Consider the following 131758-nt stretch of genomic DNA (forward strand, 5'->3'; position numbering starts at 1 on the left):
GTTGTATTTATTTTGTTTTTAATAACTTCTGATTTCAGTGAGTGCTGCAGTACCCTTAGCACTGCTACTTTTCGCGGCTATGTACACAGTAGGAAAGCCCCGACACGTAAAGGCCATGCTATTGCAAAATAGACTCTATAAACAGGATCATATAAACCATGCAACGTCCAGAGTTGGAGCTCATTTTCTTTTCTCTCACAGTGGTGTTTCTGCTGACTAGATGTGCCAGCTTCCTGTCCATGCACTGTAACTGTTCTCAAGCTCCCAATGGTACAACAACCTATCACCTCTCAGAGCCCCCGCCTTCAATGAATTGTGAAACAGAGTGGGCATATCCAAATGTGAGTGACAGCAGAAATAACCCAATCATTCAGAAGCAGGGTTAGGGTCCATTTCAATTGAAGTCAGTCAAATGCATTTTTTCCAAAAATTGAAAAGCTTTTTACATAACTTCTCCTTTTTGAACTTATTGAGAAGTCATCAACTTATTGAGAAGTCATCAACTTATTGAGAAGTCATCAACTTATTGAGAAGTCATCAACTTATTGAGAAGTCATCAACTTATTGAGAAGTCATCAACTTATTGAGAAGTCATCAACTTATTGAGAAGTCATCAACTTATTGAGAAGTCATCAACTTATTGAGAAGTCATCAACTTATTGAGAAGTCATTGAAAATAGATGCCCTTTTTAAATTATTGAATTGGAATTTCAGTTTACTTCCTGAATTGGCTGACTTCAATTTGATTTAAACCCCAACCCTGTTCAGAAGACTAGTGCATCTGTCATCATTAGGGAACAAGTTGTTACTGCCCAGGAGAAACTCTGTCTGTTTTTGTTTAGGGATCCTCGCTGACCTTTAAAGGTGAAACAAATGCAAATCAGGTTCTGGGTCTGACCAGACAGTCCATCACTACCACAGTCTGTCTGGGCAGCCTGAAGTATACGGTGGACTGTGTAAAGCCTCAGGTACTATATTAAGTACTAAAATTGCCTTTGAATTTGGTTGTCACCTCTTCTCTGTGTATGTGAGAAGTAAGGTCAGACATTCAGAACGATAGAGGGGAGCATATCACATGAAAGTGCTGGCAATGGATCAATGCTTGGCTGGAGTTGTAAATGTCACCATTACATCAGTGGATCAATGCATGGCTGGACTTGTAAAGGTCTAGACTACATCAATGGGTCAATGCATGGCTGGACTTGTAAAGGTCTAGAGTCTAGACTACATCACTTCATGGTCTCTTATTGTCACCTCTCTGTTGTCTTTCAGGTGGTGAATAAAGTAGAATGTGAGTATAACCCCCCCTCCAACTGAAAACAACTAGATTATACACACCGACACACACAGAGACTCCGAGACACGCAAATGCACACAAACACACTGTGGTTTCCATTCATCAGTGTACTAACTAATTTGTATAGTAACTGAATAAAAATCACACAGGAACTGAAGAGTCATACGGTGTTGGAGCATGTGAGGGTGGAGTATGAGTCCAAATCAAAGCATGTTAAATGAGCACGTAGGGCACTTCTCGAATGCGTACTCCGTTTGAACATATTTTGAAGCAAGCTTCAACAAAGTATCCATTGAAATCAATGGCAGACATTATTATTTTTTTAACCTGGAAAGTCAGTTAAGAACAAATTCTTATTTACAATGACTGCCTACTGGGGAGCAGTCGGTTAACTGCCTTGTTCAGGGGAAGAATGGCAGATTTGTACTTTGTCAGCTCAGGGATTCAATCCAGCAACCTTTCGGTAACTGTCCCAATGCTCTAACCACTAGGCTACCTGCCACCCCAGGTAGCCTTGTTATGTGAGCTGAAGCTATAGAAAATAAATTCAGACTAATTAAATGTTTCCCATTCACATGTCATATATTGCCTGACTGCAATATATTGATACGTTAATAAATACGGTGAACTCAAAGTATTGGGACAGTGACAATTTTTGTCTGTACTTTAACCGCATAGTCATTGTATCGTTTCAAATCCTAAGTGCTGGAGTACAGAGCCAAAACACATGTCACTGTTCCAATACGTTTAGAGCTCACTGTACATGCTGGGTTAATTTTGTCATGTTTACCTGCCTACAATGCCCACTGTAGTGTGTAGATCACAAGCCCATAATAAGTCGATATGGCTAGCTACTACTCTTACTGCTAACTAGCTAGCTACACACGATGAATTGACATCTACTTTGCATACCATTACTTTTAGGACATGTTTACCTTTTAAACTATCTGGTTAGCTAGATTATTACAATTTACACATAGCTAACAGAGTTATGAAGTAAACTCTTTGTTTGCTTTGTGTCTATCTTGTTTCGTCTCTATTGTTTCCATTGTCTTTGCTGGAAGATGGTTCATTGAATGGGGAGGTGCAGCGTGCGATAATACAGTAGGGGGAGTGCTGCTGAAATGTAATGTTTTATGCCTTCTCCACACTCGTCCTCACAAGACGTACTCAAGAGAACATCCTCGGAGAATGCACTTGAAGAATGAGTGTGGAGCACGGTAGTATGCATATTGAGAAACACCCAGAGACTTAGCAGACAGACCCTGCAGCTGAGTTAACAGTTAATCAGTGATTATTGGACTAACCTGGACTCAATCACCTCTGTCATTACCTCCCCTATATCTGTCTGTTCCTCCGCTCTGTTCCCCGTCTGCTGCATTGATTGTCGTCTGTCTTTGTTACCCAGTTCTGACGCTGTTCCTGTCCTGTTGCCTGTCCGTTCCAAATTTTAAATGTCAACTCCCCGTACCTGCTTCTCTTCTCCAGTGTCATTCCTTACAGTAGTAGGCCTACTGTAGCTTAAGGATTTTTTTTACCCTATAATAAATTATTTTTAAGTACCTGCATTGAGCCTGTTTACTATATCATACCAAAGTTGCTGAACAAGTTACAAGTTACTGATCATCCCCTTGTGTTTCTTAGGTAACTGCACCATGGAACCTAGCAGCCACTCTAATCCTGACCACATCAAGGATGTCAGACCAGGTGACAGTGTTAAGTCATAGTTGGAATCAGGATGTGTTTTAGGCACCCAGTCCTGAGAATCAATGTGTACAATGAGTGTACAAAACATTAATGACACCTGCTCTTTCCATGACATGAATTGAAAGCTATGATCCCTTATTGATGCCACTTGTTAAATCCACTTCAATCAGAGTAGATGAAGTGTTTTCATGCTCAACAGTTTCCCATGTGTCTCAAGAATGGTTCATCAACCAAAGGACATCCAGCCAACTTGACACAACCAATGGGAAGCATTGGAGTCAACATGGGCCAGCATCCCTGTGGAACGCTTTCGCCCGTGCCCCGACGAATTGATGCTGTTCTGAGAGCAATATTACTAATGTTTTGTACTCCATGTATATGTCTACCACCATGAGTCAAGACAGAAAGACGGAGACCTCTATATGACTTCTGAATTACTGCCATTTTGGATTTCAGTGTTTCTGTCAACTTACCCCTCCTACTATTTACCCTAGCTATGTCTCCATGTTCATTCGCTCACTCAATTCAATCTAATTTCAATTTAAGGGCTCTATTGGCATGGGAAACCTACGTTTACATTGTCAAAGCAAGTGAAATAGATAATAAACAAAAGTGAAATTAACAATCCAAAAATGAACAGTAAACATTACACACAAGTTCTGAAAGAATAATGACATTTCAAATGTATATACAGTGTTGTAACGATGTGCAAATATCTCCATCCCCCGACTCTTCTCATCACGGTAAAACAATTGTCTTTATAATGGCTTGTAGGTCTTCCTGTTATGGCTGGTTGATTCCTTTGGTAGTTCATCAGGTGTGTTTATCTACTGTAAAAGGATCATATTTAATCTCAGACTCAGCTAGGCTCTGAAGGAGTGTTTATTTTGAATTATTTTACCCTTTATTTAACTAGGCAATTCAGTTAAGAACACATCCTTTATTTAACCAGGCAAGTCAGTTCAGAACACATCCTTTATTTAACCAGGCAAGTCAGTTCAGAACACATCCTTTATTTAACCAGGCAAGTCAGTTCAGAACACATCCTTTATTTAACTAGGCAAGTCAGTTAAGAACACATCCTTTATTTAACCAGGCAAGTCAGTTCAGAACACATCCTTTATTTAACCAGGCAAGTCAGTTAAGAACACATCCTTTATTTAACCAGCCAAGTCAGTTAAGAACACATCCTTTATTTAACTAGGCAAGTCAGTTAAGAACACATCCTTTATTTAACTAGGCAAGTCAGTTAAGAACACATCCTTTATTTAACCAGGCAAGTCAGTTCAGAACACATCCTTTATTTAACTAGGCAAGTCAGTTCAGAACACATCCTTTATTTAACTAGGCAAGTCAGTTAACACATCCTTTATTTAACTAGGCAAGTCAGTTAAGAACACATCCTTTATTTAACTAGGCAAGTCAGTTAAGAACACATCCTTTATTTAACCAGGCAAGTCAGTTCAGAACACATCCTTTATTTAACCAGGCAAGTCAGTTCAGAACACATCCTTTATTTAACCAGGCAAGTCAGTTAAGAACACATCCTTTATTTAACCAGGCAAGTCAGTTAAGAACACATCCTTTATTTAACCAGGCAAGTCAGTTAAGAACACATCCTTTATTTAACCAGGCAAGTCAGTTAAGAACACATCCTTTATTTAACCAGGCAAGTCAGTTAAGAACACATCCTTTATTTAACCAGGCAAGTCAGTTAAGAACACATCCTTTATTTAACCAGGCAAGTCAGTTAAGAACACATCCTTTATTTAACCAGGCAAGTCAGTTCAGAACACATCCTTTATTTAACCAGGCAAGTCAGTTCAGAACACATCCTTTATTTAACCAGGCAAGTCAGTTCAGAACACATCCTTTATTTAACCAGGCAAGTCAGTTAAGAACACATCCTTTATTTAACCAGGCAAGTCAGTTAAGAACACATCCTTTATTTAACCAGGCAATTCAGTTAAGAACACATCCTTTATTTAACTAGGCAAGTCAGTTCAGAACACATCCTTTATTTAACCAGGCAAGTCAGTTCAGAACACATCCTTTATTTAACCAGGCAAGTCAGTTCAGAACACATCCTTTATTTAACCAGGCAAGTCAGTTCAGAACACATCCTTTATTTAACCAGGCAAGTAAGTTCAGAACACATCCTTTATTTAACCAGGCAAGTCAGTTAAGAACACATCCTTTATTTAACCAGGCAAGTCAGTTAAGAACACATCCTTTATTTAACCAGGCAAGTCAGTTAAGAACACATCCTTTATTTAACCAGGCAATTCAGTTAAGAACACATCCTTTATTTAACTAGGCAAGTCAGTTAAGAACACATCCTTTATTTAACTAGGCAAGTCAGTTAAGAACACATCCTTTATTTAACCAGGCAAGTCAGTTAAGAACACATCCTTTATTTAACCAGGCAAGTCAGTTAAGAACACATCCTTTATTTAACTAGGCAAGTCAGTTAAGAACACATCCTTTATTTAACCAGGCAAGTCAGTTCAGAACACATCCTTTATTTAAACAGGCAAGTCAGTTCAGAACACATCCTTTATTTAACTAGGCAAGTCAGTTAAGAACACATCCTTTATTTAACCAGGCAAGTCAGTTAAGAACACATCCTTTATTTAACTAGGCAAGTCAGTTAAGAACACATCCTTTATTTAACTAGGCAAGTCAGTTAAGAACACATCCTTTATTTAACCAGGCAAGTCAGTTAAGAACACATCCTTTATTTAACCAGGCAAGTCAGTTAAGAACACATCCTTTATTTAACTAGGCAAGTCAGTTAAGAACACATCCTTTATTTAACCAGACAAGTCAGTTCAGAACACATCCTTTATTTAACCAGGCAAGTCAGTTAAGAACACATCCTTTATTTAACCAGGCAAGTCAGTTAAGAACACATCCTTTATTTAACCAGGCAAGTCAGTTAAGAACACATCCTTTATTTAACCAGGCAATTCAGTTAAGAACACATCCTTTATTTAACTAGGCAAGTCAGTTCAGAACACATCCTTTATTTAACCAGGCAAGTCAGTTCAGAACACATCCTTTATTTAACCAGGCAAGTCAGTTCAGAACACATCCTTTATTTAACCAGGCAAGTCAGTTAAGAACACATCCTTTATTTAACCAGGCAAGTCAGTTAAGAACACATCCTTTATTTAACCAGGCAAGTCAGTTAAGAACACATCTTTATTTAACCAGACAATTCAGTTAAGAACACATCCTTTATTTAACTAGGCAAGTCAGTTAAGAACACATCCTTTATTTAACCAGGCAAGTCAGTTCAGAACACATCCTTTATTTAACTAGGCAAGTCAGTTCAGAACACATCCTTTATTTAACCAGGCAAGTCAGTTCAGAACACATCCTTTATTTAACTAGGCAAGTCAGTTAAGAACACATCCTTTATTTAACCAGGCAAGTCAGTTCAGAACACATCCTTTATTTAACCAGGCAAGTCAGTTCAGAACACATCCTTTATTTAACTAGGCAAGTCAGTTCAGAACACATCCTTTATTTAACCAGGCAAGTCAGTTCAGAACACATCCTTTATTTAACCAGGCAAGTCAGTTCAGAACACATCCTTTATTTAACCAGACAAGTCAGTTAAGAACACATCCTTTATTTAACTAGGCAATTCAGTTAAGAACACATCCTTTATTTAACTAGGCAATTCAGTTAAGAACACATCCTTTATTTAACTAGGCAATTCAGTTAAGAACACATCCTTTATTTAACCAGACAAGTCAGTTAAGAACACATCCTTTATTTAACTAGGCAATTCAGTTAAGAACACATCCTTTATTTGACTAGGCAATTCAGTTAAGAACACATCCTTTATTTAACTAGGCAATTCAGTTAAGAACACATCCTTTATTTAACCAGGCAAGTCAGTTAAGAACACATCCTTTATTTAACTAGGCAATTCAGTTAAGAACACATCCTTTATTTAACTAGACAAGTCAGTTAAGAACACATCCTTTATTTAACCAGACAATTCAGTTAAGAACACATCCTTTATTTAACCAGGCAAGTCAGTTAAGAACACATCCTTTATTTAACTAGGCAAGTCAGTTAAGAACACATCCTTTATTTAACCAGACAAGTCAGTTAAGAACACATCCTTTATTTAACTAGGCAAGTCAGTTAAGAACACATCCTTTATTTAACTAGACAAGTCAGTTAAGAACACATCCTTTATTTAACTAGACAAGTCAGTTAAGAACACATCCTTTATTTAACTAGGCAAGTCAGTTAAGAACACATCCTTTATTTAACTAGGCAAGTCAGTTCAGAACACATCCTTTATTTAACTAGGAAAGTCAGTTAAGAACACATCCTTTATTTAACTAGGCAAGTCAGTTAAGAACACATCCTTTATTTAACTAGGCAAGTCAGTTCAGAACACATCCTTTATTTAACTAGGCAAGTCAGTTAAGAACACATCCTTTATTTAACCGGGCAAGTCAGTTAAGAACACATCCTTTATTTAACCAGACAAGTCAGTTCAGAACACATCCTTTATTTAACCAGGCAAGTCAGTTAAGAACACATCCTTTATTTAACCAGGCAAGTCAGTTAAGAACACATCCTTTATTTAACTAGGCAATTCAGTTAAGAACACATCCTTTATTTAACTAGGCAATTCAGTTAAGAACACATCCTTTATTTAACCAGACAAGTCAGTTAAGAACACATCCTTTATTTAACTAGGCAATTCAGTTAAGAACACATCCTTTATTTAACTAGGCAATTCAGTTAAGAACACATCCTTTATTTAACTAGGCAATTCAGTTAAGAACACATCCTTTATTTAACCAGGCAAGTCAGTTAAGAACACATCCTTTATTTAACTAGGCAATTCAGTTAAGAACACATCCTTTATTTAACTAGACAAGTCAGTTAAGAACACATCCTTTATTTAACCAGACAATTCAGTTAAGAACACATCCTTTATTTAACTAGGCAATTCAGTTAAGAACACATCCTTTATTTAACTGGGCAATTCAGTTAAGAACACATCCTTTATTTAACCAGACAAGTCAGTTAAGAACACATCCTTTATTTAACTAGGCAATTCAGTTAAGAACACATCCTTTATTTAACTAGGCAATTCAGTTAAGAACACATCCTTTATTTAACTAGGCAATTCAGTTAAGAACACATCCTTTATTTAACCAGGCAAGTCAGTTAAGAACACATCCTTTATTTAACTAGGCAATTCAGTTAAGAACACATCCTTTATTTAACTAGACAAGTCAGTTAAGAACACATCCATTATTTAACCAGACAATTCAGTTAAGAACACATCCTTTATTTAACCAGGCAAGTCAGTTAAGAACACATCCTTTATTTAACCAGGCAATTCAGTTAAGAACACATCCTTTATTTAACCAGACAAGTCAGTTAAGAACACATCCTTTATTTAACTAGGCAAGTCAGTTAAGAACACATCCTTTATTTAACTAGACAAGTCAGTTAAGAACACATCCTTTATTTAACCAGGCAATTCAGTTAAGAACACATCCTTTATTTAACTAGGCAAGTCAGTTAAGAACACATCCTTTATTTAACCAGGCAAGTCAGTTCAGAACACATCCTTTATTTAACTAGGCAAGTCAGTTCAGAACACATCCTTTATTTAACCAGGCAAGTCAGTTCAGAACACATCCTTTATTTAACTAGGCAAGTCAGTTAAGAACACATCCTTTATTTAACCAGGCAAGTCAGTTCAGAACACATCCTTTATTTAACCAGGCAAGTCAGTTCAGAACACATCCTTTATTTAACCAGGCAAGTCAGTTCAGAACACATCCTTTATTTAACCAGGCAAGTCAGTTAAGAACACATCCTTTATTTAACCAGGCAAGTCAGTTAAGAACACATCCTTTATTTAACTAGGCAAGTCAGTTCAGAACACATCCTTTATTTATCCAGGCAAGTCAGTTCAGAACACATCCTTTATTTAACCAGGCAAGTCAGTTCAGAACACATCCTTTATTTAACCAGGCAAGTCAGTTCAGAACACATCCTTTATTTAACCAGGCAAGTCAGTTAAGAACACATCCTTTATTTAACCAGGCAAGTCAGTTAAGAACACATCCTTTATTTAACCAGGCAAGTCAGTTAAGAACACATCCTTTATTTAACCAGGCAAGTCAGTTAAGAACACATCCTTTATTTAACCAGGCAAGTCAGTTAAGAACACATCCTTTATTTAACCAGGCAAGTCAGTTAAGAACACATCCTTTATTTAACCAGGCAAGTCAGTTAAGAACACATCCTTTATTTAACTAGGCAATTCAGTTAAGAACACATCCTTTATTTAACTAGGCAAGTCAGTTAAGAACACATCCTTTATTTAACCAGACAAGTCAGTTAAGAACACATCCTTTATTTAACTAGGCAATTCAGTTAAGAACACATCCTTTATTTAACCAGGCAATTCAGTTAAGAACACATCCTTTATTTAACCAGACAATTCAGTTAAGAACACATCCTTTATTTAACTAGGCAATTCAGTTATGAACACATCCTTTATTTAACCAGGCAATTCAGTTAAGAACACATCCTTTATTTAACCAGACAAGTCAGTTAAGAACACATCCTTTATTTAACTAGGCAAGTCAGTTAAGAACACATCCTTTATTTAACTAGGCAATTCAGTTAAGAACACATCCTTTATTTAACCAGGCAAGTCAGTTAAGAACACATCCTTTATTTAACCAGGCAAGTCAGTTAAGAACACATCCTTTATTTAACCAGGCAAGTCAGTTAAGAACACATCCTTTATTTAACTAGGCAAGTCAGTTCAGAACACATCCTTTATTTAACTAGGAAAGTCAGTTAAGAACACATCCTTTATTTAACTAGGCAAGTCAGTTCAGAACACATCCTTTATTTAACTAGGCAAGTCAGTTAAGAACACATCCTTTATTTAACTAGACAAGTCAGTTAAGAACACATCCTTTATTTAACTAGGCAAGTCAGTTAAGAACACATCCTTTATTTAACCAGGCAAGTCAGTTCAGAACACATCCTTTATTTAACCAGGCAAGTCAGTTCAGAACACATCCTTTATTTAACCAGGCAAGTCAGTTAAGAACACATCCTTTATTTAACCAGGCAAGTCAGTTCAGAACACATCCTTTATTTAACCAGGCAAGTCAGTTAAGAACACATCCTTTATTTAACCAGGCAAGTCAGTTAAGAACACATCCTTTATTTAACCAGGCAAGTCAGTTAAGAACACATCCTTTATTTAACCAGGCAAGTCAGTTAAGAACACATCCTTTATTTAACCAGGCAAGTCAGTTAAGAACACATCCTTTATTTAACTAGGCAAGTCAGTTAAGAACACATCCTTTATTTAACCAGGCAATTCAGTTAAGAACACATCCTTTATTTAACCAGGCAAGTCAGTTCAGAACACATCCTTTATTTAACCAGGCAAGTCAGTTCAGAACACATCCTTTATTTAACCAGGCAAGTCAGTTCAGAACACATCCTTTATTTAACCAGGCAAGTCAGTTCAGAACACATCCTTTATTTAACCAGGCAAGTCAGTTAAGAACACATCCTTTATTTAACTAGGCAAGTCAGTTAAGAACACATCCTTTATTTAACTAGGCAATTCAGTTAAGAACACATCCTTTATTTAACCAGGCAATTCAGTTAAGAACACATCCTTTATTTAACCAGACAAGTCAGTTAAGAACACATCATTTATTTAACTAGGCAATTCAGTTAAGAACACATCCTTTATTTAACTAGGCAATTCAGTTAAGAACACATCCTTTATTTAACTAGGCAATTCAGTTAAGAACACATCCTTTATTTAACCAGACAAGTCAGTTAAGAACACATCCTTTATTTAACTAGGCAATTCAGTTAAGAACACATCCTTTATTTAACTAGGCAATTCAGTTAAGAACACATCCTTTATTTAACTAGGCAATTCAGTTAAGAACACATCCTTTATTTAACCAGGCAAGTCAGTTAAGAACACATCCTTTATTTAACTAGACAAGTCAGTTAAGAACACATCCTTTATTTATCTAGGCACGTCAGTGAAGAACACATCCTTTATTTAACCAGACAAGTCAGTTAAGAACACATCCTTTATTTAACTAGGCAATTCAGTTAAGAACACATCCTTTATTTAACTAGGCAATTCAGTTAAGAACACATCCTTTATTTAACTAGGCAATTCAGTTAAGAACACATCCTTTATTTAACCAGGCAAGTCAGTTAAGAACACATCCTTTATTTAACTAGACAAGTCAGTTAAGAACACATCCTTTATTTATCTAGGCACGTCAGTGAAGAACACATCCTTTATTTAACTAGGCAAGTCAGTTCAGAACACATCCTTTATTTAACTAGGCAATTCAGTTAAGAGCACATCCTTTATTTAACTAGGCAATTCAGTTAAGAACACATCCTTTATTTAACCAGGCAATTCAGTTAAGAACACATCCTTTATTTAACCAGACAATTCAGTTAAGAACACATCCTTTATTTAACTAGGCAATTCAGTTAAGAACACATCCTTTATTTAACCAGGCAATTCAGTTAAGAACACATCCTTTATTTAACCAGACAAGTCAGTTAAGAACACATGCTTTATTTAACTAGGCAATTCAGTTAAGAACACATCCTTTATTTAACTAGGCAATTCAGTTAAGAACACATCCTTTATTTAACTAGGCAATTCAGTTAAGAACACATCCTTTATTTAACTAGGCAATTCAGTTAAGAACACATCCTTTATTTAACCAGGCAAGTCAGTTCAGAACACATCCTTTATTTAACCAGGCAAGTCAGTTCAGAACACATCCTTTATTTAACCAGGCAAGTCAGTTCAGAACACATCCTTTATTTAACCAGGCAAGTCAGTTAAGAACACATCCTTTATTTAACCAGGCAAGTCAGTTCAGAACACATCCTTTATTTAACCAGGCAAGTCAGTTCAGAACACATCCTTTATTTAACCAGACAAGTCAGTTAAGAACACATCCTTTATTTAACTAGACAAGTCAGTTCAGAACACATCCTTTATTTAACTAGACAAGTCAGTTAAGAACACATTCTTTATTTAACCAGGCAAGTCAGTTAAGAACACATCCTTTATTTAACCAGGCAAGTCAGTTCAGAACACATCCTTTATTTAACCAGGCAAGTCAGTTCAGAACACATCCTTTATTTAACCAGACAAGTCAGTTAAGAACACATCCTTTATTTAACTAGACAAGTCAGTTCAGAACACATCCTTTATTTAACTAGACAAGTCAGTTAAGAACACATCCTTTATTTAACCAGACAAGTCAGTTAAGAACAAATTCTTATTTTCAATGACAGCCTAGGAACAGTGGGTTAACTGCCTGTTCAGGGGCAGAACGACAGATTTGTACCTTGTCAGCTCGGGGGTTTGAACTTGCAACCTTCCGGTTACTAGTCCAACGCTCTAACCACTAGGCTACCCTGCCGCCCCAAGTGTTCCCTAAGTGTTAGTTACTGTAACGGCAGATTAAAAATCAAATCAAATGTTATTTGTCACATGAGCCGAATACAACAGGTGGAATTATTACTTACAAGCCCTTAACCAACAATGCAATTTTAACACTTATTTTACTTAAGTAAAAAATAGTTCAGTTTAAAAATAAATAATTAATTAAAGAGCAGCAGTAAAATAACAGTAGCGAGGCTACATACAAGTTGTTACGATAATAATCAATGTGGAGGCCATATACAGAGTGTTGCGGTACAGAGTCAATGTGGAGGCTATGTAGCGGGGGCACCAGTTAGTCGAGGTGATTGAAGTAATATGTACATGTAGTTAGAGTTAAAAGTGACTATGCATAGATAATAAGAGTAGGGGGGTTAACCGCGGTGTCCTGGCTAAATTCCCAATCCGGCTCTCAAACCATCACTGTCACCTAATAATCCCCAGTTTACAATTGGCTCATTCATCCCCCTCGCCCCTGTAACTATTCCCCAGGTCGTTGCTGTAAATGAGAACGTGTTTTCAGTCAATTTACCTGGTAAAATAACGGATAAATTAAAATAATAATAAACAGAGTAGCAGCAGTGTAAAAGAAGAGGGGGGCAATGCAATTAGTCTGGGTAGCCATTTGATTAGCTGTTCAGGAGTCTTGTGGCTTGGGGGTAGAAGCTGTTAAGAAGCTTTTTGAACTTGGTGCACCGGTACCACTTGCTGTGCGACAATCTGTCAAAGTGGTTTAGTGAAATAGTACAATGAAGATGAATTGTATAAACTTGACTTGAATGGACTGACATGCTCCACTGCTGCCCTGCCCAACAGTCCTGTGGAGTAGCTGAATGTGGAGAGGCACTCAGGCTAAATCAACTCAGATCGTACAGTGCATTCGGAACGTATTCCAACCCCTTCACATTTAGTTAAATTACAGCCTTATTCTAAAATGGATTAAATAATTTTTTCTCCTCATCAATCTACACTCAATAGCCCATAATGACAAAGCAAAAACAGGTTTGTAGATTTCTTAGCAAATTTCTCACAAAAATATTCAGACCATTTACTCAGAACTTTTTTGGCAGTCTTCTTTGGTATGATGCTACAAGCTTGGCACACCATTTGAGGAGTTTCTCCCATTCTTCTCTGCTGATACTCTCAAGCTCTGTCAGATTGGATGGGGAGTGTCGCTTTTATTTTTAATAAATTAGCTAAAATGTTCTAATAAAACTGTTTTCGCTTTGTCATTTTGGGGTATTGTGTGTAGGATGATGAGGAAAGCATCAATCGTCAGGGCTCCCGAGTGGCGCATCAGTCTATAAGGCACTGCATCTTAGTGCTAGAGCTGTCACTACAGACCCCGAATCGATTCCAGGCTGTATCACCACCGGCTGCTATTGGGAGTCCCATAGGGCGGCGCACAACTGGCCCAGCTCCGTCCGGGTTTGGCCAGGGTAGGCTTGCCTAGTTAAAAAATATATATACAGTGGGGCACAAAAGTATTTAGTCAGCCACCAATTGTGCAAGTTCTCCCACTTAAAAAGATGAGAGAGGCCTGTAATTTTCATCATAAGTACACTTCAACTATGACAGACAAAATTAGGGGAAAAATCCAGAAAATCACATTGTAGGATTTTTTATGAATTTATTTGCAAATTATGGTGGAAAATAAGTATTTGGTCACATACAAAAAGCAAGATTTCTGGCTCTCACAGACCTGTAACTTCTTCTATAAGAGGCTCCTCTGTCCTCCACTCGTTACCTGTATTAATGGCACCTGTTTGAACTTGTTATCAGTATAAAAGACACCTGTCCACAACCTCAAACAGTCACACTCCAAACTCCACTATGGCCAAGACCAAAGAGCTGTCAAAGGACACCAGAAACAAAATTGTAGACCTGCACCAGGCTGGGAAGACTGAATCTGTAATGGGTAAGCAGCTTGGTTTGAAGAAATCAACTGTGGGAGCAATTATTAGGAAATGGAAGACATACAAGACCACTGATAACCTCCCTCGATCTGGGGCTCCACGCAAGATCTCACCCCGTGGGGTCAAAATGATCACAAGAACGGTGTGCAAAAATCCCAGAACCACACGGGGGGACGTAGTGAATGACCTGCAGAGAGCTGAGACCAAAGTAACAAAGCCTACCATCAGTAACACACTACGCCTCCAGGGACTCAAATCCCGCAGTGCCAGACTTGTCCCCCTTCTTAAGCCAGTACATGTTCAGGCCCGTCTGACGTTTGCTAGAGAGCATTTGGATAATCCAGAAGAAGATTGGGAGAATGTCATATGGTCAGATGAAACCAAAATATAACTTTTTTGGTAAAAACTCAACTCGTCGTGTTTGGAGGACAAAGAATGCTGAGTTGCATCCAAAGAGCACCATACCTACTGTGAAGCATGGGGGTGGAAACATCATGCTTTGGGGCTGTTTTTCTGCAAAGGGACCAGGACGTCTGATCCATGTCAAGAAATTAATGAATGGGGCCATGTATCGTGAGATTTTGAGTGAAAACCTCCTTTCCTTTCAGCATGACAATGATCCCAAACACACCGCCCGGGCAAACGAAGGAGTGGCTTCATAAGAAGCATTTCAAGGTCCTGGAGTGGCCTAGCCAGTCTCCAGATCTCAACCCCATAGAAAATCTTTGGAGGGAGTTGAAAGTTCGAGTTGCCCAGCAACAGTCCCAAAACATCACAGCTCTAGAGGAGATCTGCATGGAGGAATGGGCCAAAATACCAGCAACCGTGTGTGAAAACCTCGTGAAGACTTACAGAAAACGTTTGACCTCTGTCATTGCCAACAAAGGGTATATAACAAAGTATTGAGATAAACTTCTGTTATTGACCAAATACTTATTTTCCACCAGGGGTCTCAATACTTTCCGAATGCACTTTATATCAACACTGATAGTCAAATCTCTCATTCTGAAATGGATTTGGGTGTTATCTGAATGCTCATGTTGAAGACTGGGTTTGTAACAGGGTCATCTGTGAGCCACAAGACTTTGTTAGTCTACTGATCTCAAGCCTATCATTAGCTTCTTCCTTTACTCAGCCTCTCTCTCTTTCCCACACAGATGAAAGGTACCACACACTGGCCTGGGTTCCTGTGGGATGTTTTGCTGTAGTCATCATACTGTTATTTGCTGGAGAGAGGTGTGTATGGGGGGGGGGGGGGGGGGGGTCCAAAGTTTTTTAGTTTAGTCAAGGTTACTGAGACATTGTAAGTCACTGAATGCATATAAATGATTATTTTGTGAATTTGTACGTATTGCTAAAGACATCTGTTTGGTATTTCAGTTACAGATGTGTTGACAGGAGCAAGAATAGGACCCAACGAACCTCAGTTAATGTGGACAACGCAGAAGAAACCAAAGTGTGAATGTGTGTACGTGGGTCTGGGGGTATGTTTTGTGCCTGTGTGTGTGTTTTGTGGTGCGTGGGTGGGTGCGCGCGCGCGCGCGGGTGTGTGTGTGTGGGTGGGTGGGTGGGTGGGTGTGTGGGTGTGTGTGTGTGTGTGTGTGTGTGTGTGTGTGTGTGTGTGTGTGTGTGTGTGTGTGTGTGTGTGTGTGTGTGTGTGTGTGTGTGTGTGTGGTGCCTGTGTGTGTGTTTTGTGGTACGTGGGTGGGTGGGCGGGTGCGCGCGGGGGTGTGTGTTGTGTTGTGCCTGTGTGTGTGTTTTGTGGTGCGTGGGTGTGTGCGCGCGGGTGTGTGTGTGTGTGTTGTGCCTGTGTGTGTGTTTTGTGGTACGTGGGTGGGTGCGCGCGGGGGTGTGTGTGTGTTGTGCCTGTGTGTGTGTTTTGTGGTGCGTGCGTGCGGGTGTGTGTGTGTGTGTGTGTGTGTGTGTGTGTGTTGTGCCTGTGTGTGTGTTTTGTGGTACGTGGGTGGGTGCGCGCGGGGGTGTGTGTGTTGTGCCCGTGTGTGTGTGTGTGTGTGTTGTGGTGCGTGGGTGGGTGGGTGCGCGCGGGTGTGTGTGTGTTGTGCCCGGGTGTGTGTGTGTGTGTGTGTTGTGCCCGTGTGTGTGTTTTGTGGTGCGTGGGTGGGTGCACGCGGGGGTGGGTGTGTGTGTTGTGTTTTGTGGTACGTGGGTGGGTGCGCGCGAAATGTGTGTGTGTGTGTGTGTGTTGTGCCCGTGTGTGTTGTGCCCGTGTGTGTTGTGCCCGTGTGTGTGTTTTTGTGGTGAGTGGGTGGGTGCACGCGGGGGTGTGTGTGTTTTGTGGTACGTGGGTGGGTGCTCGCGAAATGTGTGTGTGCGTGTGTGTTGTGCCCGTGTGTGTGTTTTGTGGTGCGTGGGTGGGTGCACGCGGGGGTGTGAGTGTGTGTGTGTGTGTGTGTGTGTGTGTGTTGTGCCCGTGTGTGTGTTTTGTGGTGCGTGGGTGGGTGCACGCGGGGGTGTGTGTGTGTATGTGTGTTTTGTGGTGCGTGGGTGGGTGCACGCGGGGGTGTGTGTGTGGTTGTTCTTAGTGTTTTTAGCTGCCCAACTGTTTTTAAAAGTGTATTTTAATTTTTAAAGCATTGTAATGGGCAAGTGGCTTGAGCTTGTCTTGTATTACATTCTGAGACAGTTTTAGTGCAGCAGTGGATCTCTTGCTGTGGAAGCTAGATTCCCATAGCTGCACTTTTAGTCTATGTTAAGTGACCAGGCATATTAACACACATACATACAAATGTACAGTATACAAACTCATATTACTATGTTGGGGGTAAATGAATCTGTGGTCTGTTGAGTAATAGTGTCACCTGGTAGTGGAGACGGTGTGATACTATTTGTGTTTCTAGTTACTGTAAAGATGGGTGGTGAAAGATTTCTGTATCAGACAGCACACGAACATGACATTCCTTTCCCCCTCTCTTTCACTAGTTCCTAACAGTTCATACCAGTTCACTGTGACATCAGTTCCCAGCCACACCTACTCACACCACTCAGCCTAGACATTGTCTGTTAAACAAGTATTATTATAATACTTCATTATATATCTAGTAATATAAACATAATATACATGTTGTACATAGTAGAACATGAAATCTGATTATGATATGTATTACCGTTTTCCTGTTAGTCACTGAGGAAGTGACTCATGGATCCAATGTCATGCTTTTAGTAGATTCAATTGACCCATAGACACGGATTTAAAGTTTCCCCCTAATGAAGTAGTGTTCGGGAAGCTGATCCTAGATCTGTGCCTATGGGCTCGTCTGACCCAGATCAGATTTGAGTGTTGTCTTTAGGTCAGCTAATGCTTATAGTGAGGGATGTAGGACTGGCATCTTTCCACATCTTATATTGGTTTATATTCTATGTGAGCGCAAAACAAATAGCCAGATTCCAAACTGCTACCTTGCTGCTATCCTTAGGAGCTTGTTGACTTCCCTTTGTGGATCTGAAAGGACAACTACAAGTGGAAGGTTAAGGGTGTGTTAGACCTGCAGGAGAAGTTAAAATGGGGCTAGAGAATCATAACTGCTGTTGTAGAAATACGGACAGGATATATAACACATTATTAGGCTTCTAATAATTTTTTAAAGAAAATTACTTATTTTTGTTACATTACATAATGAATGATACTGACTGTATTTGTTAATATGATTTGATTTGTATTGAATCATTACTCATGTGTTTAACACTCATTTATGTTTGCTTTGCTAACCTTCTCAACAACTTGTGTTAAAACATCCTGCTATTCATCTCTGTGTGTCTTGTTGGTTTAATCTGTTTTCCCTTGATTGAATTCATTTGTAACAGTACTGTACTCTACTCAGACTGTGTTATTTAGATATAATTTAAGAGCCATTCTTTAAATGTATCCCCTGGTGTATTAACTTGGTTTCTGTGTATTATCTGACCCCGGTATGTACTGGCTTACTGCCAAAGCTGGGTGTAAGACAACGATAGAGATGTAGGGAAATTCTGGGGACAGCCATGGCTTTCCCTCTCTATCTGTCTCTGTCTCTCGCTCTCTCTGTCTCTGTCTGTCTCTCTCTCTTGCTCTCTCTCTGTCTCTCTCTCTCTCTCTCTGTGTGTGTTTGATTGATGTTGACACCATACAGTATTACATTTGTCTAACAAGTCAATCTTTCCTTAACACTCCAACTACTTCACAGTGATATAATGTAGTCTAGTGATTGACTTCAGGAAACACATTTACTGCTGTATAACCTCTCTTCCTCCTGGCTCTTAGCTGTTGATAAGCAAATGCTTGTGTAGGTTGTGGTTAGGTTTAGAATAAGGGTTAGGGTTATGGCTGGGATGAGGGTTAAGGCTAGGGTTAGTGGATAGTTGGTTTAAATGTTGTTGACAGTTATTGAACATCTACAAGCCATCTACTTGAGACTATCCCAATAAAGTGTAAACCAAATAATTGGGGTAATTGTTGAATAACCTGTGGTTAACCTAAAGTGGGTCACGGGGCTGAAGTGGTGCCACCTTTCAATCCAGTCAGCCTAGATGAGTTGTCTTCATCTGTATTTCAATACAGTTACATGATTTCTCAGAATTCCTGATGATTCTAAAGACAGACCTGATCATATCACCTCTACCTTACCTGACACCCTAGACCCACTTCAATTTGCTTACCGCCCCAATAGAGGCACAGACGATGCAATCGCCACTGCACTGCACACTGCCTCCTCCCATCTGGACAAGAGGAATACCTATGTAAGAATGCTGTTCCCTCACTATAGCTTAGCATTCAACATCATAGTACCCTCCAAGCTCATCATTAAGCTTGGGGCACTGGGTCTGAACCCCGCCCTGTGCAACTGGGTCTGAACCCCGCCCTGTGCAACTGGGTCTTTCACGTGGTGAAGGTAGGATACAACACCGCCACTTCGCTGATCCTCAACACAGGGGCCCCACAAGGGTGCATGCTCAGCCCCCTCCTGTACTCCCTGTTCACCCGTGACTGCATGGCCACGCACGCCTCAAACTCAATCAGCAAGTTTGCAGATGACACAACAGTAGTAGGCCTGATTACCAACAATGACGAGACAGCTTGCAGGGAGGTGATGGCCCTGGGAGAGTGGTGCCAGGAAAATAACCTCTCACTCAACGTGAACAAAACAAAGGAGCTGATCGTGGACTTCAGGAAACAGCAGAGGGCCACGCCCCTAACCACATCGACGGGACCGCAGTGGAGCAGGTGGAAAGATGCAAGTTCCTCAGTGTACACATCACGGACAATCTGAAATGGTCCACCCACACAGACAGTGGTGAAGAAGGGGCAACAGCGCCTCTTCAACCTCAGGAGGCTGAAGAAATTTGGCTTGGCCCCAAAAACCTTCACAAACTTTTACAGATGGACAATTGAGAGCATTCTGTCGGGCTGTATCACCGCCTGGTACAGCAACTGCACCGCCCGCAATCACAGGGCTCTCCAGAGGTTGGTGCGGTCTGCCCAACGCATCACCGGGGGCAAACTACTTGTTCTCCAGGACACCAACAGCACCTGATGTCACAGGAAGGCGAAAAAGATCATCAAGAACATCAACCACAGGTTGAGTACATGTGCATCAAAGCTGGGACAGAGAGACAGAAGCGTTTTTTCAATCTCAAGGCCATCAGAATCTTAAATAGCCAACACTAGCCGGACACTCCAACATTGCTCATCCTAATATTTATATATTTCTTAATTCCATTCTTTTACTTTTAGATTTGTGTGTAATGTTGTGTATTGTTAGATACTACTGCACTGTTGGAGCTAGAAACACAGGCATTTTCCAAACGCCCGCAATAACATCTGCTAAATATGTGTATGTGACCCATAATATTTTATTTGATGTCCCCACTGAGTCATAGAAATATGATGGTAAGTGTTTGATACAGGTCCCAGCTGAGGAAGAACAATGTTCTCTCTGTGGTATATACTGAGCCTACACTCCTTCAATGAAGACCAGACAGAGGCCGTAGACTGAAGGGTTTTTACTATTGAGACCATGTCAAGGCAAGGCCAACAACAATTGCTTCATCATAATTCCATGACATCATATTCCTGCATGCAGACCACATTTGATGATGATCCTCACACAGTTGTGATTGGTTGAGCTGGTATTGGGTGATGTGGTGCTGTGGTCTCTAGTTACTATTCTTTAGAGAGTTAAACTGAACACTGCTGGATAACAGATAAACACAACCTACCATCTATAAACGGCAATCATAAACTCACTTTCCACTTCCAGCAAAACAAGTGGGAAAAAATGGTGAAGGAGGAGCTAATGGGGAATCCCCTGAAGCACAGATGTAATTGGTCGAGTTGGTGTGAGGTGATTTGATCCTTTAAGTTTGTCAGGAGCTGCTTGTGAAACTGACACACAGACTAGAACAACATACTCCAAACAAAACAGACATACAAGCAAAATATTTATATAAAACTGTCTGGAAATTAATTGGGGTAGTTGCTGAATAACCTAGATTTTGTATGACATTTTGTGATTTATAAAGTTAAGATTTGTGATTGGGTGTAGATACACTATATAAACACCTTTTCTCATATTTTAATAAACTTGCCAGCTTGTTGATGTGGTTTCTGCTTATCCAACTTCCTGTTCAGCTTAGCTAGCGGACTAGGAAACGTAGCAGTGCATGGAACACAAGTAGTGACTTGGCGCTTTTTACTCATATTTACGGCCACATGCTCTGCCACAGTTACACAAACACAAACACACATACCACACACACACACATTCACACACACAGTGGTAGGCACAGAAGGAGCACAGCATACCAGGGCGGTGTGTCACTACACTCCACATTAAAGAAACACAGGCCCCCTCTGATACACAGTTGTGATTGGTTAAGCTGGTATATGGTGATCACCAATACAGTCCTGAGGTCACTATATTTGATCTTCCCCAGTGAGCTAAACAACCTGGAAAGGAGAGCAGATAAACACATTCAAACATCATAGCTAAAATAACGTGACGGTGAGTCATTGTCAAACTCATTTTTGGTCAAACAAGACTCCCTATGCCCAAATGTTACAAGTGTGATCAGTGGGTTAATATTTCATTTTTCTTGGTGTACCTCACGTACTATAGTGTCCCTGTTTTTGCATTCCTCCTCTTCTCTCCCTTCCGTGTCCATGGTAACCTGCTGAATAACATACACATTTCAATACCCCCCCAACCCTCCTTAAAGGCTGCACATTCAGTCTATAACCCTGGTTATTTGTCCTGATAGCTCACACAAGTCTGTTATCCACAGCTATATGCTCACTGTTTCCAAAGTCTCTGGTAATGTGAAAGTTGTGAGTATAATGTTTTATATCAGGGATTTCCAACCCTGTTCATGGAGAGCTACTGTCTGGTAGGTTTTCACTCCAAATCTAATCTAGCACACCTGATTCTAATAATTATCTGCTTGATGAACTGAATCAGTTTTTTATGAACCTTTATTTATTTAACTAGGCAAGTCATTTAAGAACAAATTCTGATTTACAATGACGGCCTACACCGGCCAAACCTGGACGACACTGGGCCAATTGTGCGCTGTCCTATGGGACTCCCAATCACAGCCGGTTGTGATACAGCCTGGAATCAAACCAGGGTGTCTGTAGTGACGCCTCAATCAATGAGATGCAGTGCCTTAGACAGCTGCGCCACTCAGGAGCCCACTGAGGTTGGAGTGAAAAGGAAAACTGTTTATTTTGTTTGGTTAATAGAGTGTCAGAAATGTTTATGTGCCACAGAGGGTGGTTTTGCTTTGGACATATTTGTGTTGTCAGAGCTTATTTGCTTGACATGCTTGAAGATGCTTCTCTTAATATGCAGTAGTAGAAATATGTTATCCCAAGGGGGAACCGGTTCAGTTGCATTGCTGTTTATTTAATCATTCCCTGGAGGTTTAGTTAATATTTTATTACAACTTGTCAGACACTCCTAACCCTCCTCATAGGCTACCCTGTCAGGCTATAACCTGTTTATTTGCCCTGATATCTAACAGTAGTCTGTTGTCCACAGCTATCTGCTCATTGTTTTCCAAGGTCTCTGGAAAAAGTTAAAGTTATGAATCTAATGTTTTAGATTATACTAGTGGAGAGTGTTTATTCTTCTTTAGTAGTTCTTATGCATTTAGATCAGACTGTAGGTGAGGTGTCATGTTTCAGACTGGTGTCAGAGAGGGGCAGCATTGTGATCCAGAGGTCTGGTGTGGGGTGGGGTTCTTAATCATAATGTACACGCTCATTGTATTTCATTATTTATGGTGTTTCTGGTTGCTGTTGCGGAGTATCTTCAACACTTATTGGTTATCTAAAGCAGGGCAGGACACTTTTGTTACAGTCCAGCTTTATGGTAAAACACTGATTCAAACTAATCATGGTCTAAATTAAAGCCCATTAACAGTCAGTTGATTAGTTTAATCAGTTGTGTTATAGATCGTTTACCTAAACAGCCCATATATGCTACAGCTCAGCGTTCAACACCATAGTGCCCACAAATCTCATCACTAAGCTAAGGACCCTGGGACTGAACACCTCCCTCTGCAACTGGATCCTGGACTTCCTGATGGGCCAACCTCAGGTGGTAAGGGTAGGTAACAACACATTTGCCACCCTGATCCTCAACACGGGGGCCCTTCAGGGGTGCGTGTTTAGTCCCCTCCTGTACTCCCTGTTCACCCACGACTGCGTGGCCAAGCACGACTCCAACACCATCATTAAGTTTGCTGACAACACAACAGTGGTAGGCCTGATCACTGACATCGATGAGACAGCCTATAGGGAGGAGGTCAGAGACCTTGCAGAATGGTGCCAGGACAACAACCTCTCCCTCAACGTGAGCAAGACAAAGGAGATGATCGTGGACTACAGGAAAATTAGGGTTGAACATGCCCCCATTCACATCGACAAGGCTGTAGTGGAGCAGGTCGAGAGTTTCATGTTCCTTGGTGTCTACATCACCAACAAGCTATCATGGTCCAAACACACCAAGAAAGTTGTGAAGATGGCACCCCTTTCCCCCTCAGGAGACTGAAAAGATTTGGCATGGGTCCCCAGATCCTCAATATATCCACATAATGTTCCTTCCTCATGAAGCTATCTATTTTGTGAAGTGCACCCATCTCTCCTGCAGCAAAGCACCCCCACAGCATGATGCTGCCACCCGTGCTTCACGGTTGGGATGGTGTTCTTTGGCTTGCAAGCCTCCCCCTTTTTCCTCCAAACATAACGATGGTCATTATGGCTAGTTCAATTTCTGTTTCATCAGACCAGAGGACATTTCCCCAAAAAGTACGATCTTTGTCACCCATGTGCAGTTGCAAACCGTAGTCGGACATTTTTATGTCGGTTTTGAAGCAGTGTCTTCTTCCTTGCTGAGCAGTCTTTCAGTTTATGTCGATATAGGACTCGTTTTTACTGTGGATACAGATTATTTTGTACCTGTTTCCTTCAGCATCTTCACAAGGTCCTTTGCTGTTGTTCTGGGATCGATTTTCACTTTTCGCACCAAAGTATGTTCATCTCTAGGAGACAGAACGTGTCTCCTTCCTGAGCGGTATGACGGCTGCGTGGTCCCATGGTATTTGTACTTGCGTACTATTGTTTGTACAGATGAACATGGTACCTTCAGGCATTTGGAAATTGATGAACCAGACTTGTGGAGGTCTACAATTTATTTTCTGATTTCTTTTGATTTTCCCATGATGTCAAGCAAAGAGGCACTGCGTTTGAAGGTAGGCCTTGAAATACATCCACAGGTAGACCTCCAATTGACTCAAATGATGTCAATTAACCGATCAGAAGCTTCTAAAGCCATGACATCATTTTCTGGAATTTTCAAAAAAAGCACAACCTAAGTGTCCTGGATGGCAGGAAGCTTGGCCCCAGTGATGTACATCTCATGACATCAGTCTGGAACTTAAAGCTTGGTCGCAAATGGGTCTTCCAAATGGACAATGACCCCAAGCATACATCCAAAGTTGTGGCAAAATGGCTTAAGGACAACAAGGTCAAGGTATTGGAGTGGCCATCACAAAGCCCCGACCTCAATCCCATAGACAATTTGTGGGCAGAACTGAAAAAGCGTGACTCAGTTACACCAGCTCTGTCAGGAGGAATGGGCCAAAATTCACCAAAACTTGTGGAAGGCTACCTGAAACATTTGACCCAAGTTAAACAATTTAAAGGCAATGCTACCAAATACTAATTGAGTATATGTAAACTTCTGACCCACTGGGAATGTGATGAAAGAAATAAAAGCTGAAATAAATAATTCTCTCTACTATTATTCTGAAATTTCACATTCTTAAAATAAAGTGGTGATCCTAACTGACCTTAAACAGGGAATTTTTACTAGGATTAAATGTCAGGAATTGTGGAAAAACTGAGTTTAAATGAATTTGGCTAAGGTGTATGTAAACTTCCAAATTCAACTGAATATACTAGGCAGTGTCAGAGGAAGACCCAAAAAATTGTCAAAGACTCTAGTCACCCAAGTCATAGACTGTTCTCTCTGCTACCGCACGGCAAGTGGTCCCGGAGCGCCAAGTCTCGGTCCAAAAGGCTCCTTAACAGCTTCTACCCCCGAATCATAAGACTGCTGAACAATTCATCAAATGGCCGACCAGACTATTTTCTAAACTGTATTGTTGGTTGGGGGCTTGTATTCGGCGCATGTGACAAATACAATTTGATTTGGAGTCAGGAAGGTAAACAGGAAAGGTAGTTGGTTGAGAGGGTAGGAGAACTAGCCTAAGGTACCTTAGCAGTTACACCGGCAGCCCCCGGTGACAACAAATTAATAAAACCAAAAGCTTACCTTGACTTGGAAGAGTTCCAGTGTTGGATAGCCATAGCCACCTAGCTAACATAGCATTGCTCTCTGTTTAAGCTGGGTTGCTAGCTCTTTCTCTCTCTCTCTCTCTCTCTATCGTTTCTCCATTTTAGAGTAATGTCATTCTCTTTTTGAGTCAAGACGGGTCACTCAACCGAGACTGCTCTTCTCTGGGTCACGGAGGCTCTCCACACTGCCATAGCGGACTCTCTCTCCTCTGTTCTCATCCTCTTAGATCTGTATGCTGCCTTTGACACCGTGAATCATCAGATCCTCCTCTCCACCCTCTCAGGGCTGGACGTCTCAGGCTCTGCACACTCTTGGATTGCATCCTACCTGGTAGGCCGCTCCTACCAGGTGACATGGAGAGGATCTGTGTCTGCACCACGTACTCTCACTACTGGTGTCCCCCAGGGCTCGGTTCTTGGCCATCTCCTTTTCTCTTTATACACCAAGTCACTTGTCTCCGTCATATCCTCATATGGTCTCTCCTATCATTGCTATACGGATGACACTCAACTACTTTTCTCCTTACCCCTTTTGACACCCAGGTGGCGACACTCATCTCTGTGCGCCTGGCAGATATCTCAACTTTAATGTCGGCCCACCACCTTAACCTCGAAAAGACGGGAGTACTCTTCCTCCAAGGAAGACCTGCCTGCTCAAAGACCTATCCATCACGGTTGACAACTCCACAGTGTTGCCCTTCCAGAGTGCAAACAACCTTGGCGTGACCCTGGACAACACCCGGTTGTCCTCTGAAAACATCAAAGCAGTGACTGCATCCACTCCAAGACCATGGTGCTTACCTACGGAAGAGCGACAGGAACTATCTCTCCCTACCTTCAGGCTATGCTCAAACCCTACACCCCAACCCGAGCACTCCGTTCTGCCACCTCAGGTCTCTTGGCCTTCCCATCCCTACTGGAGGGCAGCTCCCGCTCAGCCCAGTCCGAGCTCTTCTCTGTCCTGGCCACCGATTGGTGAAACAAGCTTCCCCCAGAAGCTAGGACAGCAGAGCCCTGTCCATCTTCATAAAACATCTAAAACACTACCTATTCAGTGTCTTAAATAATCCTCCTCCCCACCTCGACACCCTACCCCCAAAAATGTAATAAGTTAAATAACTAGTAAAAAAATGACCAGCACTTGCACTTAACCAGCACAGGGAGGTTAGAACTATGAGCCTCCTGGGTTTTGTATTGAAGTCAATGTACCCAGAGGAGGACAGAAGCTAGCTGTCCTCTGGCTACACCATGGTGCTACCCTACAGAGTGCTGCAGAGGCTACTGTAGACCCTTCATTGCAAAACAATGTGTTTTAATCAATTATTTGGTGACACATGAAAATATTTATTATAGTTTGATCTTTGATGTTTCACAATTTTCTTTGTTTCTGAAATTCACTGGTCCTCCCCTTCCCCTTCCTCTGAGAAGCCTCGACTGGATCACAGAAGGCGAAGGCTGTGGCTTACCTTCCCTGACATTTGTGGTTTGTTGAAAATAAAAGAGAGCCACACACTCTAGGAGCTCAGATGCAATCATTTAATTACTAACGTTTCGACAGCCAAGCTGTCTTCATCAGGGTATAATCACAAACACTGCGGGATGACTTGTTTATATAGTGTCAAAAGACACAGGTGTCTGTAATCATGGCCAAGAGTGGCCTAATATCATTGGTTAATAATCAAATATTAAAATGTCATACATTTTAACAGCATACAATGTTAACAGCATACAAACAAATGGATAACATTTGTGGTCTGTTGGCCTGGTAAACTGCTCTTAGTGGCTTATGTCGTATTTCAATCCTGAGTTGAAGTTGGAGTCACTTAGTTAATACTACAGAATGTGGTATTAATGTTCAAATCAAATGTTATTGGTCACATACACATGGTTAGCAGATGTTATTGGTCACATACACATGGTTAGCAGATGCTATTGGTCACATACACATGGTTAGCAGATGTTATTGGTCACATACACATGGTTAGCAGATGTTAATGGTCACACACACATGGTTAGCAGATGTTATTGGTCACATACACATGGTTAGCAGATGTTAATGGTCACATACACATGGTTAGCAGATGTTATTGGTCACATACACATGGTTAGCAGATGTTATTGGTCACATACACATGGTTAGCAGATGTTAATGGTCACATACACATGGTTAGCAGATGTTATTGGTCACATACACATGGTTAGCAGATGTTATTGGTCACATACACATGGTTAGCAGATGTTAATGGTCACATACACATGGTTAGCAGATGTTATTGCTCACATACACATGGTTAGCAGATGTTATTGGTCACATACACATGGTTAGCAGATGTTATTGGTCACATACAGATGGTTAGCAGATGTTATTGGTCACATACACATGGCTAGCAGATGTTATTGGTCACATACACATGGTTAGCAGATGTTATTGGTCAAATACACATGGTTAGCAGATGTTATTGGTCACATACACATGGTTAGCAGATGTTATTGGTCACATACAGATGGTTAGCAGATGTTATTGGTCACATACACATGGCTAGCATATGTTATTGGTCACATACACATGGTTAGCAGATGTTATTGGTCACATACACATGGTTAGCAGATGTTATTGGTCACATACACATGGTTAGCAGATGTTATTGGTCACATACACATGGTTAGCGGATGTTATTGGTCACATACACATGGTTAGCAGATGTTAATGGTCACATACACATGGTTAGCAGATGTTATTGGTCACATACACATGGTTAGCAGATGTTATTGGTCACATACACATGGTTAGCAGATGTTATTGGTCACATACACATGGTTAGCAGATGTTATTGGTCACATACACATGGCTAGCAGATGTTATTGGTCACATACACATGGCTAGCAGATGTTATTGGTCACATACACATGGTTGGCAGATGTTATTGGTCACATACACATGGTTAGCAGATGTTATTGGTCACATACACATGGTTAGCAGATGTTATTGGTCACATACACATGGCTAGCAGATGTTATTGGTCACATACACATGGTTGGCAGATGTTATTGGTCACATACACATGGTTAGCAGATGTTATTGGTCACATACACATGGTTGGCAGATGTTATTGGTCACATACACATGGTTAGCAGATGTTATTGGTCACATACACATGGTTGGCAGATGTTATTGGTCACATACACATGGTTGGCAGATGTTAATGCAAGTGCTTGTAAACCGTGTCACCTTTGTTACTGTAACTGCTGAAAAGGCAAGTTTACCAGGCCAATAGACCAGGATTTATATTATTCAGACAGCTGGAAAGGCAAGTTTACCAGGCCAATAGACCTGGATTTATATTATTCAGACAGCTGGAAAGGCAAGTTTACCAGGCCAACAGACCAGGATTTATATTATTCAGACAGCTGGAAAGGCAAGTTTACCAGGCCAACAGACCAGGATTTATATTATTCAGACAGCTGGAAAGGCAAGTTTACCAGGCCAACAGACCAGGATTTATATTATTCAGACAGCTGGAAAGGCAAGTTTACCAGGCCAACAGACCAGGATTTATATTATTCAGACAGCTGGAAAGGCAAGTTTACCAGGCCAACAGACCAGGATTTATATTATTCAGACAGCTGGAAAGGCAAGTTTACCAGGCCAACAGACCTGGATTTATATTATTCAGACAGCTGGAAAGGCAAGTTTACCAGGCCAACAGACCAGGATTTATATTATTCAGACAGCTGGAAAGGCAAGTTTACCAGGCCAACAGACCTGGATTTATATTATTCAGACAGCTGGAAAGGCAAGTTTACCAGGCCAATAGACCAGGATTTATATTATTCAGACAGCTGGAAAGGCAAGTTTACCAGGCCAACAGACCTGGATTTATATTATTCAGACAGCTGGAAAGGCAAGTTTACCAGGCCAACAGACCAGGATTTATATTATTCAGACAGCTGGAAAGGCAAGTTTACCAGGCCAACAGACCAGGATTTATATTATTCAGACAGCTGGAAAGGCAAGTTTACCAGGCCAATAGACCAGGATTTATATTATTCAGACAGCTGGAAAGGCAAGTTTACCAGGCCAACAGACCAGGATTTATATTATTCAGACAGCTGGAAAGGCAAGTTTACCAGGCCAACAGACCAGGATTTATATTATTCAGACAGCTGGAAAGGCAAGTTTACCAGGCCAACAGACCAGGATTTATATTATTCAGACAGCTGGAAAGGCAAGTTTACCAGGCCAACAGACAAGGATTTATATTATTCAGACAGCTGGAAAGGCAAGTTTACCAGGCCAACAGACCAGGATTTATATTATTCAGACAGCTGGAAAGGCAAGTTTACCAGGCCAACAGACCAGGATTTATATTATTCAGACAGCTGGAAAGGCAAGTTTACCAGGCCAACAGACCTGGATTTATATTATTCAGACAGCTGGAAAGGCAAGTTTACCAGGCCAACAGACCAGGATTTATATTATTCAGACAGCTGGAAAGGCAAGTTTACCAGGCCAACAGACCAGGATTTATATTATTCAGACAGCTGGAAAGGCAAGTTTACCAGGCCAACAGACCTGGATTTATATTATTCAGACAGCTGAATAAAGTACATCCATGCCGTCACACAGGTCTATGTAGGAGAAATGTAATTATTTAGGGCAGTGGTTCAACCTTTTTTGGTTTTACTGTTCCACCAACTGAATTTTGCTCTGCCAGGAGTGAGCCTGAAGTACTCCCTCATTTTACCAGTAGGCCTATAGCCTCACTGTTCTAGGAAATGTTTAAAAACTATTTCACTGGTGCGCATAGAAACTCTACTTCCAATAAAACAATGAGTATCAAACATGAGCGATAGACGCAGCTGAAACATGTGTATACCCAGATATATTATGTGTGACACCAGAACGGTGGCAGTAAATGCAACACATTAAAAATTTCAATTTATTTGAGAAAGTTAAAAAAAGAGAAGTTAATATTTCATGATCCTTTTCTGACACACTGCATCTCCAACACTTTAGTAGAGTACTATAATAATACACTATCATTCAACTCCCTTGGATTTCTTTACATAATATGGGATTCAAATGAAATTCATTGTCATTTTTTTGTCAATGATCCACACAAAATACTCTTGTCATGCCAAAATAAAACATTTTTTTAAATAAAACATTTGTAAAAATATAAAACACTAATATACCTTGATTACATAAGTATTCACCTGAGCCAATACATGTTAGAAACACCTTTGGCAGGGATTACAGCTGTTAGTCTTCTTGGGTACATGTGCAATATTTTCCCCATCATTCTTTTCAAAATTCTTCAAGCTCTGTCAAGGTGTTGGGGATCATGGCTAGACAGCAATTATTCAGTCTTGCCCTACATTTTCAAGCAGATTTAAATCAAAACTGTAACTTGGCCACTCAGGAACATTCACTGTCTTCTTGGTAAGCAACTGCAAAGTCGATTTCGCCTTGTGTTATAGGTTATTGAAGGGTGAATTCCTCTCCTAGTGTCTGATGTAAAGCAGACTGAAGCATGTTTTACACTAGGATTTTGCCTGGGCTTAGCTCCATCCCATTTATTTTTATCCTGAACAACTCCCCAGTCTTTGCCGATGTCAAGCATATCCAGAATACTTGTGATACTCACGGTACAGTACGTAGTGAATTAGACCATTTTCTTTGCGTGGCATGACATTTTCCTAAACCTGATTTATTCCCATTAGCACTCCTAAGACTTCGCTTCAGCCAGCTGATGTTAGTACAATTAGAGTAAAAATTATGCAAGGCATTGGTTTACAGGTACTGTTATACAGGAATCTGAATATGAAAATGTATAAAAAGATTACAACTGTAAGAAGAGTTAAAGAGATGGAATGAAGGCAGAGACAATCCAGCAGCATCCTGATCTGGGGGTTTGGGTAGTCCTGAGGGTTGTCCCTGTCTCTGGTGGTTTGGTCCAAACAGCTTGGTTAAGGGATGGGTAGTCCTGAGTGCTGTCCCTGTCTCTGGTGGTTGGGTCCAAATAGCTTGGTTAAGGGATGGGTAGTCCTGAGGGTTGTCCCTGTCTCTGGTGGTTGGGTCCAAACAGCTTGGTTAAGGGATGGGTAGTCCTGAGGGTTGTCCCTGTCGGTTTGGTCCAAACAGCTTGGTTAAGGGATGGGTAGTCCTGAGGGTTGTCTGTGTCTCTGGTGGTTGGGTCCAAACAGCTTGGTTAAGGGATGGGTAGTCCTGAGTGCTGTCCCTGTCTCTGGTGGTTTGGTCCAAACAGCTTGGTTTAGGGATGGGTAGTCCTGAGTGCTGTCCCTGTCTCTGGTGGTTGGGTCCAAATAGCTTGGTTTAGGGATGGGTAGTCCTGAGGGTTGTCTGTGTCTCTGGTGGTTGGGTCCAAACAGCTTGGTTAAGGGATGGGTAGTCCTGAGTGCTGTCCCTGTCTCTGGTGGTTGGGTCCAAATAGCTTGGTTTAGGGATGGGTAGTCCTGAGGGTTGTCCGTGTCTCTGGTGGTTTGGTCCAAACAGCTTGGTTAAGGGATGGGTAGTCCTGAGGGTTGTCCGTGTCTCTGGTGGTTTGGTCCAAACAGCTTGGTTAAGGGATGGGTAGTCCTGAGTGCTGTCCCTGTCACTTTCTCCTGCAGAAAAAAAGAAAGAGAGAGGGAAGAGAGAATGAAAAGGTTGTAGGAAGCAGTACCTAGGAATGTGGTGGTCAGGTCCTCAGTGACATAATCACAGTATTTATGAGGTGTCTGTTGGTCAGGTCCTCAGTGACATTATAATCATAAGCTACAGTGGGGCAAAAAAGTATTTAGTCAGCCACCAATTGTGCAAGTTCTCCCACTTAAAAATATGAGAGAGGCCTGTAATTTTCATCATAGGTACACTTCAACTATGACAGACAAAATGAGAAAAAAAATCCAGAAAATCACATTGTAGGATTTTTTATGAATTTATTTGCAAATTATGGTGGAAAATAAGTATTTGGTCAATAACAAAAGTTTATCTCAATACTTTGTTATATACCCTTTGTTGGCAATGACAGAGGTCAAACGTTTTCTGTAAGTCTTCACAAGGTTTTCACACACGGTTGCTGGTATTTTGGCCCATTCCTCCATGCAGATCTCCTCTAGAGCAGTGATGTTTTGGTACTGTTGCTGGGCAACACGGACTTTCAACTCCCTCCAAAGATTTTCTATGGGGTTGAGATCTGGAGACTGGCTAGGCCACTCCAGGACCTTGAAATGCTTCTTACGAAGCCACTCCTTCGTTGCCTGGGCGGTGTGTTTGGGATCATTGTCATGCTGAAAGACCCAGCCACGTTTCATCTTCAATGCCCTTGCTGATGGAGGATGTTTTCACTCAAAATCTCACGATACATGGCCCCATTCATTCTTTCCTTTACACGGATCAGTCGTCCTGGTCCCTTTGCAGAAAAACAGCCCCAAAGCATGATGTTTCCACCCCCATGCTTCACAGTAGGTATGGTGTTCTTTGGATGCAACTCAGCATTCTTTGTCCTCCAAACACAACGAGTTGAGTTTTTACCAAAAAGTTATATTTTGGTTTCATCTGGCCATATGACATTCTCCCAATCTTCTTCTGGATCATCCAAATGCTCTCTAGCAAAATTCAGACGGGCCTGGACATGTACTGGCTTAAGCAGGGGGACACGTCTGGCACTGCAGGATTTGAGTCCCTGGCGGCGTAGTGTGTTACTGATGGTAGGCTTTGTTACTTTGGTCCCAGCTCTCTGCAGGTCATTCACTAGGTCCCCCCGTGTGGTTCTGGGATTTTTGCTCACTGTTCTTGTGATCATTTTGACCCCACGGGGTGAGATCTTGCGTGGAGCCCCAGATCGAGGGAGATTATCAGTGGTCTTGTATGTCTTCCATTTCCTAATAATTGCTCCCACAGTTGATTTCTTCAAACCAAGCTGCTTACCTATTGCAGATTCAGTCTTCCCAGCCTGGTGCAGGTCTACAATTTTGTTTCTGGTGTCCTTTGACAGCTCTTTGGTCTTGGCCAAAGTAGAGTTTGGAGTGTGACTGTTTGAGGTTGTGGACAGGTGTCTTTTATACTGATAACAAATTCAAACAGGTGCCATTAATACAGGTAACGAGTGGAGGACAGAGGAGCCTCTTAAAGAAGAAGTTACAGGTCTGTGAGAGACAGAAATCTTGCTTGTTTGTAGGTGACCAAATACTTATTTTCCACCATAATTTGCAAATAAATTAATTTAAAATCCTACAATGTGATTTTCTGGATTTTGTTTTCTAATTTTGTCTGTCATAGTTGAAGTGCACCTATGATGAAAATTACAGGCCTCTCTCATCTTTTTAAGTGGGAGAACTTGCACAATTGGTGGCTGACTAAATACTTTTTTGCCCCACTGTATATCTTTACAGTCAGAACACACTCACCCTCATACGACATGGTTTCTATTTATTTTGCGCTTCTTGATACACCAGTAAGCAATGCCAATGCAAATGCAAATGACGACCAGGACAAGGATCAGTAAACACCACCACAGTTCACCCCCTTAAGAACAACAGATAAAGGAACACAAAATGATGGAATAAGTATGTATCATATTACATTTGGAGGACTAATTATTTACAATGAGGAGGAATAATAAAGCATGAAGCATTAATCAAATCAACGGATTAATAAAATTACAAAAGACAGACAGTACAATTTGCAAAGCCACTGAGGAGTAGATTTGTCTGTCAGAGGGAAATTGTCAGAACAGCCAGACTTGTTTTCACTGAACTATATACAGAATAATTAAGGCTCGCTGTCAAAGTTAGGATGGGATTCAATCCAATTGCGAATTTGGACAATGTGCCATTTTATGGTCATTTTCAATTCAGCCCCCATGATTGTGGTCTCCGTGAACACAGGAACAATACATTTAAAACACGTATTGTGGGCAAAGCTCAATCAGACTGACTCCTGACCTTAGTGTTCAACTCAGCAAGGGACACTGCATAAAAGTGCTGTGTAAAATTAACATAAGATTCTCTACAGCCAGTTTGTGAAAATAATACAGAATGTTTGAATCAATGACTCACCATTCACAGTAGTTGACGCGATGCCAATGGCAGAGCAATCTGAAAAACAGGGTTGATTAGCCTAAATGCAACAACTGACAGACAGATCACATACATTATAGAAATTCGTTTTTGGTTTGGTTAACAGAGTTCTCATGCTCTATAATAAAGCCTACTTCCTATAGCCCCCTGGGATTATTGACATCCAGGACCATCGATTTATTCACTCTACCCACTAGCATTTCTTCCACATTGTATTATCTTGGGCCTTCAGAGACACTCACTGGTTTGTTTATAGTTGGTAACAGCTGTGCTGTTGGCCTCCAGGGCAGGCTGGAGGCTCTCTGACACACTTCTGCACAAAGCATAAGAATAATCATCCTGGAGACACATGGTGCACTTCCCAGATGGAGGATAGGGAGTGGAGGTGCATTTCTGGAAAGGGCCTGGCACCAGCAGATTCTTGTTCAGATCACCATTAAGATCATAAAATATGGCCACCTCTGGGCATTTTGTGTGATAACACTGGAAACACACGTCCTTCATTGCAACTGAGAGAGAGAGAGAGAGAGAGAGAGAGAGAGAGAGAGAGAGAGAGAGAGAGAGAGAGGAGGAAAAGAGTACTGTAGAAAGGCAAATATAACCAAGAGAAAGATCGAGAGATGAGAGAGAGAGAGAGAGAGACACACAGAGAGCGAGAGAGAGAGAGAGAGAGAGAGAGAGAGAGAGAGAGAGAGATTCACACAAACAGGCAGAGGAGGATTACACCGGATTACACAGACTCATCACAATGACCATCCAGTGGAATAGAGACAAAGAATTACCAGTACCATGTTAACTTTGGTGTTAATCTTGGGTTGAAATAATTTATAGTGTTAATATATGTATAGATCAACAAACTGCATAACGGTCTCTCAGTTTGTTGGCAACGTGGGATCTGGAGCCTCTATCGTCCGGGAATAGGTGGTTCGAATCATTCCTTTCCCAATCCGCAGGTTGGCATTTATTGTCATGAATCTTACCCTGGAGGCAGCTCTGCAGAGTGATCACTAGCTGGCACAGCCACAAAGTCATAAAATCGGATTTGAAAACCTAACCTTAACCACACTGCTAACCCTAATGTAACGTTAAATGAAGACCAAAAAGCAAGAAAAAATGTTGACATTGCAGCTGACATGTCTCAGTTCTGCCTCCAGGGCAAGATTCATGACAAACGTCAACCTGTTCCTTATCTGGGCGCGTAGCTTCTGAAACTCCCGACAGGGTTATAGAGATGGGTCAGAAAATCGTCTGGCCAAAAACAATCTAGGGTCTATCAGAACAGTAGGATATATCCAAATAAATAGGCTATATAGGCTAAATATGGCTCTGATATTTCGGTTATATTCCATACAAAAAAAAGATGCTATAGCCTACAACCGCTTGACCATGTGATGCAATTCCATACCAAAGACTAGGAACGTTATGAAAGCGGAATTATACGTTCCACAACCCAACCGACAGGCTACAATGAAAATAAACTTACGTGGTGGGTGTATCCTTTGGTACCGGGCCCGGTATGTGCTCTAGTCCCACTGCTATCTACCGACGCGTGCAGTCCTATACCCTCTCCGCCTCTAGTCTACTTCAAATTTGACACGCGCATCCCACTCCACTTGCTGGAGGGGTGGCGTTTCTCCGGCTGTTCCTCCTGAGAGTCTGGAAAGTTCTCGACTGCGCATCTCGAAGTGCATTTCGGCCAATTTATGTTAATAATATTTCTAAATAAAATGAAAATAGAGCAGTCACCGTGTCAAATTTACCAGAGGATGTTATGTAGCATTTTAAACTATCATGTGTAAAACTTTAAAAGAACAGTGCTGCACTTGGTTGAGAGCTCACTGTAGAACACATGGGCTCAGTAGGCTTACCTTATCTATAGGGGACAGTCTGTAGGCTTACCTTATCTATAGGGGACAGTCTGTAGGCTTACCTTATCTATAGGGGACAGTCTGTAGGCTTACCTTATCTATAGGGGTCAGTCTGTAGGCTTACCTTATCTATAGGGGACAGTCTGTAGGCTTACCTTATCTATAGGGGACAGTCTGTAGGCTTACCTTATCTATAGGGGTCAGTCTGTAGGCTTACCTTATCTATAGGGGACAGTCTGTAGGCTTACCTTATCTATAGGGGTCAGTCTGTAGGCTTATCTTATCTATTAATAACCTCTAACACCAAACATGTGGACATATATATATATATGTATAGCCTACTACTACTAAAGCTGGTCCATGATTCGTTTCAGCCAGTGTTCGTTTGCGTATCACACGTGCTTTATTAGCGCGGATTACGGTATCTATCGCTCCACGATCTGGATCATAACCGGACATGCGAAAGCGCGGTAGCTGCATAGGTGGTTTTAGCTTTCTTGATTCTGCTGCCACCCTCTGGTCATTTGAAAAATAAACAGATGTTTTGGCTCTGGCTCTGCGTGCAGGTGGTGGTTTGCCCCGTAACGCCATTTCTCTTTAGAATGCACCCCTTATTTAGCTACATTGGATGGATACTCAACTATTGTTGTTCATGTTCAGAAGCATGCCACTGCACCATGCATGTACCTTGGTAGCCTTTCTGTTTCTGCTTTAGCCAGCAACCCCTCATGCATGACAATGCCAAATAAGTCTTTAAAGCAGGAACAAGCAGGTAACTGTACTGCTACATGTACTGTTCCTTTTCCTAATGAGTGTCATCATTACTGCTCATTAGAGATGAATCCTGGGGGATTGCAGTGAGCTGGCTTGTTGTTTATCAGTCAGCCTGCTCCATGGGGAGGGTAGGCCACTGTATCTGCTGCTAGGTTTAGGAACAGAACCTTACAACTGGCCTCTCTGTGTGGTAACCTACAGTACCATAGTCTGCTGTGTGTGTAGCCATATGTAACTGTGAGGTAGGGAAAGTACGTTTGGTGTGTCAATGTTGTTGGTACACCTAATGTCCAGTCATGATGATTATATTTATGGGATCCTGAGTGGCGCAGCGGTCTAAGGCACTGCATCCCAGTGCAAGAGGCGTCACTGTAGTCCCTGGTTTGAATCCAGGCTGCATCACACTGGCTGTGATTGGAAGTCCCATGGGGCGGTGCACAATTGGCCCAGCATCGTCCAGGTTTGGCCGGGGTATGCCGTCATTGTAAATAAGAATTTGTTCTTAACTGACATGCCTAGTTAAATAACGGTTACATTTAAATGTACTCATGTTGGAGTAGGTACAAGTTGCAACTAATCACTTGTTCAGGGTTTGATGTTTTCATGTTAATGTGTATTTGAAAGTTCACCTGTGTTTGAGTCAGTTGAAAAGATTACGTAATAGAGATTTTAAGCCTTTTTCCAAGACACAAAACATTTATTCTCTGAGAATGTATTTCTCTCTGATATAGTATGATAATGATTGTCTTTGACATGAAATGACTGTGAACTAAGGCCTGATTACTGTAACATGGCCAACATATCATTCCCACACACAATACTCGGGCTTGTATGAGACACACACACACAGAGCGTAGGCACCTGGTCTGACACCTGTACAGGTAACCTCCCAGGAGGGAGGGAGGGAGAGAGAGAAGGAGGGAGGGAGGGAGAGAGGACACATACACTCTTCTCCTGCTGAACATACTGCGGTTACATATTCTACTCTACATCCAAAAAGAAAACACCATTCAGTAAGTACATTTATATTTGGTTTGGTTGTGGCCTCCATAAATGGTTAGAACTGTGTTGGTTGTGGCCTCCATAAATGGTTAGAACTGTGTTGGTTGTGGCCTCCATAAATGGTTAGAACTGTGTTGGTTGTGGCCTCCATAAATGGTTAGAACTGTGTTGGTTGTGGCCTCCATAAATGGTTAGAACTGTGTTGGTTGTGGCCTCCATAAATGGTTAGAACTGTGTTGGTTGTGGCCTCCATAAATGGTTAGAACTGTGTTGGTTGTGGCCTCCATAAATGGTTAGAACTGTGTTGGTTGTGGCCTCCATAAATGGTTAGAACTGTGTTGGTTGTGGCCTCCATAAATGGTTAGAACTGTGTTGGTTGTGGCCTCCATAAATGGTTAGAACTGTGTTGGTTGTGGCCTCCATAAATGGTTAGAACTGTTTTGGTTGTGGCCTCCATAATGGTTAGAACTATGTTGGTTGTGGCCTCCATAATGGTTAGAACTGTGTTGGTTGTGCCCTCGATAATGGTTAGAACTGTGTTGGTTGTGCCCTCGATAATGGCTAGAACTGTGTTGGTTGTGCCCTCGATAATGGTTAGAACTGTGTTGGTTGTGCCCTCGATAATGGTTAGAACTCTGTTGGTTGTGCCCTCGATAATGGTTAGAACTGTGTTGGTTGTGCCCTCTATAATGGTTAGAACTGTGTTGGTTGTGGCCTCCATAAATGGTTAGAACTGTGTTGGTTGTGGCCTCCATAAATGGTTAGAACTGTGTTGGTTGTGGCCTCCATAAATGGTTAGAACTGTGTTGGTTGTGGCCTCCATAAATGGTTAGAACTGTGTTGGTTGTGGCCTCCATAAATGGTTAGAACTGTGTTGGTTGTGGCCTCCATAAATGGTTAGAACTGTGTTGGTTGTGGCCTCCATAAATGGTTAGAACTGTGTTGGTTGTGGCCTCCATAAATGGTTAGAACTGTGTTGGTTGTGGCCTCCATAAATGGTTAGAACTGTTTTGGTTGTGGCCTCCATAATGGTTAGAACTATGTTGGTTGTGGCCTCCATAATGGTTAGAACTGTGTTGGTTGTGCCCTCGATAATGGTTAGAACTGTGTTGGTTGTGCCCTCGATAATGGCTAGAACTGTGTTGGTTGTGCCCTCGATAATGGTTAGAACTGTGTTGGTTGTGCCCTCGATAATGGTTAGAACTGTGTTGGTTGTGCCCTCGATAATGGTTAGAACTGTGTTGGTTGTGCCCTCTATAATGGTTAGAACTGTGTTGGTTGTGCCCTCTATAATGGTTAGAACTGTGTTGGTTGTGCCCTCGATAATGGTTAGAACTGTGTTGGTTGTGTCCTCTATAATGGTTAGAACTGTGTTGGTTGTGCCCTCTATAATGGTTAGAACTGTGTTGGTTGTGTCCTCTATAATGGTTAGAACTGTGTTGGTTGTGTGTTGTTGCTCTGTCAATTATCTGTCTCACAGAAGAAGTATATTTATAATACTTTAAAAAAGCCACCATTTTCAATCTATGAATAGTTCATCTATGAAAAATGCATCACTAATGTGCAAGGACAGATTATTAACAATGGACTAATGAACTAATTCAAATGAATAAGATATTCAGAATAGACAGGACTGTATTTAGAGGAGACAGTCTCAGGAATTTGTAACCAATGTATATTCATATAGTCAAATAATTATGTGATTGATAATTATGACCATAAACCCCAGAATCACCACGCTCAGACAGACAGATTGCATGACACACCTCAAGGCCAAACCCAAATGAGAAGTCAAATCTTCAGAAGCCATGCAAATGACTTAGAGAGGAAAGTCTTTTACAGAAGCGATGAAAGGAAAGTAGTGGTTTTGAAAGAGAGACATGGAAAGAGAGGAGGAGAGAGAGAGAGAGAGAGAGAGAGAGAGAGAGAGGAGGAAAAGAGTACTGTAGAAAGGCAAATATAACCAAGAGAAAGATCGAGAGATGAGAGAGAGAGAGAGAGAGACACACAGAGAGCGAGAGATGAGAGAGAGAGAGAGAGAGACACACAGAGAGCGAGAGAGAGAGAGCGAGAGAGAGCGAGAGAGAGCGAGAGAGAGAGAGCGAGAGAGAGCGAGAGAGAGCGAGAGAGAGGGAGAGAGAGAGAGAGAGAGCGAGAGAGAGAGAGAGAGAGAGAGAGAGAGAGAGAGAGATTCACACAAACAGGCAGAGGAGGATTACACCGGATTACACAGACTCATCACAATGACCATCCAGTGGAATAGAGACAAAGAATTACCAGTACCATGTTAACTTTGGTGTTAATCTTGGGTTGAAATAATTTATAGTGTTAATATATGTATAGATCAACAAACTGCATAACGGTCTCTCAGTTTGTTGGCAACGTGGGATCTGGAGCCTCTATCGTCCGGGAATAGGTGGTTCGAATCATTCCTTTCCCAATCCGCAGGTTGGCATTTATTGTCATGAATCTTACCCTGGAGGCAGCTCTGCAGAGTGATCACTAGCTGGCACAGCCACAAAGTCATAAAATCGGATTTGAAAACCTAACCTTAACCACACTGCTAACCCTAATGTAACGTTAAATGAAGACCAAAAAGCAAGAAAAAATGTTGACATTGCAGCTGACATGTCTCAGTTCTGCCTCCAGGGCAAGATTCATGACAAACGTCAACCTGTTCCTTATCTGGGCGCGTAGCTTCTGAAACTCCCGACAGGGTTATAGAGATGGGTCAGAAAATCGTCTGGCCAAAAACAATCTAGGGTCTATCAGAACAGTAGGATATATCCAAATAAATAGGCTATATAGGCTAAATATGGCTCTGATATTTCGGTTATATTCCATACAAAAAAAGATGCTATAGCCTACAACCGCTTGACCATGTGATGCAATTCCATACCAAAGACTAGGAACGTTATGAAAGCGGAATTATACGTTCCACAACCCAACCGACAGGCTACAATGAAAATAAACTTACGTGGTGGGTGTATCCTTTGGTACCGGGCCCGGTATGTGCTCTAGTCCCACTGCTATCTACCGACGCGTGCAGTCCTATACCCTCTCCGCCTCTAGTCTACTTCAAATTTGACACGCGCATCCCACTCCACTTGCTGGAGGGGTGGCGTTTCTCCGGCTGTTCCTCCTGAGAGTCTGGAAAGTTCTCGACTGCGCATCTCGAAGTGCATTTCGGCCAATTTATGTTAATAATATTTCTAAATAAAATGAAAATAGAGCAGTCACCGTGTCAAATTTACCAGAGGATGTTATGTAGCATTTTAAACTATCATGTGTAAAACTTTAAAAGAACAGTGCTGCACTTGGTTGAGAGCTCACTGTAGAACACATGGGCTCAGTAGGCTTACCTTATCTATAGGGGACAGTCTGTAGGCTTACCTTATCTATAGGGGACAGCCTGTAGGCTTACCTTATCTATAGGGGACAGTCTGTAGGCTTACCTTATCTATAGGGGTCAGTCTGTAGGCTTACCTTATCTATAGGGGACAGTCTGTAGGCTTACCTTATCTATAGGGGACAGTCTGTAGGCTTACCTTATCTATAGGGGTCAGTCTGTAGGCTTACCTTATCTATAGGGGACAGTCTGTAGGCTTACCTTATCTATAGGGGTCAGTCTGTAGGCTTATCTTATCTATTAATAACCTCTAACACCAAACATGTGGACATATATATATATATGTATAGCCTACTACTACTAAAGCTGGTCCATGATTCGTTTCAGCCAGTGTTCGTTTGCGTATCACACGTGCTTTATTAGCGCGGATTACGGTATCTATCGCTCCACGATCTGGATCATAACCGGACATGCGAAAGCGCGGTAGCTGCATAGGTGGTTTTAGCTTTCTTGATTCTGCTGCCACCCTCTGGTCATTTGAAAAATAAACAGATGTTTTGGCTCTGGCTCTGCGTGCAGGTGGTGGTTTGCCCCGTAACGCCATTTCTCTTTAGAATGCACCCCTTATTTAGCTACATTGGATGGATACTCAACTATTGTTGTTCATGTTCAGAAGCATGCCACTGCACCATGCATGTACCTTGGTAGCCTTTCTGTTTCTGCTTTAGCCAGCAACCCCTCATGCATGACAATGCCAAATAAGTCTTTAAAGCAGGAACAAGCAGGTAACTGTACTGCTACATGTACTGTTCCTTTTCCTAATGAGTGTCATCATTACTGCTCATTAGAGATGAATCCTGGGGGATTGCAGTGAGCTGGCTTGTTGTTTATCAGTCAGCCTGCTCCATGGGGAGGGTATCTGCTGCTAGGTTTAGGAACAGAACCTTACAACTGGCCTCTCTGTGTGGTAACCTACAGTACCATAGTCTGCTGTGTGTGTAGCCATATGTAACTGTGAGGTAGGGAAAGTACGTTTGGTGTGTCAATGTTGTTGGTACACCTAATGTCCAGTCATGATGATTATATTTATGGGATCCTGAGTGGCGCAGCGGTCTAAGGCACTGCATCCCAGTGCAAGAGGCGTCACTGTAGTCCCTGGTTTGAATCCAGGCTGCATCACACTGGCTGTGATTGGAAGTCCCATGGGGCGGTGCACAATTGGCCCAGCATCGTCCAGGTTTGGCCGGGGTATGCCGTCATTGTAAATAAGAATTTGTTCTTAACTGACATGCCTAGTTAAATAACGGTTACATTTAAATGTACTCATGTTGGAGTAGGTACAAGTTGCAACTAATCACTTGTTCAGGGTTTGATGTTTTCATGTTAATGTGTATTTGAAAGTTCACCTGTGTTTGAGTCAGTTGAAAAGATTATGTAATAGAGATTTTAAGCCTTTTTCCAAGACACAAAACATTTATTCTCTGAGAATGTATTTCTCTCTGATATAGTATGATAATGATTGTCTTTGACATGAAATGACTGTGAACTAAGGCCTGATTACTGTAACATGGCCAACATATCATTCCCACACACAATACTCGGGCTTGTATGAGACACACACACACAGAGCGTAGGCACCTGGTCTGACACCTGTACAGGTAACCTCCCAGGAGGGAGGGAGGGAGAGAGAGAAGGAGGGAGGGAGGGAGAGAGGACACATACACTCTTCTCCTGCTGAACATACTGCGGTTACATATTCTACTCTACATCCAAAAAGAAAACACCATTCAGTAAGTACATTTATATTTGGTTTGGTTGTGGCCTCCATAAATGGTTAGAACTGTGTTGGTTATGGCCTCCATAAATGGTTAGAACTGTGTTGGTTGTGGCCTCCATAAATGGTTAGAACTGTGTTGGTTGTGGCCTCCATAAATGGTTAGAACTGTGTTGGTTGTGGCCTCCATAAATGGTTAGAACTGTGTTGGTTGTGGCCTCCATAAATGGTTAGAACTGTGTTGGTTGTGGCCTCCATAAATGGTTAGAACTGTGTTGGTTGTGGCCTCCATAAATGGTTAGAACTGTGTTGGTTGTGGCCTCCATAAATGGTTAGAACTGTGTTGGTTGTGGCCTCCATAAATGGTTAGAACTGTGTTGGTTGTGGCCTCCATAAATGGTTAGAACTGTGTTGGTTGTGGCCTCCATAAATGGTTAGAACTGTGTTGGTTGTGGCTTCCATAAATGGTTAGAACTGTGTTGGTTGTGGCCTCCATAAATGGTTAGAACTGTGTTGGTTGTGGCCTCCATAAATGGTTAGAACTGTGTTGGTTGTGGCCTCCATAAATGGTTAGAACTGTATTGGTTGTGGCCTCCATAAATGGTTAGAACTGTGTTGGTTGTGGCCTCCATAAATGGTTAGAACTGTGTTGGTTGTGGCCTCCATAAATGGTTAGAACTGTGTTGGTTGTGGCCTCCATAAATGGTTAGAACTGTGTTGGTTGTGGCCTCCATAAATGGTTAGAACTGTGTTGGTTGTGGCCTCCATAAATGGTTAGAACTGTTTTGGTTGTGGCCTCCATAATGGTTAGAACTATGTTGGTTGTGGCCTCCATAATGGTTAGAACTGTGTTGGTTGTGCCCTCGATAATGGTTAGAACTGTGTTGGTTGTGCCCTCGATAATGGCTAGAACTGTGTTGGTTGTGCCCTCGATAATGGTTAGAACTGTGTTGGTTGTGCCCTCGATAATGGTTAGAACTGTGTTGGTTGTGCCCTCGATAATGGTTAGAACTGTGTTGGTTGTGCCCTCTATAATGGTTAGAACTGTGTTGGTTGTGCCCTCGATAATGGTTAGAACTGTGTTGGTTGTGCCCTCGATAATGGTTAGAACTGTGTTGGTTGTGTCCTCTATAATGGTTAGAACTGTGTTGGTTGTGCCCTCGATAATGGTTAGAACTGTGTTGGTTGTGCCCTCGATAATGGTTAGAACTGTGTTGGTTGTGCCCTCGATAATGGTTAGAACTGTGTTGGTTGTGCCCTCGATAATGGTTAGAACTGTGTTGGTTGTGTCCTCTATAATGGTTAGAACTGTGTTGGTTGTGTCCTCTATAATGGTTAGAACTGTGTTGGTTGTGTCCTCTATAATGGTTAGAACTGTGTTGGTTGTGCCCTCGATAATGGTTAGAACTGTGTTGGTTGTGCCCTCGATAATGGTTAGAACTGTGTTGGTTGTGCCCTCGATAATGGTTAGAACTGTGTTGGTTGTGCCCTCGATAATGGTTAGAACTGTGTTGGTTGTGTCCTCTATAATGGTTAGAACTGTGTTGGTTGTGTCCTCTATAATGGTTAGAACTGTGTTGGTTGTGTCCTCGATAATGGTTAGAACTGTGTTGGTTGTGTCCTCGATAATGGTTAGAACTGTGTTGGTTGTGTCCTCTATAATGGTTAGAACTGTGTTGGTTGTGTGTTGTTGCTCTGTCAATTATCTGTCTCACAGAAGAAGTATATTTATAATACTTTAAAAAAGCCACCATTTTCAATCTATGAATAGTTCATCTATGAAAAATGCATCACTAATGTGCAAGGACAGATTATTAACAATGGACTAATGAACTAATTCAAATGAATAAGATATTCAGAATAGACAGGACTGTATTTAGAGGAGACAGTCTCAGGAATTTGTAACCAATGTATATTCATATAGTCAAATAATTATGTGATTGATAATTATGACCATAAACCCCAGAATCACCACGCTCAGACAGACAGATTGCATGACACACCTCAAGGCCAAACCCAAATGAGAAGTCAAATCTTCAGAAGCCATGCAAATGACTTAGAGAGGAAAGTCTTTTACAGAAGCGATGAAAGGAAAGTAGTGGTTTTGAAAGAGAGACATGGAAAGAGAGGAGGAGAGAGAGAGAGAGAGAGAGAGAGAGAGAGAGAGAGAGGAGGAAAAGAGTACTGTAGAAAGGCAAATATAACCAAGAGAAAGATCGAGAGATGAGAGAGAGAGACACACAGAGAGCGAGAGAGAGAGAGAGAGCGAGAGAGAGAGAGAGAGAGAGAGAGGAGGAAAAGAGTACTGTAGAAAGGCAAATATAACCAAGAGAAAGATCGAGAGATGGAGAAAGAGCGTGACATAACATATCAATTAAAGTGCATGTTTTTCTCAGCATGTTCTCCTTTACCCCCAGTGGGCTTATTCCATGGGGCAGGTAACTAGGTGGGTAACTAGGGCGGTAGCTAGGCAGCTGTGAGCTCACAGCCTCAGAGGAGGAAGCCTTAAAGAATATACCCCAGTATCCCTGAGACCTGGCTCACATGGAGACACGTTATCCAACTGACATTTTTCCGACAATAAAAGTTGTCTTTTACTGAGAACAAAGGGATGCACGATAGATAGAAACAATATTAGAATTACGTTTAGCGAAAGGTGGGAAATTAGAATGATTCCACGTTTAGAATTGATGTTTACAAAGGCTGACATCACCTCTCTCCTCCTCCTCTTTAAAGCAGAGTTGAACAATTCCACCATGGCTTCACCAGGGGAGAAGGCTCTCCTCCTCCTCTTCCTAGTCCATGCAGTCTCAGGTAAGCAGTAAACGCACCAGGCCCAACCCTCTACCATTTTGCAACAGTGGATCATTCCTAAATTACAGTTAGATCCAAACAGGACACAAGTGTAGCATACACACGTAACATGTTGACAGTTTGGAGACGTGTGTGTGTCCGTGCTCATGCATGTGTCTGTGTATGCGATATGCCCCTATCAGCCCTCTACCCAGATACAATGTCACCGATGTCTCCCATGATGCTTGACCCTGACCCAGCGACCCCAGGCTTCCCATCTCCACCCGCTCGCTTCCAAGACATGGCCAAGAAACTGGTAATCAATCAAACAACCAGTCAATCAATCAACCAATCAATCAATAGTCTATTGCCTGCCTTACCTGACCACCTCTGGGTGATGTTACTACAGTACTGATCAGTACACACACCTCTGGGTGATGTTACTATAGTACTGATCAGTACACACACCTCTGGGTGATGTTACTACAGTACTGATCAAACACACACCTCTGGGTGATGTTACTACAGTACTGATCAGTCCACACACCTCTGGGTGATGTTACTACAGTACTGATCAGTACACACACACACCTCTGGGTGATGTTACTACAGTACTGATCAGTACACACACACACCTCTGGGTGATGTTACTACAGTACTGATCAAACACACACCTCTGGGTGATGTTACTACAGTACTGATCAGTACACACACACACCTCTGGGTGATGTTACTATAGTACTGATCAAACACACACCTCTGGGTGATGTTACTACAGTACTGATCAAACACACACCTCTGGGTGATGTTACTACAGTACTGATCAGTCCACACACCTCTGGGTGATGTTACTATAGTACTGATCAGTAAACACACCTCTGGGTGATGTTACTACAGTACTGATCAAACACACACCTCTGGGTGATGTTACTACAGTACTGATCAAACACACACCTCTGGGTGATGTTACTATAGTACTGATCAGTACACACACCTCTGGGTGATGTTACTATAGTACTGATCAAACACACACCTCTGGGTGATGTTACTACAGTACTGATCAGTACACACACCTCTGGGTGATGTTACTACAGTACTGATCAAACACACACCTCTGGGTGATGTTACTATAGTACTGATCAAACACACACCTCTGGGTGATGTTACTACAGTACTGATCAAACACACACCTCTGGGTGATGTTACTACAGTACTGATCAGTACACACACCTCTGGGTGATGTTACTATAGTACTGATCAGTACACACACCTCTGGGTGATGTTACTACAGTACTGATCAGTACACACACCTCTGGGTGATGTTACTACAGTACTGATCAAACACACACCTCTGGGTGATGTTACTACAGTACTGATCAGTACACACACACACCTCTGGGTGATGTTACTACAGTACTGATCAGTCCACACACCTCTGGGTGATGTTACTATAGTACTGATCAGTAAACACACCTCTGGGTGATGTTACTACAGTACTGATCAAACACACACCTCTGGGTGATGTTACTACAGTACTGATCAAACACACACCTCTGGGTGATGTTACTATAGTACTGATCAAACACACACCTCTGGGTGATGTTACTACAGTACTGATCAGTACACACACCTCTGGGTGATGTTACTACAGTACTGATCAAACACACACCTCTGGGTGATGTTACTATAGTACTGATCAAACACACACCTCTGGGTGATGTTACTACAGTACTGATCAAACACACACCTCTGGGTGATGTTACTACAGTACTGATCAGTACACACACCTCTGGGTGATGTTACTATAGTACTGATCAGTACACACACCTCTGGGTGATGTTACTACAGTACTGATCAAACACACACCTCTGGGTGATGTTACTACAGTACTGATCAAACACACACCTCTGGGTGATGTTACTATAGTACTGATCAGTACACACACCTCTGGGTGATGTTACTATAGTACTGATCAAACACACACCTCTGGGTGATGTTACTATAGTACTGATCAGTACACACACCTCTGGGTGATGTTACTACAGTACTGATCAAACACACACCTCTGGGTGATGTTACTATAGTACTGATCAAACACACACCTCTGGGTGATGTTACTATAGTACTGATCAAACACACACCTCTGGGTGATGTTACCACAGTACTGATCAGTACACACCTGTGGGTGATGTTTCTACAGTACTGATCACAGTTGGTCTATGTTGATGTTAAAGTTACACCATCCCCAGCTGTAGTTTAAGCCCTACACAGACTCCTGCACCTGCTATATGTATTGTGACTCCCTAGAAGGCTGACTGGCGAGGCTGTCTCACACCTCACTGTAAAGGGGTATGACATTATACCTCAGTTTGTACTGTAGGTTACATGTAGATAGTCAACGAAGACACCACAGGTAGAAAGACATCAGTAAAAGTTACAGTTCCATAGTAATACTGGTGTCCCTCTGTCCCCACAGATGATGAGATGCCTGCAAATGGGTGAGGACACAGCACATACCTCCTCTAACATAGTAAACACAGAGGGTATCACTAATGTATCGTTGTAATAATATTGCTTATGAACAACATGCACCACATTATTGATGCATACATTAAAACAGTTTGATAATGCGTATTACATCATCTTGTTTTTTCCTGTGTGTTTCTTAATGCGTGGTTGCTATGCTACAGGACACCTGTTACCCATGACGATGGACAACCCCTTTAATAACAGGTAAGGTGACCCGTGTGTGTGTGTGTGTTTGCAAATTAATGGATCTACAAGTTAGCCCCCCCTCTCGCTCTCTCTCACGCTCTTTCTCTTTCTCTCTCTATCAGTGGGGTGCAAATGGAAGACAGCATGTCTCGTCCCAACCCTCTCTCCCACTTCCACTCTCTCCTCACCTCCCTCTCTGCTGAGGAAACAGATACCTACTCAGACACAGACATGGACTCTGCTTCCCGCTTCTATTTCCAGCCCAATAGCACCATGAAATACCCTGACTCTGACCGTGAATGGGTACCTCAACATTCATCTTCATTTACATAGCTAGATATATTCAAAATATGCAAATACACTGACAGTACTCTAGTTATACACCAGGAGTGTTGCAAACAATTATTTACATAATGGGGATTGTATCCATTTTAGACACAAAGGCCATATTTGGTCTTGTTTTATGTAAAGTTTCACAGTGTTTTTTATAACCTGTTTATTAAACTAAAAGGCATAAGATGATGACATTTTTAATAAATGTTCCTCTATCTCTCTCTTTCTAGAACGTGACAGAGAGGATGTGGAACTGTTCCAGTCTACCAAGCTTTATTGAGCACATGAGGAACTCTTCGGTCAGTGTCACTCAAGCCCTCAGCCAATTACAAGCTGTTTTTCAACAATACTGCATCTTCAGCCCTCCCACTAGTCGTGGTTCCTGCTCCCGCTCCCCCTCCCTGGCGCTCTGTTACCATCATTAATACTGCATCTTCAGCCCTCCCACTAGTCATGGTTCCTGCTCCCGCTCCCCCTCCCTGGCGCTCTGTTACCATCATTAATACTGCATCTTCAGCCCTCCCACTAGTCGTGGTTCCTGCTCCCGCTCCCCCTCCCTGGCGCTCTGTTACCATCATTAATACTGCATCTTCAGCCCTCCCATTAGTCTTGGTTCCTGCTCCCGCTCCCCCTCCCCGGCGCTCTGTTACCATCATTAATACTGCATCTTCAGCCCTCCCACTAGTCGTGGTTCCTGCTCCCGCTCCCCCTCCCTGGCGCTCTGTTACCATCATTAATACTGCATCTTCAGCCCTCCCACTAGTCGTGGTTCCTGCTCCCGCTCCCCCTCCCTGGCGCTCTGTTACCATCATTAATACTGCATCTTCAGCCCTCCCACTAGTCGTGGTTCCTGCTCCCGCTCCCCCTCCCTGGCGCTCTGTTACCATCATTAATACTGCATCTTCAGCCCTCCCACTAGTCGTGGTTCCTGCTCCCGCTCCCCCTCCCTGGCGCTCGAGGGCGCCAGGCTACCCGTCATTACACACAGCTGTGCTCATTGGACTCCCTCACTGTGTTGATTGTCCCTGCATATATGTCTGCTCCGTGTTGTTCCCTGTGTGTCCGTCTATATTAAATGGTTCACTTCCTGTACCTGCTTCTCATCTCCTGTGTTGGGCGTGACAGGTTTAGCCCTAGCATGAGATTATAACCTGGCTTCAACAATGCTCCGGTTTTACTTCCCAAACACAACATCTTTCTTTCTCTCTCTCAGGCTGGTCCCCAGTGTTTCCTGAGAGCGTTCATCGCCCCCCTCTCTTGGGTTGCCCTGATGATGAAGGGTGGAGACGACATGGAACCAGAGGATTATGGGAGGCTGGTGTGGGCCGCTAAGCCCCTCCTACAGAACATGCCCCCACCACAGATGACCCTGCCTCCCTGGATACAGAACCCCCACCTGGAAGAGATGTGTGTGTGTGTGTGTGTGTGTGTGTGTGTGTGTGTGTGTGTGTGTGTGTGTGTGTGTGTGTGTGTGTGTGTGTGTGTGTGTGTGTGTGTGTGTGTGTGTGTGTGTGTGTGTGTGTGTGGTAACAGTATGGTCTGGTTCCAGGATGAAGATGCTGGGAGAGGTGTTTGGGTCTCTCTCTGAGGAGCAGCGTGTTCAGATCAGAGAGTGGGCCAAGGAGCGGGTGGCCCAGAACAACTACAACTGCAGCCACACTGCTGCAGCCTGGCGCCCCAGACCCATACCAGAACAGAAACCAGGACAGACACACAGACCAGAACAGGAACCAGGACAGACACACAGACCAGAACAGAAACCAGGACAGACACACAGACCAGCACAGGAACCAGGACAGACACCTAAACCAGAACAGGAGCCAAGACAGACACTCAGACCAGAAGTAGAACAGAACTGGCCTGCTAGACCACCACAGCCTGATATGACAGGTGAGAACCACCTCTGCAGAGATCGAATATGTTACATTATTCATTATTATAATTAAACTAAATACTGATATAAATATGTTTAGTTGAGATTTTAGATGTTACAGCAACCTTTGATTGATCAAGATCTTAGAAACAGTCTTGTTTTGTACCTTATGACCCAAATACTAATGATCAATCTCTTCAAGTCAAACCGGAGAAAGAGAAAGATAAATAGGATGAGAGGACCCAAATCAAGAGGGGGAGAGAGGAAAGGAAAGAGGAGTAGAATGAGAACGAGAAGAAACCATTGTAGGGTGGGAAACCTAAGGGAAAACCAAATGGAAAGACATTATGAGAAATACAGGAAACAAGCTTGGAAGAAGAGTAGAAGAGCAGGGAGGAAGGAGAGAAGGAGAGAAGGATACAAGCTGGAAAGGAGAGGAGAAGAGCAGGGAGGAAGGAGAGAAGGAGAGAAGGATACAAGCTGGAAAGGAGAGGAGAAGAGCAGGGAGGAAGGAGAGAAGGATACACGCTGGAAAGGAGAGGAGACGAGCAGGGAGGAAGGAGAGAAGGATACAAGCTGGAAAGGAGAGGAGAAGAGAAGGAGAGAAGGATACAAGCTGGAAATGAGAGGAGAAGAGCAGGGAGGAAGGAGAGAAGGAGAGAAGGATACAAGCTGGAAAGGAGAGGAGAAGAGCAGGGAGGAAGGAGAGAAGGATACAAGCTGGAAAGGAGAGGAGACGAGCAGGGAGGAAGGAGAGAAGGATACAAGCTGGAAAGGAGAGGAGAAGAGCAGGGAGGAAGGAGAGAAGGATACAAGCTGGAAAGGAGAGGAGAAGAGAAGGGAGGAAGGATAGAAGGCTTCAACCTGGAAAGGAGAGGAGAAGAGAAGGGAGGAAGGAGAGAAGGATTCAAGCTGGAAAGGAGAAGACCGAAGCAGAGTAAAGAAAGGAGGGAGGAAGAGGAGGAAGAGGAGGAGAGGCATGAAAAGGGACATAGATGCGGGAAGTAGGGATGTGTTGCAGCACCCCCTGAAAAATCACCCCAAAACTACTTCCCGCGGCTATGAAAAGGGAGAGTGAGTTATGTCCAAAGGACAGCGGAGAGGTGTGTGTTTATGCGAGACACAACACCTGATTTGCGTGTGTGTCACACAGATCTTCACTCTGCAGTGTGTTTATGTGTTTATTACATCTGCATGTGTGTTTTCAAGTAATACTGGGCCCTGCCTGTGTGTGTGTGTGTGTGTGTGTGTGTGTGTGTGTGTGTGTGTGTGTGTGTGTGTGTGTGTGTGTGTGTGTGTGTGTGTGTGTGTGTGTGTGTGTGTGTGTGTGTGTTTGCGCGCATGTGCGTGTGTCTACTGAAAACAACTCTGGTGACTACAACCACTGTTGTGACATCATGTTTGTGTTCAAGTACTACTCTGCCCTGTATGTGTGTGTGCCAACTGTGTTTGCCACCCTCCTCTCTCTCCAGTGATGCCCAGCCCCTGTCCTCCCAGGCTGCTGTGGCTGAAGATGGATGTGATGAAGATGATGGGGCCCTTCCTTTCCGGGCTGCCCATGGACGACATCCAAACCATCCCCAACGACCAGGTCTTTGTTTGTTGTAGTTCTCCCCACTCTGCATTTTAATGGATTGCATCAAAACTCACTGAGACCCTCAAACAGATCACAGTCCCCTATTTTACAACTGCTATTTAATCTATCTGTCTTCCCCACTATCTCTCTCTTTCCCTAGCTGTGTCCATTCTTCCATTCGCCCCAGTTCCCTTCCTCCTTCAGAGGGGTGGGGGGGCTCCCTCCTCTTCAGGGCAGAAAGATACTCCAGAAGATCAGAGAGTGTTCCCAGAAGAGAGGGGACTTGGTCCAGAACCTGGACAGGTTTGTATGTGCCTGAGAGAAGGACTGGAGCTGTATCACCTGGACATCACAGGAGGCTGCTGAGGGGAGGACGGCTGATAATAATAGCTAGAATGGAGTGAAAGGTATCAACACATAGATACCATGTGTTTGATGAGTTCAATTCCATTCCATTCATTCCGTTCCAGCCATTACTCTGAGCCCATCCTCCCCAGTCAAGGTGCCACCAACCTCCTGTAATGGATATGCAAATTACCATTAATTTTGCTAATTGTTCAGACCATCCTGTAGTTTCATAATTACTTCACTAAACAAAATAGGTTAGATGATCATTTCCCTGAATTAGCCAGATCTACATACATCCTTGAGCATGAGCGAGTGCTTAGTCACAGAAATATGACAAACAAACAAGGGAGTTCAGAACAGATGTTGGATGACTTACCAAACACGGTACTGAATAGCCAGTAGGGTATTTTACTTAACTCTGACCTATGACCTCTGACCCTTTCCTATCCAGACTGGGCTCGCTGGCATGTTTCTATGATGACGCCCCAACCCTAAACTCCTCCATGAGCCGGCTCCTCCTCTCTCAACTTGATGACTGTAGCAACTCTGGAGTAAACAAGGTATGCCCCCAGTCTCTCTCTCTCTCTCTCTCTCTCTCTCTCTCTCTCTATCTATCTCTCTCTCTCTCTCTCTCTCTCTCTCTCTCTCCGTCTCGCTCTCTCTCTCTCTCTCTCTCTCTCTCTGTCTCTCTCAGTCTTTCCAAAATTGTTGTAGTTTATAGTTTAAAACTCAGGAATCACTAAAGTTAGGATTTTACAGAGAACAATTATGGTGTGGTGTTTATTTTTAACCCTCCTCTTCCTCTCCCCTCCTCCTCTGACTTCCAGCTGAAGAAGAAGCTTGTCAACACTGTGATGTCATCATCTGTGGATGATTCCAGTCCTGAGCTGCTGCGTGCGCTGGGTCCCGGTGTTACACTGCTTTCCCCTTTCCATCTCTCCCAGTTCTCCCCCGACGCCCTCAAGGACACCCTGATGTCACTGGGGTCAGAGGTGAAGTGGGGTCTGACCCAGGCCAAAACACTGGCCAATAAACTACTGCAGGGGAAGCAGGTGAGAGAGGTGTTACTCTTATAAATATGCCTTAGTCTCAGTCAGTACTATTAACAGGCTTCTCAACTGGAATGTTTAGGTGATCCTCTCCTATAGTATGAGGGGCCGAGGTAGGAACTAATGGTGAAATAGAGAGCAGCTCTAAAAACGCTAATTTCTTCCTTCCTTCCTTCCTTCCTTCCTTCCTTCCTTCCTTCCTTCCTTCCTTCCTTCCTTCCTTCCTTCCTTCCTTCCTTCCTTCCTTCCTTCCTTCCTTCCTTCCTTCCTTCCTCCCTCTCTCTTTCTCTCTCTCTCTCTCTCAGGAGGTGTCTGGTAAGGAGTTAATGTCTCTGGGTTCAGCTGTGACGGGCGTGGCCTCCTCTGTCCTCAGGAAGGTCAAATCCCAGGGGCTTCTGGGTAATGAGGGTCTGGACATGATGAGTCAAAAGATGACCAGTCTACAGAGAAAAGCATTGTTGGAGGGGGTGAGAGGGGAAGGGAGGGGTGTTGTCTGTAGCTTGTGTGTGAGATGTGTTGCTTTTATGAATTTTGTCTTGCTGCTTTTTGTTCTATGTTGCTCTGTCTGTATGCTACATCTCTATGTTGCTCTGTCTGTATGCTACGTCTTGCTTGTTCTATGTTGCTCTGTCTGTATGCTATGTCTTGCTTGTCCTATGTTGCTCTGCGTGTGCTCACTGCTCAATGATTGTCTATATTGTAATTATTTTTAATAACCTGCCCAGGGACTGCGGTTGAAAATGAGCCGGCTGGCTAAAACCGGCACTTTTACTGAAACGTTGATTAATGTGCACTGTCCCTGTAAAAATAAAATAATCTCAACTCGATGTGCACTGTCCCTGTAAAAATAAAATAAACTCTCAAACTCAAAGGGCAAGGGAGGGGTGAAAGGGGAAGGGAGGGGTGAAAGGGGAAGGGAGGGGTGAAAGGGGAAGGGAGGGTTGAAAGGGCAAGGGAGGGGTGAAAGGGGAAGGGAGGGGTGAAAGGGGAAGGGAGGGGTGAAAGGGCAAGGGAGGGGTGAAAGGGCAAGGGAGGGGTGAAAGGGGAAGGGAGGGGTGAAAGGGGAAGGGAGGGGTGAAAGGGGAAGGGAGGGGTGAAAGGGAAAGGGAGGGGTGAAAGGGGAAGGGAGGGGAGGGGAGGGGTGAAAGGGCAAGGGAGGGGTGAAAGGGCAAGGGAGGGGGGAAAGGGGAAGGGAGGGGTGAAAGGGCAAGGGAGGGGTGAAAGGGCAAGGGAGGGGTGAAAGGGCAAGGGAGGGGTGAAAGGGGAAGGGAGGGGTGAAAGGGCAAGGGAGGGGTGAAAAGGGAAGGGAGGGGTGAAAGGGGAAGGGAGGGAGAAGTCATAGCAGAAAATGAGATGTGCAGCAAAGATGGTTGATCCTAAAGTTTGTGTGTGTGTGTGTGTGTGTGTGTGTGTGTGTGTGTGTGTGTGTGTGTGTGTGTGTGTGTGTGTGTGTGTGTGTGTGTGTGTGTGTGTGTGTGTGTGTGTGTGTGTGTGTGTAGCTGCTTGGGGATGTGAATGCCTCAGAGCTGATCCAGAAAGTCCCTGCCTCTCTGCTGTCCAGCCTATCCCTGACCACCCTGGACAAGGCTAACCTGACCTCCCTGGACCAACTGGAGGGCAAGCAGTGGACACGTGCACAGGTGTGTGTGTGTCTTCTGAACGCAACTCTGGGGACTATGGCCACTGGTGTGACATTACACACTGTTCTCTGTCTTGCAGTCGGCCTTTCTGGTCAGAAATATCCTAGGCAAGAAGATGACACTTACAGACATGCGGTGAGAACACACACACACATACAGTTTTTGATGGTACTGATGATGAGGATGATGATGATAAGCAAGGTAGTTGCTCCTCTAAGTCGCTCTGGATAAGAGCATCTGCCTAATGACTACAATGTAAATGATGATGATGACAGGAAGCTGGGCTCGGCGATGCAGGGCGTGTCCTGTGAGATGATTGAAAAGGTGGCTGAAAGTGGCGTCATGGAGATGGCCCAAGCTGTGACAGAGACTCCACGCTGGCTCTCTAAGACACAGGTACACAGACACACACACACACAAGTGATGACTGCAACTCCTACTGTTCTGTATGTAAATCTGTGACAACTGATAGGTTACATTAGGTTACATTATGAATGGAGTAGCGGTCATAGAATATCATATGAATTAGAGGATGTATAGTATCATACATCTTACCTGGTCGTACAATAGCATACGAATTGGATGATGTAAGTTATTATACATCTTGGAGGACTTATATGTATTTCTCTGAGACCAGGTTGCTTGTTGCGTCGTAACAGCGAAGGAGAATTATGTTCGTGGTTAGGTGAACTAACAACAAAGGTTAGGATCATTTGCGTAGCCTGTTAGGTGAACTAACAACAAAGGTTAGGATCATTTGCGTAGCCTGTTAGGTGAATTGGGTCAAGTTTAGAATAAGGGTTAGGGAAGGGTTAGCTAATTAAGTGATAATGCCAGATAAAACGGTGTTTGGAGGATATATTGGCACGGGTGTTGTTTGTCTCGGGCAGCAAACTGTGCCAATATATCCTCAAAACAACACCTTCTCTGGCATTATCACTTTTATACAACGGGTTACCAACATATTCAAATAATGATTGACATGTTTTCATTAATGTTATTTGGATTAATATATTCATACTATTTCATCCTTCCACAAGATATAGTTCTGACACAAATCTATGGTTGCAGCCAGAATAGCAGCAAAGTAGCTGCATTTGCATTTGTTTAAGCTGTTTTCTAGTGACATTTATTTGGATACATCCATAACAATGAGCAAATGGTGCGCGATTTCGCTGGCATAGAAAATATGCTCACTGGTCAGGACTCAGAGGAGCCAACAACAACACAGCGAACATAATCACTTCAAACTGGGCCTGGAAAGGCTGCAAACTACCTGCACTTCGTTTCGTTTGACGTTTTTTTCAATTTACATTTCTTTCTTTGTATATATCCATGAAAATGATGCCCGCTGATTCATGATTTCGACTGGATGAGAAACGCTGCCTGCCTGTCTGTCTCGTCCCGACACGTTCATTACCATGGGACAGCTGGAGTCGAATTTGAATATTGAAACAATGTTGCAAATGTCGGAGAGACAGACGGCAAGGTTTATACAAATCTCCGCTGTTGAAAACTAAACACTGTCTAAAAGAAATGTGAGATAATGTCTAGATGCTTCTTGTAGTGGAGATCACGTTTCTAAATTGCTTGGCTGGGCTGATGAGACAGTGGATTGTGCAGTCAGATGGAATAGAGTAAATAGGCATTTTAACGTCACAGATTTAGCCAATGGTAATTTATGGAATAGACACCGGCTGGAATGTGATTTTAACCAATCAGCATTCAGGATTAGACTCACCCGTTGTATAAAAAGCTACAATTGCCCTCGACACGACTCAAAAACGCAACCTTTGGATTGTTAGATGGTTGAGGATTACACCCACTCATCCTCTCCGACCAACCTCCCTAAATTTCTGTCTAAAGTAACTAGGCCATTAGTAGATATCATACGTCTTCGAGATGCTCAGAAATACATACAAGTTTGTTTCATATAGCTCTGAGGTCAGGCTGGTTATTACATGCTTAGGGTCTATTTTTACATTGATTTTGAGACACGTTTATCTCCCGCCCTCTCACTTTGTCTGTCAGGTGTGCTGCACTGCACAGAGTCTGTTTGCAGGTTTGGAGAAAAAGAGAGCAGGCTACTTCAACAACATCACAGACACAGAGCTGGAGGAGATCCCCACCCTGCTGCTGCTTCACCTGCCGTGATTACACACACACACACACACACACTGGCAGATGTTGCTGTGTTCCAGGAGTTTCAATTGAAATCATCCCCAGCTGTCCAGGGGGCCATTCTGACCTATTGTTTTTATGCAAATATATTTTTTAAGTGTTTCCCCTATAAATTTCAGAATTTCCTGAAATTAAAAACATACATGAAATAAATATTTTCAATTGTGGGATAATACATTAAGAATCAATCAGCAGGTAATGTCTGTGGGAAAATGGCTATTTTGGGGGTGGGGGGCCCCAACACACTGACACACACTTACACACACATATACTATATATTTTCTCTCTCTCTCTCTCTCTCTCTCTCTCTCTCTCTCTCTCTCTCTCTCTCTCTCTCTCTCTCTCTCTCTCTCTCTCTCTCTCTCCCTCCCTCCCCCCCCCTCTCTCTCTCCCTCCCTCCCTCCCCCCTCTCTCCCTCTCTCTCTCTCTCTCCCCTCCCCCCCCCCTCTCTCTCTCCCTCCCTCCCTCCCTCCCTCCCTCCCTCCCTCCCTCCCTCCCTCCCTCCCTCCCTCCCTCCCTCCCTCCCTCCCTCCCTCCCTCCCTCTCTCTCTCTCTCTCCCCCTCCCTCCCTCTCTCCCTTCCTTCCTCCCCCCCTTCTCTCCCTCTCTCCCTCCCTCCCTCCCTCCCTCTCTCTCAGGGCTGAGAAGATAGCCAGTCTACCTGCCTCTGTATGTGCTGTGTTCATGAAGAAGATGAAAGAGGCCAACCTGAGTTCTTTGCCTCTCACCTCTCGCTCTCGCCCCACACTGACCAACAGAGCTCTGAACTGCCTGGTAAACACACAACCCTACATCCCTACATCCCAGTTCAACCCTAATCCTAACCCTCGGTTCATGTCGACATCCCAGTTCAACCCTAATCCTAACCCTCGGTTCATGTCTACATCCCAGTTCAACCCTAATCCTAACCCTCGGTTCATGTCTACATCCCAGTTCAACCCTAATCCTAACCCTCGGTTCATGTCTACATCCCAGTTCAACCCTAATCCTAACCCTCGGTTCATGTCTACATCCCAGTTCAACCCTAATCCTAACCCTCGGTTCATGTCTACATCCCAGTTCAACCCTAATCCTAACCCTCGGTTCATGTCTACATCCCAGTTCAACCCTAATCCTAACCCTCGGTTCATGTCTACATCCCAGTTCAACCCTAATCCTAACCCTCGGTTCATGTCTACATCTCAGTTCAACCCTAATCCTAACCCTCGGTTCATGTCTACATCCCAGTTCAACCCTAATCCTAACCCTCGGTTCATGTCTACATCCCAGTTCAACCCTAATCCTAACCCTCGGTTCATGTCTACATCCCAGTTCAACCCTAATCCTAACCCTCGGTTCATGTCTACATCCCAGTTCAACCCTAATCCTAACCCTCGGTTCATGTCTACATCCCAGTTCAACCCTAATCCTAACCCTCGGTTAATTTCTACATCCCAGTTCAACCCTAATCCTAACCCTCGGTTCATGTCTACATCCCAGTTCAATCCTAACCCTAATCCTAACCCTAGCTTCAGGTCCACAACCTAGTTCAACCTTAACCCTAGCCTCAACCCCAACCCTAATCTTTAGTGTAAATCACAAACACACACACACATACTGCAATGAGTGACAGAGCCCGGTGCACCCCTGTGTCCCCAGGGGAGGAACATGTCAAAGTTGTCCAGTGAGGAGGTGTTGAGTCTGGGTCGCTGCTGTGTGAGCTGGCCCCCTCTCAGATGTCCCTCCTGGCCCCTGAGGTCCTCAACTCCAGCGTGCAGGCCCTGGCCTCCTGCAAACAGATTCCTCCACGCCACTGGAGGGCGCTCTTCCAGCTGCTCAATGATACATATGGGTATGAACAAGCACATCCTCTAACCTTTCTAGATAGAACTGCTACTGTCAAAATAAAATTTGACAAATATACAATTATTATTGTTTCTCTCCTTTCAAAGTGACCCGTCTGATTGGACAGCTGACACCATCAAATCCCTGGGTCCTCTCCTCCTGTTGGATGATTCTGCTGTCCGCTCACTGCGCTTTAAGGTCAGTGGCTCTCTATCACCATGATCTCCCTGACAACCACATATGAAAGGCCCCTAATTAGTCTCTCCCTGATGTTGTCTACGCTTGTGTTTCTGTGAATTTAAAAAAATGAAGATAACCTCTGCTCTTTTACTTTCTACCCTGGCTTCTCCCCCCTCTAGTCGTGGCTGAAAGAGACTCTGTCTGACCTGATGGACAGCCTACCCAGCCCTCCGGTCCCTAACCCTCCTCAGGAGTTTAGTAGGGGTCCGGACCTCTCAGCCCTGCGATGGAAACTCTTCTCTCTCTCCACCTCCACATCTGAAGTAATGCCCATGCGCAGGAGGAGAGCAGGTGAGAGAGGAGAAACACACACACCTAAGGTGCAGATAAGAATGTGTGTGGGATTATTTTGAATATGAACATAATAAAGACGCACATTACAATACATTTACCACAACCTCCCTGGACCCTCTCTCTCTCTAGTTCTCCCTCAGGGGGAGGCGGGCCTTACTGTGTCACTGTTGGAGGAACTGGGCGGAGCCAATGTCTACTGGAGCCCAGCCCAGCTCTCCAAGATGGACGCCGGCACAATCACCGCTGCCGTGGAAACGCTGGGGGAGGTCCTTGATTACAGCGCCGAGCAACTAGTGGTGCTCAGAGAGAAGGCCATCCAGGTAGATTGCCAGGCTCAGGCACAGATCAGTTTACCCTCTTCAAGTCTTGGGGGTTCCGAAACATACCTTAGATCAGTGTCTAAATCTTGGGGCCATTTCACAGAAGTTAGAAGAATCTCAAGTGCAGGGGTGAGCATATTTTTATGTTCTGCTGTTGAGTGAGCTGTGCTTTACTATATTGTACTACAGGCCTGGGGTCCAGTGTCAGGTTTGAATGAGAGCCAGGTGCTCCAGCTGGGCTGTGTCTCTCAGGGGTTCAACCTCACTGAGCTGGCCAGCCTCCCCTTCTCCTCCCTGGACACTCTGGAGACACTTTCCCGCTGCTCCTGGACACAACCACAGGTACTGTATATATGAACCTTCACACACACACTAACTAAATACTAGACTCTAATGGTGATCATGTCTGGTCCCTGGCAGAGGGAGGCTGTGTGGAGGGGTTTTGTGGAGCGTATTAATGAGACAGTGGGAGAACTGGGAGCTGTGGAGTTGGTGGGACTGGACCAGTTCATCTGTGGTCTGAATACTGAGGAGACTGGTCAACTCAACACTGATGCCTTCAGGTCAGACATGGACAGTGCATGTGTGTGTGTTTGCGTGAGCTTGTTTTTAAATGTGTTATATATATATCTATAGGGAGGCAGTACAGTCGGTGGGCGAGGTGCAGTGCCCCCTGGCAGTAACAGAGCTTCTGAAGCAGCGTGCGGTGGCTGTATTTGGAGAAACACAGGGATGGACCGAGGCTCGGGTCAACTCTCTGGGCAACATCATGGGTCAGATACACTCCTCTGTTCCCCTCTTTCTCTCTCTCACACACTATTGCTCTCTCTTATTTTGTGAAATACATTTTAAAATGTAAGCCATTTCTCATCCCTTCTCTCTCTCTCTCTCTGCTTTGTCTCACTTTTCTCCAGCTGGTTTGAGTTTGTCAGAGTTTCTTTCTCTCAGTCCCTCTGCCTTCTCATTCCTCAGTCCGACCAGCGTTCCCCTCATCCCCCCAGACCGCCTCGCTGTGAGTATACTCTCTCCCTGCCTCCCTCTATCAATTCAATTTCAAATTAAGGGTTTTATTGGCATGGGAAACATGTTTACATTGCCAAAGCAAGTAAAATATATAAACAATTGTGAAATAAACAATAAAAAATGAACAGTGAACATTACATTTACAAAAATTCCAAAAGGATAAAGACATTTCAAATGTCATATGTCTATATACAGTGTTGTAATGACATGCCAATAGTACAAAAGGTAAAATAAATAAATAAATATGGGTTGTGTTGACAATAGTGTTTGTTCTTCACTGGTTGCACTTTTCTTTTAGCAACAGGTCACACATCTTGCTGCTGTGATGTCACACTGTGGTATTTCACCCAGTAGTAATGGGAGTTTATCAAAATTGGGTTTGTTTTCGAATTCTTTGTGGATCTGTGGGAAATGTGTGTCTCTAGTATGGTCATACATTTGGCAGGTTAGGAAGTGCAACTCAGTTTCCACCTCATTTTGTGGGCAGTGAGCACATAGCCTGTCTTTTCTTGAGAGCCAGGTCTGCCTACGGCAGCCTTTCTCAATAGCAAGGCTATGCTCACCTAGTCTGTACCTGTACATAGTCAAAGATTTCCTTAATTTTGGGTAAGTCATGGTGGTCAGGTATTCCATCACTGTGTACTCTCTGTTTAGGGCCAAATTGCATTCTAGGGTGCTCAGTTTTTTTGTAAATTCTTTCCAATGGAATTATCTTTTTGTTTTCTCATGATTTGGTTGAGTCAAATTGTGTTGCTGTCCTGGGGCTCTGTGGGGTTTGTTTGTGAACAGACCCCCAGAACCAGTTTGCTTAGGGGGCTCTTCTCCCTCTACGGGAGGGGGCTCTTCTCCCTTTACGAAAAAAATAGGTGACTTTTGAACCCAGCACTCCATACTCTTCTGACTTCTGATCAGGCACTTTCAACCAGCCAGCTGAAGGCCCTGGGTCCTGACAATGCTGCCATGGTAACCAGTGCACAGTGGGCAGTGCTGGGGGAGGCACAACGGGCCGCTCTTGGCAATGCTCTGGGTGTGGCCTACGACCGAGTGGCCTATGACCGCGCAGAACCGACTACAAACCCACCCAGAAACCTGCCCCAACTCTCAGGTGAGTAGGAGAGAGGTGACTGGGAGGGGAAGAGATGAATGCTGCGTTCATAACAAGTGGGAAACTCAGAAAATACTACTTGTAAAGCGTTTTAGTGCTTTGAACTAGTTGAGAATGTCAATTGGCTAATGGCAAACAAGCTGAGCTCACAGATTGGTTTATTTTACTAAGTCAGACAGTTAAGAACAAATTCTTATTTACAATGACGGCCTACCGGAGAACAGTGGGTTACCTGCCTTGTTCAGGGGCAGAACGACCTTGTCAGCTCGGGGAATCGATCCAGCAACCTTTCGGTTACTGGCCCAACGCTCTAACCAATAGGCTACCTGCCTTATTGACAAGTGGATATTTCCCAGTCATATGCTGGTAATTACAAATTTACGAGATGTTATGAACTCAACATGAGTGAAAGATGGAGATAGGTAGAGATAAAGGAATGCTCCTGTGGTCAGGTAAGAGAAAGAGTTGATTAGATTATGAGGAAGAAACTGAAATGAAGATGAGTAGGCAAGAGAGAGAGAGAGAGAGCGAGAGAGAGAGAGAGAGAGCGAGAGAGAGGTCAAGTGGTATAATGTATTATTTTTTCTCCACCAGGAGCATCTATGCTGGGAACTCTGGGAGTTGGAGTCTTTATGCAGCCCTTCTTGTTCCTACTGCTGGGGTTTGTCCTGTAGTGAGAAACTACACATCCAATAGACACGCATGACATATGGAACTACTCATGCATGTGTTGAACAAGGACAGATTGTTGATAATATGGCATATCTTAACACATTTAACAGTAACAAATATAACTTGTATATCCTGCTTCTTAAAAAAAATATATATATTCTAGATTAAGCCAGAGCAGGCCTTGAGCACATCAAAGCAGATACCTGTAACAATGTAAAAGCACTTAAGATTTTTTATTCTATTTGTTAAAGAAATATGTATGTATCTTTGTTGCAATGGTGGGTCTCTTCTAGTAGGACAATGCTGGAACATGACATAATGATGTGTGAGCCAGTGTTGGTTGTTTTCTGAGAGTTGGGATCATAAAACGAGGATTATGGGTGCTAATCCAGTGCTGACAAGATTGGAAGTGGAAGACTAAGTTAATAATAAAGATTATGAACCTACTATCACTTACTCTATGGATTGTTACAACTGACAGAAGCTCAAATAAGACTCAGAATATAATAATCACTTTCTCTGGGTATTTTATTAGAAATGCTCTACGCAAGAAAGAAAACATAGAATTGGGTTACAGGGGGAAAGAGGGCTGTGTGTTAACATTGTAATCTCTGAAGACTGAAGAAACTCTAGCTGGAGACACGCACACAATACCTTTATCAAAAGAGTAGAAGAGAACAGTTAACACCGCTGATGGGTGACTAATCTTTAACTTAAAGATATCTTTGAGTTTTACTGTAGTTCAACACGCCTTACATGCTTTTCTTTAGCATACAATCACTGTCCTCAACCCCTCACACCTCTCCTCCAACACCAGGAGTTTCACTATCACTCCATCCATATCTCCCTCCCTCTCAGAGAGAGAAAGAGGATAGATGTCTAGTACTCATATTTACATGGTTATGGTTCAGTTGTGGTCAAGTACAACCACACTTTAGTAATGGAAGGGTCCAACCCAACCCCTCCAGGTTATAGAGGGTCATCTTGAGATGGGATGTTTCCTGATTCATCTGGAATTCCTGATGTTACAAGGCCGGATCAACAGGAATACTCTGCCTGACGTCTCTGTGGAGCCAATCTCATCCCTGATCATCCTATATGGCTAGACGGACGGGGATGAGAATGGAGAACATTCAACAGACAAAGCCAATCCAGAGCTTACAATGAAAAACAAATACCTGCACATACACAAACCCTTAAATCAAATACTATGAACAAAACTATAAGAAAATCAATGCAATAGTGAGAATGAGAACTGGGACGGGCTCGACACAGAGAAAGACCAGTGGTGGCTGTCACCAATCCACTGTGAGATTCTGTGCTTGGATGAACCATAGAAAACAGAAACATTCAAATCAATAAGCAAATCACACCCCCATGTTGACTAGTCTCTTCCAACACCAGTCACATTCCCTGTTGATGACAGACAACAGAAACCTAATAGAACTCAGCTGTAGACTGACTGGTGGTTAACGGTCTCCATTTTAAAAAGTACACTTCTGAATGGAAGTGTTATTTGGTAATATAACCTGTAATAATCCGTTTCATAACTCATAACTCATTTACAACCAAAGGAGGTTGGTGGCACCTTAATTGGGGAGGATGGGCTCGTGGTAATGGTTGGAGTGGAATCAGTGGAATGGTATTAACTACATCAAACACATGGAAACCATGTGTTTGATGCCTTTCCATGTGTTCCGTTCCAGCCATTATTATGAGCCGTCCTCCTCTCAACAGCCTCCACTGTTTACAACTCAGTGAGAAGATATTAATACTATCTCAGTTTAGACAGGTATAGCACCTGAGGTACTGCGTCCAGAATCAGTCAGACAAACACACACAGGTTATGGCTGCCATATAACAAATGTGACAGAAAATTAAATAAGAAAGAATTGAATGAAAACAACAACTGTTATCACAATGTGCTTGTGTGTTGGATAAGTGATGACAGGAACACACTGCTGAAGAACGGTTTACAGTGAAGAGCTTTCCTTCCCATACCTCCTCTCTCTTACTAAAATATCTGCAGTTTATAGTACTCTCTCACCCTCCTTCCCTCCAAAATATCATCTCCCCTCTCTCTCTCCTCCTCCTTCTCTACCTTCCCCTCCCTCTCTCTTAGACAGGTTTGTCTGTCTTGCGTGCGGTGATGAAGGCCATGCCGTGAGTCCTGAAGTGTGTGTTCAGATCCGAAACCTTCTCAAAGCGTTTCCCACACACCTTACACCCCACCCTGCCCTCCCCGTCCTCCCCCAGCGGTGTGGGGGGGTGAGACGAGGAAGAGGGAGACCCCGGCAGGGAACCCCCTCTGGGACTCCCGTCACTGTGGTTACCGCCGTTGCCGGGCGATGGTGTCAGGGAGCAGTCGTTATGGCCGTGACGGCTGTGGTTGTCAGGGGGTGTGTCTCGAACCCTGTGGCTGATGAAGCGGTGGCGGGAGAGGGAGGGGGCGGAGGCAAAGCAGGCTCCACACTGTAGACACTGCAGGCTGACTCCTCCCCCCAGGGCCTCGGAGCGGTGCTGGGGGATGTGGTCCAGGAAGACGGCGCGGTCCTCGGTGGTGAAGCCACACGGAGTACAGTGGAACCCAGACTCTGGCTGGGGAGGGGGGGCCGAGGAGGTGACGCGAGATCTCTTAGCAGGGATGATGCCCTCGGTCACATCGTCCTCTTCCTCCTCAGTCTTCAACCCTCCTCCTCCGTCTTCCTCAGCTGAAACAGTGAACGGAGGGTTGGAGCCTCCGTCCTGCTCCGAGGAACTGTCGGCCCCTTCTGCACCCCTCCCTCGCTGACAGACAGACAGAGAGAATTAGAGTTAATGACATTTAGCATTAATAACCGGTCTTCCTATATAAAGGCTGCAGTCGGTAGTTGTGAGAGAAAGTGGAACTGTACCTTTGTGTCCAGAGCTGACATGCTGTGTCTCAGCTGGACATGTCTCTCCAACACCAGTCTACTGCTGAACGTCCTCTTACCCTCACCACACAACCTACACACACAAACACACGTTAGGGTTTAGTGTAGGGGTTAAGGTGAGATACAGCTGTTGTAGGGTAGTATAGGGGTTAGCGTGTAGTGTGCATACTTAGTGGATGACTCATTTAGACTCTGACGTGGGGGTAGGGTATGTAGAGGTTAGGGTGTAGTGTGCATACTCACCGGCAGTGGAAGGCTCGTTTGATGCCCTTGTGTTTGACTCTGATGTGGCGTCTGAGGCTGGACGTGGAGGAGAAGGAGTTCTCACACAGACTACATGGGAACTTCTTCAGGATCTACACAAAACACAGGCACCTTACAGTGAACAGTCCCCTCAGCTCCCCTAGTTTAAAAACAGAAAGGCTACTAAAGACAATGATGCTTACTGAGGAAAAACGGCTGAAAATCTGTTCTTCAAAGAAAAAAAAGAGGGCAAACTTTCCTGGATCCCTCCACTTCATGTGAGAGGTGACTGTGCTCCAGAACTTTAGATATACATGATATGACTTTATAACCTATATGATCGGGCCCAATCCCAACTTGAGAAACACCTGGGGAGCTCAAAGTTGAGCATAAATAAACTCTGATCGTATTTTGATGGAAGAACGTAAGTGACGTATTAAGCATAACTTTTCTCAAGTGAGGATTGGGCCTGTGATGATTAGGTGATTCATTTAAGGGCCAGTTAGGGGTTAATTTTGGGCAGGACTGGGCCCGTGGGCCGGCAGTAGAGTAGGCCTGACCTAGAGGGTCAGAAGATACAATGGATCACTGATCAGTTAGAACCGATTCAGAATCAATCTACTGTACTGCACATCAAACAGTATATCACTACTGCATGAAACATTTAACTGTCTTTATGTGTAGTCTATGTGCAGGCTATGTTCCTCACCTTGCCATGCTGCTCGGCCATATGGGTAATGTAGTCCTCTCTGTCAGCGTAGCGGGCATGGCAGGGAGCACAGCTCCACCCTGGGCTTGTCTTACTGCTCTCTCCATCCCTCTCTTCCTCCTCCTCTTCCTCCCTTCCCCACTCCTCTCCGTCAGAGCTCTCTGTCTTCACCAAGCTCCGCACCCGGGGGGGAGGGGCGGGGGAGGGCGGCATGGCAACGGGAACTTCCTGTTTGACCGCAGGGCCTCTGTGAGTAGTCTGAGCGAGGGAAGGGGAAGGAGGATAGAGAAAGGAACACAGCAGATAGGGAGATGGAGGAAAGTTAAGCTACATTTCATATCAACAGAACTGACCGACCCAAACCCAGTCTGGAGAAGGATTGTGTGAGAGGGGAACCCATAGATGTACCTTGATGTGCTCCAGCATGGAACTTCTCTGCGCGTAGAGCTTGGGGCACTCAGGACACTTGAACACGTGCACCTTCTGCTTGACTAGGTGGGTGTCAAAGTGGACGTACAGCAGTGGCTTCTGGGTAAATACCGTGTCACACATCACACACTTGTAGATCATCCTGTAAGGAAGGAGTGAAGGGTATAAGCTTCAATATCACACAACACTCCATCCGTGGCCTCCAACTGCTCTTAAACGCTAGTAAAACTAAACGCATGCTCTTCAACCGATCGCTGCCCGCCCGCACCCGCCCGCCCGACTAGCATCACTACTCTGGACGGTTCTGACTTAGAATATGTGAACAACTACAAATACCTAGATGTCTGGTTAGACTGTCAACTCTCCTTCCCAAACATACTCTCGTAAAACTGACTATCCTACCGATCCTCGACGATGTCTTTTACAAAATATCCTCCAACACTCTACTCAGCAAACTGGATGCAGTCTATCACAGTGCCATCCGTTTTGTCAACAAAGCCCGATATACCACCCACCACTGCGACCTGTATGCTCTCGTCGGCCCTCGCTACATATTAGTCGCCAGACCCACTGGCTCCAGGTCGTCTTTGCTAGGTAAAGCTCCGCCTTATCTCAGCTCACTGATCACCATAACACCCACCCGTAGCACGCGCTCCAGCAGGTATATCTCACTGGTCACCCCCAAAGCCAATTCCTCCGTTGGCTGCCTTTCCTTCCAGTTCTCTGCTGCCAATGACTGGAACAAATTGCTGAAGTTGGGAGACTTATATCTCCCTCACTAAATTTAAGCATCAGGTATCTGAGCACCGATCGCTGCAGCCATACACAGCCCATCTGTAAATAGCCCATCCAATCTACCTACCTCATCCCCATATTTTATTTACTTTTTTTGCACACCAGGAATTCTACTTGCACATCATCATCTGCACATCTATCACTCCAGTGTTAATTTGCTAAATTGTAATTACTTCACTACTATGGCCTATTTATTGCCTTACCTCCTTACTCCATTTGCACACACTGTATATAGATTTTTATATTGTGTTATTGACTGTATGTTTGTTTATTCCATGTGTAACTCTGTGTTGTTGTTTGTGTTGCACTGCTTTGCTTTATCTTGGCCAGGTCACAGTTGTAAATGAGAACTTGTTCTCAACTGGCCTACCTGGTTAAATAAAGGTGAAATTTAAAAATTTAAATTGAAAAAATCTGAGAACACAACCAGTGTGTGTGTGTACATACTTGGCCTGTCCTCCAGTGAGTGTGGGGTGCTGGGTGTTGATGTGGCTCTGGGCGCTGGGGGAGGACTTGAAGGCCATCGGGCAGCTGGGACACTTATGGAACACCTCACAGTGGGCCGTCTGGATATGGGACTTGACCGAGTTTAACCCTCCGAACACCACCTGACAACTAGAACACCTGCAGACAGACAGAGAGAGAAACATCGTTGTAGATGTTGTCCCTAAACACTGATTCAGTGTCAGATATTTCTTCATCCTCCTAATGGTTAAAGCATGGGTTGGTGGCTGTTGCGGTGACTATATTACCAACACACTGGCAGTCAAGAGTCATGACCACAGTAAAATTCCACGTAATTGTTTAGTCATGGTAATCTCCTCTTATGCACTCTGGACATGTGTAAATAGTACTCAAGACGCTAACTACCATCAGGTCCTAATTGCCTGGTACTCAGGGCTCTACTGTCCCTCCATCAGGTCCTAATGGCCTGGTACTCCGGGCTCTACTGACCCTCCATCAGGTCCTAATGGCCTGGTACTCCGGGCTCTACTGACCCTCCATCAGGTCCTAATGGCCTGGTACTCCGGGCTCTAGTGTCCCTCCATCAGGTCCTAATGGCCTGGTACTCCGGGCTCTAGTGTCCCTCCATCAGGTCCTAATGGCCTGGTACTCAGGGCTCTATCGTCCTCTAACCACTCTGACATCAATGGAAAATATAATCAAACACTAATCATCAAAACAGTAGGACTATCGTACTTTTAAAACTCACTGTGATAATTCATTTGAAGAAAGAAGTTCAACAGCAGGTTGGACCAGTGCAAAATATGATCGTTGTGGATGTTGTTTCAAAGCCTAACACAACGAAATGGACAGCGCTTTCTAAGGTGATGATTCCAAACACACAGAGCTTATGCATAGGCTTCTATTATGAGCCCAAGCTTGTTATACAATACATAGCATACATCATATTATGCACGGTAGAAAAACATAAAACAAAACTGATTTAAGATGTCTTTGGTGCATAATTGGTCTAGCCTATACTACAAAATTAAACTAATTCTAGTAATGGCCTTTCAGTGTGGGCTGTATTATTATGCATACTGGATGGACTGGTTACCTTATGCTACACTCCAACATTTCTATCCATGATTCTGGAAGAGAACGTATAGGCCTATGCCATGTTGCTGCTTCATTTATCGGGCAGGGCAGCTTACAGTTAGCCTACAATGATAGTGAATTTGATTTTGAATAGCCTAGTAATAGTGCATTTTTTATATTTTCATAATTAATTGGGTGACACATTACCTTTAGCTATACAGAATCTCACCACCATGCGTTTCCATCTCCTCCCCTATCTCCAGCGCGCAGACGGGCTGTCAACAGTTTAGTGAAATATGTTTCATTGCGAAAATATGTCACTACCGATGTTCTCAAACAGATTTCACTTGGTTTCTCAAATGGAGCACTGGGTAGCTACAGGAACAGGGCTGGAGAACCCATGGCATACAGAGTTTGGGAGGAATAGCACCTGTAGGGCAGCCAGAGCATGCCTGTAGGACCTGTAGGGCAGCCAGAGCATGCCTGTAGGGCAGCCAGAGCATGCCTGTAGGACCTGTAGGGCAGCCAGAGCATGCCTGTAGGACCTGTAGGGCAGCCAGAGCATGCCTGTAGGGCAGCCAGAGCATGCCTGTAGGACCTGTAGGGCAGACAGAGCATGCCTGTAGGACCTGTAGGGCAGCCAGAGCATGCCTGTAGGACCACCAGAGCATGCCTGTAGGGCAGCCAGAGCATGCCTGTAGGGCCGCCAGAGCATGCCTGTAGGGAAGCCAGAGCATGCCTGTAGGGCAGCGGAGCATGCCTGTAGGGCAGCCGGAGCATGCCTGTAGGGCAGCCGGAGCATGCCTGTAGGGCAGCCGGAGCATGCCTGTAGGGCAGCCGGAGCATGCCTGTAGGACCTGTAGGGCCGCCAGAGCATGTCTGTAGGGCCGCCAGAGCATGCCTGTAGGACCTGTAGGGCAGCCGGAGCATGCCTGTAGGGCCGCCAGAGCATGCCTGTAGGGCCACCAGAGCATGCCTGTAGGACCACCAGAGCATGCCTGTAGGGCAGCCGGAGCATGCCTGTAGGGCAGCAGGAGCGTGCCTGTAGGGAAGCCGGAGCATGCCTGTAGGGTAGCCGGAGCATGCCTGTGGGGCAGCCGGAGCATGCCTGTAGGGCAGCCGGAGCATGCCTGTAGGGCAGCCGGAGCATGCCTGTAGGACCTGTAGGGCCGCCGGAGCATGTCTGTAGGGCCGCCAGAGCATGCCTGTAGGACCTGTAGGGCAGCCGGAGCATGCCTGTAGGGCCGCCAGAGCATGCCTGTAGGGCAGCCGGAGCATGCCTGTAGGACCTGTAGGGCAGCCAGAGCATGCCTGTAGGACCTGTAGGGCAGCCGGAGCATGCCTGTAGGGCCGCCAGAGTATGCCTGTAGGGCAGCCAGAGCATGCCTGTAGGACCACCAGAGCATGCCTGTAGGGCAGCCAGAGCATGCCTGTAGGACCACCAGAGCATGCCTGTAGGGCAGCCAGAGCATGCCTGTAGGACCTGTAGGGCAGCCAGAGCATGCCTGTAGGACCACCAGAGCATGCCTGTAGGACCACCAGAGCATGCCTGTAGGGCAGCCGGAGCATGCCTGTAGGGCAGCCGGAGCATGCCTGTAGGGCAGCCGGAGCATGCCTGTAGGGCAGCCGGAGCATGCCTGTAGGACCTGTAGGGCCGCCGGAGCATGTCTGTAGGGCCGCCAGAGCATGCCTATAGTGCAGCTGGAGCATGCCTGTAGGACCTGTAGGGCAGCCGGAGCATGCCTGTAGGACCGCCAGAGCATGCCTGTAGGGAAGCCAGAGCATGCCTGTAGGGCAGCCGGAGCATGCCTGTAGGGCAGCCGGAGCATGCCTGTAGGACCTGTAGGGCCGCCGGAGCATGTCTGTAGGGCAGCCGGAGCATGCCTGTAGGGCCGCCAGAGCATGCCTGTAGGACCTGTAGGGCAGCCGGAGCATGCCTGTAGGGCCACCAGAGCATGCCTGTAGGGCAGCCAGAGCATGCCTGTAGGACCTGTAGGGCAGCCAGAGAATGCCTGTAGGACCTGTAGGGCAGCCAGAGCATGCCTGTAGGACCACCAGAGCATGCCTGTAGGACCACCAGAGCATGCCTGTAGGGCAGCCAGAGCATGCCTGTAGGGCCGCCAGAGCATGCCTGTAGGGGAGCCAGAGCATGCCTGTAGGGCAGCCGGAGCATGCCTGTAGGGCAGCCGGAGCATGCCTGTAGGGCAGCCGGAGCATGCCTGTAGGGCAGCCGGAGCATGCCTGTAGGACCTGTAGGGCCGCCGGAGCATGTCTGTAGGGCCGCCAGAGCATGCCTGTAGGACCTGTAGGGCAGCCGGAGCATGCCTGTAGGGCCACCAGAGCATGCCTGTAGGGCAGCCGGAGCATGCCTGTAGGGCAGCCGGAGCCTGCCTGTAGGGCAGCCGGAGCATGCCTGTAGGGTAGCCGGAGCATGCCTGTAGGGCAGCCGGAGCATGCCTGTAGGGCAGCCGGAGCATGCCTGTAGGGCAGCCAGAGCATGCCTGTAGGGCAGCTGGAGCATGCTCTGTAGGGCAGCCGGAGCATGCCTGTAGGACCTGTAGGGCCGCCGGAGCATGTCTGTAGGGCCGCCAGAGCATGCCTGTAGGACCTGTAGGGCAGCCCGAGCATGCCTGTAGGGCCGCCAGAGCATGCCTGTAGGACCTGTAGGGCAGCCCGAGCATGCCTGTAGGGCCGCCAGAGCATGCCTGTAGGGCAGCCGGAGCATGCCTGTAGGACCTGTAGGGCAGCCGGAGCATGCCTGTAGGGCCGCCAGAGCATGCCTGTAGGGCCACCAGAGCATGCCTGTAGGACCACCAGAGCATGCCTGTAGGGCAGCCGGAGCATGCCTGTAGGGCAGCAGGAGCGTGCCTGTAGGGAAGCCGGAGCATGCCTGTAGGGTAGCCGGAGCATGCCTGTGGGGCAGCCGGAGCATGCCTGTAGGGCAGCCGGAGCATGCCTGTAGGGCAGCCGGAGCATGCCTGTAGGACCTGTAGGGCCGCCGGAGCATGTCTGTAGGGCCGCCAGAGCATGCCTGTAGGACCTGTAGGGCAGCCGGAGCATGCCTGTAGGGCCGCCAGAGCATGCCTGTAGGGCAGCCGGAGCATGCCTGTAGGACCTGTAGGGCAGCCAGAGCATGCCTGTAGGACCTGTAGGGCAGCCGGAGCATGCCTGTAGGGCCGCCAGAGTATGCCTGTAGGGCAGCCAGAGCATGCCTGTAGGACCACCAGAGCATGCCTGTAGGGCAGCCAGAGCATGCCTGTAGGACCACCAGAGCATGCCTGTAGGGCAGCCAGAGCATGCCTGTAGGACCTGTAGGGCAGCCAGAGCATGCCTGTAGGACCACCAGAGCATGCCTGTAGGACCACCAGAGCATGCCTGTAGGGCAGCCGGAGCATGCCTGTAGGGCAGCCGGAGCATGCCTGTAGGGCAGCCGGAGCATGCCTGTAGGGCAGCCGGAGCATGCCTGTAGGACCTGTAGGGCCGCCGGAGCATGTCTGTAGGGCCGCCAGAGCATGCCTATAGTGCAGCTGGAGCATGCCTGTAGGACCTGTAGGGCAGCCGGAGCATGCCTGTAGGACCGCCAGAGCATGCCTGTAGGGAAGCCAGAGCATGCCTGTAGGGCAGCCGGAGCATGCCTGTAGGGCAGCCGGAGCATGCCTGTAGGACCTGTAGGGCCGCCGGAGCATGTCTGTAGGGCAGCCGGAGCATGCCTGTAGGGCCGCCAGAGCATGCCTGTAGGACCTGTAGGGCAGCCGGAGCATGCCTGTAGGGCCACCAGAGCATGCCTGTAGGGCAGCCAGAGCATGCCTGTAGGACCTGTAGGGCAGCCAGAGAATGCCTGTAGGACCTGTAGGGCAGCCAGAGCATGCCTGTAGGACCACCAGAGCATGCCTGTAGGACCACCAGAGCATGCCTGTAGGGCAGCCAGAGCATGCCTGTAGGGCCGCCAGAGCATGCCTGTAGGGGAGCCAGAGCATGCCTGTAGGGCAGCCGGAGCATGCCTGTAGGGCAGCCGGAGCATGCCTGTAGGGCAGCCGGAGCATGCCTGTAGGGCAGCCGGAGCATGCCTGTAGGACCTGTAGGGCCGCCGGAGCATGTCTGTAGGGCCGCCAGAGCATGCCTGTAGGACCTGTAGGGCAGCCGGAGCATGCCTGTAGGGCCACCAGAGCATGCCTGTAGGGCAGCCGGAGCATGCCTGTAGGGCAGCCGGAGCCTGCCTGTAGGGCAGCCGGAGCATGCCTGTAGGGTAGCCGGAGCATGCCTGTAGGGCAGCCGGAGCATGCCTGTAGGGCAGCCGGAGCATGCCTGTAGGGCAGCCAGAGCATGCCTGTAGGGCAGCTGGAGCATGCTCTGTAGGGCAGCCGGAGCATGCCTGTAGGACCTGTAGGGCCGCCGGAGCATGTCTGTAGGGCCGCCAGAGCATGCCTGTAGGACCTGTAGGGCAGCCCGAGCATGCCTGTAGGGCCGCCAGAGCATGCCTGTAGGACCTGTAGGGCAGCCCGAGCATGCCTGTAGGGCCGCCAGAGCATGCCTGTAGGGCAGCCGGAGCATGCCTGTAGGACCTGTAGGGCAGCCAGAGCATGCCTGTAGGACCTGTAGGGCAGCCAGAGCATGCCTGTAGGGCAGCCGGAGCATGCCTGTAGGGCAGCCGGAGCATGCCTGTAGGGCAGCCGGAGCATGCCTGTAGGACCTGTAGGGCCGCCGGAGCATGTCTGTAGGGCCGCCAGAGCATGCCTATAGTGCAGCCGGAGCATGCCTGTAGGACCTGTAGGGCAGCCGGAGCATGCCTGTAGGACCTGTAGGGCAGCCGGAGCATGCCTGTAGGGCCGCCAGAGTATGCCTGTAGGGCAGCCAGAGCATGCCTGTAGGACCACCAGAGCATGCCTGTAGGGCAGCCAGAGCATGCCTGTAGGGCCGCCAGAGCATGCCTGTAGGGCCGCCAGAGCATGCCTGTAGGGCAGCCGGAGCATGCCTGTAGGACCTGTAGGGCCGCCGGAGCATGTCTGTAGGGCCGCCAGAGCATGCCTGTAGGACCTGTAGGGCAGCCAGAGCATGCCTGTAGGGCCGCCAGAGCATGCCTGTAGGGCAGCCGGAGCATGCCTGTAGGACCTGTAGGGCAGCCGGAGCATGCCTGTAGGACCTGTAGGGCAGCCGGAGCATGTCTGTAGGGCCGCCAGAGCATGCCTGTAGGACCTGTAGGGCAGCCGGAGCATGCCTGTAGGGCCGCCAGAGCATGCCTGTAGGGCAGCCAGAGCATGCCTGTAGGGCCACCAGAGCATGCCTGTAGGGCAGCCGGAGCATGCCTGTAGGGCAGCAGGAGCCTACCTGTAGGGCAGCCGGAGCATGCCTGTAGGACCTGTAGGGCCGCCGGAGCATATCTGTAGGGCCGCCAGAGCATGTCTGTAGGACCTGTAGGGCAGCCAGAGCATGCCTGTAGGGCCGCCAGAGCATGCCTGTAGGGCCGCCAGAGCATGCCTGTAGGGCAGCCGGAGCATGCCTGTAGGACCTGTAGGGCAGCCGGAGCATGCCTGTAGGACCTGTAGGGCAGCCGGAGCATGCCTGTAGGGCCGCCAGAGTATGCCTGTAGGGCAGCCAGAGCATGCCTGTAGGACCACCAGAGCATGCCTGTAGGGCAGCCAGAGCATGCCTGTAGGGCAGCCAGAGCATGCCTGTAGGGCAGCCAGAGCATGCCTGTAGGGCCGCCAGAGCATGCCTGTAGGGCCGCCAGAGCATGCCTGTAGGGCCGCCAGAGCATGCCTGTAGGGCAGCCGGAGCATGCCTGTAGGGCAGCCGGAGCATGCCTGTAGGGCAGCCAGAACATGCTCCTCAAACAATGTTTGATGTGTGGAGTGAAATAAGTGTTGTTATATTTATTTCTCAGCTGCTCATATTAAGCACATGCTCCGTCAAAACAGACCTGCGGGAAAGCATGCAGCCTCCATTCACTATTGGAGTGCATACAGATTAGAGGTCGACCGATTATGATTTTTAAGTTCTCAAATAACTCAAAATCTAGAATATAGGACCCGTTTCAAATGATCACTTTTATGCTCAACATAGCTACTCCATACGCGAACACACACTGTAATGGGATTTTTTCCCCCCCAGCTAAGTTCAATTATACTGTTCTTACTATCAAATCATATAAAATAAAAGGCATATATTGTCAGCTAAAAGCTAAATTAACAAGCCTACAGCCTATGGCATAGAGCGTAGCCAGATAACATAGGCCTACAGTAGCCCAACTCAAATTCTATTCTTCTGAAATACATTTTCTTCAAATCAAAATGTTTTAGACCTGACTAAAATAATCAATTTATTGTGATGGTGTACATTACATAGACTTTTTATATATTGACGTTCCAAAGGTGCACATATTTACGTTAATTAACGGTCAAATTCCTTGAGACCGGCAGACTTCTGCAAACTTTCATGACCGCTACAGCCCTATTTGGTGGTAAGGTAATCTGATCCTAGATTAGTGTCTACGGGAGTAACTAGGTTTGCTTCAACCACAGAGGGAGTGAGGGGTGAAAGGTCACCGGTATCCGATGCGTCGTGTGAAATGGAGACAGGCCTCCTCCAAATGGGATTGAAAGGCTGGCTGCTTGGCCACACCCCCACACTCTGGGCAGACGTGGGGGGGGCGGGGGTTGTGGATGCGAGCGTGAGCAGAGGCACTGCAGCCGTTAGGAAGGAGCATGGGAGGAGAACACTCCGTACAGGACTGGAGGGAGAGAGACAGATGGGGAAAGGAGGGTGCACAGGTCAGTAAGGCAGATACTCCTAAAGCCATGAAACAAGATATTACATACAGCGTCTAGACTGAAAAAGTCCTGTGTATTTTTGAACACACACACACTGCTCTACTCACAGTGTTAAGGGCTGGTTTGACCTCTTGGAAGTGGGCAGCCACCTCAGCCTTGCTGCAGAACTGCACCTTACACTCAGGACACTTGTTATTGGTGTACAGCAACGGCTCTGTCGCCTTCTTACTGATGATTGGCTGCTGCAGTTGCGGGGCGGGGCTCAGGGTTGCCGGGGTTACTGCTGAAGTCACAGCCGGAGCAGAGGACGCTGGGACAGAGGAGGTGGAGAGGGAGGGAGAGAGCATGCCTGAAGTAGGCATAGAGAGATGGGGAGATAGATAGGGGAATATAGGGGAAGGGGAGTGAAAGGTAAAGAGGAAAAAAAGAGTGAGAGGTAAAGAGAGAGGTGGGGTAGATAGGTACTGATAAACAGCGCTGCACTAGTATTCATAAAGCGTCTCAGAGTAGGAGTACTGATCTATGATCTCGAAGTCAAATCTGATCCTAGATCAGCACTGCTACTCTGAGATGCTTTACAGTGCATTTGAAAAGTATCCAGACCCCTTGACTTTTTCCACATTTTGTTACGTTACAGCCTTATTCTAAAATGTATTACATAATTTTTTCTCCTCATCAATCTACACACAATACCACATAATGATGAGGTGTAAAAAGGTTTTTAGAAATAATTGCAAATGTATAAAAAAATGTAAAACAGAAATACCTTATTTACATAACTATTCAGACCCTTTGCTATCAGACTCCAAATTGAGCTCAGGTGCATCCAGTTTCCAATGATCATCCTTGAGATGTTTCTACAACTTGATTGGAGTCCACCTGAAGTCAGGGGTATATTCAATTGATTGAACATGATTTGGAAAGGCACACACCTGTCTATATAAGGTCCCACAGTTGACAGTGTATGTCAAAGCAAAAACCAAGACATGAGATAGAAGGAATTGTCCGTAAAGCTCAGAGAGACGATTGTGTCGAGGCATAGACCTGGGGAAGGGTACCAAAAAATGAAGTGGCCTCCATCATTCTTAAATGGAAGAAGTTTGGAACCACCAAGACTCTTCCTAGAGCTGGCCGCCCGGCCAAACTGAGCAATCGGGGGAGAAGGGTCTTGGTTAGGGAAGTGATGGAGAAACAGATGGTCACTCTGACAGAGCTCTAGAGTTCCTCTGTGGAGATGGGAGAACCTTACAGAAGGACAACAATCTCTGCAGCAATCCACCAATCAGGCCTTTATTGTAGAGTGGCCAGACAGAAGCCTCTCCTCAGTAAAAGAGACATGACAGCCAACTTGGAGTTTGCCAAAAGGCACCTAAAGGACTTTCAGACCATGAATGCCAAGCGTCACGTCTGACGGAAACCTGGCACCATCCCTATGGTGAAGCACGGTGGTGGCAGCCTCATGCTGTGGGGATGTTTTCCAGCGGCAGGGACTGGGAGCTTAGTCAGGATCGAGGGAAAGTTGAAAGGAGAAAAGTACATTGATTTCCTTGTCGAAAACCTGCTCCAGAGCGCTCAGGACCTCAGACTGGGGCGAAGGTTCGCCTTCCAACAGGACATCAACCCTAAGCACACAGCCATGACAACACAGGAGTGGCTTCGGGACAAGTCTCTGAATGTCCTTGAGTGGCCCTGCCAGAACGCTGACTTGAAGCCGATTGAACAGCTCTGGAGGGACCTGAAAATAGCTGTGCAGCGACACTCCCCACCCAACCTGACAGAGCTCGAGAGGATCTGCAGAGAAGAATGGGAGAAACGCCACAAATACAGGTGTGCCCAGCTTGTAGTGTCATACCCAAGACTCAAGGCTGTAATCGCTGCCAACGGTGCTTCGGCAAAGTAAAGGGTCTGAAAACTGGTGTAAATTTGATTTTTTTGACATTTGCAAACATTTCTAAAAACCTGTTTTTACTTTGTCATTATGGGGTATTGTGTGTAGATTGAGGGGGGAAAAACAACTTAATCCATTTTAGAATAAGGCTGTAAACAAACAAAAAAATGTGAAAAAAGTCAAGGGGTCTGAATACTTTCCGAATGCACTGTATGTATACAGTCCTAGGTGAGATATGAAGGTAATAGCTCACAGTCTCTCTCACCGATGGGAGTGGTGTCCTGTTGGCCTATCATCTGCTCTACACTGACAGGTCTCATGACCAGGTGGGAACACTGCATGACCAGTCCCCTCTCCTTGTGTTCCCTGGCGTGGAGCAGCAGGCTGCACTTGTTGAAAAATGCCAGCCGCTTGGCACAGTGGTTACAGGTCACCTCGATCCTCAGGGACCGCCGGTCATAGTGGCGGGCCAGGCTGCGCTCCAGGGCAAACGCATCGCCACACTCCAGACAGCGGTAGCCCTGCGACACAAAGGAAGAACAACATGAATACAATACCTATGTCGATGACATGTCTCTAGATACAATGCATATTCATTGGTCTTGTATGTATTGGCTGGTGCAATCAAATTTCCCCTTTGGGGATTAATATGTGCCCTTGAGCGAGGCACTTAACCCTAATTTGCTCAAGGGGTGCCGAAGTACTATGACTGACCCTGTAAAACAACACATTTCACTGCACCTATCTGGTGTGTGACCAAAAAAAAAAAATAACATAAACAAGAGCAATTTATTGATCTACAGAACACAAGGTCTAACAGAAATTGGACATGCGCTTTTACCCCAACCACTACTAGTGCAATATTGAATCCATGCCGATATAGACCCATTAACCTTAACTCTGGACCTCAAAGCCAGTTCCACTGTGTTTTTTCATTGTTCCCATCTAATCAGGGTCCGATTTAGACCTGGGACACTAGGTGGGTGCAATTCATTATCAGGTAGAACAGAAAAGCAGCAGGCTCCGGACCTCATGGTATAAGAATACCCCTAATATAGACCTAGGTCTGTTACCTGTGCAGGCAGAGGCAGGTCCCACTCTGGTGGTAGTGGTGTACAGAGGTCTGGTCTGTAGCTGGGCAGCAGGTTCTTGCTGTTGAGGATCTTGTTGAAGGCCTCCACCAGACTGGACTGGCTCCTGGAGATAATGGCTCCTGTACTGTTCACTATGGAGGCTGGTCTACTTCCCCCCTGAGGGGTGAGGAGGGGGGAGGGGGACACAGACACACCCCCATTCAGGGTCTTCTGACCTAGGCTGCGCACGCCGGCCCCCCCTGGACTGAATCTGGGGGAGGCGGAAGAGGTGGAAGAGACAGAGGGGAGGGCTGCTGACTTGGTGATGCTGACAGCCGTAGCCGACACTTTGGGCTTGTTGCTGTCGGCGGCCATCTTGTTTTGGGCCTTGTTGGCGGCCATCAACATGGCAGTACTTGCATCCTGGAGTGTAGACACAGGCAGGAGGCTGGCACCCTTTGACTTCTGCTGCGGAGGCTGCTGAGATGCCACCCTCTTGGGCCGGCTGAGGACCTTACGACCCCCCGGGGAGGGTTTGGAACCATCTGCGCCTTTTGAGGGGGTCCCCCCTGCTCCTTTGGATGCTACTCGTGTCACTGTCCTGGTGATGCTGCCTGTCGGGGTCTTGACTGTTTTGATTCGGACTTTGAGTGGGCGAACGGGGGCTGTTGGTGTTGTCGTAGAATTGGCCGGAGCCGTCTCTGTGTCTCCTGTTTGTCTTCCATCCACAACCTCCATCTTCTCACTGTTGTCTGACCTGCACCCCAGGCTAGGCTCACTCTCCATGGGCTCCTCTCCCTCTCTAGCCCCCTGTGGAGTTGATGCTGAGGTTGGTGCAGGGCTGGAGCTCCTCTTGGACACAGTGGACATAGCAGAACCTGTCTGGTCAGGCGGGGGGCTCTCTGGTGAGTCCCTCTCCTCGATCACATGTTCCGGGTTTCTTTCCTCCATCACAGGGCTAGAGATGGGTCTGGGGTTACAGAGGGCGGCAGCCAGCCAGGACTGACGGGCCTGGGGCTGGGCAGGAGGAGGGGAGGGAGACCTGGGGGTGGAGGGTACTTCATCTGGAGGGGGCGGTTTAGAGCTGGAAGATGTCTGAGAGATCGAGGGAGGGGGTTTGGAGGAGAGAGGAGGAGGGCAAGAGAGGAGAGGAGGGGAGGAGGGAGTTGGGGAGCTGAACAGCTCTGAAGAGGACACTTGGCGGTGTCTGCGTGGAAATTTGGGAGGGGAGCACATGGGAGAATCTGGGCTCTCTTGGATCACTAGCGGGCTTCCCAAATCCGGTTCAGAGTCGTCCTCATCCGAGTCCATGATGCGCCTCACCCCCACTCTCAGGCTTCCGTTGGAGGGAGGGGGGGAGGAAAGAGGCCCGAGAGGGCACAGAGTGTCCTCACTCAGGATGGAGGGAGGAGAGAGGTGTGGGTTGACAGAGAGTGAGGACGACAATGATGATGAGGAGGATGTGGAGGTTATAGGACCAGCAGAGGTATGAGAGGAGAGAGGTTTCCGTCTGTTGTGAATATTAACTGTATGTTTGGTTGTGCAGGCCGACCCCCCTGCGCCTCCAATGCTGCCCCCTCCTTCACTCGCAGTGGGAGGGGAGCAGGTTGACCAGAGCTCCCCGTTGGCCTGGCCCAGCCCCTGGTCTCTCACACTGGGCTCCAGCGTGACTGTGGACCCCTCAAACCCATTCTGGAGGAGAGGTTCTGAGGAGACCAGACCAGGCATCCTAGGAGCCAGTTGTGAACTCAGCAGGCCCCCCTTGACTCCGATCCCAGTCTCCACCTCATGTTCTGTCCCACTGCCCCCAGGGCTGTCCCCATCCTCTTCATCTGACCCCTCAGTCTCTTCATAAGAGTCAGGCCTCACCCTGTTCTTAACAATCACACTGACCACTGGAGGCTCACTTTGGGAGTTGGGAGGGGAGTCAGTGGGGCTGGAAGGTCTTGGCGAGGGACCCCCGGCCCCCGACACGCTGCTCCCGACCTTCCCTGACCCCTCCCCACCCTCTTCTGGTGCAGACTGGATGGCCTCTTTGGCATCGATGTCTGGAATGTCGAAGGCTGCCAACAAGTCGTCAAAATCTGGGGTTTTCATGTCCCCCATTCCCGGATTACAAAACCTGCAGAACGGACACACAGGAGTGAGAAATAAACACTGTTGTCCCCAACCCAACCAAAGCCTGATGCAGGACCGAATACTATGAATCTTGATAATTCATGATAAACGTAGATGTGACTTCCTGTTTTGAACGTGCATCATCATAATGTTGAATAGCCTACATTTCAGGTAGCTATGTAAGTAAATTACAAGAACCCAATAAACCTCACACCTGGCAAACTTGTTGAATGAGTTAGCAGTTAGAAGCAACCACTTTATTTGGAAGTCAGAAACTTCCCCTACTGCCCTCGTGTGAACTGGCTACTGCGCTAATGTTAGCAAGTTAGTACAGCAAAGGCAGCCAGAAAGACCGATAGCTAGGCCTAATTTTCAGACAGCGTTTTTTCCCCTTGTTGCACATGTTTCATGCAGTGCAGCTGTACTAGCTAGCTATTCTCGCTGAGTTTGCGGATATTTTATCCACAGAATTTGTATTTAGCTATGTAGCTAGCTACCACACTGAGCTGTCAACCACCTCGGCACACATACACTAACTAGTTAAGTTCCCTTCTAGCATTCCTCTGACCAGCTAGCGTAGCTAACATTACTTAGCTAGCTAGAATTTTCTACGTCGTCGTCAAAGCAATGAAGCCTTTTAACGCCTGCTTTTCAGGTATTTAAACCTTACAATTGGAAATTATTTAAGAATATTCATTTGAATAAGTGGTTTATACGGGTATATGTGACAAGCAGAAATGTATATCTAGTTTTAAATGTGAAGGAAATGGTTTGTTTACCTGGCTCTTCGGTTCCCGACTTTCCTTTTTGACGCATGAGTTGTTCGTCACCAGAAACGACGGGGGAGATAGGTCCTGCCAGGTTCATAACGTGTCAACTTTGGAAGCTGTGTATGCAATTTGCCACACTCCTGACGTATATACGTGTTATATTGTAATGCATTGTTCTTGCTCTGGCGAGTGTTGGCTATCATTTCTTGAAAATGGCAGTGGTATAATCATATAACCTTTATGGCACAATGTCCTCCAAAGCCAAGGGCATGCTTTTGTTGCAGGGACAAAATTTAGACAATGTATCTTGGGTTTCACAAAGCATGGCTTTTCAGAAAGACCTAGTTACACAGGGATAGTTTGCAATAAAATCAATGTTCAGCTGACATTTTTATACTAAAAGTCAAGTTCATATTCCACCACATCTGTTGTGTAGTCATCAATGGTTTATACGGGTATGTAAGGAGTGTGTACAGCATGTCAACTTTGGCACAAAACTCCACAACAACCAGCCGAGGTGTTCCCTTGAATTATGTAAATGTATTTATTATTATCAGCACATAAAATGTACACTTACTGAATGTGCTTGGGTTGATATAAGGTCCCACTTTAGTACAAACTTTTATTTTTTAAACATGCATCATTAACCTTGACACAACAAAGATAAAGAAAGCCCTATTCAACTGTTTGAGTATGGCGATACAAAAAAACCTAGAGGTCATTTGAGGTTACAGTTTGCACAACTATTATATTAAAGGAGCCATTGTCAACAGGTCAACACCAGGGTATCTATTATGTTTACTGTGTAAATGTTCATTTCTTCTTCTCATCGTCTTTGTCTTTCTTGCTGTCAGGTTTGGACCCTGTCTGTGAGGCCAGCGAGCCCATGGCATTCCGGATGGCCTCGTTGTTGGGGTCGACACCCGGTAGGTTCTCCAGGACGCTTTGGAGGAACTCTGGGTCCTGCATCACATCATAGTCCTCCTCATCCTGCAGAGAGAGATTAACATACGCTAGAAAAACAAGAGCATTTGAGCATGCGTAACAAGCGGGATATGTCCGCTACACATGTACACTTTCATCTCAGTGGTGTGAGAGAGTTGGCCGTACCTTAGCACCCTCTGAGTCTACAGGGGCTCCTGTGTCCATGTCCATTGACTCTGCACCAAACTCTGCTGGGTAGGATAGGACAGATGTTACAGACTGACTGTGCCATGTTATAACTGGTTATAACAGGTGTATGTCACTGACCTCCACCCTGCATGGACATCTGTAGGGCGTAGGCAATCTGCTCGTCCTCCGTCATGCGGCTGAAGTCGGGCATAGCGGGCGTGGCCGTGTCAGCCTGGGGGACTGACATCTTCAGCAGAGCTTCGTCTGACTCTAGAACAGGAGGTGGTTAACAGTTTAGCCCCACATATGCAGTGCCTCCCTCCAGGGAAGATCCAAGTACAGAGAGGGGAGAGAGATAGTGTATGGGCATTGGTTGGTTGCCAGCTATAGATGAGTGATTCGTTTGTAGGTAGAGGTTTATAGTTATGTGTACATGGTGTAGATGGAGAGTTGTGTATTTGTCTCACCGTCAGCGGTAGGCGAGGGAACCCCGGCCTCAGTAGCAGACACCACTGCTGCCCTGCGAGTCTCATCCTCCTGCCTCTGTCTCTGCTCCTCCATAGACACCCTCAGAGCCTGGAGAAGGCACAGAGTGCAGAAAAAGTTCAAAGGAGGAAGATTGTAGCATACAATAATAACCATCCAAAAAAGAGGCAATGAGAGCGAGAGAGAACTAGAAAGTGTAAAAACAAGAGTGAGAGATGATGATCGACCCATCTAGTCCTCCCCCTCTCACCAGTGCCAGCTCTGGGTCTGCACTGGGGTCCACTCCAAACTCAAAGTCACTGGACCCCAGGCCCAGCATGGCTCCTCCCTCCCCAGCAAGGATAGGAGAGGACAGCAGGGCATCAGCCAGACTGGGGCCTGGAGGCACTGTCACAAGGTGGGACCCTGCTCCTTCCTTCCCATTCAGAGTGTTGATGAAGGCCGTCAGCTTTTCTGTGTTCACCTCCTGGAGACCAAAATGAGGTTATATAAGGGAGACAGTGATGGCTATAAAGAAATAATGAGACGAGATAAAAATGAGGTAAGATATTTGGTACCTCCTCTCCAAAGTTAATGATGTCCACACTGACTTTCTCTTTCTTTAGACGCTTTGCCATTTTCACCAGCTAGAGAGAATGTGACGGGAATGATGTCAGAGGGGACATGCATGCACTTATCAACACACTGCATTGATAGAACACTCACATCCTTCTCGTTGTCCTCCACTGGGCTGCCCACAAAGGCAATTATACGCATCTTGTGGTTCTTCCCCTGTCTGTGCTTCAGAGCCAACTGGGAGAGGAGAGGACACAGGGTTCAGTGTCATGACGTACAATAAGCTGAAGTGTATTGTTGTGTAGTATACATACATGTGCCACTCTGATGCCTGTGCAGAAGCTGATGTTTCCACGGGGCTGGACAGCGTGCAGTTTAGACAGTATCCTCCCCGCATCTGCAGTCAAGGTGGTCAGCACCTCACAGTTACTGCGCAGAGAACAATAGTTACTACACATTTCTTACACTCGATCACTAAAAATAATCACAAGTATCCAGGCATCCTGTAATATCTAAATGATGAATGTTTAACATTTTTGTTGCGACCAAAGGGAAGGATAAAGACATCTCACACACACAGCTCCTTACTTGGCCATGGTGATGAGGCCCACATTGTTCTCAGGGTTGCTGCGCGTCTTGGAGTGGCACACAATGTTGACAGCATCTTGCTGGGCCTGAAGTCTGGTGGGGAGGAAGTCTCCATTCCTCATATACTCACTGTTGTCCACACTGAAGGGCACGGACAACACAGTACATACGTTACACAGTGTAGCATGTAGGCCAGGGAGGGGCAACTCCAGTCCTCAGGGGCCAGAGTTGTCACACCTTTCCCCCCATCCCTACAGCTGATTTAGAGATCATGATTAGTTGATTATTGGAGTCAGACGTGTTAGCTGGAGCAAAAGTGTGACACCAACTAGGCTCCCGAGGACTGGACTTGCCCATCCCCGATAAAGGCCCACTAGAGCAGGGTTTCCCAAACTTGGTCCTGGGGCCCCTCCTTGGGTGCACATTTAGTTTTTTGCCCTAACACTACACAGCTGATTCAAACCACCAAAGCTTGATGAGTTCATTTGAATCAGCTGTGTAGTGCTAGGACAAAAAAACTAAACGTGCACCAGGGCTGAGTTTGGGAAACCCTGTATTAGAGCACAGTGACAAGGTGGCTGGTATTATATCTATATTTAGAACAGGGTTGCATAAATGAGTTAATGCTGCCATTTGTACGTTTTTGGGCTCACCGACCAAATTCACATAGAAATGTGAGTTATGTAATTCTCATTGAAAGCAAGTATTTTACGTTTGGTTTTGTACACCAGCTTCAAAACAACTGAAAATACAATATGTGGTTATGGAAAATATATTTCGCAGTGGTTTAGATGGTACAGTGATGCTCTACACTATACTTATAATTTGTTTGTGACAAAAGTAACTATTAGAATTTTAGCAACAAGGAAATGGCGGAGCCATTTCTGCAACGTGCATCTAAGTGTCACCTTTAACTGGCAACAGTAACATTCTGCCAACCGTTTTCCCCAACCAGGACTCTCCATTTTACCCCCTTCTCCCATACTACTGCTAATCCCTAGACAGACTGATGTAGGGGACATATTCAAGTGCCCAGCTAGCGAATGTTGTCGATGTTGACATAGGAAGCTTTTATCCAGAACAGCTTACAGTAGGCAGAAACAAAGACTGAGGTAATCGTTTACCGAACCTTATGTTTAAACCACTGCCTTGCTCACAAAATAACAAAGAATACTAGCTAGCTAATGATACGTTTCGGGATGAAAAGCTTGCTACATTGGCAAAATCCATCACGACCTTACTTGAAACAACTTCTCGGAGTAGATCTTGCGAACTAAGCTGCTCTACATTCTCAGAATTATTTTATTGCAATCATAACCGTTGCATGTCATAGCGAAGCTAGCATTAGCAAGCCAAAAATGACTCAGGAAAATGGCTAGGATTGCTAGCCTGACGTGTTCACATAACTAATGTTAACGGCAATTTCATGATAAAAAAAGACCCACGTTCACATTAAACTAAACAAACTCTTCCTCTTACTTAGTTTAAAGAATAAAACATGACAATTATTTTTTTCTTTCCCTTACCAGACCATAGTACTTTCGAGCCCCATCTTGGAATCTTTTTGTTGCTACGTCACCAGAACTGATGGTCGATGGGAAATGCAGCTCGGCCCAAAAATACCTGCGCATATATTTGTTGACAATGACTTACACGTACACCACAGGAGGTTGGTGGCACCTTACTTGGGGAGGACGGGCTGATGGGAATGGCTGGAGCATAATTAGTGAAATGGTATCAAATACATCAAACCATGTAGTAATTCAGTAATTAGTGTAAATAACTCATTGTGGAACCAATACCACCCTCTGTGCCCTTCCTTCCCAGCCATTATGAGCAGCCTCCACTAACATACATTATGGACCAAGAGAGACTGTAATCCACATTTTGGTTTGGTTTACTGAGCAGGGAAGCTGAGCAGGGTTATCAGGGTCAAAACATTCAAAAGAGCACAACTTTTGAGGGCCATGGTTGGAAATAGCATCAACAAGAAATACATTGAGCTTTTTACAAAGAGGGTGGATTAGGGAGGAAAAGTAGTGAACGCAAGAACACCTAATATTACATTTTTGGGGCCCTGCTTAAGGCCTTCTTTGCCTCTCCTGCAAACAAAAACCTAAGTCAATATACTGTAAAATACCATGTCAAGGACAGAGACTCCCCCACTCACAAATAAAGTGATGTGAGTTTGTGGATCTACTGTAGTGTAGACCTACCCTTCCATTCCCTAAACATTTGTATCATGTTCAGGAATAAGGGCAAGAACCAACATTTAGAAAATAAGTTTATTCTAAAATCAGAGCCAATATGAAAAACATTACATCACTGAAAGATGGTAGAAGGAACAGGCAGCATGAGAAGGCATTTCCGTGACTACTATATACATATAAACATTTTATACAGGCAGAGTAAAAATAGAGTAATTGAAGCATAGACGGTAACCAGCAACATTGGCTCGGAGGCTGTGTGAAACATTCAACGTAAAAAAGCATGGGACATCCTTGCCCCAGAACAATGGAGAATATATCACTATCAAAATCAAACATGAAATATAAAAAGTGAAATTGTCAAACAATCCCCTCCCATATGCAATACACTACTTAAGTTGCTGACATTTCCTGTCAGAAGTATACATTATTATACGTACAATCATCTAAGGTACATGTACAACTTATGAATCATTTCAGGCTACAAGGTCATAATACAAATACAATAAATACGATTCTTGAAACTTTAAGATGGCAGACTTGTTCATATTGCATTAGTTCATATGTTCTGTAGTGTCTGTGTTGCAAGTGTACCGCCCTTTGAGCACCAAAGGGTGAGGTGTCTGTTGTGCTGTGGTCCAGTCAAGTCAACAGACGCTGCAACGGGTTTAATCCAGCATCTACACAGAAGCACACAGGCTTTAAAACAACATTGTTCTGACTGTCAGATGTTAGTTTGTAAAGTTAAGCATACGCTAAAAGTCATGATGAGCGTTCATGGAGTCAAATCCAGACCCTGTTGTCACACTAAGGCCCTTGTTATAAGACACAATACCATCTATTGAAAATGTGATTCAAAACATGGGAACATGGGGCTTGGAGAGTTTTCTTTGGTGGCCAACTGTTCTCAAACAAAAAGCACAAGACTGAATTGAGCTCTTTGAAATGATGGGGAAGCTGAGCAGGGTTATCAGGGTCAAAGGTCAAAACATTCAAAAGAGCACAACTTTTAATTGAGGGCCATGTTTGGAAATTATTTAACCAGGAATACCATATGAGCTTTTTACAAAGAGGGTGGGTTCGCCAGGAAAAGTAGACGCAAGAACTTGAAATAAATCAAACCATGTATTTGTGTAAATAACTCATTTGGAACCAATACCACCCTCTCTTGTGCCCTTCCTTCCTGTGTGCTTTAAAATACGTATAGTTATCATGCAGGACAGCTCCTCTCAAACGGTGAGCGCTGAAACGGTTTGAAGGCTCATTAAACTCAGATCTGTTAGGAAAACATCAAGTTCATCAAAACTCAAGTTCTGAAGCATAGGTTTCCATGTAGTTTCCATATGCAGTGAGTTCATCCATGTTCAAGTCCATAACATTTTGATTGCTTTTCCAATTTGTCATGACAGTTGATCAGAAAGAGCTCCACTTCCAGCCTCTAGTTTCTTCAGGGCATGGCTATGTTCTTGTACTCACCCATTCCCTTTAAACATTCCCTATTGTCTCACGGTGCATCAATGAACATTAATCATTTCCACCAAAGGCTGATATCCCCCAGTTTGTCAGTCTGTCCATCTCTCCCTCTCTGCTTTGGACCACGTGCACTCCCATCCACTTAGAAATGTGTCCTCACAATCAGGCCATGGTGGCCCTTTAAATCACTCTGTTGGTGTGAAATACAAGATCTAGCATAACCAGTAGGTAGTGATATGTATCCATGTGTCTGAAATATCCTACTACAGGATAAATAGTATGAGCTACCACCCAGCGCTTGTGTTAGTATTCTACACAATGACTGAGCAAATGGGAAAAAAATAACAAACCCATGTTTATATAAACGTTAATGTACAAGAGGTGTACTACAGAGACGCAAACAAAGTCATTCACACAATGTGGTGAGTCTCAAACTCAGTGGGGTGAAGCAGCCATTTCTGTAGCCAGCAGAAATCTCTTGTTGCTTATTAATGAAAGTCAGGTCAGTTAAAAGTATCAAAGTGCTTGAATGACGGTGGTAGAATTACCATTGCTTGAAGAACACTTAAAATCTTTGTGCACAAAACAGTCTAAAATGGCTGGGTGTGAATGAATGTGATGAAACTGAACTGCCATACGAAGACCGAAAAAGGCATGTGTAGTGTGCGTTAAAAGCTCGCTCTGAATTTTGATTGGCTCATTCCTTTCAACCCTGCCGGTTGATTGGTCAAATTTCTTTCAAAGATACTTTTGATTGGTAGTGAGAATATAAAAACAACAGACAAACAAGAGTTTGAATGTATGTGTAACGGGACATTAAAGAAACAAAAATATGAGAGAGAGACACAGCTCAGCAAGACTAGCACCAGACAGACACAAAGGCACAGATATAAAAAGGAAGACCGTAAGTGACAGGAAGCTAGCGTTAGTGTGGTCAGGTCACTGTCCTGTCCTTCTGTTACTGCTCCTCTTTGTCTCTTCTCTGGTGTGGTGAACCTCCATTCGAAGGATCATCAACTAGATTCAGCCGTGGGGCGATTTTTTTCTTCTTGAGCGGATGGTCAGGGGGCCGGAACATAATTACAAATAATTTGTAGACTGCAATTTGACCACAAGAAAGCCCAAACAGATCATATTTGACAAACAATTTCAAACCTCTATTTTGCATAGGAATACTTTAGAACAGATTTCTTAAATTGAAATCATTTAGAGTGGATTTGCTGGCGTTTACCTTTTTTGTCCACCAATAAAAAAATGTGCATTCGCAGGTCTCCAGTTGGGGAACCCCGCTCTATTCTAAGGGTATGGAGGTGGCGGCCATTACTATGTTCTTGCTCTGGTCTCTCACTCCTAGATCAATATAGCACATGTGGTCTCATCAGAGAGGAAGATTCCAGGATAACCATGGAGACAGACAGAGCCTTCCCATCAGCCAGTAACACTTTGTATAGCAGTGGAGGCTGTTGAGGTGAGGACGGCTCATAATAATGACTGGAACAGTGCAAATGGAATGACATTAAACCATGTGTTTGATGCATTTTATACCATTCCACTCAAGACATTACCACGAGCCCGTCCTCCCCAATTAAGGTGCCACCAACCCCCTGTGGTGTATAGCCTACCCATACTGCCCTACCAAGAAACAGGCAGTAACTGCTCATTTGGTCAAAAATGAGTTAGCATGTATTTAATGTAGCAAAAATGACTTAATCATGTGGGCAAGTATCCTGCCTCGTATTGTGTTTGAGAAAATGGGGTTGATATTAGCAGTAACTCCACTAGGTAACTATGAAGCTAAGGTAAATAAAAGCCATTTTTCTCAGTTCCACACTATGAGCAGTTACTGCCTTTTTGCTTGGTAGGGCAGAATAGCTCTGGCCTATACATTCCTGCCTCCAACTCCAGTCAGTCAGCTACTGTATACATCCATAATCTAAAAGAATAGAAGGTCTGTGTGATGAAGTCATATGTTCTGTCCACAACAGTAAAAGTGTGGTCATAATAAAATAAAAAACACTACATATAGAGATGATTCTCCTGTCCGTCCCATCTCCTGGCTGTGTGGAGGGAGGAAGGTGTGGACAGATGTAGAATGATAACATATGAGTTATTATGATTGGAGTCACTGAAAACGGAACCCTAATACTGTCCACAAGAAGGAATGCACAAAGTAACAGAACAGAGAGTGATATAGAGCATGGTGTTCCACCTCCACACTGTTGATGCAGGGGTGTCTAAGCCCACATCCCTCTCCCCTTCAGGCTTTGTGATAGGTGGGACAGTGTATGTGGGTTTCGTGACACAGAGACTCCTGTAACTTAGTTGGAGAAGGGTTTCTAGCAGCATACCCATGTGTCTGTCTGGCTGACCAAGCCTTCAGACAGCCACCACCTCCCCACACATATATATACACACACACACACCTCTCTTTGTTCCTCTCTCTGGCACCCAGTCACACTCTCCCTCACTTCACCACCCACCCCCCATCCCGTTCAGTCAGCCTGAAGTATGTTCCAAACCTCCCCCGCAGAAAAGGAGGGATGGATCGACAGTGAGGAAGGAGGATGCAAAACTACTCTCCCCCTCTCACTCTTCCACCCACCTCCTTGGTTCCAGAATCACCTTTTCCTCAGATGACTCCAGATCAGTTGTTACTGTGGGGGACACATAGGGAGGGAGTCCAGTGAGCCATGGTAAACACCATAGTGAAGATCTTAAGAAGAGGAGGAGGAAAAGGATTGGGCCAGACTTACAAAGCAGATGTTAGTCTCTGGGATGATGTCTGATAGTGAGATGGCATCTTCATTACCCGACTGATCACTTGACGCTTCCACTTCCGCACCCATACTGAGAGACAGAGAGAGAAGACTTATAAGGGTGTGTGTGTGTTCACGTAAGTGGGAATACATGAATCAGTGGTGTAATTCATTTGTGTACCTGTGGGAGACACCGTGGTCTTGGTCTGTGCTTGTTACTGCTCTATGTACCTCAACCCCTACTGACCTAGAGAGAGAGCGAGAGAGAGAGAGAGAGAAACACATGAGAACTGGATGACTTGAAGAAGAGGACTGACTTTGTGGAGGAGAGGGGATGGAGGGATGTGTTACTGTAGCAGAGGAGAGGAGGAGGTGAGTCCTGTGCTTCCTAATGAGGATGTGGAAAAGTTGGCCTCCGCATCCCCTGACCCTCCCGCCAGGGGAGGGGTCCTTGGCACCAGGTCTGGCCTGCCCGACTGCATGCCTGAACAGAAAGAGGGAGTAAAGAGGGGAACTAATGGCACAATTCCAAGTCCACCCCTAATCCCTTGTCCATAGGCACTTCATGTAGCTCTGGTCCACCTTGACCTCTGATCAAACATACAATCAATGTTTGTGTTAACTGTTCACTCACCACTGTCTCCCTCTGCGTCAGCCTTGTTGAAGTGTGATTGGTAGACGAGTCGGGAGTCCACCACAGACTGTCCAGCAGCGTGGGAGAGGGGGGTGGGGCCTCCCAGGGTAGGAGCTCTCCTCAGACCCCCCGGACCCCCACCACGAGACTTCTTGGATGGGGAGAGCTTCACTGAGGGGTGGGGAAAACAAAATAACGACAGCACGTCAGATCATAAAAAGTAGATATTGAAACAGAAGACACACACACACAGCAGTCTTACATGGGATCTTCTTGAACACTGTGTTACACATGAATTGTTGGAAGCGCTCAGCGTAGAAGCCTGGTCTGTGCACCGACACTGTATCCTACAGAGGAAAAGGAAAAAACCAGTTACAACCTGACATAGGCCTGTCATAAGTAGTGGTAGATCTGACACATGCATCTGTGGCATCTTTCATCATGTACTACAGGTAATGTGTGTGTGTTGAGGATCTTACCCCATCATGGACGAGGGCCTTCCATGAGTGTTCCAACTTCTTGATGAACCTGAAAAACAGTCTTTGTGAACGTAGCTCAGTTGGTAAAGCATGGCGCCAGGATAGTGGGTTCGACTCCCGGGACCATCCATACGTAAAATATAAGCACGCATGACTAAGTCGCTTTGGATAAAAGCATCTGCTAAATGGTATATACAGTGAGCTCCAAAAGTATTGAGACAGTGACACATTTGTTGTCGTTTAGGCTCTGTACCCCAGCACTTTTTGGATTTAAAATGATACAATGACTATGAGGTTAAAGTGCAGACTGTCAAGCTTTGATTTGAGTGTATTTTCATCCATACCAGATCAGTGTATCGTTTCAAATCCAAAATGCCGGGGTAAAACAAAAAATGTGTCACTTTCCCAATACTTTGAGTACTGTGTCACTATATTATCATGTGAAATTGTATGAAGTCTGTACACAAGAACGCACACACACAAAGAAACACAAGCACCTACCTGTAGGACTGCAGAATGTCGATGATGCCGATAAAGACCAGCAACCTCTCTCCTTTAGAGTTCCTGGCTGGGATCCCGCCCATACTGAAATGACATCACATGCCACACCAACCAATCACCATCAACAAATCCTGATTTACGTGACAGTTTGCATATTTTCCCAAGGTAATATTGTGTGATGTATTGATTGGCTCACTGGTCCTCAGACTCCAGGGCTCCCTTCCCGCGGGCCTCTCCCTGTATAGACTCCATGGCTGTGCAGTACAGACTTTTCTGGGCCTGGGGTCGGCGCTGGTCTGGGGTTACTGCCCCCTCTGACCCCCCACTGTCCCCCATCTGCCCCCCACCTCGCTCCCTCTCTCTACTAGCCTGCTCCAGGTTATGGATCCCCACCAGTAGACTGTAGTCCATGATTTTAAAACTCTGCAGGAGCTGGAGCACACACACAAACACATAAGAGTTACTATACAGTAGACCCAAACAGCACACACAGAACACACACACCCTCCCTCCCTCACCAGGCAGTCTCTCTGGATGGTCTTGCTAAGGGCGTTGTAGTTATCCGTCTCCAGCAGTAGTCCATCAGGCAGGTCCTGGATGAAGTCCAGGTCTTTAAAGGTGGGAAAAGTCTTGTCCCTCTCCTTGGCTGAGGCCCGTCTCTTATAGGTGGAACCCTTCATGTCGTACTTATGGTGCATGTGGACCACGCGGGGCAGCAGGTTGTTCATCACCACCAGGCGGATGTTCTTCCCTCCCGCCTGGATGCAGTACAGACCGTAGAACTTAGGGAGCAGGGTCCGTTTGTTCTGATTCAGGTTCTATAGAGGGGGAAGGGACGGGTAGAAAGGAGAGGAGGAGAGTGAAAAAGACGAGGCCACCACAGACAGCTTGGTATTATATAAACACTAAAACACACAGGCCACCGAAGAATCTCCCCCCACCACCTCCTTCAATATCTCGCTATGAAATCCCCCCCCCCCACTCTCCTCCTCCTTCAACATCTCACCATGAAGGATCTCCTCCAACATCTCACCATGAAGGATCTCCTCCTTCAACATCTCTCCATTAAGTACCTCCTTCAACATCTCACCATGAAGGATCTCCTCCTCCAACATCTCACCATGAAGGATCTCCTCCTCCAACATCTCACCATGAAGGATCTCCTCCTCCAACATCTCACCATGAAGGATCTCCTCCTCCAACATCTCACCATGAAGGATCTCCTCCTTCAACATCTCACCATGAAGGATCTCCTCCTTCAACATCTCTCCATTAAGTACCTCCTTCAACATCTCACCATGAAGGATCTCCTCATCCAACATCTCACCATGAAGGATCTCTTCCTCCAACATCTCACCATGAAGGATCTCCTCCTCCAACATCTCACCATGAAGGATCTCCTCCTTCAACATCCCTCCATTAAGTACCTCCTTCAACATCTCACCATGAAGGATCTCCTCCTTCAACATCTCACCATGAAGGATCTCTTCCTCCTTCAACATCTCACCATGAAGGATCTCTTCCTCCAACATCTCACCATGAAGGATCTCTTCCTCCAACATCTCACCATGAAGGATCTCTTCCTCCAACATCTCACCATGAAGGATCTCTTCCTCCAACATCTCACCATGAAGGATCTCTTCCTCCAACATCTCACCATGAAGGATCTCCTCCTCCAACATCTCACCATGAAGGATCTCCTCCTCCAACATCTCACCATGAAGGATCTCACCTTTCAACTCAGTGCCTCTTTGCTTGACATCATGGGAAAATACAAAGAAATCAGCCAAGACCTCAGAAAAATATTGTAGACCTCCACAAGTCTGGTTCATCCTTGGGAGCAATTTCGAAACGTTTGACCCAATTAAACAATATAAAGGCAATGCTACCAAATACTAATTGAGTGTATGTAATCTTCTGACCCACTGGGAATGTGATGAAAGAAATAAAAGCTGAAATAATTATCTCTACTATTATTCTACTATTATTCTCTCTACTATTATTCTGGCATTTCACATTCTTAAAATGTGACCTTAAACAGGGAATTTTTTACTAGGATTAAATGTCAGGAATTGTGAAAAACTAAGTTTAAATGTTTTTGGCTGAGGTGTATGTAAACCTACGACTTCAACTGTATCTCTCCATGAAGTAACCCCCCTTCAATATCTCACCATGAAGTATCCTGGCAGTAGCTTCTGGAGAAACTCAGCCTCTTTGTGCTGCACCGTCTTGATAATGAACTCATCATCACTGGACACGTAGAAGAGAGAGCCGCTGGCGCCGGAGTTAGACAGCTCTATCAGGCCATCGTTACACAGAGAGTACTGTAGGAGAGGAGTTAGGTAGCATCCTGACCACAGAACTATAACCAGACACAACCAATCAACCATAGAGAACTACAACCAGACACAACCAATCAACCATAGAGAACTACAACCAGACACAACCAATCAACCATAGAGAACTACAGCCAATCAACCAGATTCAATTAAGTGAATTTTTGTTGTCTACTGACCAGGTAGTCGTCTGGCCGGATGCCAAAGAGTTCTCTGAAGTAGCGGAAGGCGATGGGGGCGTAGGTCTTAAACCTGAAATCACTGTAGTGGTGGGCAGGGGTCAGGTTACTGCCCTCACTGAGACAGAGAGAAGGGTGTTAATGAGTGCTGAATACAGGAAGACTTCTCTCAAGCATAAATGCAAGATGGGCACAGACCAGTGGTGTAGCACAGTTCAGGAAAAAATTGTTTCCTAGCTAATCTCATGCTATTTGACACATTTTGCCATGAGGCTGAGAGAACGTGTTTCAGTTTTAAAGCTAATTTCCTGTAATTATAAACATTTCCTTCATAGTTTATGACATGTTCATATAGTATCTGGGGGGCCCAACTTATATTTTGGGGGGAGTCGGGGGGGGCCCCCATACCTCATGCAGGTGCTCCGGGGTAGTGTGCTACATGTGACACCCACACGTCTAACACACACACAGTGACACACACACGTCTAACCTGGGGAAGAAGATGCTCTCGACCACCACAAAGTCCTGCATGAGAACATCCCTCTCAGCCTTCTGACTCAGGCTGCCCACAGTGTGAGTGATGCCCAGCTGAATTGCTCCTTTCAGGGCTGACGACGTGGTCTGGAGGGGGAAGTGGAAGAGAGAAATGGAGAAATGGAGGCTTGTCAAGAGAAATTGATAAATTCATTGTTTCCGAGGAATTCACATGTTATAATTAATCTATGATTCTCAAATGCTTGTGTACATTACATTCTGCGAGTCATCATTGGCTGTGGACGAGGAAGGGTTTCAGGCTACGGGTAATTTTAGCACACATGTGGTGTGTGTGTGTGTGTGTGTTGACCCCATGCTGACCTTCTTATAGGTGGTCTCTCCAGTGTTTGTCTCAACTCCTCTGTGTCCAATGGTCTTCTTCATACTCTGACTGGATCCAGGAATCTGAGACACAGAGAGAGAGAGAGACAGACAGGATGAAAGAGAAAGAGGGAGAGAGAGATGGAAGAGAGAGCATGGGAAGAAATAAAATGTATTAAGAAACTAAAGAAATGCACTGTAGAGTTGTGTGTTTGACTCCATTAAAACAAGTTTCAGCGTCAGGCTGTTCTCTCCATTGTTTGGTTTTATGACACACGGCTTAAAGGTAAACATCAGCCAGTGACACACAGAAACCATCAAAACCAGTTCCCCCTCCCTTTCCACATATCCTGTGTCTTCTCCCTAGACAGAGAGGTGATACACAACACATCTTCACCAGGGTCTATAAATGTTGCGTAAATATACACTGATTCCCTAAACCTAAAGGTAGTGGAAAACAGTTTCATCAACAGTGCTCCAGCATCATCAGCAGAGTGCTGTAATTAGTGGTTTTGTGAGTCAGGGATGGTGTCTGTCTTACCTCTGGAGATGCCACTTTCCGAGACGCACTGGACGCTTGAGAGAGAGAGAGAGGCGAGAGAAAAAAGGAAAACATATTAGAGAGTATAGTGATGTCGGCCTATTTTTGTTAGGCTCCTCCATGTTCCATGCTCAACTCAGTCCTCTTAGAATCTAATAGTTACCGACAGAACCTAGCTAATAATCACAGAGCTAGAGTCATGCTAGACAGCTGTAGTGATGAACTTGTCATATAGTATAGTAGTTTATGGAGGAAGGAACGTGCATTAAAGTGTCTGATTGGGTTGTGTGATGTCTGGAATGACACATCGTCCCATCCAAACGTCGTTGATGTACATTGCGCACGGAGGGGTCAATTGGCAGGAAGAACGCAATATAAAAAGACACATTGGTTCTACCAGAACTGTGATTTGGGGCATGTCGTCATTGTTCTTATTCAAATTGTTACAAAAGCCACAAACAAGTTCATTAAATCATTGTTCAAAACAAGACTTATTATTTCTACATTGTTCTTGGCTACAGAAGGATTTTCAAACTGGAAGGTGTATTATTCTCTTGTCCATAAAAAGACTCAGATATCAGTTATAATAGTAGACCTTTTAAAACAAATATTAAGGCTGTATCCAGTGTATTGTTATTCCATCTTGATCATCTGGAAAAGCACATGTGACATTCTTTCTTCCATTAGGCTACTTTCAGTCAGTTTCAAAAAGTGGATTTCACTCAGTAACTATAGTGTAGCCTGCCAATGCAACATCAGAAAAAGAACTATGGCTGACTTTTAGTGGAGGGAAAAGTACGTCTTCGCCGGTTTGGCAGTTTTTCGCTCAATTTCAGGCCATATGACAAAAGGTGAGCCAGCAGACCTTACCCAAGGCACTTGCAGAATATGCTGAAAGATTATCAGGGCAAAGGATGGAGAGACTACAAACCTCAGTCATCCTGCGGAGTTCGATACTCTGGGGGTGAACATGCTGGTGTTCCTTGTTATAAATAATCATTTGTTTTATCGGATTGTATATTTAGGATTTAGCCTAAGGATAATAGGCCTATTCGTTTTAAGCCTAAACCAATGTTCATTCAAGTGTTATAAAGAATGTTAAAGGCTAAATAATAATTTATGTAATCTGATTGATGTTGACTATTTTATAAATGCACAATTTGTAAGCTATTCAAAAGAAATATTAGGTCTACAATTTGCGAGAGAACTCCGACAGACTCATTCATTAATATTTTGTTCCCGCTTATTGAAAGTGCTGCTGTAGGAGCTTATACCCGATTGTCCGTTGCACAATTCAAGGACATTAATAAACACTTCGACAATATTAGTTTAACTTTCAAAGTAACGTTTACTGCAATTTATTGACAGTAGCCTATGTGTAGACTGTTTGGTTTGCAAAGAGGGATTTAAAAAGGCACCATTTATTTTTCATCCTACATTGGAGGGGATATAAAATAAAAAACATGTTAGGCCCGGTCTGACATTTTGCTCTACTTTGGTGCTCTCCGCTCTTTCTACATTGTTCTCTTGCATTATGTTAATAATCTAACTACCACATGTATTGAAAATGTAGGCTACGACAATTAGAGTGTAGGCCATTTGGCATGCCGCCCTGGCGTAGTCAAATTCAAATACAGTGGGGCAAAAAAGTATTTAGTCAGCCACCAATTGTGCAAGTTCCCCCACTTAAAAAGATGAGAGAGGCCTGTAATTTTCATCATAGGTACACTTCAACTATGACAGACAAAATGAGAGAGAAAAAAAATCCTGAAAATCACATTGTAGGATTTTTTATAAATTTATTTGCAAATTATGGTGGAAAATAAGTATTTGGTCACCTACAAACAAGCAAGATTTCTGGCTCTCACAGACCTGTAACTTCTTCTTTAAGAGGCTCCTCTGTCCTCCACTCGTTACCTGTATTAATGGCACCTTTTTGAAGTCGTTATCAGTATAAAAGACACCTGTCCACAGCCTCAAACAGTCACACTCCAAACTCCACTATGGCCAAGACCAAAGAGCTGTCAAAGGACACCAGAAACAAAATTGTAGACCTGCACCAGGCTGGGAAGACTGAATCTGCAATAGGTAAGCAGCTTGGTTTGAAGAAATCAACTGTGGGAGCAGTTATTAGGAAATGGAAGACATACAAGACCACTGATAATCTCCCTCGATCTAGGGATCCACGCAATATCTCACCCCGTGGGGTCAAAATGATCACAAGAACGGTGAGCAAAAATCCCAGAACCACACGGGGGGACCTAGTGAATGACCTGCAGAGAGCTGGGACCAAAGTAACAAAGCCTACCATCAGTAATACACTACGCCGCCAGGGACTCAAATCCTGCAGTAACAGACGTGTCCCCCTGCTTAAGCCAGTACATGTCCAGGCCCGTCTGAAGTTTGCTAGAGAGCATTTGGATGATCCAGAAGAAGATTCTCCAAATGTCATATGGTCAGATGAAGCCAAAATATAACTTTTTGTTAAAAACTCAACTCGTTGTGTTTGGAGGACAAAGAATGCTGAGTTGCATCCAAAGAACACCATACCTACTGTGAGGTATGGGGGTGGAAACATCATGCTTTGGGGCTGTTTTTATGCAAAAGGACCAGGACGACTGATCCGTGTAAAGAAAAGAATGGATGGGGCCATGTATCGTGAGATTTTGAGTGAAAACCTCCTTCCATCAGCAAGGGCATTGAAGATGAAACGTGGCTGGGTCTTTCAGCATGACAATGATCCCAAACACACCGCCCGGGCAACGAAGGAGTGGCTTCGTAAGAAGCATTTCAAGGTCCTGGAGTGGCCTAGCCAGTCTCCAGATCTCAACCCCATAGAAAATCTTTGGAGGGAGTTGAAAGTCCGTGTTGCCCAGCAACAGCCCCAAAACATCACTGCTCTATAGGAGATCTGCATGGAGGAATGGGCCAAAATACCAGCAACAGCGTGTGAAAACCTTGTAAAGACTTATAGAAAACATTTGACCTCTGTCATTGCCAACAAAGGGTATATAACAGTATTGAGATAAACTTTTGTTATTGACCAAATACTTATTTTCCACCATAATCTGCAAATAAATTCATTAAAAATCCTACAATGTGATTTTCTGGAGAAAAAATATATAATTTTGTCTGTCATAGTTGAAGTGTACCTATGATGAAAATTACAGGCCTCATCTTTTTAAGTGGGAGAACTTGCACAATTGGTGGCTGACTAAATACTTTTTTCCCCCACTGTATGTTAAACTATCGTTTGACATCGAGATGTCATCATCAATGATGCGATCATACAATCGCCCAACCCTAATTGCTTCATTGCAATCTTTCCACTCCATGCACAAAACCTAATAAACTTCAGCGTAATTTTGACTTGAGAAGAAATTTGTCACAGTAAATGCTTGACAACCACTCTAGTTAATTACAAAAACAGCCATCAAATGTGTAATTTTCCACAGATGCCGAGCCATGGTTAGACCTACACAGCCACAGGAATGGATAGGCCTAGGCTAACTGCTGCTCCCATTCACATTGTGCTCTAGATTTACACCACTATTCCCTCTAATGCTGCTTCCATGTCAGCCTGCCCTGGATGCTGTTTTTGTATGACGTTTTTCACTAAATTCTAAAACACCAAATGTTGTAGCTTGTAGTTACTACCCTTACTGACTGCCTATCTGTTACTTAGTGCCTCTCCATTTCCAGACAGTATAGTATTACAGCAGACATTCCCTCTCAGACAGTCTACCACAGAGCAGATACTGTGAGAGAGAGCATAGAGCAGCGGAAGGGCAACAAGTTAACTGTCCACTCGCTGCATAACACACACACACACACACACACACACACACACACACACACACACACACACACACACACACACACACACACACACACACACACACACGCACACACACACACACGCACGCACACACACACACACACGCACGCACACACACACACACACACACACAGCAATGAGTGGACATAGCCTGGTATAAGGTTTAATGGGGAACACCGGATACAGGCAAAGATCAGGATTAGAGGTCGGCCGATTAATCGGAATGGCCGATTTCAAGTTTTCATAACAATCGGAAATCTGTATTTTTGGGCTCTGATTTTGGCGATTTTTTTAATTTTATTTTTTTATACCTTTATTTAACTAGGCAAGTCAGTTAAGAACACATTCTTATTTTCAATGATGGCCTAGGAATGGTGGGTTTAACTACCTTGTTCAGGGGCAGAACGACAGATTTTCACCTTGTCAGCTTCGGGGGATCTAATCTTGCAACTTTACAGTTAACTAGTCCAACACTCTAACCACCTGCCTCTCATTGCACTCCACGAGGAGCCTGCCTGTTATGCGAATGCAGTAGAAGCCAAGGTAAGTTGCTAGCTAGCATTAAACGTATCTTATAAAAAACAATCAATCATAATCACTAGTTATAACTACACATGGTTGATGATATTATTAGTTTATCTAGCGTGTCCTGCGTTGCATATAAGCGATGCAACGCTGGGGGATGATTTAACAAAAGCGCATTTGCGAAAAAAGCACAATCATTGGATGACTGTACCTAACCATAAACACCAATGCCTTTCTTAAAATCAATACACAGAAGTATAAATGTTTAAACCTGCATATTTAGCTAAAAGAAATCCAGGTTAGCAGGCAATATTAACCAGGTGAAATTGTGTCATTTCTCTTGCGTTCACTGCACGCGGAGTCAGGGTATATGCAACAGTTTGGGCAGCCTGGCTCATTGCAAACTAATTTGCCAGAATTATGACATAACATTGACGGTTGTGCAATGTAACAAGAATATTTAGACTTAGGGATGCCATCCGTTAGATAAAATACTGAGCGGTTCCGTATTTCACTGAAAAAATAAATGTTTTGTTTTCGAAATGATCGTTTCCGGATTCGACCATATTAATGACCAAAGGCTCGTATTTCTGTGTGTTATTATGTTATAATTAAGTCTATGATTTGATTGAGCAGTCTGACCAAGCGACGGTAGGCATCAGCAGGCTCTTAAGCATTCATTCAAACAGCACTTTCGTGCGTTTTGCCAGCAGCTCTTCGTAAGCACAGCTCTGTTTATGACTTCAAGCCTGTCAGCCTAATGGCTGGTGTAACCGATGTGAAATGGCTAGCTAGTTAGCTGGGTGTGCGCTAATAGCGTTTCAAACGTCACTCGCTCTGAGACTTGGAGTAGTTATTCTCCTTGCTCTGCAAGGGCCGCGGCCTTTGTAGAGTGATGGGTAACGCTGCTTCGAGTGTGGCTGTTGTCGATGTGTTCCTGGTTCGAGCCCAGATAGGGGCGAGGAGAGGGAAGGAAGCTATACTGTTACACTGGCAATACTATAGTGCCTATAAGAACATCCAATAGTCAAAGGTATATGAAATACAAATGGTAGAAAGAGAAATAGTCCTATAAATACTAAATTAACTACAACCTAAAACCTCTTACCTTGGAATATTGAAGTCTCATGTTAAAAGGAACCACCAGCTTTCATATGTTCTCATGTTCTGAGCAAGGAACTCAAACGTTAGCTTTTTTACATGGCACATATTGCACTTTTACTTCTCCAACACTTTGTTTTTGCATTATTTAAACCAAACTGAACATGTTTCATTATTTATTTGAAGCTAAATGGATTTTTATTGATGTATTATATTAAGTTAAAATAAGTGTTCATTCAGTATTGTTGTAATTGTCATTATTACAAATATATACATTTTTTTATTTAATTTTTTAAAACAGCCGATTAAATCGGTATCTGCTTTTTTGGTCCGTCAATAATCAGTATCGGCGTTGAAAAATCATAAACGGTCGACCTCTAATCAGGATGGTGGGAGGAAATTACGAGAATTCTTGGCATCGACACAGGGACATACGCCAGTCTCTGCAAAACATAACCCCAGTCTGATACTGTGTCTAGACCACTGGGTCCTCTACCACAGGTCTCTGGCAGACATAACCCCAGTCTGATACTGTGTCCTCTACAACAGGCAATGACTAAACTTTTTCCATCACCCAAACTAAGCTTGGGACTTTCCCTGTGACTCACCGAGTTGCCATCTTCCTTTTTGGTAGGGATGTGCTCATTACCAATCCTCTCTAAGAATAAATTCAACCCTGCAGACCCCAGGCCCAGCCCCAACTTTATTCAGCCCAAGAGATAACATCCAATAGCCTATTGTAAAACATTGCCAATTTGTGCGACAAACATGCCAACATAGAGAAACACAGCAAACACGTGTGTGAAAAATCTAGAAGCAAAATATGTCTGGTATTTTCACATCGTCATGACAATGCTTGAAATATGTGCTCCTCACAAAGGGATTCGCCATTTAAAATTGTGTGCGTGTGTGAGATTCGCCTTCTCACCCACTCCACGAGAACTTCAGGCCTGTAACCAATAGCAACGGCTATTTCTGAGTTTCAACAGTGATATTACAACCAGTTGGCAAAAAAACATGTCTGCTGTTATTGTAATAGTGTGGGCAGGTCAGAGTTATGTTGAGGACAGTGAGAGGCAAGAGGAGGCAGACCTACTGAAAATATATCATGGAAAGGTGGGGTACTGATAGCGAAACAGGAAACAGCCTTTAGGCTATTTGTCTGTGATATTAGGCTAGGCCTATTCAAATTGTGAGATGGATGAAATCAATCAATTAAACCAATCCACATTACTTGAGCAAACACGACAAGGATTAGTTCTTTCAGGGAGTGGAGAGGCACTGTGTCTTGCTAAACCATGTTGTAGCCATTTCACTGCAAAATGCATTGCACACACAATAGAAAGCAAACACGAACAATAGAAAACAACCGTTAACAGCCTGTATTTGGTCCACTCATCCTTTGCTTGCTCTCATCTTGCTCAAATGCCACAAGGCCCTGTAATACCTATAAGAGGCACTCACAGGAACGAAGCACACGCTCAGCCGCTCCCTCACACACAAACATACACTGCAACACCATGCAGGTACCTCTCTGCAAGGCTCTCCTCCAGAACTGAGTCCTAATGTCTATGGAAGAAGATACAGAACAACCACAACCACAACCACAACCAGTTATACATGAACAAGGCATGCATGCAACCGAATTAGGCTTCAATCACATTGCTCGCCTCTAAATTAGCCTAAATGGACCACATGCTACAGAGATCTAGAAACAAGCAGCGCTCCATTTAAGAAAAGCTTGTTTTTACAATAGGATTTAAATAACATCCTAGTTCGACATTGTGTCCAAACATTTCCACAGTTACAATGAGGGTGCGTGCATACTAAACATATCTCCCAGTGCCAGCGCAGTTCAGTTCAAAACACATGTTGGCTGTTTGCCTGCTAGCAGCCTGTACTGTAGCCTGCATGTAGAGCAATAATATGGGACACTCCCCTATTTTTGTCTGACAGACTAGAGTAAATGTGCTGGTTATTGGCCTAATTTATGAACTTATACAGTACCAGTCAAAAGTATGGACACCTACTCATTCCAGGGTTTTTATTTGTACTTTTTTCGACATTGTAGAATAATAGTGAAGACATCAAAACTATGATATAACACATCTGGAATCATGTAGTAACCAAAAAAGCTAAACAAATCAAAATATTTCATATATTTGAGATTCTTCAAAGTAGCCACCTTAACCTTGATGACAGCTTTTGCACTATTGGCATTCTTTCAACCAGCTTCATGAGGTAGTCACCTGGAATGCAATTTAATTAGCAGGTGTGCCTTGTTAAAAGTTAATTTGTGGAATTTCTTTCCTTCTTAATGCGTTTGAGCCAAATCAGTTTCTTCAAGTGCAGTCACAAAAACCATCAAGCACTATGATGAAACTGGCACTCATGAGGACCACCACAGGAAAGGAAGACCCAGAGTTACCTCTGCTGCAGAGGTTAGGAAAAAAATATTATTTACAATGACGGCCTAAGAACAGTGGGTTCAGGGGCAGGACGACAGATTTTTACCTTGTCAGCTTGGGGATCCGAACTAGCAACCTTCCAGTTACTGGCCCAGCGCTCTAACCACTAAGCTACCTGCCGCCTCAGAATTACCAGCCTCAGAAATTGCAGCCCAAATAAATGCTTCAGAGTTCAAGCAACAGACATCTCAACATCAACTGTTCAGCAGAGAATTCAGAGTGAATCAGGCCTTCATGGTCGAATTGCTGCAAACAAATCACTACTAAAAGGACACCAATAAGAAGAAGAGACTCGCTTGAGCCAATAAAAACAAACAGTGGACATTAGACCGGTAGAAATCTGTCCTTCGGTCTGATGAGTCCAAATGTGAAATGTTTGGTTCCAACCGGCATGTCTTTGTGAGACGCAGAGCAGGTGAATGGATGATCTCTGCATATGTGGTTCCCACCGCGAAGCATGGGAGAGATGTGATGGTGCTTTGCTGGTGACATTGTCAGTGATTTATTTAGAATACAAGGCACACCTAACCAGAATGGCTACCACAGCATTCTGCAGCAATACGCCCTCACATCTGGTTTGGCTTAGTGGGGCTATCATTTGTTTATCAACAGAACAATGACCCAAAACACACCTCCAGGCTGTGTAAGGGATATTTGACCAAGGAGAGTGATGAGTGCTGCATCAGATGACCTGGCCTCCAAAATCAGCCGACCTCAACCCAATTGAGATGGTTTGGGATGAGTTGGACCATAGAGTGAAGGAAAAGCAGCCAACAAGTGCTCAGCATATGTGGGAACTCCTTCAAAAAACATTCCTCATGAAGCTGGTTGAGAGGATGCCAAGAGTGTGCAAAGCTGTCATCAATGCAAAGGGTGGCTACTTTGAAGAATCTCAAATATAACATATATTTTTATTATTTATTATATTATTATATTTTTAACACTTTTTTGGTTACTACATGATTCCATATGTGTTATTTAATAGTTTTGATGTCTTCACTATTATTCTACAATGTAAAAATAAAGAAAAACCGTGCAATGAATGTGTCCAAACTTTTGACTGGTACTGTATATAGTGAGAACACCCTGTATCATTTGTATGTGTGTGTGTTCACTGGCCTAGTTCACAGTCCTGTAGTCAGACTTAGATCCCCATAAAGCAATCAGGCGTGTTATTGCGGGACCAAAACAGACCTGTCTATTCTCATGACCTGACTCAAACTGGCTAGCTACTACAGTACCAAGGGAAGATCAACTGTAACAAACACCGTAGTCAAGCTGATAAGAATCTGTACGATAACAGGCTTAGAAAAGTGGAGAACACTCTTCTGTCCTGACCCAGCGTCACTGTTCACATCATAACCTCTGATATCAACTGATTCTGAACAAGTGAATAATGTGACCACAACCAAAAACCAAATCAGTCAGGACTAGACCTGGGGAAATAAACCAAAAATTATCAACACTGATCACTTATCGCAGGCATTTTGATGATATCGTTCATTTCGATCCATAGCCTATACTAAAAAAATGTGAAGTTTGAAATGAAATAAGTTGGCTAATTTGGGCAATTGTTAATGGGACAATTGATAACTACAACCATCAAACCAGTAGTAGTAAAGGATAAAGGATGCTTTAAAAAAAAAACTGTGGCGAACATTAATGGGGCGGCAGGGTAGCCTAGTGGTTAGTGCGTTGGGCTAGTAACCGGAAGGTTGCAAGTTCAAATCCCCGAGCTGACAAATCTGTCGTTCTGCCCCTGAACAGGCAGTTAACCCACTGTTCCTAGGCCGTCATTGAAAATAAGAATTTGTTCTTAAATAAAGGTTAAATAAATTAATGTTATAAACGTATCGTTCTCGCATTAATTCAGGCAATTTAACGCGATATGGATTTATGTACCTATAGCCGTGAATTCCTCTTCCTCTCTGTGACTTCCAGTGAAGTTCTCTGTAAATGTGCTGGAATGATGACAGAGCAGTGGGCTCTTCTTCAACCACATAGGCCTACATTACTCAGACTATTGCTTATTATCAGGTAGCCGGTGGTGTGGCAGAGCGTTGGGCCAGTAACTAAGGTAAAACTCTGTCGTAATTATTCTGGACAAGACAGTTAACCCACTGTTCCCCTTGACTTGCCTAGTTAAATAAAAAAATATCTCCCGTGGAAGCGAAATCTGTATCCATTCCACCCTTAACCTGTTTTTTTCATGAGTCCAAAAGCTGCAGAACAACATTAATGTGTCAACAACATAGACATGTTCTATCCACGAAAACAATCGTGCTGGCATTACAAGTAAATATTCAACAAACATTGCTGGCTGGCCTCAGTTTGTTGGGTTGGCTAGTTAGCCAGCTAACATCAATTAACAGGTGTTTTGTCCTACTACGAGATGCGGCAAATATGACAAAAGATCAACAAAGGCCCACTGGTTTCTAACATGGAAAATAGTTAGAGGCAGTAAATTAGCCAACTACTGTAGTTAGTTAACACTGCTGGAGTTGGAGAATTTGCCCCATTCAGGGTGACCTAACATTACTAGCTACATATTATGGAAAATAACCACATTTTCGGGTGCGACTATCCCATCCCAAGCCCTAACTACAAACACCATAAAGTACATGACCCAATTTCAAGCGTGTAACGCTAGTTGGTAACGTTAGATGCCTAGCTAGCTATAACGCAATCCATCCGATCCGATTGTTGACGTTAGCAAACTGGCTAACAGCAACGGTGATAACGTTAGCTAGCTCAGACAGGAGAAATTAAGTCAGTTGAATTGAGACAAAATGACCATATTCAGCTACAGGCTGTGCTGAATCTGTAGCTACGTTAATTAGATAGCATTTTCGTGCAAACTACTTCACGGAGACCTAAATTAGTTATTATAGATACCTGTCGGAGCAGTCAATCCCGAATCAACTGGAACGGCGGTCGCCATTTTGGATTGGCCGGTATAGGAACAGATAGAACAAATCTTTGGTATGGGTATCCACCTAGCTAGTAGATGGCCAGCGGCAAAGTCAAAATGGGCTATATCGTAAAAATATATGAAAACCAAAATGTGCTATTTGGTCTTATGGTTAGACATACGGTTAGCAGTGTGGTTCTGGTTAGATTTAAAATAAAAATGTAAGAAGATAAATTGTAGAAATAGGCTGGTTTATGACTTTGTGTATTTCCCTTAGACCGGTTCGAACATAAAACATACTAATTCAGGCAGCAAAGGCATCGATTTAATGGCGAGGAGGCGGGGGGGAACAGAGATAATATGCATACTTTCTTTATGAAACACCATTTTCCACCATCATAATAGAGTTGCTAATGCAATTTGCCCTCTTCTTCTTCTTCTTCTTCGATGACGTTTAACGGCGGTTGGCATCCAATAAACTTGCATTACCGCCACCTACCATTAAAACAGTATATTCAGTTAAACGCTAGCCTTCGATTAGTTATTGTTCTCTACCTCACTAGTCGGGCAGACACTACATGATATAAAACAAGAACCTTCAAGTTTCACCTACTGTCCCATATAATCTCCTGTTTACAGTTTAAGAACTGAAGCTAGGAAACGTGTTATAAACACTGATATGTCCTTTACCGGTCTGAAACCTACCAGCAGCGTTCGCTCCAGGTCAGCCAGTCAGTCAGTGAAAAAATAAATAAACAAATATCCTACCATCTAACACTACAAAAAAAATGAATCAAATTAGCACCACCCTACTCCACTATTTAAATCTATTTAGTCCTACCTAAGGCCAACAACCTTAACACATCCAGTAATTATTCTGATGTCAAGCCCGCACACCCAAATACCTCTCTGCAGTTGCCACCACAACCTCATTTTTTTACGACTTAGGTTCCATCCCTCTGCAGTACAGTTGATAACCATTGCTATAAATGCCCCAAATCCAATCTTCCTGAAACGTATATCACTTGTTGGCATATCCCTCTGTACTGGTACAGATCTACAACTCACACCACTCCTATCAGGATCCCTCCCCTTGACCTATCTTACTCTACTTTCTTCACTGCCTCAGCATATGGCAACTTCTGCACTACTCTAACCCAGGAAACCTCAACCTGCCTCTCTTGCACTGGACATGTTTTATCCTCAGCCCCATAGGCATCCCTACAACTAACACATACCACTACCTTCCCCAATGCTACACATTCCTTTGTCTCATGCCCTTCTGCACACTTCTCACAACTAGGAACTTCCCTCCAACACACTGCTGCCACATGCCCAAAAGCTTGACACCTGTAACAACGTAATGTATTTGGCACTAAATCTCGTGTAGGATAACTTAAATATCCTCACATCACATTGTTGGGCAAAGACTCAACATCAAAACTCAAAAGAACAGACAATGACTCTTCTGTTTCACCACTTGCCATGTTGTCTGCGTCGCACCAAATGACAAGCATCACAAACACCGGGAATCTTCCCCTTCAGTTGGTCAACTTTTACATTTACTGTTAACCCAGTAATCAATCCTTTCAATGGTGCCATTTTCTTGAGAGCAAAACAATTCACATTTCTTGCCCCCATTCGTTTAATGTGGAGTGCCTTCTCCCTCTGACCAGCAGAAACACAAACAATTATCACAAGACCACTTCTGGTTACCCTCACCGATTCCACAGCACCAATCTCTGTTTTAACCCAGAATGAAATCACGAATGGATCAGCCAAAAAGCAGGGGTCCAGTTTTTCCCAAAACTTCACTCCTACTGTCACACAGCTCAATCTGCTTACACTTTCTACAATTCTTCTTTAACAAATGATCTCCCTTTTTTCCGCCATTTGTAACCAACTTAAGCTCAACCTCTTCCTTCCTCTCTCTCTTAGACCTCCTCTGCCTCTCTTTTCCCTCCATTCCTCCTCCGTATTCCAAATATACACCTCCTTATGATAATACTGCACTTCTCCTGACATACATCTTGTTCTTGCATTCTCAAGGGATGCCATTTAGCCGGCTGTCACAATCTCCACAATCTTTATCTTGATGTTCTTTATCAAAAGCTACTGCAACGCTTTTCCATTTCAAACAAGCGCGCTCTTCTATGACGTTGCCCTCCCAGTTCAGCCAGGGGTAAACTAACATAGCAGGCATAGAAAGAGGCCCGAGCGGAGTCCCCACTTCTGTTTTTCAGGGGAAACAGAAGTTAGTTAAAAAATACTGTGTATCTGAAAACCAGAAACATCCTCCAACGCTGCTATGGGTGGGGTGAACAGACTTCTGCAACCTGACTGGCTGAATGCAATATGCAACATCTGGGACTAACATTCTTAGCCACTCTAGCATGGTGGTGGAAAATAGTGTTTCATAAAGAAAGCACATAGTTTCCCCATATCTTTCTGCCTTCTCGCCACTAAATCAAATTGAGGAAATCGATGCCTTTGCAGCCTGAAAGGAGAATGTTTCATGTAAGAATCGGTCCACCGGGGATACAAGTGTATATAACCGGCTTCATACAATGCCTTTGGACGGTGAGATGAAACCACTCAATATTGCCATCTGCCAGGCTTTGGGCTAAACTCTGTGGCTGTGACAGCTAGTGAGGACCCTGTCTGTCTCTATTAATGCAAGTTCTACTACACTAACTTAGTGAATAAATGTCAGTCACAGTCACTATAACATAAAGTCCACTTCCATCAACATTTCAGTTTGTTCAAATAATAATTTCAATGTTGTTCATGTGTCAGATAATGACAAATTACAATAACTGGCAGTGCTTCACTCCAAAATGATTACGACATGGCACAGGAAACATTTTGAAAATATACAGATTTATTTCAAATGCTAGAACAGGAGAACTGGACTAGCAGTTCTGTAGCTATAAGAAAATACAACTAACAAATCTGAAACATGAGTATAAAAATAAGTGGTCATACAAATGGTGATTTAATTTGTAAAGCAGATATGTCAGCTCTCCAGGTGTTCTATCATTATAACACCCTCTTAATGACAGACACGGACAGTAATACTGAAATATTATGTGCACTCGGATACCATACATGAATTAGTTGTCATCTGGCCATGCTAGAAAATATAGAATAAATGTAACTTTCTAACTATAAATTCTTACTCTTACCCACACCCTAACTCCTGTTTGACTAAATCATGCAATTGCTCAACAGTTCTTCTGTATTAGCCAATTCTATCATGGTCATGTAGTGACTACTACACAAATCCCCTGACCGCCAATTCAGATTGGCCCACTGCCATCAGAGTGAAACGTGAAAAGTTATCAACATAAACAAAAATCAGGCGAGGGGGCATTTCCTCTTTCTAAGGCGTGGGGACTTGGTTGCCTTGGTGATGGCATTCATGAGCAGGCCGGAGAGGCACTTAGGGGCGTCCTGAGAGGAGGGAGGGCAGCATTTCTGGAAGACAGCAGGGGAGGAGGGCTTCTCTGCAGAACAGCGGCTCTCTGCCAGCGTCACTAGCTGGGTTCACAGTCAAAGAGAGAAGTTATGAAAACAACAATATCAAAAAGCCTGCTATATCCTTAGACCTACAATATAACTTTCAGTCTAAGATCCTGTAGACACTTGATGGCCAATCATGTTCATTTTATCCCATTGGGACAACCTGGTTAATATGAGATATGGGGTTGTCTGTGTGAACCTGTATTATTAAGTGTCGAACTCACCTGTATCTGAACACATGCAGTTCTCTGGTCTGCTGGCAGGAGGCAGCATTGGCCCACTAAGTTCTGGACAGGGAGAGCTACAGGGAACCTGAGAGAGCAGATTGCAAGATCATTTCAGTATACTACATCTTTGTTTTACTCGATAATCAAACCAAATCAGTCAAAGGGCTTTGTTAGACAGATATGTACAAATGTCCCTGGATTAAACTAGCTGCTGTAATAAGATACTTGTGAAAGTTATTGTATACTATTGTTTTAAACTTTTGGTAAAGGTCTTTGATACAATGCAAATCTGGAATTATAATGTTATTAACCACGTTTCCATCCACAGTTTTACTGCGAGTAAGGTCATACCGTATAAAATAAAACCACAACAACTGTAATGGAAACAGGAGGTTTCAGTGAAATGTTATAAATGCCAACAGATAACTGTTCGTTTGACATGGTGGGTTCTTTTTGTGTCCGTAAAATGTATTATGTGAGAAATGGAGGTGGAAACAGCTTTATGTGCAAATATTGATATAATAACCATCATAGCAAAGTAATCTTGTAGTCAGGTGATATGGTGTGGTCCTTCCACTACGACTCAGGAAACTATACAGTTTATTAGGCTACAGATGAAATAAATGATCAACTTCACAGGGTAGTGAAAGTGCACAGTGATGAGCTTGATGTTCCTTTCCAATAAATATTAAGGGTCTTATTCTGGTGACATGATGATTGACTGCCATTTGAATTTTTTTTAAATATTGGTCGCTGTTATCCATAATAAATCTCATCATGTAGACTAGCTTACTCACACTGTATCTGCTAGCTGTTGGCTCGAGCGAATGTGCCAAGACCAGAGTTGGCACATTTACTATTTATAACAACCGTTTCTGTGACAAATCTATCAGTAGAGTTGGAAATATGATGGAAACACACTGATCTTTAGATTTTTATTCAGGAAAATGTCAAAATAAATACATTTTGTGTGCACTACAAAAATCAGCAACAAGTCAGTTTGGTGGAAACACACCACTTGTTGAAAAATGGCAATATTTAAAATCTGTCACCAACTGGATGGAAACATAGCTACAGACACCATCTACTACAGTGAAATGTACCCTTTCTGAAAGGTCTGGTTCTGTCACCCAGAAAGATAAACAATCAGGCTGGGCAGCATAAAAATGTGACTGAGGAGGAAAAAGGTCAAATTAAACACACACACACACACACACACACACACACACACACACACACACACACACACACACACACACACACACACACACACACACACACACACACACACACACACACACACACACTTACTTCTTGTTGATGATCTTGTATGTTTCACAGATGTGTCCGAGGGTGTGGGTCTGTGGTGCGGCAGAGGCAGAGTCAAGCTTTTGGTCATAGTCTGGATGAGGGGCGCGGGAGGAGAAACAGGTATACCTCTCCTCACCTTCTCCCACATCACAACAGGAGGAGTTGTGAGGTCTCCCCTTCTGCTCTTCCTCACAGAACCTGTCAAGCACCTCACGCCACTGAGAGGAGAGAGATAAAAAAATATATAATTTTTCACTGTATAGAGGATCCTTTATACAGATGTTTCAGTTTAGTAGCCTTCTTCAGCATAGGTATGAATTGGATCCTTACTTTTCCCATGTTGACAAGTGCAGGTAGGCAGGCCATAGCACATAGCCCACACACACACACTCCTTACCTTTCCCTCAGCACAGGGTAGCACATCCTCCTGCCCCTTACAGCAGTGTTTGAACCCTCTCTCCAGGCGGTTCACGGCCTTTGATTGGCGGGCCAGCCAGCCAAAGCCTGTACGTGGCAGGCACTTGGGGGTGTAGAGAGGGCGGTGCTTGCGTAGATGGCAGACCAATCCGATGTTGTCGAAAGTGGGACGTCCAGGGGGGAAGCTGATGTCAGAGTCTCTGGGAGTAGCTTGGGGGCTCTTCTTGTGCTTCTCCCCTCTGATAGTACGCGGACCGGGCTGGGACCTGGGAGGAAAGGACACAATATATGTAGTCATTAGTTGCCATAAAAAAGGACAATTTGAACTTTACAGTTACCCCTAAACGAGGGCTGTGGAGGTCATGAAATGTTGTCTGCCGGTGATTGTCATGCAAACTTGACAGTAATTGAAAGTTGATTAGGCCTACATGAACACATTTAGCATCTCCTGACTTCCACACATAGCCTACAAGCCACTGATGCCACGGTCAGTCTCACAGTAATTGACAGTTAATTAGGCCTACATGAACACGTTGAGCATCTCCTGACTTCCACGCATAGTCTAAAAGCCACAGATTCAGACCTTAGGACATCTACATTTGAAAAAGTATAATAAATCCATTTAATATAGCCTACACCAGCGGTTCCCAAACTTTTTATAGTCCCGTACCCCTTCAGACATTCAACCTCCAGCTGTGTACCCCCTCTAGCACCAGGGTCAGCCGTGTACCCCCTCTAGCACCAGGGTCAGCTGTGTACCCCCTCTAGCACCAGGGTCAGCTGTGTACCCCCTCTAGCACCAGGGTCAGCTCACACTCAAATGTTTTTGTTGTTGCCATCATTGTAAGCCTGCCACACACACACACTATACGATACATTTATTAAACATAATAATTAGTGTGAGTTTGTCACAACCCGGGTCGTGGGAAGTGACAAAGAGCTCTTATAGGACCAGGGCACAAATAATAATATTATAATAATAATACATCATTTTGCTCTTTATTTAACCATCTTACATATAAAACCTTATTTGTTCATCGAAAATTGTGAATAACTCACCACAGGTTAATGAAAAAGGTGTGCTTGAAAGGATGCACATAACTCTGCAATGTTGGGTTTGTTTGGAGAGAGTCTCAGTCTGAAATCATATTCCACACACAGTCATTCCACACACAGTCTGTGTCTGTATTTAGTTTTCATGCTAATGAGGGCCGAGAATCCACTCTCACATAGGTACGTAGTTGCAAAGGGCATCAGTGTCTTAACAGCGGGATTTGCCAAGGCAGGATACTCTGAGTGCGGCCCTATCCAGAAATCTGGCAGTGGCTTCTGATTGAATTCAATTTTCACATAACCGTTTGTTGTAATTTCGATGAGGCTCTCTTGTTCAGATATCGGTAAGTGGACTGGAGGCAGGGCATGAAAGGGATAACGAATCCAGTTGTTTGTGTAATTTGTTTCAGGAAAGTACCTGCGTAATTGCACACCCAACTCAGCACTCAGGTGCTTCGCTATATCACATTTGATATTGTCCATAAGCTTGAGTTAATTTGCACACAAAAAAACATACAATGATGGAAAGACCTGTGTGTTGTCCTTGTTAATGCAGACAGAGAAGAGCTTCAACTTCTTAATTATAGCCTCTATTTTGTCTCACACATTGAATATAGTTGCGGTGAGTCCCTGTAATCCTAGATTCAGATCATTCAGGCGAGAGAAAAAACACCACCCAGATAGGCCAGTCATGTGAGAAACTCGTCATCATGCAAGCGGACAGACAAGTGAAAATTATGGTCAGTAAAGTCAACTTTATGCTCGGCTCTCAATTTTAAAAAACGTGTCAATACTTTGCCTCTTGATAACCAGCGCACTTCTGTATTTTGTAAAAGTGTTACATGGTCGCTGCCCATATCATTGCACAGTGCAGAAAATACACAAGAATTCAAGGGCCTTTCTTTAACAAAGTTAACCATTTTCACTGTGGTGTCCAAAACATCTTTCAAGCTGTCAGGCATTCCCTTGGCAGCAAGAGCCTCTTGGTGGATGCTGCAGTGTACCCAAGTGGCGTCAGGAGCAACTGCTTGCACGCGCGTTACCACTCCACTATGTCTCCCTGTCATGGCTTTTGCACCATCAGTACAGATACCAACACATCTTGACCACCAAAGTCCATTTTATGTCACAAAGCTGTCCAGTACTTTAAAAATATCCTCTCCTGTTGTCCTGGTTTCCAGTGGTTTGCAGAAGAGGATGTCTTCCTTAATTGACGCCCCATAAACGTAACGGACATATACCAGGAGCTGTGCCCATCATCTCTGTTGACTCATCCAGCTGTAACGCATAGAATTCACTGGCTTGTATGTGAAGCAGTTAATTGTTTCAAAACATCACTGCAATGTCACTGATGCGTCATTAAACTGTTGTTTGATGAAGGCATTGTCTGTATAATTTTGGCCTTTTCCCCCAGCATTGTCCCAGCCATTTCCGCGGCAGCAGAATTAAGTCCTCCACAATAGTATGAGGCTTGCCTGTCCTAGCCACTCGGTAGCTCACTATATAAGACGCTTCTAGCTCCTTCTTATTAATGCTATCTGTTGCTTTTATACATGTCTTACTACTCGAAAGTCATCTTAATTCTTCTTATTTTGTTTCTAAATGTCTGTGCAAGAGGTAAGGTTTCATTGAGTTGTGAGATAGTACTTTTGCACATATAACACACTGTGGCTGAGGAAAGGCACTACTCCCAATATATGTGAACCCCAAATCAATGTAGTTCTCATCATATTTGCGCCTCTTCGATGGTCCAACGTCCCTGTCTGGTGTTCGGTGCTTTCCCGGGTAAGGAGGCAGTAAATCTTCGGCTGCATCAGATTCACAACTGTCAGTGTCGATGCTACCTGGGCTAACAACAAATGTAGAATTACCGATGCTAGCATTGGATGTGTTCGTGGAAGCAGAACAACTTGTGTTGTCAACAGGTACAGTACTGCTGGTAGTAGCAGTACTACCAGTAGAGCTGGTATGTGTCTCTATGAACGCGGGCCTTTAATTATTTATTTTTTTAATCAATTTTTGAGCAAACGGAATAAGCAGCAGCTACGTTTGGCTACGTACGGACCGTTAGTGGAATTCCCACAAGAGAGTAACGGTTAACGTGATTGGATGTTAATTATTTGACTAGGCTACCTGTATTTGACATTGTGTTGTTATTTCGCTGAACACTAGATGGTTTCATTTTATTTTTGGCAGTGAAACGAGGCTACTAAAGCAAGAAAAATATAGTTGTACTGTTTGAAAATGTGAAGAGAAAAAAAAGTATTATAAAACAATTTAAAAAATGTGAATCACACTTATTTGGCGTACTCCCGACGGCAATGCGTACCCAAGTTTGGGAATACCTGGCCTACACCGTCACAATAAATCCCCCAAAATTATTTTAGACAGGTCTAAAGAAACATGATATGAAGAAAATGTAGTCTAAGATGAACAGAGTAGAGTAGAGTAGATTAACTCAGTTGTCCTTATGTCAGTCACTGATCAGACTATGCCATATGGCTGTGTGCTACACTAGTTCATTTAGCAGGCAAGATTGCCACGATATTCTAAGACATTATTTTATAGTATAAAGAACACAATGAACATAGCTGAAATAAAATAGAAAGGATATTTTCTCTAAAACATTTCCAAGAAAGTGCGCACATGCAGCTATTTTTTCATTAACAAAGAAGCAGGTCCTCCTACAGTGAATTCAGAAAGTATTCAGCACAGGTGACTTTTTCCACATTTTGTTACGTTACAGCCTTATTCTAAAATGGATTAAAGAAAACAAATTCTCAATCTACAAACAATACCCCATATTCAGAAAGCAAAACCTTTTTTTTTGCAAACTGAGCTCTGGTCCTTCCTGTTTCCATTGATCATCCTTGAGATGTTTCTACAACTTGGAATCCCACCTATGGTAAATGAATTTGATTGGATATGATTTGGAAAGGCACACACCTGTTTATATAAGGTCCCACAGTTGGCAGTGCACGTCAGAGCAAAAACCAAGCCATGGGGTCGAAGGAATTGTCCATAGAGCTCTGAGACAGGTTTGTGTCGAGGGACAGATCTGGGGAAGGGTACCAAAACATTTCTGCAGCATTGAAGGTCCCCAAGAACACAGTGGGCTCCATCATTCTTAAATGGAAGAAGTTTGGAACCACCAAGACTCCTAGAGCTGGCCATCTGGGCAATCAGGGGAGAACGGCCTTGGTCAGGGAGGTGCCCAAGAACCCGATGGTTACTCTGACAGAACTCCAGAGTTCCTCTGTGGGGATGGTTGTCTTTCTGGAAGGTTCTCCCGTCTCTGCAGTACTCCACCAAACAGGCCTTTACGGTAGAGAGGCCAGACAGAAGTCACTCCTCAGTAAAAGGCACATGACATTCCGCTTGGAGTTTGCCAAAAGGCACCTAAAGGAATCTCAGATCATGAGAAACAAGATTCTCTGGTCTGATGAAACCAAAACTGAACTTTTGGCCTGAATGCAAAGTGTCACGTCTGGAAGAAACCTGCCACCATCCCTATGGTGCAGCATCATGCTGTGGGGAGGGACTGGACAAGTCTCTGAATGTCCTTGAGTGGCCGAGCCAGATCCTGGACTTGAACCCGATCGAACATCTCTGTTGAGACCTGAAAATAGCTGTGCGGTCAACACTCCCCATTCAACCTGACAGAGCTTGAGAGGATCTGCAGAGAAGACTGGGAGAAACTCCCCAAATACAAGTGTGCCAAGTTTGTAGCGTCATACCCAAGAAGAATCCAGGCTGTAATCGGTGCCAACGGTGCTTCAATAAAATACTGAGTAATGGGTCTGAATACTTATGTAAATGTCACATTTCTGTATAAAAATAAATACATGTTTTTGCATTATGGTGTATTGTGTGTAGATTGAGGGGGTAAAAGCGATTTAATCCAGTTTAGAAAAAGGCTGTAACATAACAAAATATGGAAAAAGTCTGAATACTTTCCGAATGTACTTTATATGCTTAATTTTGAGTTATTTATGCAGCTTTAGTTGTCATACAAATGTTAGGCTATAGGTTTTGATATTGAATAGGTTCTAAGGCTGCATGATGCGACTGATGATGCTTTAGAAAAAAGCAGGAAAGTTATGTGCTCTGCTCTGTTTCTCGCGCAGGCTGCACACACTTCATCATTCACAATTTGACAAGCACTTGATAATATTCTCACCCATCAGACTCTTCTTAATTTAATCTGATCTTTACATATAGCCTACTAATATGTGTGGAATTACTTTTGATTAGAATGGCCCACCTCTTCCAGTTTAGATGGACGTCATATTCTATTTGTGCCCTTCTCGTAGGCCTATTATATACAGTGTCGTTTTTTTATTGAAATTGTTGCCACTGTCCACAGAGTAGGCTACCCTTTAACTTGTCCTATTAAAAACATATTCTGCTAATGTCTCCAGTCATATATAGTGTTGTAGAAATGCACGAAATGTGTTCATAAAACGACATTTTTCCCGTTGAAAGAATAAATGTAGGCCTATCTGATACAGCCTAGCCATACTCTAGTCTATGCTATACACGCTCAGCCATGCATTGAATGGTATTTTTTGATTGAGTTGTATTATTAGCCTAAATTATGACCATCCAATCTACTCACATTTCCAATAGTAGGCTATTTTACATAAGAAACAGCATTATGCTTTATTATAAAAGGTGCATTTTTACTGTGAAACATATCTTCCCCAAATATGAAACTCACACACTGCCTGTTTGCCAGTTAGGCTACACCGACAAATATATCAGCACAAGAAAGCTGGGATCCTCTTTTATATAATGGCCAGTCAAAACTCTGTTTTCACACGCAACTGCGCAGTGACGGAGTTTATAAGAACACATGTTTCACTAGGCTCTGTAGGCTATGTGCTCTCTTACCGTGTCCCAGGGGTTCTAGGTCTGTAGGCTATGTGCTCTCTTACGGTGTCCCAGGGGTTCTAGGTCTGTAGGCTATGTGCTCTCTTACCGTGTCCCAGGGGTTCTAGGTCTGTAGGCTATGTGCTCTCTTACCGTGTCCCAGGGGTTCTAGGTCTGTAGGCTATGTGCTCTCTTACGGTGTCCCAGGGGTTCTAGGTCTGTAGGCTATGTGCTCTCTTACCGTGTCCCCTAAGGTCTGCAGGCTGTGTTTGGAGTTATTTGGCCACGTTAGTTATGATACAAACCTTATCAAAACATACAGGCCTATGGGCTAGGCTACATGACGTGCGATTTGAAAAAGTAGGACTAAAAAAGGCATGCGCTGTTTCTTGCCTTACTGCACATGCAGGGAATCATTAAGTGATAATACATCATTCACAAGTGATAATATTACTAATCAGACTATTTTAATCTTGTCTTTACACATACTAAATAATGTGTGTGAAATGTGTTATGATTTAGAATGGACCATTATCATGCCCCTATTGGAATAGGGGAGCTTCCCCATAGTTAATTTTCATCCCAGCCAGGTAGGCTGTACTCCTGTTGTAAATCAAAGCAATGTGCTTAATATTTGGAAAGTTGAGAAATAAATATAGTAGGCCTAGTCAATAGAAAGCTGATGGGATCCTCTTTTTAAAAGAGGCCATACATTTTTTTTTGCGATTGCATAGCCTATAGAAATGTTGCGCAACATGAGCTCATGGGCACTCATGAAGTGTTTGATTAGATTTTCAATTACATTTCTATTGATGTCAGAGTGATCAGAGAGACAGTAAGGTGCTGAGTACCAGCACATTAGCAACTGACTGTTAGCAAGTTTGGTACTCTACTAATGATCATCAGCACCATCAGAGCGCAGTTTTGGAGAAGCCTAGTTACTGTGACTAAACAGTCACGTAATACAGTCACCAAAACAGCCCTACTCTAAACCTAAAGTAAACCGGTCTCTCTCTCTTCTTACTTGTGACAAGTGTTGGGGTTAAAGGTGAAGCCAGGTTCAGGTATGGGGGAGGAGCCTGCCCCCTGGGTGGTCGGCAGGTAGGTGGGGTTTGGGTTTTCCCTATGGAAACAGCTCAGTCTGTCCCCGCGCTCCTTCTTGCAGCAGTGGTAGTGGCGAGTCTTCACGGAGAACTCATCACTACAGAATGTGGACAGGGCCTGTTCCCACTGTAAGTGACATATACAAACATCAATTCACACATGAGAAATAGAGATAAAAGAAGTCCTAAAATGGTGAAGGTAAAGCTTTAGCCCTCATGAACACCTTCCCCTCTACACAGCTATACAGATAGACGCCAAGGATGATCTGTAGTGTCTGTATGCGCTTTCCTTCTCCTGAGTCTCATCTTCCCTATGCATCCTCTGTCTTCACTACTATTGTCTCGGGTTGGGTTAAATGCAGAAGACACATTTCAGTTGAATGCATAGGTATTCCCCTTTTCCTTATCTTCCCTAGACATCATCATCACTACTACCGTCTCATCTCCCCTAGACATCATCTGTCCTCATCAATACTACATCTGTGCACATAGAAGGCGGTTCTGTTGGTACAATAGGAGTGAACGGACCAGAACTGAACCCGACGGGACAGAATGGAACAGGACAGAATCAAATGTTGCCACAGAAACACTCACCGCCTGTGTAACGCAGCACAGCGTCACTTCCTGGACCTGCTGTGTCCCGTTCCTATGGCAACATGCGCTGTACCAGGACTCTATCCGGTTGACGGCATCACCTTGACGACGAAGGTAGCCAAAGCCTGTCTGGGGTAAGGAGTAGGCAGGGTACCGGGGACGACGGCTGCTATGGAGACAGATGGCCTGGAGGTTGTTAGGGGATGGCTGGCCAGGGGGGAAGAGGACACTGGGGTGGGAATCCCCAAACGAGCGAGGCCCAGCCATCGGCCGACCTCCAGGTGTAAAGTCTGTGTCCAGGTGCAGGGTGATCTCCCTCTGGGTGATGTCTACGTCAGCTGCCCTGGAGCCCGCTGAGAACACACACTTCTGTTACTGTACCTCCCTCACACAGGATACAACACACACGTCATACTCCATTGGCTGTGTGATATGAAGTATACCAGCAGGGAAGGCATCGCCACCCACCTCTCTCCTTGAGGACTTTGAGCAGGTAAGGCTTCATATGTTCATGGGTGACCTCTCTCTGCTCCATGCCAGGAAACTCTATACAGTGACAGACAGGAGTTGGTACTGACAGCCATACACTAATAACATGTCATGTGCCTACACTGTATTAATTACTTGGCAGAATGTCATGGGCATAGGAGAGGATGTGTCCCAAATACTTTGGAATACTTTCCTTCTCTCGTCTCCTTTCTTTCATTAACACTGACAGATCTGTGAATAGGCTGGATAGAACAAACCCACCTCTCCTATGGGTTACAGTTAGTTATGGTTAGAACACACTCAGCTATGGGTTACAGTTAGAACACACTCACCTATGGGTTACAGTTAGTTATGGTTAGAACACACTCAGCTATGGGTTACAGTTAGAACACACTCACCTATGGGTTACAGTTATAACACACTCAGCTATGGGTTACAGTTATAACACACTCACCTATGGGTTACAGTTAGAACACACTCACCTATGGGTTACAGTTATAACACACTCACCTATGGGTTACAGTTATAACACACTCACCTATGGGTTACAGTTGGAACACACTCAGCTATGGGTTACAGTTATAACACACTCACCTATGGGTTACAGTTAGAACACACTCACCTATGGGTTACAGTTAGAACACACTCACCTATGGGTTACAGTTAGAACACACTCAGCTATGGGTTACAGTTATAACACACTCACCTATGGGTTACAGTTGGAACACACTCACCTATGGGTTACAGTTAAAACACACTCACCTATGGGTTACAGTTAGTTATGGTTAGAACACACTCTCCTATGGGTTACAGTTATAACACACTCACCTATGGGTTACAGTTAGAACACACTCACCTATGGGTTACAGTTAGAACACACTCAGCTATGGGTTACAGTTATAACACACTCACCTATGGGTTACAGTTGGAACACACTCACCTATGGGTTACAGTTAGAACACACTCACCTATGGGTTACAGTTAGTTATGGTTAGAACACACTCACCTATGGGTTACAGTTAGAACACACTCACCTATGGGTTACAGTTAGTTATGGTTAGAACACACTCACCTATGGGTTACAGTTAGAACACACTCACCTATGGGTTACAGTTAGTTATGGTTAGAACACACTCTCCTATGGGTTACAGTTAGAACACACTCACCTATGGGTTACAGTTATAACACACTCACCTATGGGTTACAGTTATAACACACTCACCTATGGGTTACAGTTAGAACACACTCACCTATGGGTTACAGTTAGAACACACTCACCTATGGGTTACAGTTATAACACACTCACCTATGGGTTACAGTTGGAACACACTCACCTATGGGTTACAGTTAGAACACACTCACCTATGGGTTACAGTTAGTTATGGTTAGAACACACTCTCCTATGGGTTACAGTTATAACACACTCACCTATGGGTTACAGTTAGAACACACTCACCTATGGGTTACAGTTAGAACACACTCAGCTATGGGTTACAGTTATAACACACTCACCTATGGGTTACAGTTGGAACACACTCACCTATGGGTTACAGTTAGAACACACTCACCTATGGGTTACAGTTAGTTATGGTTAGAACACACTCACCTATGGGTTACAGTTAGAACACACTCACCTATGGGTTACAGTTAGTTATGGTTAGAACACACTCACCTATGGGTTACAGTTAGAACACACTCACCTATGGGTTACAGTTAGTTATGGTTAGAACACACTCTCCTATGGGTTACAGTTAGAACACACTCACCTATGGGTTACAGTTATAACACACTCACCTATGGGTTACAGTTATAACACACTCACCTATGGGTTACAGTTATAACACACTCACCTATGGGTTACAGTTAGAACACACTCACCTATGGGTTACAGTTAGAACACACTCACCTATGGGTTACAGTTAGAACACACTCAGCTATGGGTTACAGTTATAACACACTCACCTATGGGTTACAGTTATAACACACTCACCTATGGGTTACAGTTAGAACACACTCACCTATGGGTTACAGTTAGAACACACTCACCTATGGGTTACAGTTATAACACACTCACCTATGGGTTACAGTTATAACACACTCACCTATGGGTTACAGTTAGAACACACTCACCTATGGGTTACAGTTAGTTATGGTTAGAACACACTCACCTATGGGTTACAGTTATAACACACTCACCTATGGGTTACAGTTATAACACACTCACCTATGGGTTACAGTTAGAACACACTCAGCTATGGGTTACAGTTAGAACACACTCACCTATGGGTTCCCAGAGTCCCCCAAAGTCCACCTCCCTCTGGGTTATATCAGGCTCTAGCTGACTCTCCCCTGGAAGACATATACACACAGCACTGTGAAGGCATTGAAACACACACACACACACACACACACACACACACACACACACACACACACACACACACACACACACACACACACACACACACACACAAACAAACCTTGCAGGAGCTCCTCTATGTCAAAGGAGGCCTCTCGCTGTAACATGCCAGGCCTATCTATGGAAGGGATGAGAGAATGTAAACAGACATAAAAACACAGAGACCAGCACACATGCACACTGGTTACATAAGCCATCACACTCTGACCATGTAATGTCAGTACTGTTGTCCACCACCTAGATATCACATAGAAATATGACTTATAGATATGTTATTCTCATTGAAAGCAAGTCTAAGAAGCGGAAGATCTGTTCTATGTGCGCTATTTCTATCATTCCAATTTCTTAAGTTACATTTTTGCTTCTGGTTTTGTATACCAGCTTCAAACAGCTTAAAATACAAATATTTTGCTTATTGAAAAGGAATTTCATAGCGGTTTAGATGGTACAATGATTCTCTACACTATACATTGCTTGTTTTGTCACAAACTGAAATTAGGCTATTAGAATTTTAGCAACCAGGAAATTGCGGGGCCAATTCAGCATATTGCACCTTTAATTAACATGGTGTGAATTCTCTAGTCTAGATGTTTGTTATACCTAAAATAATAGTTATACTGTTAGTACACTTGGACAAAGTTGTTCCACACTAAACTGGTGGAATGGAATGTATCACGTCCAACAAATAATGTTTTTCTTCATGATCTCGATAGTGCATAAAAATGGCCTCTTCTGCGCACTTCTAACATACCATGCACAAACAGAAGGTGAGCCATAAACATACCAGTACATAAAACAAGGACAAAAAGAACTGATGATTCCATGCAAAAAACCTCGTATGCTACAAACCTTCAGATGCCGCGGACACCAGCACTAATGCACACCAGCAGGCTAGAGCCCAAGACCAACCCATTTCGAGTACTGACACGGGAGGTGTCTGATATCCTTGTCTTCTTTCACAGGACTGTTTCCACTCTCTCTGTTTCGCCCCTTTTCACCACCCCACTCTCTTTCCCTGTGTTTCGCAGTCGTTCCAAAGCCACGTCAAGTTCAGGAAACAACACTTGAGCGTCAAATCAAGGTCCTTACTTTTCAAACCGTTAAGTCTTTTTGGAGCGGTATGAAATAGAGAATGAGAGTTGTGAGAGGGCATAAATACATGTATATTTGTTTTGTGATTGGAGGGAAAAGAAGGAGGGATATTTTCCACCATGAGTCAGCAGTGGCGTGTTTTCATGGAAGGAAGCCAGGCTTCTCCCAAAAATGGGCAAATAAAATAAATAAATAATTGTCCTTCATTTCGCAAGAGGGTGAATTTATCACACTGGAGAAAGCATCGAAACGAGCGAAACAGCGCCTCCCTGTATGTGTAGCGTCGAATGCAAGGGAAGCCAGCAAGCATTTGACCTCCCTTGATAAAACAAGTATAAAGTCATAGCCAATCGGTGTTGAGCTAATCCGAGTGAGCTCAACTGTGAATGGTCCTGGCACACCCAAAAATGTGTCAAGGAAGCCAGTTTGGACTTGGCTGCACTCCAACCACATCATGTCACATCCAGAGCCAAATTTCATTGACAGAAACAATTTGAATCTTGTTGTGTTGTTATCCTCCAGTGACTAGCTAGCTAAGATAGTCCCTTTCCTAAATTAGCCATGGATGAAGATAATGATTTGGACGTGTGGTTTGACTTAATTCTCTATAATGGCAAATGATTATAAGAGTGATTCTGATCCAACCATAAATACATACATTGTGCCCCTGGCCTGAGAGGATGGAAGTTCAATATGTAGCTAGATGTAGAAGGCTAATGTTAACTAGCTGGCTCATCGTTTCCCATGAAAAAAGGTTAGGCTAGGGAACAAGCATTTTAGCCAGGTAGCCTAGGACAACAAAAAATAAAGGTGTGTACTGTATGACAGAGTCATAGACCATTTCATCAACATGAAAGAGAGGAGGATGGCATTGGCATTTCTCTACAACATGTGCGTGCATGCACACAGGCACTCACACACACTCACAAATCAGAACCATGGACAGCCACATCATATTTAGCTTATGTCGATTGGACTAAATTATTTTTGGTATCTTTTAGTTGTCACTGTATTAAACTAAGCATGATTTGATTATGTTGAAATGATGAAGTTGAAATGGTGCTGGAATTGAGGAGGCAGCTACTGTTTTCTTTGCGACTTGAGTAACTCTCTGTGGTTATAAATCAATAGTTGTTTAGTAGCCTGAAAATAATATGTTTTTAACCTTAACATAAAATATTCTTCATTCGGAATGATATAAACATTAAAATATCGTTAAGAAATTCTCAGCAATCTAAATCGGAGTACATTTTTCATCAGTACTAAACACAATTTTCACGTTGACACTGAGCATACTCAAATTGGTCAGCATGAAATAACTATTTCCATTCCTATAACACCATCTGCAGAAACTAAAATTATCTTGTTGGGCAAATCCAGGTAGTGACTCCCGGGTTAAGTAACATTTCTTCCATTTGGTGCCTAATGAACATGACCCAGGACAAGCATCATGATCCCACTATTTAAAAGGGCAATGCCTATGGGCTCTGTGTGCCATTAGCACAAACCTGCTATAGTTCCTGAGTATTATCATTATCATCAAATTGTAATTTGGCAATGGGATATAGGTCAAATAGATTAGGAACAGATTCACTCTCGGGATCAGAGGGTTCCCACTCCATTCAGCAGGGGCATGGTGACAACAGTGTTAACATCTTTATACACAACTTCTACTAAAGCTGTTGGGCAGTCACAATCAGCATAACAACAATCAATCCATAATACATTAATTGCTCCACTCATATAGTTATTTATTTACTAAAAACGTATTCAAATCAATCAGTCAGTTTACAAAAAAAATCTTTCAGTTTCCAAATCATAATTAAAACCCAATTAATAATTTAGAATTACAAGACTTAGTGAGTCACGTTAGTTCTATCACTCAAAGTTAAATCCCTCGACTTAACACACACTGGCAGAATGTACATTTACATACAATATATTCAACTTATAATTCTAGTATGAACTTTTCTCATCATGGTCATAATTACAGATCAGTATCTTAATGCATTCTTAGTCTAAATTACTATAATTTTTTGCAGTGGGTAGACCTCTACAATCAACTTGATACCCCAAATAAACAATTTAGGGCAACCCTAAATCAATTACGGGCACAGTTGACCAACCCCCCCTTCATGCACTTATTCTTCTGGCATCTCTTCGTTGTCATCTTCAGATAGCTTCACAGTTCAAAGTGGATGGCCCATGATAATGTCCCAGTTTCACTGTCTCACCTGGGCCGCCACCACCTTTACCACCCATTATGTCTTGTCCATTTGTCAACCAGTATACCAGCAACATGGGAAAAGTTTGGAACAGATCTCTTTCCATGCTCCCTTCACATGGACTCATGTCGCACTCTTGAGAGAAAAGGCATGACAGAAAAGGCAGTTGATAGCTTCGACTGGATGCTGTGTACAAGTTGCTGGTTTCGGACTCAGGTCTCAGGACTCAGGTCTCAGGTCTCAGAACTCAGGTCTCAGGTCTCAGGTCTCAGGACTCAGGACTCAGGACTCAGGTCTCAGGACTCAGGACTCAGGTCTCAGGACTCAGGACTCAGAACTCAGGACTCAGGACTCAGGACCTAGGTCTCAGGTCTCAGGACTCAGGACTCAGGACTCAGGACTCAGGTCTCAGGTCTCAGGACTCAGGTCTCAGGACTCAGGTCTCAGGACTCAGGACTCAGGTCTCAGGACTCAGGATTCAGGTCTCAGGTAGAAGTGGTGAAGGACCAAACTGAACACCATTGTCATGTCTTTGGCATCATTAAACTGAAGACTGTTTAGTTTATCAAATCAATTCTCAGTAATTATTATTACGTTATTAACTAATCAGTAATTAACTAGGAAGTCGGGGCACCAAGGAAAATATTCAGATTACAAAGTTATAATTTTACTAATATAACTTTCAGATATTTTAATTTCAGATCAATTTGTCTTCTAATTAATGAATTATTCTGTACCTCACGTCAGTCTCATTCCAAACATCGTAAATGGTTGGTTATCTGCACGAACCCAGTTTTCACTATGAGTCATCCATACATCAATTGTCTCAATCATTTATTTATTTATTAACTAACTAAATAATCACAGAAATGCACACCCAAACAAACAAGTAGATATGGTTACAAGGAAATGATAGGAGAATGTGCCCTAGTGGGCTAAACCGGCATGGCGGCTTGTTAGACAAAGGGACTGAGAAGGGCGCGAAAGATAAAAGACACTACAATGTTGATAATTATAACAATTGAAATGCTAATCCTTTGCACATGAACGCTCACTCATTCGGGAATAATTGCAATCCATATATATACACTGCTCAAAAAAATAAAGGGAACACTTAAACAACACAATGTAACTCCAAGTCAATCACACTTCTGTGAAATCAAACTGTCCACTTAGGAAGCAACACTGATTGACAATAAATTTCACATGCTGTTGTGCAAATGGAATAGACAACAGGTGGAAATTATAGGCAATTAGCAAGACACACCCAATAAAGGAGTGGTTCTGCAGGTGGTGACTTCTCAGTTCCTATGCTTTCTGGCTGATGTTTTGGTCACTTTGGAAAGCTGGCGGTGCTTTCACTCTAGTGGTAGCATGAGACGGAGTCTACAACCCACACAAGTGGCTCAGGTAGTGCAGCTCATCCAGGATGGCACATCAATGCGAGCTGTGGCAAGAAGGTTTGCTGTGTCTGTTAGCGTAGTGTCCAGAGCATGGAGGCGCTACCAGGAGACAGGCCAGTACATCAGGAGACGTGGAGGAGGCCGTAGAAGGGCAACAACCCAGCAGCAGGACCGCTACCTCCGCCTTTGTGCAAGGAGGAGCAGGAGGAGCACTGCCAGAGCCCTGCAAAATGACCTCCAGCAGGCCACAAATGTGCATGTGTCTGCTCAAACAGTCAGAAACAGACTCCATGAGGGTGGTAATGAGGGCCCGACGTCTACAGGTGGGGGTTGTGCTTACAGCCCAACACCGTGCAGGACGTTTGGCATTTGCCAGAGAACACCAAGATTGGCAAATTCGCCACTGGCGCCCTGTGCTCTTCACAGATGAAAGCAGGTTCATACTGAGCATGTGTGACAGACATGACAGTCTGACAGCCATGGAGAACGTTCTGCTGCCTGCAACATCCTCCAGCATGACCGGTTTGGCGGTGGGTCAGTCATGGTGTGGAGTGGCATTTCTTTGGGGGGCCGCACAGCCCTCCATGTGCTCGCAAGAGGTAGCCTGACTGCCATTAGGTACCGAGATGAGATCCTCAGACCCCTTGTGAGACCATATGCTGGTGCGGTTGGCCCTGGGTTCCTCCTAATGCAAGACAATGCTAGACCTCATGTGGCTGGAGTGTGTCAGCAGTTCCTGCAAGAGGAAGGCATTGATGCTATGGACTGGCCCGCCCGTTCCCCAGACCTGAATCCAATTGAGCACATCTGGGACATCATGTCTCGCTCCATCCACCAATGCCACGTTGCACCACAGACTGTCCAGGAGTTGGCGGATGCTTTAGTCCAGGTCTGGGAGGAGATCCCTCAGGAGGCCATCTGCCACCTCATCAGGAGCATGCCCAGGCATTGTGGTCATACAGGCACGTGGAGGACACACACATTTACTGAGCCTCATTTTGACTTGTTTTAAGGACATTACATCAAAGTTGGATCAGCCTGTAGTGTGGTTTTCCACTTTAATTTTGAGTGTGACTCCAAATCCAGACCTCCATGGGTTAATACATTTGATTTCCATTGATAATCTTTGTGTGATTTTGTTGTCAGCACATTCAACTATGTAAAGAAATAAATAAATATTTCATTCATTCAGATCTAGGATGTGTTATTTTAGTGCTCCCTTAATTTTTTTGAGCAGTGTATTTATGCTCAGTGTGTCGTCGTGATCTCTGTTGGAAAGTTTGTTTCTGTTGGTGATAAAATCATTTACATGTTTAAAGAAAATGATTAAATAATTCCACTCTGAAACCATATAATTGTATGAAATGTATTACAATCATAGAACTATAATCTGATGATGTGTGTAGTTGTAGTCAGAATTAGAACAAGGACCTTTTGTTCCTTTTTAGTACGTATGTCACGTTCTGACCATAGTTCTTTGTGTTTTCTTTGTTTTAGTGTTGGTCAGGATGTGAGCTGAGTAGGCATTCTATGTTGTGTGTCTAGTTTTCCCGTTTCTATGTTTGACCTGATATGGTCCTCAATCAGAGGCAGGTGTTAGTCATTGTCTCTGATTGGGAACCATATTTAGGTAGCCTGTTTTGTGTTGGGTTTTGTGGGTGGTTGTCTTCGTGTGTCTGCACCAGATAGAACTGTTTCGGTTTTTTTTCACATTTGTTGTTTTGTAGTGTTCACATCGTCTTTATTAAACATGATGCACACTAACCACGCTGCGCTTTGGTCCTCTCCTTCGTCCACAGAAGAAAGCCGTTACAGAACCACCCACCAACCAAGGACCAAGCGGTGTGTTAACAGGCAGGAGAGGCAGCGATATCAGGACTCCTGGACATTGGAGGATGTTTTAAACGGCAAGGGTTGCTATACATGGGAGGAGATCCTGGCTGGAAGGGATCGCCTGCCGTGGGAACAGGTGGAGGAAGCTAGGAGAGAGGAGCCAGCGATATGAGGGAACACGGTTTCCCGTCTCTCCCCGAGGAGCTGCCAGGGTCTCCCGTCTCTCCCCCAGGAGCTGCCAGGGTCTCCCGTCTCTCCCCCCAGGAGCTGCCAGGGTCTCCCGTCTCTCCCCCCCCCAGGAGCTGCCAGGGTCTCCCGTCTCTCCCCCCCCCAGGAGCTGCCAGGGTCTCCCGTCTCTCCCCCCCCAGGAGCTGCCAGGGTCTCCCGTCTCTCCCCCCCCAGGAGCTGCCAGGGTCTCCCGTCTCTCCCCCCCCCAGGAGCTGCCAGGGTCTCCCGTCTCTCCCCCCCCCAGGAGCTGCCAGGGTCTCCCGTCTCTCCCCCCCCCAGGAGCTGCCAGGGTCTCCCGTCTCTCTCCCCCCCCCAGGAGCTGCCAGGGTCTCTTCACCCCCCCCAGGGTCTCTCTGCCAGGGTCTCTTCACCCCCCCCAGGGTCTCTCTGCCAGGGTCTCCTACCTGTCCGCCAGGAGCTCTCTGCCAGGGTCTCCTACCTGTCCGCCAGGAGCTGCCAGGGTCTCTCTGCCAGGGTCTCCTACCTGTCCGCCAGGAGCTGCCAGAGCTCAGAAGTTTACATACACTAAGTTGACTGTGCCTTTTAAACAGCTTTAAACAGCTTTGAAAATTCCATGAAGTTGAAATGTAGTAACACTCTTGGTTACTACATGATTCCATATGTGTTACTTTGTACTTTTGATGTTTTCACTATTATTCTACAATGTAGAAAATAGTAAGAATAAAGAAAAACCCTTCAACGAGTAGGTGTGTCCAAACTTTTGACTGTTTACTGTAGGTATTAGACTCAGTCAGGGACAAGATGAAAATGTCAGCGCATGCCCTAAGTACGTCCTGTTAATCCGTCTGGCCCTGCAGCCTTGTGAATGGTGACCTGAATGTTTAAAGTTCTTACTCACATTGGCTATGGAGAGCGGGCAGAATAATAATTTGATTTAACTATGCAAGTCAGTTAAGAACAAATCCTTATTTACAATGACAGCCTACCGGGGAATAGCCTTATTCAGGGGCAGAACAACCGATTTTTAACCGCTTGGGGATTTGATCCAGCAACCTTTCAGTCACTGGCCCAACACTCTAA

The 131758-nt window shown here is 44.4% G+C and overlaps 5 protein-coding genes and 1 long non-coding RNA gene across 13 annotated transcripts; 1 reads left to right on the forward strand and 5 right to left on the reverse strand.

Annotated features, from left to right (window-relative positions):
• Positions 1 to 28411: 28411 nt before the first annotated feature.
• LOC109880878 (uncharacterized) lies at positions 28412 to 37379 on the reverse strand. Its single transcript, XR_002253763.2, has 4 exons — positions 34625 to 37379; positions 34362 to 34400; positions 33711 to 33828; positions 28412 to 31925 (listed from the first exon to the last, which is right to left on the reverse strand). It is a non-coding gene; the product is annotated as an uncharacterized LOC109880878 (long non-coding RNA).
• Positions 37380 to 42861: 5482 nt separating this feature from the next.
• Positions 42862 to 63581, forward strand: otoa (otoancorin). Of its 2 annotated transcripts, none has more exons than XM_031787470.1 (29): positions 42862 to 43165; positions 45886 to 45963; positions 46146 to 46258; positions 48419 to 48440; positions 48633 to 48675; positions 48780 to 48960; positions 49221 to 49289; positions 50204 to 50397; positions 50540 to 50880; positions 52336 to 52454; positions 52600 to 52742; positions 53239 to 53347; positions 53615 to 53839; positions 54142 to 54303; positions 55336 to 55476; positions 55556 to 55611; positions 55752 to 55872; positions 57508 to 57626; positions 58295 to 58430; positions 59295 to 59487; positions 59588 to 59678; positions 59840 to 60011; positions 60144 to 60334; positions 60524 to 60676; positions 60755 to 60897; positions 60971 to 61107; positions 61249 to 61346; positions 62270 to 62462; positions 63057 to 63581. In XM_031787470.1, the coding sequence occupies exons 2-22, from the start codon at positions 45906 to 45908 to the stop codon at positions 59847 to 59849; spliced, it is 2646 nt and encodes an 881-aa protein (XP_031643330.1). In that variant the 5' UTR covers positions 42862 to 43165; positions 45886 to 45905; the 3' UTR covers positions 59850 to 60011; positions 60144 to 60334; positions 60524 to 60676; positions 60755 to 60897; positions 60971 to 61107; positions 61249 to 61346; positions 62270 to 62462; positions 63057 to 63581. The 2 variants fall into 2 exon arrangements, with proteins under 2 accessions (XP_031643330.1, XP_031643331.1); XM_031787471.1 differs by having other exon boundaries at positions 45889 to 45963.
• Positions 63582 to 63639: 58 nt separating this feature from the next.
• LOC109880894 (zinc finger protein 687a) lies at positions 63640 to 82519 on the reverse strand. Of its 5 annotated transcripts, none has more exons than XR_004202540.1 (12): positions 82393 to 82519; positions 79496 to 81617; positions 78676 to 78943; positions 76642 to 76883; positions 76310 to 76494; positions 68673 to 68849; positions 67410 to 67572; positions 67002 to 67259; positions 66496 to 66852; positions 66293 to 66405; positions 66029 to 66122; positions 63640 to 65921 (listed from the first exon to the last, which is right to left on the reverse strand). XR_004202540.1 is itself a non-coding variant. In XM_031787469.1 (11 exons), the coding sequence occupies exons 2-11, from the start codon at positions 81599 to 81601 to the stop codon at positions 65253 to 65255; spliced, it is 4263 nt and encodes a 1420-aa protein (XP_031643329.1). In that variant the 5' UTR covers positions 81602 to 81617; positions 82393 to 82518; the 3' UTR covers positions 63640 to 65252. The 5 variants fall into 5 exon arrangements, 3 of the variants coding, with proteins under 3 accessions (XP_031643329.1, XP_031643327.1, XP_031643328.1); XR_004202541.1 differs by having other exon boundaries at positions 78688 to 78943; positions 82393 to 82518; XM_031787469.1 differs by lacking the exon at positions 66496 to 66852 and having other exon boundaries at positions 78688 to 78943; positions 82393 to 82518.
• A 384-nt stretch (positions 82520 to 82903) lies between these two features.
• LOC109880879 (26S proteasome non-ATPase regulatory subunit 4-like) lies at positions 82904 to 86788 on the reverse strand. Of its 2 annotated transcripts, none has more exons than XM_031787475.1 (10): positions 86652 to 86788; positions 85126 to 85266; positions 84852 to 84966; positions 84688 to 84774; positions 84540 to 84608; positions 84233 to 84448; positions 83964 to 84072; positions 83635 to 83766; positions 83494 to 83555; positions 82904 to 83373 (listed from the first exon to the last, which is right to left on the reverse strand). In XM_031787475.1, exons 1-10 carry the CDS (start codon positions 86675 to 86677, stop codon positions 83197 to 83199), a joined length of 1134 nt encoding a protein of 377 aa, XP_031643335.1. In that variant the 5' UTR covers positions 86678 to 86788; the 3' UTR covers positions 82904 to 83196. The 2 variants fall into 2 exon arrangements, with proteins under 2 accessions (XP_031643335.1, XP_031643334.1); XM_031787474.1 differs by having other exon boundaries at positions 83494 to 83558; positions 86652 to 86782.
• Positions 86789 to 87392: 604 nt separating this feature from the next.
• LOC109880882 (phosphatidylinositol 4-phosphate 5-kinase type-1 alpha) lies at positions 87393 to 108030 on the reverse strand. 2 transcript variants are annotated; one of them, XM_031787473.1, is made up of 16 exons: positions 107914 to 108030; positions 97087 to 97121; positions 96546 to 96629; positions 96181 to 96311; positions 95691 to 95808; positions 95347 to 95499; positions 93694 to 93993; positions 93372 to 93607; positions 93176 to 93259; positions 92675 to 92723; positions 92458 to 92542; positions 92196 to 92366; positions 91913 to 92045; positions 91743 to 91808; positions 91559 to 91652; positions 87393 to 91459 (listed from the first exon to the last, which is right to left on the reverse strand). In XM_031787473.1, exons 1-16 carry the CDS (start codon positions 107957 to 107959, stop codon positions 91457 to 91459), a joined length of 1788 nt encoding a protein of 595 aa, XP_031643333.1. In that variant the 5' UTR covers positions 107960 to 108030; the 3' UTR covers positions 87393 to 91456. The 2 variants fall into 2 exon arrangements, with proteins under 2 accessions (XP_031643333.1, XP_031643332.1); XM_031787472.1 differs by lacking the exon at positions 107914 to 108030 and adding an exon at positions 104081 to 104198.
• Positions 108031 to 110788: 2758 nt separating this feature from the next.
• Positions 110789 to 125160, reverse strand: ecm1b (extracellular matrix protein 1b). The gene is made up of 10 exons (XM_031787476.1): positions 124786 to 125160; positions 123998 to 124054; positions 123798 to 123866; positions 121497 to 121574; positions 121029 to 121381; positions 120356 to 120561; positions 113387 to 113672; positions 112990 to 113207; positions 111676 to 111763; positions 110789 to 111469 (listed from the first exon to the last, which is right to left on the reverse strand). The coding sequence occupies exons 1-10, from the start codon at positions 124847 to 124849 to the stop codon at positions 111287 to 111289; spliced, it is 1602 nt and encodes a 533-aa protein (XP_031643336.1). The 5' UTR covers positions 124850 to 125160; the 3' UTR covers positions 110789 to 111286.
• Positions 125161 to 131758: the final 6598 nt, after the last annotated feature.

This window comes from Oncorhynchus kisutch, linkage group LG13 (assembly GCF_002021735.2).
Source record: "Oncorhynchus kisutch isolate 150728-3 linkage group LG13, Okis_V2, whole genome shotgun sequence".
Lineage (NCBI taxonomy): Eukaryota > Metazoa > Chordata > Actinopteri > Salmoniformes > Salmonidae > Oncorhynchus > Oncorhynchus kisutch.

Bases quoted from the DNA above. Each gene is read 5' to 3' on its own strand.
- LOC109880879 (XM_031787474.1), bottom strand. From the start codon at position 86,677: ATGGGGCTCGAAAGTACTATGGTCTG. The intron at 85,267-86,651 runs GTAAGGGAAAGA...CGTGCCCTTCAG, and splicing joins CTCGAAAGTACTATGGTCTG to TGTGGACAACAGTGAGTATA. The intron at 84,967-85,125 runs GTAAGGAGCTGT...TTCTCTGCGCAG, and splicing joins GGCCTCATCACCATGGCCAA to TAACTGTGAGGTGCTGACCA.
- LOC109880882 (XM_031787472.1), bottom strand. From the start codon at position 104,183: ATGCCTTGTTCATGTATAACTGGTTGTGGTTGTGGTTGTGGTTGTTCT. The intron at 95,809-96,180 runs GTTAGACGTGTG...TCTCTGTCTCAG, and splicing joins GAGAGCATCTTCTTCCCCAG to TGAGGGCAGTAACCTGACCC. The intron at 93,608-93,693 runs GTGAGGGAGGGA...TGTGTGCTCCAG, and splicing joins CCATCCAGAGAGACTGCCTG to CTCCTGCAGAGTTTTAAAAT.
- otoa (XM_031787470.1), top strand. From the start codon at position 45,906: ATGGCTTCACCAGGGGAGAAGGCTCTCCTCCTCCTCTTCCTAGTCCAT. The intron at 50,881-52,335 runs GTGAGAACCACC...CTCTCTCTCCAG, and splicing joins ACCACAGCCTGATATGACAG to TGATGCCCAGCCCCTGTCCT. The intron at 52,743-53,238 runs GTTTGTATGTGC...TTTCCTATCCAG, and splicing joins TTGGTCCAGAACCTGGACAG to ACTGGGCTCGCTGGCATGTT.
- LOC109880894 (XM_031787467.1), bottom strand. From the start codon at position 81,601: ATGGGGGACATGAAAACCCCAGATTTTGACGACTTGTTGGCAGCCTTC. The intron at 66,406-67,001 runs GTGAGGAACATA...TGTTTTGTGTAG, and splicing joins TGGCCGAGCAGCATGGCAAG to ATCCTGAAGAAGTTCCCATG. The intron at 66,123-66,292 runs GTGAGTATGCAC...TTGTGTGTGTAG, and splicing joins AAACGAGCCTTCCACTGCCG to GTTGTGTGGTGAGGGTAAGA.
- ecm1b (XM_031787476.1), bottom strand. From the start codon at position 124,849: ATGGGTTGGTCTTGGGCTCTAGCCTGCTGGTGTGCATTAGTGCTGGTG. The intron at 124,055-124,785 runs GTTTGTAGCATA...TCCCTTCCATAG, and splicing joins GGTGTCCGCGGCATCTGAAG to ATAGGCCTGGCATGTTACAG. The intron at 111,764-112,989 runs GTAAGTGTGTGT...CTGCTCTCTCAG, and splicing joins TACAAGATCATCAACAAGAA to GTTCCCTGTAGCTCTCCCTG.